Genomic DNA, 131,477 nt, shown 5'->3' with positions numbered 1-131,477 from the left:
TTTAGGACCTCTAGATGAATGGCTTAGATTGAAACCCTAGCTCCCTCCCTTTTTCTCCTCACTTTCCTCTTCTCTCTCTCTCTCTTCTCTCCCACGCCGACAACCTCTCCCTTTCCCTCCCAATATGTTCTCCTAGGCTCCTCCTCTTCGTGGACCACCGTTGCTCCCCCCCAGTCCTCGAAGCCACGGATCTCTCTCTCATTGTTTTCTCAATTGTGGCCTCTTGTTCTCCCAGCGCCGTCATGCTCCTCCAAAGCAACCACGAGCCACCATGCCCCACTGTAGGCCACCTCTTCTCCCTAGATCCATCGTCGTGCACCACAGTTGCACATCTCCCTCTCCCCCTCACAGGTTTCACCCGATCCGATGCCTCGCCGCCATGCAGAGCCTCCAACCACGGCTATCGCCACCCAGGGTGATTCCCATGACCCAGCCTCCACACCACCATACCCTTGCCAGCCAAGGCCTTGCCTCCCTCTCCTCTCTCAACTGGCCTCCAATAGACACACATCACTCACCATCGTACATGGCCAAGCTAGCCCCTAACCACCATGGTGAGACCAAAGTCCACCTCCTGCCGCCACCACAAAACCCTGCAAACCTTAGATCCAGTTCTGCGAGATAGTCTCGTTGTAAGGTCATGACAGTGACCACCAAGGAATGGCCACCACCTAAGCTAGTGGCTTCCGATGCCACGAGACCTTGCCAGATAGCGAGCAACACAATGAGTCATCCCAACCCATGTTATAAACCTTCTTCCTTTTCCTCATTAGTTTTATTGTGAAGTTGGTTGTGGACTGTGTTGTGGTATTTGTGGAGTTCATTGTGTAGTGAAGTGATGGGTGTAGTTGTGAAGTGTGTTGTGTCGTATTGTGGAATGTGTTGTGCAAAGTGTAGTGTGAAGTGAAGGGAGTACACATGAAGTGTATTACGTGTGGTGAAGTTGTGATGCGCCCTATGGCATGTGACGAAGTGTTGGATGGTTGCATAGTTGAGAAGTGTGGAGCGTGATGTGAAGTGACGTGAACTGTGAAACAGTGTCCCAGAGTGATTGTGATGTGACTGTGTGGTCAAAGAGACGAGTGTCACTATGTAGTAGTGTCATGGCTAGGAGTATGTGTGTGAAGTGGCGGGATGCCAGGTGAAGTGATGGATAACGATGTAGCTTGGGAATAGTTTCAAGCTACGTGATGTGATAGGAGGTGTAGTCTTGAATGTGATTATGTCTTGTTAAGTGATGGGATGAACTAGGTAGTTGGACGGATAGCATAAAGAATCATGCTAGTCGAGCTTAAGAGAAGGTTGGTATCGGAGTATGGAGCTTGTTTACACAAGCAGGTGTTCAATGGATTATATGTTGGTCTTAGGTGATAAAAGGGAGTAGAGTACATGTGTAATCTAGTTAGACATATGTGTCGAACAAGTTTACCATATGTAATGAATAATCTGTCTTAAGCTTAAGTACATGATGTTTAAGCCTCAGAGTTGGCTTAAAGGTTTGTGGTATGCATAGATGGGAATGAGGATGAAGTTTCGATCAGGATATATGAAGGAAGGGACGTGTGTATCGACTAGGACTGGGATGCATGACTTGGTTGGTTCAAGTTATGCATCAGAATGAGGTTGATAGGAAAGGTAAGATGGATGTGTTAATGTGTCTTAACTTTAAGGTGAATCATGGAGGTTCACTTTAAAGGATAAGCACTCGAAATAGTTTGGAAAATGTGACCTCAAAAGGGTCCCAGAAAGAGGAAAGCGATAAAAGAAAACATAGAAGATAAGGATAGAAGGAAGAGTGTGTCAAAGTGAGGAAAGTCCAAGTGAAGTATAGTCTGTGTTTTCTAGTTTAGTTGCTTATGCACTAGATAGAGAATGGCGTTAAGGTTATGTGTGTGCATGTAGGTTGCCATCTGACACGTATATGAATGGACTGCATGAAATGAGTATGGCGTAGAGTCCAAGTAAATATTATGGTCATACTATTATAGAGTTTTCTAATGATATGAAAATGAAAAAGAAATGTTTCTCTTTATGATGCTCATGAAATGAAGTGAAATGATGTTTTTTGAAAGTATTCTAAGTATAAGTGTTTAAAGGTATATGTATCTATGGCCTTCCTTAATATCCCCTATTTGTGCACCTAAAGTAATAATTGTATACATGTGAATGGATATTATATATAGTATGTATTGTATGTATTTTCCATGAAACGAAATGTTGAGATTTATGCCTTATGCTTTTAAATGATGTGATGAACTGAGGTTTTAAAAGGATGCCATGAACTGAGTTTTGAATGATGCATTGAAAGATGATGTTTAAACTTATGCTTTTAAACGACGTTTATGAATGAATGGATTGTTGACTGAAAGAATGAAAAAGAAATGACTGAAAGGAATGAATGAAATAAATGACTAAATGAAAAAATGTTTTAATGTATGAAAATATGTAATGGCCATGACTGAATGAATGGGTACCAAAGGATTAGGCAGATTGCAATGTCGGGTAAGTAGTATTGGCAGTGCACCCAGTACTACCCTTGATTGAAACGGATTCTCAACCTATAGACACAGGTGGAATCCCAGTCTAAAGGAAGATCACTAACCCTAACACACAGGGCGTAACATTGTGTACCAGTCAAAGGAAAGCGAAAAGAATGAATGCATATATGCTTTAATTTCTTCATGAATGAAAGTACAAGGTATGAGAAACGTTTTAAGAAATAAAAACCATTTTTAAAGAAAAATCCCACCTTGTGATGTTTTTTAAATGAAATGTACACTTACATAAAGTATGAATGATGAATGATGAATGCATGAATGAAAACCTATGTTAGTATATTTTAACTGTATGAAGTAATGCTTACTGAGTATTCAACTCATTTTTGTTTTTATGTATGCCCCTCCCCCTCTTAGGGACAAAGCATCAGGACAGACATGGCCCAAGAGAAGAGTGACTGAAGCCTAGGCGAGCTTTATGTAACGTATGAAAGAGTATTTTGCAAAAGGACTTTTTTATTTAAACTTAATGATTTCCACTGCAAAACTCTATCTTATATTTATAGAGCAGGTTTTAGTTTTAAACTTAGAATATTTCATATACTGGGAAGGAAAGAGAAAAAGTTTTAAAATGATCAGTAATTCTCATCTTATTTTCTCAACAAAAAAAAAAAAAAAAATTCTAAAAGTCTCACCACGAGGACGAGCGTTACATATTCTTTCGGTGAAAGTGTGGGGCGCAATTAATATAGTTTAGAAGTATTGTCATTCTTCCTAAATAAATGAATAAGTCTACTGGACAAGTTAAATAAAAAACTGAAAAAATAAAATAAAAAAGATCTACGTACCGGACAAGTTGCAACTCAATTTGTTATTAAATGAATTGTACATAAATACAAATTATGATCGATTATTAAATGATACAATTCGTAAAAAGCTCAACTCAACTAGCATAAGTTTGAATAACTTCATATTTATTATATTTTATTGTAAAACTTTATCTCTAGCAGGAGGAAGCATTTAAAAAATAAGAAAAAATATTCTTAATATTATGTATATATATTGCATAAATCCTTGTGTGTGTGTGTGTAACAATTTACAAAATTTTACAAAAGTTCAAAGTTTTTTCTTAAATTTGTAGATGAAATGATAAGATGTAATATAAATAATTGATTTATTCAAAATTAAGTAGCTCGTAAACAAACTCGAAATGACTCCAATAATAAATTAATAAGCTAGTTATTTCTGAACATAATATGTAACTCTATGATAAATTTGAACTCGATTTGTGTTGGAATCAAAATTAAGCCAACCTAGTTTGGATACTGAGAATACTTGAAGAATATCTCACTATTATTTATTATCTTATTATTATTTTTTATCTACTTTTCACTATTATGCACTACTATTTAATATTCAATTATTACTTTTTTACTACTATTTACAGAATAACTGAGAATACCTCACTACCCACTACTCGATCAAACTCAATTCCTTTACACTCCTAATCACAATTGAGGTGTCACACAAATTCCCCTTGGCAGTTGGCACGTATTGAACCTGAGTTAAGAGTGAATGCTTCCTGTTTAGGAGAAAAATCTGGTTGTTACTTTAAGGTTTTAATTACCAAAATAAGTGCTAATGTTTTGATTGAACAATGTCTTGCTAAAAACATGTGCTTTACCACTGCTTCAAAGCAAGTTAAACCCATTGGCTCTAATATACCATAATTAAGTATTTTGGCCTTGAACATTGAGCACACAGGGGAAATAATTTTTTGGAGAGTCATCTCCTCCTAATTATACAATAATAATCAAACGAAAATCCACGAACAGTAAAAGGAAATATAATTTTTAGAAGCTAATTAAAGGTACGTACTATCCTTTTTGCCCCCATTTACTCATGCATACATGCATGAGAATTGAGATGGCCAAAATCAAGAACTGTTATTCATATTTTGGCATCATATAAAAAGGTATTAATTTAATTTATTGAGTACACATACTCATTCATACACGTGTTTATCATGTTGCCATCTATAGTAGTACGGCCCGTATTTCCCTTGCATAGAGTTCTCGGGATCAAATCGTGATAATATTTGTTAGACCATGAGATATATGTCAACTCCGCTTCAAATTAATTGGTGTTAAAAAGATCATACACTACTTGAGTCCTTTATTACATTAGACATCACGTACACACTACAAAACCCGGCCATAAGAAATGATATTGTGAATACCGACATTCATGATATGAATTTAATGACTAATTCATGAAGTGCCTTGTTGTCTTGATTTTGTCCTCGCATTCATGCTAATTAATAGTCGTTGAATTCATATGGAATACGACTTAAGCTATGAGCTGATTCCTTCTCTCTTTAGTTTAAAAAGTATATCTCACCAAAAAAAAAAAAAATCGCTTAGCTTAATTGTCGTCGTTCATCCAAAACAAAAATAGTTCTGATCGACAATGGTAAAAGCTTGTTTAGATTTTACGGCATCTCCAAGCATTATTACTGCAGTCTGCAGATATGGAGCTTGACCCCTAAAATCAAGTAATTAATTAATTGGGCCAAAGAGCGTTGCAAAGAAACTAGGAATCATTTTATTCGTTTAATTTATCTTTTCATGCATATATATAATATAAGATAACCAAAAAGAGTCGAGCCCCGATATATTAATGTTTACAACCCAATATTTTGGCCATATATGTTGCTCTATCGATGCATGTTCTCCATCTTTATTTGTGATCTCCACTCGATCCTTAAAGAATCATCATAATCTGCAAATCACAGGAAAAAAAAAAAAAAAAAACACATATAATTAGTCGAGAGTGCTCAACAAGAAAATAGATATTTTCACATGCAAACAGATCCAGTATTAAAATTATATGCAGTAGCTAGTAGCTCATGATGAATCACTGTTTTTTGGTCAAACTGCTCGCATGAACCAAGTAGAAATGCATTCGCCTGCTCAAACAAAGCCAGATGCATGCATGCAGTCAGAGATTGAGAGAGAAATAAATTACTTGTTGCAGTCCACATCGGGTTTAATCGGAACCGGAACTTTGATCTTGCAGAGGTCGGGAAGCTGTTCAGCCCTATCAGACTTAACACCATCCTGGGCTGCAGCATTTTTGAAACAGACACACAGAGCCTTGCGATCTTCGGAGGTCGTAGCTTTATTCAGCACTTCGCTTGCGCCTAGGCAGCAGTTAGCACTGGGTGTTGGTGGGTCAGAACCCGTCAAGAACGGCATGCAAGGCAACAAAGCTTGCAATGCATCCTGGCATAGATCGGCTCTTGCAGTAGTTGCGCTTAGGATCAACATCATCATCATCAACCCAAAGGCCGTTAGAATTGTTTTCTTCTCCATTAATCTCTTTTGGATTAAAGACTAATGCTTAGTTACAGATATGAGCTGTTTTGATGTATTGAATAGGTGCAAGCTTGCTGATCTATATATAGAGGCGTTGTAATGTGTTATGACTACCCTTAATTAATGACTTTCATTAAAGTAGTGGGCCTGGGTTCATAAATACGTCCCAAGGGAAAAAGAAGAAATTAAGCTAATTTATGTTACTCAATAACTAAGAACTAAACTACAAAATAAGTTTCTACCTTACAACTAGATTTTTCCATAAATATATTACAACGTCCATCTTAGACCATGAGAAGTAAAAGTTCAATACCAAAGTTGCCCTTCAGCCTTTTCGAAATTTTTAAGTATCTGTTTTTGTATAATTTTTGAATTTTTTAGGTTCTCACATTTTTTAAGTTGATCAGTTTAATTCGATTCGGTTCGGTTTGGTTTCTAATATAAGGCTTTAATATATTGTGAATCTTGCTAAGCCAGCAAACACGGAAAGGAAAGGGAATTTCATGAGGAATGAACACAAGGGTGCTTTTGGAAATTTATGCGGAATAATATTGTATTTGCTAAATATTTATTGAATCATAAATATATCTCATTAATTGACTTACATTAGCGATGCCAAGTTGAAATAAATGCATGCACCTCAACTTCTTGAAGGCAACGTTATCTAGAATCTCTAATAATATCAAAAACTTGATTTTATTTCCATTTGAATTTCATAATTTTCAAATAAAGATTTGATTTTCATAATTATCAAATCAAGAGAATTAATTCTCATAATGATCAAAATATTTTTCTTAGCTTTCAAAGTCTCTCATTCTTTTCTTTCTATCATGGTATGCAAGGCTCGATTCTATGAACTATTTCTTCTAAAGACTTTTTCACTAGCTTTGCATCCTACAAAATTGTTGAGTTTAGGGATTGTTAAAGATGAGGGAGATGTTTGCAATTGGTCGGGTGTCATACTCATTTTTACACCCGCAAATGAGAATATGCCACGTATGAGTTTCAGCAAAGCAAAGAACAAACCAGCATGCAGCTGCTCACGTTTTTGTATTCTCATTTCTCTGTGTGCCCAACTCTCTCTCTTTCTCTCTCTCTCCTCCTCCCCCTCTCCCATTGGCCTCCTCTCTCTCTCTCTCTCTCTCTCTCTCTCTCTCTGCGTAAAATAAAAAGTCCCTTCAAAACACTGTCTTCTCCTTCCCCCACCCCCGTCGGCCTGCTCCCTGAGTGAAACTGGCGATGAAACTCCTACAAGAGAAATATTTTAAACTGACCTTGAGGGGAAAAGAATCGTAATAAAGAAAAAGTAACGATCAAATACATGAAAAACTGACTTCCTTCTTACTTGATGGTGTTGATTTCTAATTTTCAGGGGATCTGGCTTCATGATTTATAGGACCAACCGTAACAAAGATCTGTGCACTAAGAACCAAAATCCATGGCCGATGGATGCAGGCCCTTAGATTTTCTATGAAATTTCAAAAGATCTACGGAAAGCCCAAAATCAGGAAATTAAATTCAGGAGTGATTGGAAGACACTACAGAGTAGGGGTGTAACCGGTCCGGTTCGGTCCGATTTTGGACAAAACTTAGGACCGAACCGGTATGTACCGGTTTTGCATTTTCCAAAACCGATTACTCACCGGTTACCCTCCTAAACTGGTACTTCCGGTTTCCGGTCCGGTTTTTCAGTTTGTTTAAAATGTAAGTTTGATAGTTGTCATCTGTCAGTGCATGCAAATTACTATATGATTCTTAATTGATTTTGGTAGTTTTGAGCCACATTTAAAGATGTTTCAGTTCTCGTTACCTATTCAAACTTAGAGATGATTTTGTTTATATAGATAGTGATTATGATGAAAATTGTTACAATGTTGTTCAATCAATACAATAATTTCCTGGGCACTGCTGAATAATCAGGAAGTGATCATGTACCATGTTTGAAATATTTGTGAATTGGATGTCATTTAATTGTAATTTACTACATATTGACAATATATATATATATATATATATATATATAAACCAGATGCAATATCCCAGATGCAATTATCCCATTTTCTTAAAGTTATAAACCCAATCATAAAACCCTAATAACACAAACTCAATCACAAAACCCTAATAACACAGACACAATCACAAACACAATCACAAAAATCCTAAATTTACGATTCAAAAACCCTAATAAAACAAATACCATCTACAGTTCTACCATATTTCAAAGTAATTTAAAAAACACAAAAATAAATTACCATGGGTCCGTGAGGAATCGAAGAGAGGGAGGTGAGGCCGAGGGTCTGTGCATGGCAGGCTGCGGTTCTGCGGCTAAGTTATGTGCAACGGCCGATGAGGGGACAGAGACGAGAGAGTGAGGCAGAGAGTCTGAGAGACGGGTGTCGTCTGTAGAGAGAACTTCGATGAAGTCACGGAAGGGCTAGAGGGAAGGGGGGATGAGAGGGAGGGAGGGAGGGAGGGCTAGGGTTTTCGCCTTTCGAGGGAGTGGGGGGAAGTGAAAGTGAAAAGTGAAAAGTGAAAACTGAGGGGGGAGGTGGTGAAATGACGAAAACTCGTTGAAACGGCGCCGTTTGGATTGAAATTGGACCCAAACGGCGCCGTTTCAACATACGGTTTATTTTTTAAAAAAAAAAAACCGAGCTGCGTGAAACGACGCTCAGTTTCAAAATTCTCCCCCCTAGACTTAAACGGCCCCGTTTAGATCCTGTTTTATACTAAACGGCGCTGTTTTGTGTTTGGCAGATGAGGTATAGTGTTATTCTTTTATCTTTTTGGCACATAATTTAATTAAAAAAATTATTTAAATTACTAAAATTAAAATTAAATAAACTATTCAATGTGGATTATTTAATTAAGTGATTAAAAAAGTAATTAATTATATTTATATTTATGATGTTAATTGCTAATTTGTTACTAACTTAGAGTTAGAATATGTCAATGTATTAATATTATGAATCTATGTTAATTGTCAATATATTAAGCTTTTTAGTTTTCACATTTTGTATATGATTACATTTAGTTAATTACATTAATATTTGTAATTGCTTTATACTAAATAAATATAGACTATAACAATATTAATACTGACATCCATATTATATATAGTAGACTTATAGTGAACTTAATACTATTAGTCTATTATACATATATTATGCTATAACTCTAATATATTATAATGATATTAGTATTAGTTGTAGTGATTTAGTATAACTATATTAGTATAAGTATAACTATAGTCTATATTAGACTATTAGTATTAGTTATATATTAGTATTAGTTATAAACTTATAGTGATTTAGTATAACTATATTAGTATAAGTATAACTATTAGTATAGTTATATATTAGTATTAGTTATAAACTTATAGTGATTTAATATAACTGTAGTAGTATAAGTATAACTATAGTCTATATTATATATTAGTATTAGTTATAAACTTATAGTGATTTAGTATAACTATATTAATATAAGTATAACTATAGTCTATATTATATATTAGTATTAGTTATAAACTTATAGTGATTTAGTATAGCTATATAATATATTAGACTATATAATAGTATTAATATTATACTATTAGTAATTTAGTATAGTTATATATTAGTATTAGTTATAAACTTATAGTGATTTAGTATAACTATATTAGTATAACTATAACTATTAGTATAGTTATATATTAGTATTAGTTATAAACTTATATATTAGTATAATTATATAATATATTAGACTATATATAATATAATTTAATATATATTTTTATGTTTAAAGCACATGATCAATTAAATTTTCATCTTTTAGATTAAACTTTTATTTTATAAATTATATAACATTATCTTATATATAATTATATTAATATATATACAACTTTCACATATAATTATATATTATATATAAAACTTATATATAAAAAATATTTTGTATAATATTAATTTTGTATAAAATTTATATATAAAATATTAATTTATATATATATATATATTTCTCCAACTGGTCCGTCCGATTCGGTTCGGGAAAGCGTAAAACTGGAACCGGACCGATTCCGACCGGTTTCCCTAGGACATGAACCAATCCCGGACCGGACCGGTTCAAAAATCGGAAAAAACCGGTCCGGTCCGCGGTGTAAATTTACACCCCTACTAGACAGTAATCTCACATGCCCCACTTTTTCAGCTCTATTTAGTTTTGAAAATGGAGATGTATTCCCACCATCATCCATTATGAAATCAAATATGATTCAAAGGGATGCACCTGACACTGAGTTAATATTTTGTGTTAGAGATAACTTAAGTTTTTTGGATAAATGATGATTTCATAATATGTTGGTATGGTGGTACCTACCCTCAGTATATTAATATTGATTCCTTACTTATAGTAAGAGTTTAGTCAAAGTTATAAAGTTAAATAAAATATTATTAGAATATATTTTTTAATATTATTTTTATTTTAGAATTTGAAAAAATTAAATTTTTACTTTATTTTGTATAAAAATTTGAGAAAGTTATAATGATGAGATGAGAGATTTTCAAAATTTTCAAAGTTTTAAATTTTAATCTTAAAAGTAAACCAGGAAAATAAAAATTGTACGAGCTTATACACAGGTCATAACTAAAGTTGATATTTAGGACTAATCCTGTACTTCTGAATGCTTATCACTAAACAATCGCTGGAAGATAAACTCAATTAGTTATGCTATATTTATAAGCCATACTTGTTTTCTGGTACATACGCACATTTTCAACAATAACTGACCGAAGAGTTATGATTAAATAAATTTGAGCAACATCTGGTTGAGGAGAAACAGATTTATTTTTGAATCTTTGTTCAATAGTCCAGCAAACATCTTTAAACAGGCTGAAATAACATGGGCTGATTTCAAAGAAGCCAACTGTATTGAGAGCCAAAAAGGAAATCCTGCAATAAGAGAAGTGGAAAAATGGAAAAAGCTCAGAGAAGGGATGATAAAAGTAAACTGGGATGCTGCCTTCATGAATGATAGTAAGAGGATGGGAGTTGAGATTGTTTGTCGAGATCAAGAGGGGGACATTCTGTTCTCTGCTTGTATGCCGCAGTCAAATGCTATGACAGCAAGCTAAGCAGAAGCTGTGTCCTTGTAGAAAACAATGAAGTTATGTGAAGATTTGCAAGTGGGAGAAGCTGAGCTTGAAGGTGATGCTTCATGCATTGTCAAAGCATTTAATAGTAAATATGAGAGTTGGGAATGGGGAGGCCAGATAATTGAAGACATAAGGGGGTTGCTAAACAACAGATCCTATTGGTCTGTTTGTCATACACGAAGGGAGGCAAATAAGACTGCGGATTACTTAGCAAAAATTGCTTTAAATATAGATGAAGACTTAGTTTGGATGGAAGATGGCCCTGAGGGTCTGTATAGTTTGATTTTACAAGACAAAATTGTAATTGATTCTTCTTAATGAAATTCGGAGGTATGTTTTGATTCAAAAAATAAATAAATAAATTTGAGCAAATTACTCTTCATTTTAAATTCTGTTATCTCTAAATACATCTGATTATGCGAGACATTTTAAGGTTGCGTTTGGATATTGAACTGAGTTGAGTTGAGTTGAGTTTAGATGATTAAATATTGTTAAATTAAATATTATTTTTTAATATTATTATTATTTTGATATTTGAAAAAATTGAATTGTTTATTATATTTTGTGTTGAAATTTGAAAAAATTGTAATGATGAGTTAAAATGACTTGAGATGAGTTTAAGAACCAAACGAATTCCTAAGGTTACCACACAAATAGAAAATTATTTAAAATATATCACAAAGTTTCTTTGTATTTTAGTAAGCTAATAAAATCCATAATAAAATCCATAATAAAATCCCACAACAAGGATAATACCTATTCAACCCCACTTACTAGGAACGAACTACTTCAATGATTAAACGGCTCTAACCTCTATAAATGGCGCAAAAAATAGATCTAACTTATCTCATAAAACTGATTTTACAAGAAAAGATTGTTCATTTTTTATAAATATGCTCAAGACTTTGTCTGTTGAGATTATTCTTCAACACTCTTTAATGAGAATCTCTTTAAAATGGGAATCTTTTAAAAATAAATTGAGGTAATTGATTCATTTTAAACTCTCTCTGTTAATTAAATTTCGGGCTTTGCTAGATATAAGTGAATTTGTGCACCATATCACGTACCAATAATTTTTTTTATTTAAAAAAAATGAAAAAAAAAAATTTAAGAGAAGAAGAAAATCTCTTATTTCATAAAAATTATTTTCATCTTCAATTCATATCGCTTCGTTAAACATATGTATTACATATCAATATTAATGCACGAATTGATGTACAAACTTACTTGCAATAAAATTTTTCCTTAAATTTCTCTTCATAAAAAAAATGCATAAGCCGGTATGTTTCAGTCTTTCAGATACGTCATAGTCACGGATAAATGATTAAAGTGAACCAAAAGCATCATGGTAAGTTGCAGATTCGTCTTTGGTGAACATTAAATTTTGCAAGTGCGGTTGAATATTAGATTCGTCTTACGTGGCTTTTAATCTTGGGACAACAGAAGTCTAGAGCTAAGAGAAATGCTAGTGGGTTGGGCCTATTGTGGGTCCTGTCTGCATCAAACACATTGGTGGGACGGTTTATGCCGAACTGGGCCAGCCAGATTTGTTTTCACCTGCAATAGGAGAGGCGGCATTGGAGGTGCTGCATTTCGAATGTCTTCTCGTCTAGGAGAAGTTAATAAGGAAAATTCAACATGGCATAGTTCAAAAGTTAGAGACATCATTGCATTAAGATTGGAAATAAACAATGTTATGTGAAAGAAGAACAGAGAACTTAAATAGTAGAACATTAGCATCATTTATACATTGCAATGACTAAAAGAAGGAATTCAAAACTAGCAAGGCATATATACCAACATGAGCTGAACCCACCACTTGTTAGCTCCTACTTGGGTAATATAAAAGACGGTATATCACTGCAGCATATTTATTCTTTTTTGTTTCTCTCCTTTGAAACATTAGGCTATATGAACACGTACATATCATAATCAGCTTATTAAAAAAAGTGGGGAGCTACCAAATGGTGGGTCCGAGTCCAAGTTATTCCTTGTGGAGTGGATTGACATGCCTACAGCAGAACACCAACCTTATACTATTCAAATACAGTCACAAAAGCTTAGTTGAGAAAAAAACATTAACTTTGTACTTTGTAATCTACTAATAGGATTATCTAAACACAGACATTAACAATACCTTGTAATAAGGTCAGGCATGTACAGGTATGGAGGAGTTGCTCATGGATACACAGCCTTTCAAACGTTCAAGAATGACATTTCTGCTGACCAGCCTTGAGTGGTGAGTAAGAGGAAGGCCGTCCTTGACACACTCATCGTACTTCTCCAAAGCAGACACAATAGCACTGAAATCCGGTCTCTTTGAGGGGTTTGCTGCCCAGCAGCGCTTTATCAGGTGAGCCAGTGCAGGCTGACAACTAGCTGGCAGTGGAGGGCGCTCGTTCTGCCATTAAAAGTATCCATAATGAATAAAATTAGCATCAAACTTGGCGACCCTTCATGATTTTCTCTACTACTAGTTTTATTCAATATTTCTGCTCCTCTATGTGATGAAAACTTCATGCCAGAAGAACCATATACATACAGGCTGGTAAAGGGTCCAGGATCGGTGCACATTTAAGAACTAATGCTATGAAAAACCATCCTTAAATTTATGCCAAATGTACCTTTCTTTTTTTTTTTGGCATTCTGTTAGTATAGGCCTATAACAGCCAGCAAACAATCAACAACTTGTGCCAGTGCTAACTGAAATAACTGAGGGCCAGTGAGGGGAATGGTAGCAGTACAACCAGAATGCCAAGAACTTTGGAAGGAAGAGTGATGCCAATTGCATCGTAGAGATCATTGGACTCTGGAGGGATATATCAGTAACAATATTATAAGAAAGGAAGGTATCTCTACTTGCAACAAGGACTTAGATAGGATGGCAGCACTGTGCGATATCCACCAAGTATATGAAAAGGTCACCCTGTACATTCCCTGCTAATCAGGGCACTTTATGTATTTAAAACAGCACTTTTCAAAAATTAAATGAAAATTACTTCCAATATGTCTGGTAAGCTTTGAAGCCAATTGTCAAAAGAATAGGAATGAGTATAACACCAAACTTCATTTTGGGTAAGCACATTCAAAACTTCATGACAGCATCAAAAGAATAGGTCATCACTATGCAATTGACAAGATGACTTGGGGTCAAAGATGCGCCATCATATGCTTGGAAGCTCAGAAATCCAAACTCTGAGCTTAATATTAGTTATAAAAAAAGATATAAGAAACGCAATGATGTAAAAGTGTGATATTGCAAGAAAGCAAGTATGAGATCATCTGACCTTCTCGGCCACAGCAAATGCAGCCTGCACAGGGGTCATTCCTTGAAAAGGAAGCAACGCTGTTGTGAGCTCCCATAGTACAATCCCAAAACTGTACACATCAACTTTTCGAGTATAAGGTTTCTCCTTAATCATCTCAGGTGCCATCCAACGGTAAGTTCCCATGTTTCCCTTAGTTTCCCGGCTCTGTGTCTCAAGACATGATGTACCAAAATCTGCCACCTTGACCCTCATTTCATCATTAAGAAGCAAGTTGTTTGATTTGAGATCTCTATGGATCACCCCTTGTGAATGAAGGTATTCCATTCCTCGAGATATGTCAAGAGCTAACCTCAGTATTGTTTCTGTTGAAAGCGAGTATGGCTCTTTCTTGTTAAGATACATCCTCAGATTTCCTTGTGACATGTATTCAGTGATGATACAGTATACAGGCGGCTTTTTACAAGCTGCAATAAACTGCAGCAAAACTGATTGTCAGCAATTTTTCTATATGAAGACAGAGTTTCACAAGCCCTTCACTATAAGTGAAGATGTGTTGAATGGAAGGAAGTTTTGAATCGAGAGTAATATTCTTCTAATATACGCAAAGCGGACCCAATTAGTTTTCATTATGCATTCCACATCTATAACCGAGCAAAAGCATATACACATCAAATTTGGAAGGAATGCAAAAATAAGAATTAAAGTTATGAATTGAAGAACTGAGAGAAGGCAAAGGGAATTTTTTTTTTTTTTTTAAATCATGCCCCAAGGTTAAGAGGAATCAGGAAATTACAGATGACACCAGAGGGTAGGGACAACTGACTTGATGAACTTGGTTGGATACCCTGAAAACTTGAGGTTGTAACACACTTTGATGCACCACTCGGAAAATATTCGGATCCAACTATATATATATATATATATATATATATGTGTGTGTGTGTGTGTGTGTGTGTGTGTGTTCTCTGAGAAATTAAAGGACTAGTAATTCACTTTTAATAGTAGTTAAACCATACCAACTACCATAGAGCTGGAACCATGATGATCAAGTACTGTGTAATAATTGTACAAGTGGTTGGATATAGAAGAAAACAGTTTAATTTAAATTCTTCAATTATTTTTTACAGCAACCCATCGAACGCAACAGAATTTGATAAGCAATTTCAGATAATTTGGGAAGGTCTGTACAATAAACAATCATAAATATACAGAACGTGGCAAGTTCTGCATCTTAAAAGTAAATAGAAATATAAGCAATCAAAGGATGAGTGTCTTTTCCTCTCTCTCATATATTCCAAAAAAAAAAAAATTCAGGGATAACAATTCTATCATATGTACACCACAGTAAAGATAGATAAATAGAATAATAAATGGAAATTTTCAATTTCAATACGAAACCTTACCTGCACTATATTTGAATGAAAGAGACGTGAAAGCAAGGCAACTTCAGACTTAAATTGCTTCTCCAATAAAGCTCTAGTCTCCTCGTTATGCTTTGGAATCCTAACCATTTTTACAGCCACAGCTCTCTGCTTGTAAATTCCACGGTAAATCCTACTATGTGCTCCTGACGCGAACTTGTTACCGATAAACAGCTGTGAGAGATCGGCGGTCCACTCCTCCTGATCCTCCTTAGACACCTCCCAATTCTCCACATTTTCAGAGTCCAATATCATAGACCATGATTCGAAGCTATCAAATCTCCTCCTTTCCATGTTCTCCATGTCAGAACTGAACTGGGTCTTGGACGAGGAAGCGTTTTGCAAATGTTTGCTCTTCGACTTTCGAAGGCGAAGCATGTGGAAACAAGAGGTTGCCATTGAAGTTCTAGGTGAGCTTCTCAAGTCCTTAATATGAAATGGCTATGTGGAAAATTAGAGAATATTGAATCAAAGCAAACTGTCAAGGGGAATCTCCTTCTGAATGTGTGAATTGATTTCAGGAAGTGCATGAACCGATTCAGAAACATGGGTTCTGAAGAGATATGAAAAAGAAATCGGGGTTTTCATGAATTACCGAGAAAGTTACGAAATCAAAGACTACCCACCTAGTTTTTCAGAGACAGAACAAAGAGAGAGGAACACATGACTGATTTTTATGCCAAGCATTTGTATTTTTTTAATAACAAAGCGGCGATGGATCAGTGAAAACGTCGTAAAAATATATATGCAAACGAAAAACGTGAAGAGGAAGATAATGGGGTTTCATGGTTTTAAGGATTGGAATGAAAGGAAGAGAAAACTCATTAAAGCGATGATTTTCCAGAGCTAGGGAGAAGGGGAGGCAGGTTTTCACGGTTGGCACTTGGCTCTAATAGGATGAAACGGATTAGGTCCTTTGGCAGCAGAAAGATGAATTCAGAGGCACAGATTTCAGGGGCGTCTCGTGATTGCTTGGTTCAAAAAGTAAAGAGTTTTCTTTTCTTTTCTTTTTTTCTCGGCCGAATCAAGCTCCTTCTGCATCTTGCTTCTGTTTGTGTTCTTTTTCCTGCATCATCAATGCTAAGTGGCCACAGTGGCAAAAGTTCATAGATTCAGCTTCCTTTCCTTTGCTGTGCTTTGTGGCCTTTGGAAGCTTGGCATATATCCCATCCTTTTAACGGTAACATAACATTGTCGTACTAAAAAAGCTTATACGAGTGGCATTGTACACGTGGGTTTGACGGATAGTCGACAACTGGCAAATCATTTGGCATCCGATCTAAGTGGTGAAGAACACGATTCTCGTTGTCCGGCACTCATTCATGAATCATACTGTTTATATTGCTTGATGACTAACTTCTTGGTCTCTTGAACAAAAAAAAAAAACAATGCCAGTCAATACACTAAACCGGTGTGTAAGTTGTATGCAAAATTGATTCATATAAAAGAGAAATAGTATTTACAATTTTAAGATGTGTAATAAGAGAAGACAGCAGGATCTTGCCCCCTCCACCCCTCCTCTGTTTTGGCTGACCGGCGGCCCTATCCACCAGATGTGGAAGGAGGATACCTCACTAGCATTTGGGCACCCTTGAGGGTGCAGGGGTTGGTACGAGCTGGGCCCCGATCTGGCTTTCCCCCTCCTTGCACAGCATATATATACATATATATATATATATATTGTGTGTATTTAAAAAAGATTACACTGATAGTAAAACAATGTCGTTTTCGGAATACACAAAACAATGTCGTTTTACTAAAACACGAAAACTCTCTCCCGACTGCCAGACTCCTTTCTCTTTTAATGTAGCCCCTCTCTCAAACCCTCACTCTCGCACCATTGTCGTTGCCAAAATCATTGCTGAGCGTCCTCTCCTACGTTCTATAAGTATACCCGATCCCAAGCCCTTTTTTTTAGGTCTATTTTGGATTGTGTCTTGGTGTGGAGGATGAGATTGATGAATGCAGTTGGAGGATGCGACTGTGATTTGTGCGCTATGAAAGTTTATGTGATTGTGTGGCTTGTTATTGAGTATCTAGTATTTCAATCCGAACCCCTAAGTTAATTTAGGGTTTCAATCTGAAACCATAACATAATTTATTGAAACCCTAAAGTAATTTATGTTAAATGTTTTGGGGTTTCAATTTTAAAGCACCAAATTGAATTTAGGGTTTCATATTAAAACCCTAAACTAATTTAGAGATTTCAAATTTGAAGCCCCTAATTTAATTTTGGATTTTGGATTGAAACTCTAAAATCCAAAACCCTAAATTAAATTTATGGTCTCAAAATTGAAACCCCAAACTCTAAGGGGTTTCAAAGTTGAAACGCCTAATTTAATTTTGCAATATGTTTTGGGGTTTCAATGTTATAACCCCTTGATGTTCATGATTGTATGATTTTAATTGTTTTGTGATTTTTGTATCACGCTATCATATTAAGCTATTGTCAATCAACGAAAATAGATAGTGAGTCAAATCCAACCACTAGGGTTAGTGCTAGCTCTCCTGACCCTACCGACCCCTATTACTACCTATACCCCTACACTCATGGGCCCACCAAGTAAGAAATCAGTTTCAATTGTGTGGTCTCACTTCACCAAAATAGAAGATAATAGCCCCAATAACCCCAATAACTAAGTGTAACCATTGTGGTGAAATGTATGGATGTCACTATAAGAGACATGGTTCATCCCGATTGAAGGTCCAGTTACAAAAATAATGCCAAAAAAGTCTAATTCGATGTTCTTTATAAGAAAAGAGTCAATCTAGAATTGAGTTTGGACTTAAAAAAATGGCAGATAAGAATAGTGGGAAGGAGGGAGGGAGAACGTTGAAGGAGTATACGAATTATGATCTGAAGAAATGTAGGAGATACCTAGCTCGTATGGTGATTGTAGACAAACTACCCTTTCGTTTTGTGGAGGGTGAATGGTTCCACGCATACTCTAAGTACTTGGAATCTAGATTTGACATTCCTTCTCGCTACACGGTAGCGAAAGATATTATGAAACTATACGGCGTACATAGAGAACTATTGAGAAACCAATTGAGGGGTCAAAGAGTTTGTCTCGTGACTAATTGATGGGAACCAAGGTAGGCCTAGTCTTAAAGATCATTTGTAAATTCTAGATGGGCAAATTACAAGATCAAGGACCAAGAAGATCAAGGAAGCAATGCACGGATTGGTGCAATCCACTTGGGATGAAGCCAGCAAGAGCCCAACACTGAAGATGGGTCTGAAAGAAGAAGAACCAGCTTTGATCCACTTTATTCATGCTGTGGAAGACATGACTTAGAGATACGGCCTATTGTTATTGGAGGCTTCTAATTTGGTTAAATGATTTATTTTACTAGTTTAGAATAAGTGGGATTGAAAATGCTTGGCTCACATGTCTTATTTCTTATGAACTATATTTTTGGGAAGGCCTTGTATTTTGGCCAATGGCTTATTTGGAAAGTTACATTTTAGGAACTAGGGTTTCATCAATTTATTGTTGGGGTTACTGTAGCCGCGGGTACTGTAGCCGGTACTGTTCATCAAGGGTAATTTTGGGAAAAATGAGCTTTATTTTGGCTAGGATTTTGATTAGGTTTGGGTTTAAAAACTCTTTGTAGCCTCATTTGAGAGATTAGACAATATTGAATTTTATTTGTGAGTTGAGTTTTCTCCTCTTGTTCTTGATTGAACTCTTGAACTTATCAAAGGTAAATCACAACCTTTGTGGCGTTCCTCCTTTGTAATCTGGGTTCTTGAGACGGGTTCTTCAACGGGTTTAGATTTTAATATAATCTAGGTTCTTGAAACGGGTTCTCATCGGGTCTAGATTCTCCATCCTTGACTTGATTTTTTGGCTTTCTTGGGGAGTTTTCAAATTGATTGTGGGTTCAAGGGAATTCATTCCCACGGGTTCATATCATTTGGTATTCAGAGCAAGGTTTTCAATCAGGTCTTATTCTATCTTTTATTTCTTGCATATTTAATTCTAGGGCTTCATTGTTCTAGGATTGATTACAAAAAAAAAAATAGTGGTGGTTAGCAGACTTCTTCACTATTGTTAGGGTTGCTGAAAATCATTGTTCTAGGGTTTGTGTTGGCTGAAATCTCTTGTTCTAGGGGCTGCCGTATATCACTTGCCCAAGGGTTTCTGAGTTATTGTTAGGGTTTTCTCAACTGCTTATTCTTGTTTGTGATCAAATCAGTTGGTGAAAGGAAAAGAAAAGAAAAGAAAAGAAAAGAAAGGAAAAAAAAAAAAATCGAGGATTTTTTCTTGAGCCTTATCATCAAAGGGGGTGATTCTAGTTGGTATCTTGTCTTATTGTTAACTGTTTCATTCGTATAATTTTCTTGATTCACGTGCCATTTTTTTTTTCATTCCTTCCGTGTTTCTCTTGTTCTTGTTTCTTGGACCTAATTACTAGTTGGGATAAAACAAAGTTGCTTTGTCTTGATTGAGTCAATTAGTTCTTAAAGAACTGGAGTGGGAAAACTCTTGAGGTAAAAGGCAAGAGAGTGTGAGACTATTATCGAAAAAAGCCAATTAAGAGTGAAACACGAGTGGAGTGTCATTATTCGAGTGTAAACACGTGAGGGAGTGTGTGAGGTTTATTTTTTTTTTTCCCACTAACATTCTTTTGTGTAGCGCCTGATAATGTCTCATCGGAGTAGCGCATCACCAAGGGGGAGAGCAGATAACTCATCCTTTGTGTTGCAAGCCATGCAACAACAGTTTGAGCGGTTGAACTTGGTGTTGGGTGAAGTGAGGGATAGGATGGATCATCAAGAAGTGGTAATTAGAAATTTACAAGGCATGAGAGATAGGAGGAGGAGTGAACCTTGTATTGAACATAACTGTAAGAATGAAGGGTATGGTGAGTCTCTTGTTGCCAGGCATGCTCTCAATATACAAATTAAGATGGATGATACAGAGAAGCAGAGCGAGAACATTTTTCATACTAGATGCCACATCAACAACAAGGTATGTAGTATGATCATTGATTTGCGGAGTTGTATTAATTTGGCTAGCACTACTTTAGTTGAGAAATTAAATTTACCTACCTTAAAACACCCTAGACCATACATGTTGCAGTGGTCGAGTGATTGTGGGGAGGTTAGGGTCAATAGGCAAGTGCTAGTTACTTTTTCAATTGGAAAATACCAGGATGTGGTCCTTTGTGATGTAGTGCCTATGCATGCTGGTCATATTTTGTTGGGGAAGCCATGGGAGTATGATAGGAAGGTGATCCATGATGGGTTAAGGAACATGTACAGTTTTGAAAAGGATGGAAAAACAATCAAACTTGCTCCTTTAACTCCAACACAAGTCCATGGGGACCATTTGAAACAGAAAAGTGAGGTTGCTCAAAAAAGAAAGAGTGAAAATGAGTGTGATCAAAAAAGAAAAAATGAAAAGGAGATTGAGCTAAAAAGCAAGAGTGAAAGTGAGATTGAGAAAAAAAGAAATAGTGAGACCGAAAACGAGAGAGAGAGTAAAATGAGAGAGATAAAAGATGAAGGTGAGGTTGAAACCTCAAGAGAAAGAGAGAATGAGTTGAAAAATAGTTGTCAGGTCGAGAGTTCAAAAAGAGATGAAGGAAAGGAGAGTGACAGAAAAAAAGAGAGTGAAAAGCAAAAAGAGAGTGAAAAAGAAAAGAATTGTGGAAAGAAAATAGAGAGTGAAGAAAGTGAGAGAAAAATAAAAAGAAATGTGAGTTTTTATGCTAAAGCGAGTCTTAATACTAACGAACTTGACGTGTCTTTGCCTAGTGTTATTGTCTTTTTGTTGCAGGGATATGAGGTCTTGTTTCCTAGAGGTGTGTTTAGTGGATTGCCACATATTAGGGAGATAGAGTACTACATTGATTTTGTGCCAGGTGCGACAATTCCTAACCGACCTTCCTTTGAAGAACATGAGTCTTTTTCACACTTGAAGGGACAAGGTAAGTCGTTGACTATAATGCATGCTAAGCGAGAGGACTGTGTTGAGACTTTTTCTCATGTATTCAAATACACACAAGGTATGGAAAATTTTGTGGTTGATGCTTTAGCAAGAAGGTACGTCCTTATCTTCATTTTAGATGCAAAATTGTTGAGACTTGAATATAATAAGGAATTGCATGCTAATGATGATGACTTTGCTAGTGTGTACAGAACATGTGAAAAAGCATCGTTTGGTAAGTTCTATAAATTAGATTGGTACTTGTTTAGAGAGAATAGATTTTGTGTGCCAACTAGTTTTATGCTTAAGTTGCTTGTGTGTGATAGACATGGTGGTTTGTTGGGTAACTTTGGTGTAAAGAAGACTTTCAATATGTTGCATGAACGTTTGTGGGAGTATCATTTTCCATTCACTTATGTATTGCATGAACGTTTGTGGAAGTATCATTTGTCATTCATTAACGTGTTGCATGAACATTTGTGGAAGTATTACTTGCCATTCATTGAGTTTGCATATAATTGGAGTGGTGTAAGAAGAACTTCAGGTGTGTTTCATGAACGTTTGTGGGAGTATCATTTGCCATTCATTGAATTGCTACATGGACATTTGCGGGAGTATCATTTGCCCTTATTAGAGTGTGCATATAAAACCTTGCATACTACTATTTCTTATTCTCCATTTGAGGTTGTTTATGGTTTTAATCCACTTACTCCTTTACCTTTGATGGCTTTGCTTGTTGATGATATGAGTAGCTTGGATGAACATTTTCAATTTCTTGAGAAAATTCATGAAAATACACATGAAGTAGATCTTTCAAGTAAGTATCAAGTTTTTGTTATTTTCAATGTTACGAACATTTTTCCTTTTGATCCAGGTGGAGATTCGAGGTCGAATCCTTTTGAGGAGAGGGGGAATGATGGGAACCAAGGTGGGCCTAGTCTTAAAGATCATTTGTAAATTCTAGATGGGCCAATTACAAGATCAAGGACCAAGAAGATCAAGGAAGCAATGCACAGATTGGTGCAATCCACTTGGGATGAAGCCAGCAAGAGCCCAACACTGAAGATGGGTCTGAAAGAAGAAGAACCAGCTTTGATCCACTTTATTCATGCTGTGGAAGACATGACTTAGAGATACAGCCTATTGTTATTGGAGGCTTCTAATTTGGTTAAATGATTTATTTTACTAGTTTAGAATAAGTGGGATTGAAAATGCTTGGCTCACATGTCTTATTTCTTATGAACTATGTTTTTGGGAAGGCCTTGTATTTTGGCCAATGGCTTATTTGGAAAGTTACATTTTAGGAACTAGGGTTTCATCAATTTATTGTTGGGGTTACTGTAGCCGCGGGTACTGTAGCCGGTACTGTTCATCAAGGGTAATTTTGGAAAAAATGAGCTTTATTTTGGCTAGGATTTTGATTAGGTTTGGGTTTAAAAACTCTTTGTAGCCTCATTTGAGAGATTAGACAATATTGAATTTTATTTGTGAGTTGAGTTTTCTCCTCTTGTTCTTGATTGAACTCTTGAACTTATCAAAGGTAAATCACAACCTTTGTGGCGTTCCTCCTTTGTAATCTGGGTTCTTGAGACGGGTTCTTCAACGGGTCTAGATTTTAATATAATTTAGGTTCTTGAAACGGGTTCTCATCGGGTCTAGATTCTCCATCCTTGACTTGATTTTTGGCTTTCTTGGGGAGTTACAAAAATAATGCCAAAAAAGTCTAATTCGATGTTCTTTATAAGAAAAGAGTCAATCTAGAATTGAGTTTGGACTTAAAAAAATGGCAGATAAGAATAGTGGGAAGGAGGGAGGGAGAACGTTGAAGGGGTATACGAATTATGATCTGAAGAAATGTAGGAGATACCTAGCTCGTATGGTGATTGTAGACAAACTACCCTTTCGTTTTGTGGAGGGTGAATGGTTCCACGCATACTCTAAGTACTTGGAATCTAGATTTGACATTCCTTCTCGCCACACGGTAGCGAAAGATATTATGAAACTATACGGCATACATAGAGAACTATTGAGAAACCAATTGAGGGGTCAAAGAGTTTGTCTCGTGACTAATACAAGGACATCAGTCCAAAATTTTAATTATATGTCTTTAATGACACATTTTGAATATTGTGATTGGAAATTAATAAAAAAAATCTCAAGTTTTGTCAAATTGTCAATCACAAGGGTGAGACCATTAGGAAAACCTTAGAGGCCGGAATATATGAGTGGGGGTTAGAGCAGGTTGTGACAGTAATGTTGACAATACTTCTTCTAACGATAGCACTTTGAGATATCTTAAAAATAATTCGGTTGCAAGGGTTAGAACCAAGGTGAGGTTTATAAGAACTTCACCGGCACAGCTTGATAAATTCAAGGTTGTTGTAAGGGTTGTGGGTATTGAATGCATGAAGGGGTTGTGTAATAATATCTCTACAAGATGGAACTCAACATTCTTGATATTGGAAACGACCTAGGAGCTTAAAAAGACCTTTAAATTATTTGGTGAGGAGGACACACAATATGTCAACCATTTTAATGACAAAGGGCGATTGGGCAAGCCTATCAATGATGATTGGGTTGTTGTTGGGATTTTTATAGAATTTTTTAGGCTTTTTTACCAAGTCACAACCACCATTTTCGGTTATCTGTACATTACATCCAATGAATTTTATCAATCAGTATGTCAGGTGAAAAAACAATTTGATAAAATGTACAAGAGTGACCAAACTAGGCTAAGGTAAATGGCAATGAGCATGCGGGCTAAATATGACAAATATTGAGGGAATTTGAGTAGGTTAAACATTTTCTTATATGTAGCTATTATTATTTACTCATAGTATAAAATTAATGGCATGATGTATGGATTGAAGGCATGAGCAGATCATATTGCAATAAGAGTACGGGAAGTTCTTAAAAGATTGTTTAATGAGTTTGCTGCATTCCTGGAGTGGTAATATTACAATACCTACACCTACCGCATTCAAGGGTGCCCAATCCCAATAATCTCATCTTAATCTCAATGTCATCTTGGTTTGTAATTTTGATTTTTTTTTAACTTTTCACATATCTTTATAATGTTTGTATTTGTAATTTTTTTCTCTCCTTTTTTTATTTTCAGGTTTTATAACCTCACACCCACACTTGCCCAAGCCTAATTCCAAGTTTCCAATGATCTAATCTGCAATCTTTGATAGTCTTACTTGGTTTGTACTGGTAGTTTTATGTTTTTAACTTTTTTATATATGTATATATTGTTTGTAATTTTAATTTGTTTTCCTATTAATGTTTCAAATTTTATAATCTCATAGTCTCCCTGTCCATCAACTCAAAATTCCAATCTCAAGACTCAAAGTTATCTTACTAGCTACAATTTATAATATTATAATATTATTTATTTAAATTATTTGACAATTTTTAATATTTTTATATTAATGTATAATAGTTTTATATTAATTTATATTATTGTAATAGCTTATAATACTTAGAATTTTATGTTTTATGTTTAAACAACCATTTTTTCATATTATATGTAAAATATAGTTTTTATTTTGAGACAATTATTATTAAATCCGGACCCAAAATAGCCTAGAAATAGGTTCTAGACCCATTTGGGGCCAGATAGACCAGGGATCCAAATCCGTCCCTCGACGCCCGGACGAAGTGAGCGGAGACCTCACCCCCAGTTTGTGGAGTTGGATCCCAATGGACAAACACCACCCCTTGCAATTGCGGGGACGGAGTTTGAGAAGTGGGCACCCCCGCCTTGGGAAGTGCGGGTAGCACCTCTAGTATATAAGTTATGCGCACGCTCTTTGAAAAAATTGAGAAAATTTAGGACATACATGAAAATTTTATTTTTTTAATGATGGACCTCATTTTTTTTCAAAATGAATATGCAAAACTTACACACCCTAAAAATGTATCTAACATTACTCAATATAAAATTATAAAAAAAAAATATTTAAGATTTCATTTAATATGAAAGTCTACCCCTTCAGCCAGAGTGTAAAAAATGTGTCTTTTGACTTTTTGTCGTATTTATAATGAAATCATACCAAGCATATTTAACGTGCAAAACTCTAGATTAGTTCAAGCTCAGGCTATGTTTGGACAGTTAGATAAGATCTTGCTGAGTAAACTCGAAGATGTTTTACTTTTTTTTTTTTTTTTTGTCTTTTTAAACGAAGGAACAAGAACATTAATGAAAGGGCAAAACCCTGAAATGTAGGAGGAGTTGGGTATATATTCACTTTCTTCCTCTTCATATCTATCAACTCTATCTTGTTTTCAATCACATTATCTTGTTTTTCTTTTTAAAAAAAAACTCTATCTTGTTTTCAATCACATTATGGATTGGTAACAGATACTAAATTATCTCCACTTTTGTACCCTCAAATGTCAATCGGTTCAATTACGTTATGTGATTATCTTCAATTTTCTTTTTTACACTTGAATGTTATCGAGTTCAGTCAAATTATCTCTGTTGTTTAAAATCTCCATATCTAATACAAAGTGAACTAGATAAATGATCTAACTAGTCACAAAATAATTTTATAAAAGTAAACTTACAAATTGACGTGACTTGATGTGGTAGATTTAACGTAAATCACGTTAGTTTGTGAGTTTATTTTTGTGAAATGTCTTTATAATTGTAACACTGCTGGATAAAATATAAACCTAAAAATCATGACAAACATTAATTAATTTGATGGGTTCGGACAAACAATATGAATCATTTTAGTATTTAACCTTTATATTATCAAGAGTCAAGACCACAATATTTTTTCATGAAAATGGAGGAAAATGAAAAATCTTTTCTTATTAGTCGCTATTAACTACTCCACACCCCGCACGCCGCACACTCTATGAAAAAAAAAAGAATTGTAATTGTGGGATGTATGAATAAATAATAGCTGATGAGTAGAATTTCTGAATAAATAATAGCTGATGAGTAGAATTCCTGAAAGAAAATAGAGACAAAAATTACGGGTTTACAAAAAAATAATGTATAATCCTTAGATTTCATGTTCTAAAAAGTTGGTCTTTCCATCATATTTTTTGTTTAAAATTTGAGGAAAGTGTTCACGAGGTATAGAACCGTGTAAATAATGATGGACTCATTCAACATGTCCTCCCGTCCCACAACCCACATTTCAGCCTGAAAGTCCAATCTCTTTCGTATATGAGCCATAATAATTGGGTAAAGCTTAAAGCGTGTAGCTTTCAAAGCCCTACACACTTAATTTTTATAGGCTCGTTAGCAGCCAATATGAATATTAGCCACTCTACTCTGCCTGAGATGGCCCATGTGCACTAAATTTTGTAGATAAAAGATGTTTACGATTATAAATTAAGTAACTGTTATGTAATTATTTTAAAAAAAATAATAAAATATGAGACTCATATAAAAATAATAATTTTTTAATAGTAGATTTTACTCTTTTTCAAAACGATTATACGATATTTACGCACTTCACAGTTGTATATAGAATTACTCAATTTTAGAGTGGGTTACCAAATTATATAAATAAAAATTTTATGTGCAGTCATTTTGTATATTTTTTGTACATTTCACTAATGTGATTGGTGCGTTACTTTTTTTAAATATAAAATAACGGCTTTGGTCAATCACATCAATAGAGTGTGTAAGAAATATATAAAAGTAACTATATGTAGCATTCTCTTATATAAGTATGATTGTCCTTAAAGATTTTTATTTTTTAATTTTACTTGACTTGTAATTGAGAAAGAGAGAGAGGAGAAAGTGATATAGAAAAGTGGAAATTCAAATAAAATGAATGAAAGAAATTTATATATTTTAATTCCAAGCAATGTGTGACTATGCGAGTCAGGGGTTGTTGCTGATATTAAAAGACATATCACAGGCCTTTTCCGGAGGAGATCAAATTGATTCCAAAACACTGAAAGAACTAGAAAAATAAAAATGAATTTTCATAAAAAGAAAAACAAACACATTATAATGATAATAACCTTAAACCTACTATGATTTACTAGATTCACAAAGACATCTTACGAAAATAAATTCATAAATTGATGTGTCTTGATGTGAAACATCATATTTATTTTATAGTAAAAGATACTTTACAATCTAATGTACAACTTTAAATCATATCAGTTTGTAAGTTTACTTTTATAAATCTAACACTTCTCATCATGATTTTCAACAATTATTACATGCTGTTAAAGGGACTCATTAATACCATGAAAAACCTTGATAAGAACAAAGTTCAAAGCATAAAGTGGTTAATAGTATCGATGTTACAGCCAGGATTTGATGACACTGTGCCTCCAAATAATTAACTCAATTAAAGCCAACTTCCTCCCTCAAAATCAATTGAAACAGCAAACAAAGCATATATGCCAAGCAACTTGACATTAATTGATATATAAAAGACTGATCTGCTAATGGTGTTGTTGGGAGGTAAAACACACTGTCGACAATGGAGGTCATCCATGGCGGAGTACGTACCAATACTTACAGCATTATCAATAAATATACCGAGCAAAAGGCCGTCTATAAACAAATACAAGAGTGGCCGAGCACCATACCAAAAACCTTTGCTGCATGTACACAGTAACGTACACTTTATATTAAAGAAACAAAAGGTCATGCATGCACGAACCTCCACCCTTCCCTTTTGGAAAAAGACCCGAAAGCGATGGGCGATTATCCTTTTCGTTTCATTTAAAGTTTCAAAAGCAATTCAAAATTGAGTCTATTACACTATCTAGATGGACTCAAAACTAATTATTAATGAAAGTCAAAGCTGTTTCCTTAATAGGGTATCAACCTGTTTTTTTTTTTTTTTTTCTTCCTGAAGTTATGATGATGATTGTTTAAGACATCTAACTAAGAATGAGACCTCCTAATTAAGCTAGCCATGATTTTGGTGGACCAATTATGTTGATATTAAATCATATTAATATGTTATTTTACATGAAAAGGTTTCATTCATACACATGATGATTTCAAATGTCTGATCAAATTATATATAAGAGGATTCGATTCGACACTTTGGGGGAACAGAACTACTACTTTCAAATTGAGTTTCCTGTAGGAGAATGATGCCATGCCCACTTGGGAAAAGAGCTAAAAGACAAGGTTGGTTAGGATGATTGGGATGATGGATGGTCTTGATTAAATGACAAACTTGTGTGTGGATAAGACAGTTAAGAAGTTTTATCTCTTGTTATATATCTTTGAGAACAAAACCAAGATGCAAAGCTAGCAAGCAAACTTTACTTTAAAATTCAAAACCAACCAGGGAAGCAAGCAGGAATCCTTTTTAAAAGGGGAGGCTTTAAGATCACATAACAAGTTAACAACTATCTATATATCGGAAAGTCTGCCGCCACAATAACCCTTTAAAGTTTATCATACATATTTTTTGAAATCTCTACCAGTACTTATTCAAAAAGTTAAAAGTGTTGGATTTATTTTATAAAAATAAATTTATAAACTTACCAGCTGACTTTATGTATGATGGTAGATTGTAAACTTACACAAAACTTGAAGTCTAATACGCATTACAAGAAAAAAGTACATTTGTGACAGATTATTTAATACGAGAATGACTATTTGTGACGAAAATATATTTATTTTAGTAAAAAATAGTCATTTTCACAGGAAATAGCTTACTACAAATAAACAGTTTTCTTGTAATAATGTTATATAAATTCTTGTAAAATTTATTATAGATAGAGCAAATATTTCTCTTTTCAAAATTTTCATACAGTTGCTAAAACAAAATATAAGCTGTCCATGTGATCCAGTTCATTCGGTGAACTTAAATATGAAAACAAATTATAAGTCCATGTGTCCGGATTATTCTGCGAATAACATAACCTCGTATAAATCAATTGTAACAAAAACTGGTGTTATCTTATTTTCTTACTTATAAACTCATAAGTATAAATCATTATATAATATAATCTCCAAGTATTAATTCTAAATGGATTTATATTTCAAAAGAACCGGTTAATTTTATATTAATTGATCAGTTCATTAAAATTATTGTCAATGCAAATTTTTTTTTTTAGATAATGTGAAATTCTATTCAATAAACTCTCATTTATTGCATGTTATAATATGTGGATGTTAGTTTCACAATCGGTTAAAATTTAAATTTTTTCTTTTATATTTATAATTTTTACTTATATAATAATACATACTGATGTGCCAGCTATTGATAAACAGGAGATTATGAAATTTTAAATTTAAGTTTAAAAGTAAAATCAATAAAATGAGCCACATACATAAAATTATAATTACACATAACACTACTCTAAAACTTATGTAATGTATATTCAAGGCTCACGCTTATAGGGCTAAGGCAGCGGGGCTCTAACCCCAACCACCCAACCATCCACTGCCTCGACCCTGCCCTAACCCCACATGTAAAATTAATAAAATGAGTCTTATAGGCAATCCTGCTCGCCCACGTGGGGGTAGGGCCCCTGCCCCACAAGGGAATCAAAGGCAGGAATGAGAAGTGGGCTAGGGCCAGGCCCACCTCCGGCCTAACCCAAAACATATATATATATATATATATACATACATACATATAAATGTTCATTATCAAAATCAAGTTATTTTGGTAACGAAATTCTTTTTATTAAATGAACACCGAAACAACAACATTGTGGGGGTTAACCCAATACGGTTATTGCCCTCCCTCTCTCTTGCAGTCGCCATTCTCTACTACTCTTCATCTTCCTCCTCGACTTCTCCTCTTCTTTGAATTTGACGTTAGTGAGTTTTTTTTTTGTAGTTTTGGAATTTTTTTGTAGTTAAGGGTTTTTTTTTTTCGTTATTTCTTGTTCAAATCGGTTGATTTGTATTTTGTTTATTATTGTGTATTATATTGTGTTGGGAATTTGATGTGTATTACTTATTGTTGTGAATTTTTTAAAATTTTTTTTTTTCTTTTTAACAAATTAACAATGGCGGAATCGGATGGACGGATCAAGAGTCCACTCCCGCGCTCTGACACAGGGACGGGAGTGGATATATTAATAATGGCCCTATAAATAAACACGTGCTTATTAAACTCTCACTTGCCAACACAGTCAACTATCGTAATAAAAGCATTTAAAAAAATAAATCTAGATTCTAGACGGCTCCTATCTACGAGGATATATTCGTCCCTATAGCTAGCTATATGAGAGTGTTCAACGCTGCCGACCGTCTAGAACAATAAACTTCCCGACATTACCCTCCAGTACTTCACAAATTCTATGAAATTTAACCACGGATGTGTTTTTTTGACAGACAACTCGCGACTGATTCGACTGACACCGTTAGATTCGAGGAAACAGTAGGTCCCATGTTCCAGGCCATGATGAGGATTGTAGATCTACCGAGGCAAATGATTGGGTCCCAGTTGGAACTCCGAATTTGGACGCTGCTACGTCCACAGATGATTCGGTGGCCACCGAAGAGAGGGGGTGAGTGATTGGATTCTGTCCTGAACCGTTGATCTATCTGGAGTTACCAAGAAAAGAATAACAGAAAATTTACAAAAACCCAGAAGATCTTCTGGCCACAGCAGATCTACGTTGTGTCCCATGGATGCGACATATGATTGAGAAGAAGAACAACTGCTTTTCAAAGACGACAAGGATTTTTTACTAGATGCTCATCCTCCCATGCATTTCTCCTCAGTCCTCCCCTTAACTTTTTTTTTGAATTATTTATTGTATAATATTAAATATAATTATAAATACAATATTTTTTATTTAAACAATTAAAATTTATAACTAAAAAAATAAGTTTTTTAATATAAATCTCATAGATATTTATTTTTTAAAATAAAAATACAAGTTATTTAAACACTTTATAATTATATCTAATATTTTTCTTATTTATTTCCCTTCAAACATTTCATTTTCCTTTCTTTTGATAAGATTCTTCGAATTAATCTTTAAAAATAATTTGTATAATCTTGAGTTAGATAGCTTCGGGCAGTTTTATTTTTCTAAAGTGTACTTGCTTAAAAAATTATTTCTTCATACTGGATTATATAGTATTTTTTAAAATATTATATATATTAAGAAAATTTTTTATTTTTTTATTTTTATAAGCTTAAAGAAGTGTGTAATAATTATATTTATTATCAATTTTCTTCTCTTTACACTATTATTAAAAATAAATATTTTCATGTTGCAGTTCTCAAGATCTTTAGTTTAAGAAAAGAAGTTTTACACACACACATATTTAATTAATAAGTTAATAATTAGGGGATATTATTATTTATAATACCATTAACAATGTAAGAAAATATTAAGTAGGGATAATCATAAAAAAATAGAAAATTGTATTATATTTAATATATAACCATAACATTAATAAAAGTATATTATCTCAAAGTAGTGTAAAAAAAAGAGAGCAACAAAAAAAAAAATATAACAAAAAGGTAAGTAATGACTAATGAGTGTGATCTGATAAAAAAAAAAAAGACTAATGAGTGTGACGCGTCAGCCTCGGAGAGTGAACTCACTCAGGAACAAACACTGTACCGCCATTTCAAGACAAGGATACGCACGTCAATACAAGAAAAGTAACTCTCATTTCCGCCATTTCATCCTCGGCAACCCCATAACTCCCCCACTTGGCCACCATCACCTCCATTCACCTCCTCCACACCTACGCACACTCTCACACTTCACAGCACGTACACAAACACACACAGTCTCGCTCTCTGCAGAGAAATGAGTAGTCGAATCACGTCGCACCAGCTCAGCAATGGGCTCTACGTGTCAGGGAGGCCGGAGCAGGTCAAGGAGCGCCAGCCCACAATGGGTTCACGCGCCGTGCCCTACACCGGCGGTGACGTTAAGAAATCCGGTGAACTCGGAAAAATGTTTGACATCCAGGTCCTCGATCCTTCAGCCAACGCCCCGCCGCCCTCCAAGTCATCACGCCCCTCCTCCTCCTCTCAACACAACAGCGGATCGGTCCGATCCGGTTCCAACTCAGGCCCAATGAGCTCGAAGCACACCAACTCTGGTCCGATGCCGAAGAAATCGTCGGGACCGATGACGCTCCAGCCCACCGGGCTCATCACCTCCGGTCCCATTGGGTCCGGCCCACTCCTTGGATCCTCGACGGGCAGGCGGTCGTCGGCTCACATGGAATCTTCAGGGAAGGCGGTTTACGGACCGTCCGTAACGAGCTTGGCGGCAGATAAGGTGAGACGGGTGGGCTCGATGGCAGTGCCGAAGGCAGCGGTGTGGGTCGTGGTCGTGGCGGTGGCGATGGGCTTGCTGGTGGGAGCGTTCCTAATGGTGGCAGTGAAGAAGGCGGTGGTACTGGTGGCGGTGGGTGGGGTGGTTCTGCCGGCGGTGCTCGTGGTGGTCACTTGGAATTTGGTTTGGAGAAGAAGAGGGTTGCTAGGGTTTGCGAGGAGGTACCCTGACGCTGAGCTCAGAGGTGCTGTCGACGGACAGTACGTCAAGGTTACTGGGGTAATTTCTCCCATGTGTCTCTTCACTTTCCCTTTCTTTTTACATACTCCATATCCATACTTTAATAACGGAATGGAATGGGATGGAAATTTGTGAAATTAGATATTCGTATTTTTTAGGTGGGGTTTTGTCAATGAAAGCGAATTAGGATAGACAGTTTATAGTTTTCCGGATGGTAAAATCTCAAATATTTAATAAATAATAATGGTTTTGATTTTAATTACTCAATCGACAGGTTTTAAGAGGAATCAATCATCGTTGTCGTAATGTTGATTTACTTGATTAGGTAATTGTTCTAATATTCATTTATTAGTCATGATTAATAACTAATATTCATTTATTAGTTGGCTGGGCGACGGGCTGGTGGGGGGCTGGAGAACTAAGACAGAAATCGACATTTTTTTTTCTTTTTCACCAAGGGTCATATGTAATAGGTGGACTGGAATCTGGACGAGTTTTATGATCTGACCCGTGCAGGTTCAGTTGAGATTGAAATGTCGGATATGGTGAAGATTATAATCTGCTTACTTATTTAATGATTATTGTTATTATTATTTTTGGGAGTCGTCCTGTTCCATTATTAGGGTTGTAGATATTGCATATGCAACGATGCAATTATTTCGATGTCAGTCATTTACTTGCACTGAGTTAGAAACTTATTGATGGTTTTGGGTCCATGTTAAAAATGGAGTACTGCAAGCAAAACTTCAAGGATAATTTCTGGGTTGCATGTGCTTGTTAGAATTTGCAAGGGACCATGCCTTGCTTCTTTGGAGGTTAAAGGATATAGAATGCCACAAGTGACCTAGAACCCGCTTTGGAAATGGGTTCTCTGATGATAATATTTTATTCTACCCTGATATTTTCACTACTACAGCACATATAAACTATTTGGATGCCTATAAAGGCCCCTAAACTTTTGTAATTTCTTAAAAGGCTCCCGTAGACTGATTAGTAAATGCATCTATACCAGTGAAATGATAAGGTTGATGCATTTGAAAGTTGGCATCATTTGCCTTTAATGTTGACAAGTTGATGCAATCTCTTGAATTTTGTTGGGTAGAATATGTTGTTGAACACCCAACTTCCTTTTAAACTCTGATTCACCTTTGAACTTTGCATTCTTTTTCTTCGTTTTATGTCATATGCAGGACTAACCCCTTGGCTTTCATTGTGGAGGCTTCTAAAACTCACGTGTTGAATATATATGGCAAATTCCTGGTTGATATTGGTTTTTAGTAGGCCTGGAAACTATATGAGCTGGTGGTGAAAAAGAAAAAGACTTGAGGAAAGAATAATTCAAGACTTTAAGATCTCGACTTCATCTATAAATCTGGTGTTAGAACCATAATAAAGCATTAAGGTTAGTTAGTACTTGGTAGATTGAAGGAATTGCTATAATGTGGAAATCAAAGTAACCTATTTATGAGGAAGCACTACAGTGAGCTGTATAAAAGTTCCTAATAGGAGTCGCTGATAAAAAAAAAGAATCCTAATAGGAGTTTTGGTTTAGAGGATTATTCTTGGAGAAAGGATAAAAAATAACTGGATGTTTTAGATGGAATTTTGGTATTTACTGGTGGCCTTTATCATCAGTAGCTGATTTGGGCAGCATCCACTTGCTCAAGATAAATAGATCAGCCAACATCATAATGCACAGACTGTAATTGGAATTTCTTTTGTTGTAGAAGTTCTTAATGGTATATTTGTGCAATTTCACTGCTGATTAATAAGTACATTGTCATAATTTTGGAAGAGGGAGAGAGAGAGAGAGAGAGAGAGAGAGGAAAGCTATAGTTGAAAAAAGGATTTGTTTATAGGTTTCTGTTTCACATCTCTATACTTATGAAAAAAGGTATCATTTTTCCATTCTTGCTATTTTCTTGAGAAGTAATGTGCCATATTTATCTTTCATGCAGGTTGTGACCTGTGGCAGTATTCCTTTGGAGTCATCGTACCAGAGGGTACCTAGGTGTGTATATGTTTCCACAGAATTGTATGAATATAAAGGATGTGGTGGAAAATCTGCACATCCAAAACATCGTTGCTTTTCATGGGGATCTAGATATTCCGAGGTTAGTTTGGGGAACTGTTCTTATTGATCTACTCTAATAATTTTGGCCAATAATAATTTGGTTACTTTCAATGAACAGAAATATGTAGCTGACTTTTACATATCAGACTTCCAATCTGGGTTGAGAGCACTAGTAAAGGCAGGTTATGGGGCTAAGGTTGCTCCATTTGTCAAACCAGCTACTGTAGTTGATGTAACAAAGGAAAACAAAGACTTATCTCCGAGCTTTTTACGATGGCTAGCTGATCGCAGCCTCTCTAGTGATGATCGTGTAATGCGACTCAAAGAAGGGTATGCCAATTACTTTCTTTTTTGAGTATTTTTTTTTTTAAATTCCATGCTTCTCAACGTAATAGAATCTGCAGACTGTATGCTTCATAGTGTATGTTTCTTGTATATCAGGTATATCAAAGAAGGGAGCACTGTAAGTGTGATGGGGGTTGTCCGGCGCCATGAAAATGTACTTATGATTGTTCCACCAGCAGAGCCTGTCTCAACAGGCTGTCAGTGGATCCGTTGCCTTCTCCCAACTTATGTTGAAGGACTAATTTTGACATGTGATGAAAATCAAAATGCCGATGTGGTTCCTGTGTAAAAATTTTGCGTATCTTTAGGTTTTGATTATGTTACAGGTAAATATTGGAAGGGCAAAGTGATGGAAATATGCAAATTTGCCTGACCACACACTTCTTTCCTGTCCAAATTTCAAGTGTATGTAAGTTACCCTAGAAGATGAGAGTAGGCTGAAGATCCTGTGATAGTCAATGAAACTCTACTTCGAAATTTATGTCCTAAGGATGCATAAGTTATGCGATAACAGGGAAAAAGGATCAAAGCTATCAAGAAGCTAGAAGATATTGTTACCTTTCAAAAAAAAAAAAAAAAAAAAGGCAGCAGCAGCAGCAGCTAGAAGATGGTGTATTGCGAGGAAGCTGCAAATTATGGTTTTTGCTAATTTGATATGTACATAAGTCGTTGAGTTGCCTCGAGTGGTTTGAGATGTTTGCTACTCCCAGTTGTTCTACCACGGAAATTAGAATTATCAGTTATGTATGTTTTATCTTCTAATTATTTTAATTTGTATTTATTTGATAGTGTGAGTTGTTTATGAAAATCCCATTTGCGTTCATATTCTTGATGTTTATGACATGTACAATAATGTTCCCCATTCTAGTTCATTACCTCTTTAAACAGGTGTTCCTTCTTCCATTTGTTCATTACCTTAAAAAAAAAAAAAAAAATGTTTTCCATTTATTCGAGTTTATGAATCACACCTATGAAAGAGAAAATGTAGATGCATTGTATTTCTTCTGGCTTCCTTCGTTGGATTCAGGTTTCCAAATTCAAATATCTCTAGTCATGGTTTCGTTTTCGAGTAAATTTCGTTACTGACAAGTCAGGAATTTGAGTTGCCAAAGTGATTGCCATTCAAAAGGTACTTGTGTGCTTATAATTAGTTGCGTGGCATACAGCAAACGGTGATGATGAAATTCGAATCCATTTCATCATTCACGCGGTCCCTACCTAGTAATGCATGGGCATTATAATATTAATTATTGAGAAGAAAATCAGGAGAAAAACAAAACATATACATAACCTGTGAAATTATCCTTTCTTCCCTCACCTTACCACCAGAGTCTCTCCTCCTCTTCTTTTAAAGAAAGAGGAAGAGTTTCTCCTGGTTATATAAGCAGAATAATCCGACGCTGGCATCCGCAGCCATGTTTTGAGAAGCACCAAGCAAGTCAGTTACGTCAAATATCTTTTTCTTGTGGCTGTTTGGATAATGAGATGAGTTGAGTTGAGATGATTTATAAATAATAATAAAATTATTAAATAAGGTGAAATGAAATGAGGCGTTTCATCTCATCTCAATCTCCTTCCCCTGCAATACCCGCGACACAGTGCCTGCCATCTCTCTATCCCTTCATACAAGTACCCAGAACAGATGCCCAAGAGATATAAAGTTTTATTCTTTTTTCTGTAAAAAAATTTCAACGTAAAGCGATAAATTGACAAAATATATTATATTATAATACGAGACGAAGAAATCGAAAATTGACGGAGCCATGAACTGTTTGCGAGAAGAGACGACGACGGATGCAATTCATTTTTATGCTCCGGCTTGCTGAGGTTCAAGTATGATCGGATATTTACTCTAAAAATATAATTTTTCCAATAAAATCACCAAGTAACTTTTAACAGATTTTTTACGCTGCTGCTGCCTTTGCTAGTAATCTAGTGCGCATATACAAAATTTATGAGACCAAAGGTGCTAAATTATGATGAAATAATGCTGCATGTCCCAATCAAGTTTATCGAAAGTATTAATTAAAAACACATATCGAAGCATGAAACATAGCACTCCTGATTTCCAAAAGCTTATGCATAGCATGTTGCGAAACTATCATCACCCGGACCTTATATAGTTTCATGTAATTAGCAATGTTTTCACTCGTAAGGATTTCTGAAATTCTTCAAGAGCTCTGGGATTTCATATCCAAGCATATCATCTACTGCTTGAATCATTTTAGGCTTCAATTTCTCGAATTTGTCGATGTTGTAACCATTCAAGATCTCTCTGAAGTGCTCGACATTTGGGAAGTCACCCGCGGGAAGATGGAACTCCCTCTGGATCTGTTTTGCAGAATCAAAATAAAGTTGCATGCACAGTAGAAAGAGAGACAGAGGCAGAGAAACAAACCTTTCCAAATTCATCTTGCAGATTCTCAATAAGTCGCTGTTGGGTCTTTGCTTTGCCCATCATGGCAGGCATCTCCTTTTTAAGGTGACTAATTATATAGGCGTGAATCTTAGCAGCTCTTGCTCTTTTCACAAATTCATTTATCTGCAACATGGACGACCAGACTAGTTAGCGAGCATGTAAATCTGAAAATATACATATGCATATATTTTTCAACACGTAAAATAAAATTTTATTGAATCCAAGTAAATAGGTGAAGCCCAAGTACACTGTCAATCGGAAAATATATAGATATATCTTGTGCAGTGTGCACGACCAATTATTAAAGCAAAAGGGAATACAGTGAGCATACTCGACGATCACAAGCCTTCTTTGGGATATCAATTAAATCTGCAAGGAGATCATCTTGTTCTTTCTCAAAAAGATCCCGGCCTATTGGACCCACAGCAGCTTCATTAACAGGCTTCTCATTGAATGAGCTGCAAAAAAAAAAAAAAAAAAAAAAGAATTGACATTAATTCAGGATGTAAGACATGATCTAAAATCGAAAGTCTAGAAGTATGACACCATGATAAAACTCTTTAATTGACATTAATTTAGCATTGGTATATTGATGGCACCAATTGCATTTCGATGGATCATGACATTTTCATTTAAGTTTATATTTAATCGACAAGTACAACAAAACTATGGATACAAATTATTCAATTTCTTGTAATAACATGCTTGACCATGAAAGTGAATTTTTCTACAATTATAGAAGAGATTGAGTTGTATGAGAACTCAGATGGAACCAAAACTCAAACAGATAAAGATGAAGACAAGAAGATAAGATCAGGATAAGACTTGTGATGAGTACAAAGTTAGACAATTGTAATAGGATACTGATATGCAATACTAATAGGATACTGATATGCAATTCTAATAGGATACTGATGCTATGTAAAATAGATCTATAAATACAAACGAACTCCTCACCAATTGTTGTGGAGAATTCCTTATGTTCAAAACCTTTCAACAATGACCATAGACCAATGAAAAAAAATCTTGCCAAGTACATTTGATAGGATCAACAAGATAATAATCATTAAATCTCATTTTCAACTGCATGAAATAATTAATTTACATAGGTATGTCCAAATAACCCTATTGAGCTCTTAGAAAATGATTTGTCTGTTTGTTTAAAAACATGATACTCAATTGAAAATACCTAGAAGAAAGAAATGACCTACCCAATATAAACACGCACAACTTCTGGAGTATTCAAAACTTTCCCGAGTGACCACATCAATGCTCCATAAACTCTCATCAGCTAAAAATTATGACATCAACAGATAAGTAGGTCAGATACATTCATCAAAAGATACCCACTAAAAGTAAATATATGAACACAGAAATGAGAAATTAAAAGGCTAGCTATATATCTCACTTGTTGGGTGTCAACTTGGTCTGCTTTATTTAGAACAACACGTATCTTGTCATCATGACCACGTAGAGATGAAATTACACGCTTGAATTCATCACTGATATCAAGTTTATGGGGATCAAACAGAAGAAGAATCAGATCACATTTTGCTGCAAACCATGATATGACACCAGTGAAATCATAACTCCTTTGTGTTCGTTGCTTTTCTCCAGATAGAACCCCAGGGGTATCCACAAACGTAATTTGGTCTAAAAGCTAGAAGCACAAGGGAGAAAGATTAGCTTGTTCAAGTGATGATGATGATACTTACAATATATATGTTTAAATAAATAATACTTAGATAGCAGTTATGTAAAGAATAGTAATTTATTTACTCACAGGATGAGGCATTTGAGAACACTCAAATTTTGATAAGAATGCTCCGCCAAAAGTTGTCAAACCACTAAATGGCATCTCTGCATGAACAGCTATGGTGTTCCCCGGGATGCTTCTTTCATCAGGTCCAGACTGAATTCAAGGACACAATGAGATATTTGCTATTAATGTCAATTACCTTTTATAACGCATAAAGAATATTTGCACAAAAGAATCCCAACCACTTTCAAAATCTAGACACAAGTGTTATGATGTTGAGGGTTAAAGGTTTAACCAAATTAATATCCAACAGTCCTAGAGCTTTTGGATCAATAGTTAGGTCTTTAACAATTGGTATCAGATCAGGGACCACGCCACGAGTTCAAGTCACAAAGGGGGACGACTTATAAGCTGGATTAAAATGTCTTGATACTATGTATAGACACAGTGTTAAGTCATTGAATACTAATAGATGAGTAAAGCCACCAAAAGGAAAAGGGCTACCACTAGATCAGTGTCGACAGAGTAGGCCACCGTGGATATTAAATTCAGAAGCGTGGTGAAATGTTATGATGTTGAGGATTAAAGAGCTAACCAAATTAATATCCAATAGTCCTAGGGCTTTTAGATCAATGGCTAGATCTTTAAAAATAAGGTCAAACTAATTTATTACACAGTCTCGTGTAACAATGTAGATGGAAATATCACAAAAGGTTGGGGTGTGAGAAAAAAATGCTTAGAAACAACTTGCTACTTACATGAAAGCTACAATGGCAATTTCTATCATGACCAAATCATTTTTGAACACTCCCATATCCCACATGAACTTAACAAGCCTTAATAAATAGCAAGGGAAAATGAATGACTTATTATACCATGACAACAACAAATCTATCAGTTGTAGGCTCTGGACCAATGTGAGCTCCTATTCAAAGAGAAAGAGTGTAAAAGTCAAGGACATTTAACATTGCGATCCAATCATGTAGAAATATGTGAATCAACACATGGCAATAAATGAACTTAACTAACCTGGATAGTTGCATCTAAGCAAATGTTTTATAAATGTTGTCTTTCCTGTTGAATACTGACCCAAAAGCATGACCATGGGTTTAGCATCAAAATCACTGTTAGTCTGCAAAAGTACAAACAAAAAATAAATCCTCAAAGTTACATTAGCTTTCAAACCTAGAGTCAACTGGGATCTAGGAAAAGAAGAATGCCTCCATTACCAAAACCACAACCTCTAGTTTAAAAGATGATTATACTGAACCGATAAAATAGATAAATCTATTGTTATATAAATCAAAACAAAATTGAGCCTGCTCACCATAAAGGGCGATACAAAATCATTAAAACGATATGTAACTTCCAATGGCTTTAGCTTTTCAATGTACAATCTCTTCAAGCCATCAATAATAGATGTAACTGCACTGGGAGGAAGCTGAGAAAGAGAGGATGAGGGAGGGAACACATTAGCTAAAAAGAAAAGTGGAAGGCATTGCCATAATAAACAAGCATACCTTGTATAGTTAAAGAATATATTGCCAAAAGAAAAACAAAAGTTCAACAAAAAATAAAACCAAGTTTTCTAAAAAATAAGGTAAAAAAATTGTGAATACAAGAAACTTAACCATCAAAAGTATGGATAATTAACTTCCGACAAACACATTGGCCTAAAGACAATAAAAATGAAGTAGCCATCAAGTGGTGAACTCATCAATGCTGCAGGGTAAATTATTACATGCACAGAAAACAAATATCCTCACCAATACATAAGTGCCTCGAGAATATATTTGATCATTTTCCGTTCAGATCTTGTCCATGCACTACAAGAACTTTGCCCAAATAAGTTCACAAATCTATTATACTAATTTCATACTTAAATTGAGGAGTCGTTATAAAAATATCATTGTGCGCGCGTGCGTGTATGTATATAGAGAGAAACTGAGAATCTTCATAAGCCTCTTGAGCATTCATATGGTGTGTGGAGAACACTAGGAAAAGTAAACCAATTGGATAAAAGTCATTAATTGATAAATTGAGCTTGATAATTTTAAACAGGGACTTATAGCAAAAGTATAAACAAAAACATAAGAAAGCACCAATAATCTGACTTCTGACAAATATTGATGACAGAATAAAAGATTAAGCAAAAATCATAAATCCTCTCGAAGACAAATCTTACTTTCTTTGCTGATTTTGAACCAAACCATTGAGCTGATGGCGGTGGATGAAGTTGAACACTTCCTGCATCGCAGTGGTAAATTCACATAATAAGAGACAAATTAAAAAAATCGCTCATAGCATCGATAGGTTGGGAGATTTATGCACCATTTACTTCAGAGTGGTCATTTATCGTCAAAGCCTTGGTTTTCTAAGAAAAGAGGAACAAGAAAAAGGATCAATGGCATTAATAATTTCAACCATAAAGTACCAAGGAAGAAAGGAAGACTGCTTACAGCTACTAAACCATCCAAACCTTCCATCAATGGAGGTTTAATGTTCTCGATGTGTTCTGTAATAATTGAAGGAAATGTGTCAACCTCACTTGAACAACTAGAATACAAGATAAAAAATGATTATATAGCCTTTGAAGCATAATATTCAAGCAAGGCTCCTAGGGATCAGGCTTAAAGCATAAGTCGTTGATGCAAAGGCAGCAACGCGTGAATGACATATGACATGAATATTCTTAAAGCTATACTTAAATGATCTGGAGAGGGATGTTTTCCACATGTTTCCGTATTTTCTTAACATATCTTTAAAGTTTTGGTCTATGTAAGGCTGGGGTGTACAAGAAGCTTAGTATGTAAATTAGTTTCGAACATTTATAAGTAAGTTGATGCTTTAGAAAATGCTTACAAATTTAATGATTCCCACAGTTTAAGGTCCAACAACTTGGCACCTTGCTAATGTAAGTTTAATTCAAGATATATGAAGATGTGAGGTTTATGATGCACGGTTCATCGGATCCAAATGCACAACTCCTCCGTTAACTAACATAAATGCGAGGTATAAACCCAATTTAGAAATCGATAATTGATCTCAATAGGGAAAAACTCTACTCGAGATGCTCTAAAGCAACTTTCCCATTGCCATTGTGTGAAAAATAGCAAAGCCAGCATGAAAAATATTATTCAACTTGCCTGCAGTTTTAATGAGATCTGGGGTTAATTCATGTCCTGCTTGTGCCAGGGAAACCAGCTGTACTTTACAAAAATTAGATATCAGTTAAGGTTTAGATAAAATCTGCAAGAAAATGTACAATATTCAACCTGCATTGCAGTGATGAACTCTGTAAAACCTAAAAACCCTTGTCGTTTTGAATCTGCAATTGCCCAAACCTTTAAAAACAAATAGGGAAAAAAAATATGTGAGTTCTGAACAATGATTTCCACTCAGATTGACAAAATAGTAAAGTCAATATAAACCCATAAAAATGCATAGGGACAGTTAGAACACTCGAGTACTTCATATATCTCCAGAAACCACTCATCATGGGAGTAATAGAAGAAATTAACAATAGAATAACAAATACAAGCAAAATAAGTCTCCTGAAATACAAACTACGAGGACCGAAACAAGTAGAAAAAAAAAAAAAAAAAAAAGCCTCTCTAAATGCTTTTCCTTATTTAGTTGGAAACTCGATAGAGGCAATCAAGATAGGATAAATTACAATGTGATGTCGGTTTAGCCATGTAGGGAGAACCAATCTCATCTAAACAAGGAAACTTCTTATAATAGAAGATAAATCTACTCAACTGAATCACGGCGAACATAAAATTAACTCCACCACAACAGGTGTACGGATTAATCCGTCACTTACTATAATGGAACTGGAAGTTTGGATACACGAACGGTAAATGGTAATCGAACCTCCTAAAGTCCAATAAAAGAAATTAACAAACCTATATAGCTATAGATAAGTAAAATCCAAAAACTCAAAAAAGACGGTGAAAAGTGGGAGACCTGTTTGAGTTCCGGCCGAGATAGCTTCGACATCGCGAAGAACTTAGTGGCATCATTTCCGGTAATACGGGCATCTCCATCTGGAGAAAAGAATAGTGGCAAATGCTTCGGTGATTAATACAAAAGGATGAGTTTGACAATAAAAGACGAGAGAATAAAGGTACCTGAATCGGCAAGGTTGAACCATTCCTGGTAGATCTTCTGGTGCTCTTTGGTGCAAGAACCGAACGGCACCGATGCGATCTCCATTTTCTAGAACCAAGCAAGGCAAGAAACTCGCTCGGCTTGGGAGTTTAAAATTTTGAAAGGGGGAATCGAAGAGAGTGAGAGGCAGGGAGGGAAATGGAATGATGTTCCTGGTTTTGAGTGGTTTTTTAACCTTTTTCTCGTAGCAGTTTTGGCGCTTTGGCGAATTTCAATTGCGTGTTGAATCTGTTGATGCGGTGCCGTTTTTAAGGCTGTCCTACAACCGCTTAATTTGTAGGCTTTTTGGCACAACACGATCAATAATTTTCTTTTAAATTTCAAATTTCATAACTTTTTTTACACGTAGATAAGTAAATTTTTTTATAAATTTCTCTTAAACACATCTAGCATTTTTTAATGAAGAATAGTTGTCTCCATATTATAATATTAAGTTATCAACATGCATCTTTGTGAAAAGAAAAAATAAATATGATTTTAAAATAAACTATAAATCTTAGTTGTACACACAGAAAAAAAATCATATATGGGTTCTTCTATTTGCAAATCAATTTGTAGAACGTATACATCACTTATAATAATATAACAATACTTAATTTGTAATATTTAATTTATTTTTTTTCCAAATCAAATCATATGGTATAAATACTTTATTGTGTATATTGTTTACACCTACTCAAGAATATAATTTTCCATCAAATATTTATAAAATTGTCTTTATAGACGATTTCTCTCCAGTACAGTTAGAGCCATGTGATAATGTCCCCCTCAATGCATAATTGCGGATGGACAGTGTTCAAAACGTGGCGTCATGATTTGATGGAGGAAAAGGGGAAAGGGAATTTCCCATATTGGTTTTATTTTATTTTTAAAATTATTTCACGTCACATAATTTTACGGAAAAGGTTTTATTTTGCATGATATCAGATCGTAGTAACACAGTTACCATACCGTGAAAAGAAACTCCAATTGGTGCGTAAATAAGAGCAGGTTGATTTTATTACACCAAATTAAATTATCTCATCGTATTTCATCTCATATAATTATTATAATTTTTTTAAACTCTTATACAAAATATAATAAATAATTTAATTTTTTTAAAATTTTAAAATAAAAATAATATTATAATAATATTTTATTCAATTTTTAAAAAAATATCTCACTTCATTTCATAAGAACTACTTAACCAAAGTCATTTGATTTATTTCAGAGTTACATCCTTAAAGTTGCATAATTTTCCACTATTTTTAAACTATTCCTCGTTTATGCATGAATAGTTTATTAGAAAACTCGACCAGTGGAAACAATCCCAAGAGACATTGTTTTGACAAATGCTACTAAATGCTAACAAGGAGGAAAAATAAAAAAGAAGAGTTACGTTTTAATGGCTCTTCAAAAATGGCATCCGAAAAATATCAACTCTAAGCACTAATTGAAGGTGATTCTCGATCTGTCATTGATGTCATTGAAAACACATATTCGACTCTATACGAGCAAATATCTCCTATTATTGAGAACATTCAGCAAATCTTCCGTCAAAAGTATATGAAAATTACTAAAAATTCATCTAGTTTAAAATCGATATGCACATTTAGTAATACAATTGGCTGTAACCAACTTAGTTTTGAGAGCATACCCCTAGATAATCTTATTAGATGCTCTATTTTCATTAATAGTGGAAATGATCCACCTTGAACTCTCTTGTATTCAAATATTTCCTTTTATAATATAATACATATGCTTGATTAGAGAAAAAAAAAAGTAGGAAGAGTGTCATTCATTGACACTTAAAAAATGATTATTAGTCTCAATTGAAGTTGTTGGATACTAAGTTCAAACTATTTGAAAATGATATGTTGGTTCCCTACAATTTCTATTCAGATCGTGGATAATTCGGATAGGAGTGCATGGGCGTGAAGAGTGCTCGAATTATCTGCAATCCAGATAAGAAATTGCAGGTAACTTGGGACGTTACAAATGGTGATACTAATATAAATATGTCAAACATTGAAGTGACTCACGTTGGACGACAAGGAAACGAGGCAGCCCATTTGCTTCTAAGAGATGCTAGAATTATAGATGATATATATTGTATAGTAGTGCTACCAATGTCCAGATTTTCTTCTTTTTAGAATCTTGTTAGATGTTGTTATGTAATTGGATCTATTTGTATGCATACTCTTTATTATGAATGAAGTATTTGCTGTTATAAAATAAAATAAAATAAAAAAGATGAAAAGACAAATTAAAAAAAAAAAAGGTTCTGCAACTTATAATTAAACACCTTGAAGGGATAGTGTATCCTGAATATCGACTGCCCCAATGGTCTTTAACATACAGATCAGGAAATTCCCAGAAACATTAATAAGAAATTAACTCTGCAGTATCAAGTTTAATATAGACTCATAAAAAAAAGTGTTTAATAGTGTAACCCTCAGTAAAAACTTTGAGGATAATAGCAAAGCCAACAATCATTTTCTGGTCACCTTTTAGAGGAGCAAGTGAAAAGCAAAAGTAAAGCCATGTGAAATTGTAAATCACTCTCTTCCGCATGAAAACAGACAGCAACATATCTGCATATATATGGTACCATAAGGATTGTTATGCTATATATATGTATATAGTCATAAGTAATTAGGACAAAATAAACTGAATTATATATACCTTTGATCTAGAGGAAGAACGCCCCCGTCTTTGAGTATTGGAATGATAGCTCGGTTGTTGTGGCACATTAACTGGGTAAAGGGAAGATGCAATTTGTTTTTCCTCCTTTACTTTGTTGAATATGACTGTGAATCCATCTCCTGATGAAGGGTCTGCTTCATCCCAAGCCCCAAACTTGGGTACGGATGCTTCTCTATGATGCTGTCATGTTCAATCCGACCCATATAATTCTCAATATCAATTTTCACACATCAATCAGTAATATATGTAATTAACAAAAAAAAAAAAAAAAACCACATTTTTGGATATGGGATATTATTTTTGGGAGAGAAGACTTACAGAGGAATCGCTCCGAGTGGGGTGTCTGCTATAGCAGGATGATAAGTTACTAATTCCCTCTGCCAGAGAACTCTTTTTCTTGCCAGATCTGTCACGTCGGTGGCTATGCTGCATAAGTGAAGAATTAGAGTTGCTTCTATCGCTGCCAGATTTTGATGTAAGTTGGCTCCTATGGTTCCCACGATGCCTTACTTTTCCGGCCACAACATGATGATTGTTCTCTACAGGAGAAATAATCGACTTTCTGGAGTTGACATGTAGAGGAGCCTGAACTATACTGTAATCTGCATTCACGACTGCCTTTGGATTCTCCTCTGGATCATTTGGGTTCATTCTCAGTATCCCAGTTCTCTCTTTTCTTACATTTTTGAAGTAAGATGTGTATGATATATCGCCACTTTCCCAGTTGCCAAATTTTGGGACGCGTGAGTGTGAGTGTTGCTGCAGCAGCCAAAGTCATTTTTTTTAAGCAATAACGATGGTTTTTAACAAGATTAATAGTTCTGCATCATAAGAAGGAAAGGAAATCCAACTCGAACATTGAATCAAATCGGTTTACAAAAGTTCATGAAAACAAGAATTTTCACATCTTGTGAACAATCTGTCAACAGAAACAAAACTAGCTAGAAAGTGTATAGCAAATTATATTTATATATATATATATATATATATATCCAAGTTAGATCTCTAGATATCAATGGCTAATGATGAGAAGATTAACATGCACATATAATAAGACCAATATCGATCGATACAAAGTACATGATGACTCACTGCCATTAACAATCTGTCTGGTTAATCTTGCAGTTTCTGACTTTTTGGACAAAAATCTGCTTTGACGAACATGAAGAACAAGGATTACTGTTCTCTCGAGACCATTAAGATCACTTGTGTTGATCCAAGGATATCCCGAGGATGATCTGGACTTTTTTTATACAAAAGAAGCCGATGACTACAATGTTCCATAGCCCACTATAAAAACCATCTCAAACCGGCCATCACTATACTATTATATTGTTTTTTTAGTTCTAAAACTCACATATGCAAATTCTCCCTTGCATGATTGGATGGACTCGGCTTCTTGCCGTCCTCTCCGAAACATTCTCTTTCTTGTCTGTATTAATTCCCACTAAAACAAAATTGTTTGTAATTGGCCTTGATCATGATCATTACATATTGTATTTTATGTATCAGGATCATGGAATTTAATACATATATTCCTAGTAATAGGGCTACTGTGACTGTACAAGCGCGTAAACTTTTTATTTTGTAATAATATAAAACTTTCACTAAACTCTTACTATAAGTAAGGAATCAATATTAATACATTGAGAGTACCACCATGCTTATATATTGTAAAATCGCAACTTGTTTCAAAATTTTAAGTTTTGTCTAACACACGAAATATTTAATTAAATAAGAAAGTGTAAAATCAATATCCAAACTCGGCCTCGTTTGTTTTTGTAGATAGATGAGATGAGATGAGATGAGTTGAGATTAAAGTTAAAAGTTGAATAAAATATTATTAGTTTGTTTTTCAGGAAACTTCTAACTTATCTCATCTCATTTTATCTAATCATTACAACCTTCTCAAATTCTCATACAAAATAAAATAAACAATTCAATTTTTTCATATCAAATTTTTTATTTGATTTAATATTATCTCTAACATCTCCTAAACTCAAGGTAGATAATTTTGAAATTTTGAGTTTGAGATTTAAGTGTAGTTTTCATATTCGTTGATTGATTGCCTATGAGATGATAAAAGTAGCAGTAGTGGTGATGAAGTGATAAAAGTGATCGGCAATCGAAACATCACATCTGAAACTATGACCAATAATTGGCCAAGGCCGCCAACATAAGGCTAGCAATAGGCCGAAATATTGAGCCAACAATAGAGTAATTATAACCTCGGTCAACTATAAGAATAAAAATAAAAGTTCAAACCCAAATGGGTTTGGAGTTCAAACAATGCTCAGAAAAGACCAAAAAGAATAGTTGGGGTTAACAAAGAACCTCAAAAAAAAAGCTTTACAACTAACAAAGATTCTTGGATAACATGAATTTGAGACAAGACATGGTTGAAGGGGTATGAAGATTTTGTGAGACGCAAATCTAGTGAAAAAGTTTTAAAAGAAATAGTTTACAGAATGGAGCATGACTTTAGCTGAGAACTATGATACCATGATTGAAAATAAGAAAATATTGTAGATATTGATATTGAAAAAAGAGAATGAGGAGAATGAAAGGACCTTGAATGCGACATCATTACTATATTCTCTATTGTGATTGAATACAAAGTATAAGTCACTATTTATAGAAAAATTAAATGGAGATGAGATCAAGTAAATTATCTTAATTATCAATATGAAAATAAAATCTCTTGATTTGATTATTATGGAAACCAAATCTCTTGATTTGATAATTATAAAAATCAAGTCTAGAAAATAATTAATTTAAATTTTTTATTTGATATTATCTCTAACATACAAAAAAAAAATCAAAATGGTTATTACCAATTCCATTATAGTCAAGGGAAAACCATGCATTTCTTGTATGAATAATTTTATAATAGTTATTAAGGCTATATCTTTATTTCATTTTATTCTATTAAACTAGGTATATCTCATTCTTGAAATGGAAAATGCTAGATGTACTTATGAAATTTTTTTTTTTTTTAAAAAAAACTTATTTCTCTATATGTCAGTTATTAATATGCTTAAAATCATGAAATTTGAAATTCAAAATTTGAATTTAAAAGAAAAATAACATAATGAATCTTATAAGTAAAATTATAAGTAAAAGTGTAAGTACATGTAGTACTACTTTTTTAAAATTTATACATCCATATTTTATATATAAGTAGATGTAAAAAGAAAAAAAAAAAACATATAACAGATTCTAGAGAACGTTTCCTTCAAGTAATTGAGGCGCATGCATTTATTTCAATTTGGCATTCCTAATGTAAGTTAATTAGTGAGATACATTTATGATTCAACAAATAGAGTTCTTAAGAATTAATGACATTCGAAAAAGAATAAAATTAGCAAATACAACGTCATTATTCCGCATAAATTTCCAAAAGCACCCTTTTGTTTTTGGCTTACCAATAAGATTCACAATATATTGGGGAACACTTATAACTAGATGCACACTTGGTTGTTTCTTTCTTTTTCTTTTTCTTTTTTTTCTTAAATGTGGGTACTCTATATATATTTTCTTTTTCGAAAAAGAAAAGAAAAGAACCGAACCGAATCGAACTAAACTGATAAATTTAAAATATATATGGAACCTACAAAATTCAAAAATCATAAAAAAAAACTTAAAATTTCTGAAAAGGCTGAAGGGCAACTTTGGTATTGAACTTTTACTTGCTCATGGTTCAAGATGGACTTTATATATTTTTTAATATGGAAAGTAGAAATTACTTATTTTGTAGTTTTGTTCTTAATTATTGAATAACATAAATTAGCTTTCTTCTTTCTCTTTCAGGACGTATTTATGAAAATCCAGGCCCACTACTTTAATGAAAGTCATTAACTAAGGTTAGTAATAGCACATTACAACTCCTCTATAAATAGAGCAGTAAGCAGCTTGCACCTATACAATGTATCAAAACAGGTTCAAATTTGTAGCTAAGCATTAGTCTTTAATCCAAAAGAGATTAATGGAGAAGAAGACAAATCTAATGGCCTTTGGGTTGATGATGATGATGTTGATCCTAAGCGCAACTACTGCAAGAGCCGATCTATGCCAGGATGCACTGAAAGCTTTGATGCCTTGCATGGCATTCTTGACGGGTTTTAGCCCACCGCCACCCAATGCTGGCTGCTGCCAAGGCGCACAAGATGTGCTAAATAAGGCTACGACCTCCGCAGATCGCAAGGCTCTGTGTGTCTGTTTCAAAAATGTTATAGGCCAGGGTGGTATTTTGCCTGATAGGGCTGAACAACTTCCCGACCTCTGCAAGGTCAAAACTCCGGTTCCGATTAGATCCGATGTGGATTGCAACAAGTAATTTATTTCTTTCCCTATCTCTGAGTTTATGCACGCCGTCTGTGTTTGAGCACGCATGTGCATTTCTAGCTACTTGTTTCATGCTTACGGTTTGACCAAAAAATAGTGATTCATCATGATGAGCTAGCTACTACATATAAATTAATATTGGGTATGTTTTCATGTGAAACTTTCTTTTTTTTTTCTTGATGAATCTTCTCAACTAATATCCTTTTTTTTTTTTTTTTAATTTGCAGATTATGAAGATTCCATAAGGAGCAGAGATAACATGAAATAAAGATTGGGGAACATGCATAGATAGAGCAATATATATAGCCAAATATTGGGTTGTAAACATTAATATATTGAAGGTCGACTCTTTTTGGCTACCTTATATTATAAATATGCATGAAAAGATTAATTAAACGAATATAACGATTCCTAGTTTCTTTACAACGCTCTCTCGATCTGGCCCAATTAATTACTCAACTTTAGAGGTTATATAACCTCCATATATATATACATCTGCAGACTGCAGTACTAATGCTTGTAGATGTCGTACAAATCTAAACGCGCTTTTACCATTGTTGATAAGAACCATTTTTGTTTCGGATGAACAACGTTAATTAAGTTAAGTGAATTTTTTTTTTAAGATATCTTTGCGAAGTTAACACTTTCTAAACTAAAAGAAGCAATAAGCTCGTACTACTATAGATGGCAACATGATAAACACGTGTATGAATGAGTATATGTATTCAATCAATCAATTAAATATATATATATATATATATATATATATATATATAACGATTCGAGCAACATAAATAGTATAATTAGGATTTTTTTTCTTATTTTCTAAATGCTTTATTTATTCTCTTTCTAAAGATAAGGTTACGCCATAAAATAAAATAAATATGAAGTTATTCTCGTTGAGCCGAACTTTAACATAAATTGTATCATTTAATACTTAAATCATAATTTTATGTTCGCTAGTAATTTATTTAATAAAAAAATTGAGTTGAATTCAAGTTTGTGTGAACCAATTTTGAGAAGCTTGTCCAGTAAAGTTATTCATTTTCTTTAATTTCATGAAAAGGAACGGTATCCATAAATTAATTTTATTAATTTCTCCCATTTTCAAAGAAGGACTACCACATACTAAAGAAAGCTTGGTGGTTATAAAAATCCCAAAATCAAAGTTCTTTATGAAAAAGTATAAAACTGCCATCTATATATACAATATATAACTTAATAATGTATAAAAGATCTGTAGTATTAATTAGGGAATAATTAATAGGATATTGTTTAATTAACCTCATGTATCAGAATTGGAAAGTACATAATTGAAAATCTGAAAAATGGTGGGTTACATTAATTACACATTTTGCTCCTGAAAAATGAAGTGTTTTAACTCGTTTCAATGGTTGCCATAAGCGCACTTGTGGCGCGCCCTTATAAATTTAGGTTGCTTCTACATTTTTACTATTTCTTCATTGTAATTGAATACAAAGTATTTGTCTCTATTTAAATAAATAAAAAATAGATGGAGATGATTATCTTGATCATTATGAAAATTAAATCTCTTGATTTGATAATTATGAGAATTAAATATCTTGATTTGATAATTATGAAAATTAAATCGCTTGATTTGATAACTATGAAAATTGATAATAATGAAATTCAACTGAAAATAATTAAATCATGTTTTTGATTTGGCATTACCATATATTCTAGATAACGTTGCTGCTTTGGTATGGAAGTTATATATTTAAATATGGAAGGTAGAAATTACTTATTTTGTAGTTTTGTTCTTAATTATTGAGTAACATAAATTAGCTTTCTTCTTTCTCTCTCGGGACATATTTATGAAAACACTAGCCCACTACTTTAATGAAAGTCATGCAGACTGCAATAGTAATGCTTGGAGATGCGTAAAAATCTAAACATGCTTTTATCATTATTGATCAAAACCATTTTTGTTGATGAACGACGACAATTAAGTTCAGTGATTTTTATTTTTATTTTTTGGTGAGATATCTTTGTGAATTTAACACTTTCTAAACTAAAAAAGAAGCAATACGCTCATAGCTTAAGTCACATTCCATATAAAATCAACGACTATTAGCATAAGCGCGAGGCCAAAACCAAGACAATAAGGAACATCATGGTCAGTTATTCATTAATTTCATATTATAAATGTCGGGATTCACAATATCACTCTTTATGACTGCTTTTTGCAGAGTTCGAGGTCTAATGCAATAAAGATTTTTAACACCAATTAATTTGAAGTGGAATTGACATCTCATTGACTAACAAATAGTATCACAATTTGATCCCGAGAAGTCTATGCAAAGTAAATGAGGCAGTATAGATGCCAACATGATAAACATGATGTGTATGAATGAGTGTGTATATATATATATATATATATATATATATATATATATATATATATATATATATATATTTTTTTTTATGAAGGAGGACGGTTCCTCCGGGGTTTATTTAAAATAGCATATGTGGCGGAAGAAAACCGAAGTTACACATTACAAACCAAAGACAAAACAGGAAACTAAGCTTCTAGAACTTTAGCAAAAAAAAAAAAAAAAAAAAAACCAAGCACAACCAAGCATAAACTCAGAACGCCTAAGACAAAGTAGGGCAATTTATCCATCTCGAAAAAAATTTGGAAGCTTAAAATTCAAGACGGACTAAAACTCTTTCTCTGAAAGATCTTCAATAACATTCTTCCCACTATAGCTCTCCTGAAAATCGTCTTATCCTCCAAAATGATCTCTTGGATTGCCCCATTTGCAATTCGGCTGAACAATCCGTCTCTCACCTTTTCCTGGATTGCCTTTACTCTAGAGTATTGTGGAGACAGTCCCCTTGGCCACTCAATATCTCCTCCATTGGCAATCGAGATATCAATACTTGGATCATGTGTATCTTGAATCCAATCTTCAAATTGATACTGATGATTGCCATAATTTCCAACTCTTTACTATGATAGCAATAGATAACCTCTGGTTTTATCGAAAACAAGTTATTCATAATCCCAAAAAGCAATCCATCCATCGGTTCATGAGACAAGTCAACCAGTCTTTTAAAGATCACAATAAGGCATGGGTATGGAAAAATCAGCAACAAAGTATAGTATGGATCCCCCCTCCCCTAGAGTGTATTTCTGTAACTTTCGATGTAGTAGTTAGAACGAGTAGCAGCACATAAGTGGCAATAGGTCGAACAACAATGTGGTATCTTTCATTGTAGCAAAGCATTCAAGCAGCTGCAACCCGAACCAAGGAGAAGCAATGGCTACATACATCAGAGTGAAAGAAGCCCAAAGATTGCAACTAAAGAAAATCAAGCTAGAAGGGGACTCCCAAAGAACAATTACAACTTTGAAAGATTCAACAAAAAGCCAAGACTAGATTGCAGAAGGTATAAATCGTGACACAAGAATTATGTTGAATAGCTTTGAAGAATGGGAGACTATCAAAATACATCGTTTGCAAAATCGATGTACGCACGGAGTTGCACAATGGGTAGCTGCCAATAATGCATTTGGAAGCAAACCCTTTACTGAAGTTCCACCTTGTCTTTTGGATTTTCATAGTAGAAAAGATCTACCTCTTTTGTAGTGTAATGTAATTTTTTTAGTTTATTTTTACTTGTACTTTTATAGTTTACTGTATCTGAATACTTTTATATGAATGAAGGTGTTCCTTTTTCGAGAGAGAGAGAGAAAGGAAAAGAAAAAACTCTGGTTCAATGCTGCCAAGGGGAATTCGTGTGATACCTATTATTATCATGATTAATGCGAGCATAAACAAGTTGAGTTCAAGTTGAGTAGTATTTGGTTAGACCTTATTGGTTTCATTTTTATTTCATTACAAGTCGAGCTTAAGTTTGTCATCGAGTTACATATATATTGTATTATATACGTAATTATGTTCACTAGAAACTAGCTTATTGTATTATATATTCAATTAATTTCGAGTTTGTTTACGAGCTACTTAATTTTGAATAAATCAATTATTTATATTACATCTTATGATTTCATCTACAAATTTTAAGTAAAAACTTTGAACTTTTATAAAATTTTGTAAATAGTTATATATATATATATATATATATATATATACACACACACGACACTCACACAAGGATTTATACAACATATATACATAATATTAAGAATATTTTGTTCTTATTTTTTAAATACTTATTTATCCTCCTTCTAAAGATAAGATTCTACTATAAAATATAATAAATATAAAATTATTCAAACTTATGCAAGTTGAGCTAAGCTTTATACAAATTGTATCATTTAATAATTAATCATAATTTTGTGTTCATTTTGATGCCTTGGTTTGGACTTTATGATTATATGTAACTTACAGGTGTCTAGATGTAACCACGGTATTCTCTCATCATAAGTGAGGGCTATTAATAAAATTTGAGTACCGTCATCTTCTTAAAAAATATAATAATAATATTTTTGTGTTCTTGAACACTTCACTTAATAAACAAATTGAGTTGAATTCTAATTTGTTCGAGTCGATCTCGAGCAGCTTGTCCAGTAGACTTATTCATTTGTTTAAGAAGAATGATGGTACCCGACCCTAAACTATATTAATTGCCCACACCTAGAGCGAAAGAATACCACGTACAAGTGAAATCTTGGGGGTTATGAAAATCCAAAACCAATCTTTTTATGTATATAACTTGATAATGTATTTAATAACTTGATGTTTTATGTAGTATTAATTAGGGAGCAATTAATAGGATATTGTTTAATTAACCTCATGTATCTGAATCCAAAACTACACACATACTTTCATAATTGAAAATCTGAAAAATGGAGGGTTACAATTACACATTTTTCTCTTAAAAAAGAAGTGTTTTAACTCGGTTCAATAGCTGCCATAAGTGCACTCGTGGCACACCCTTATAAATTGAGGTTGCCTTCTACACTATAAAGCAAGTTAGTTCATTTGTGTAGCAGATCATCAGGAAGAAAGTCCATATATAGTGGCAAGAAAATGGAGAAGAAAATGAGGGGTTTGTCTGCATTGACTTTTGGGTTCGTGATTTTGATCTTGAGTGCATGCCATTCAGAGGCCATGACATGCCCCGAGGCCCTAGTGATTTTGCTGCCATGCAAGCCGTTCTTGGAGGGTGCTCTCCCTGACTCGCCCAACTTTCTCTGTTGTCTAGGTGTTCAAAAACTTACCCAAGAGGCTTCCACCACTGAAACACGCAGGGCTGTTTGTCAATGTTTGAAGAATGCTACACTAGGATTTCATATTAATCTCGATAGAGCTAAACAGATTCCCCAACTTTGCCATATCAATGACCCTATACCAATTGACCCCAATGTGGATTGCAACACGTATTAATCTCTCTATGATTCTCTCATTTTTATTGAAAGAATTAGATCTTTGTGTATTCCTTGAACTAACGTATTTTTTCTTTTTGGTACTGTGCAGACTTCGATGATCCTACAAGACGTTTTAGATGCTAATAAATTAAGTAATATGTAGCAAATCTTGCCATTTTATGTATGCGTGAATAAAATCATGAGTATGAATCAAAAGCTTTTCCAGTTTCTTTGGATTCTCTTAAGTATATTGTATACTTTATAAAGTATTAGGACCCCATATTTGTACCAATGAAATAGTAGAGCAGGAGATCAAAATGTTTTTTTAAAGCATTTTTTATATATTTAAAATAATAAAAAAGATAAATAAACACAATAGATGGAGATGATGATATAAGATAAATATCTTGATAATGATAATGAAAATTAAATCTCTTGATTTGATAATTATGAGAATTAAATATCTTGATTTGATAATTATGAAAATTAAATCGCTTGATTTGATAACTATGAAAATTGATAATAATGAAATTCAACTGAAAATAATTAAATCATGTTTTTGATTTGGCATTACCATATATTCTAGATAACGTTGCTGCTTTGGTATTGAACTTATACTGCTCATGGTTCAAGATGGAAGTTATATATTTAAATATGGAAGGTAGAAATTACTTATTTTGTAGTTTTGTTCTTAATTATTGAGGAACATAAATTAGCTTTCTTCTTTTTCTCTCGGGGCATGCACTCTTAACCCAAGTTCAATGTTTGCCAATTGCCAAGTGGAATTTGTGTGACACCTCAATTGTGATTAGGCGTGTAATGGAATTATTGAGTTTGATCGAGTAGTGAGTGTTAACTAGTCATATATATTGGCTTAACAAATCAAGTTCAAATTTATCATCGAGTTACATTATATATATGTTCATAAATTATAACTAGCTTATTAATTTATTAATTTATCATTTCGGATTTATTCCCGAACTACTTAATTTTTAATAAATCAATTATTTATATTACATTTTACGCTTTTATCTACAAGTTTTGAAAAGAAACCTTGAAATTCTCTAAATATCATTATATAGTTTATATATTCATATATCAAAAGTTATATATAATATATATATATATATATATAACGATTCAAGCAACATAAATAGTATAATTATGATTTTTTTCTTGTTTTCTAAATGTTTTATTTATTCTCTTTCTAAAGATATAGTTACGCCATAAAATAAAATAAATATGAAGTTGTTCAAACTTATTCTCGTTGAGCCGAACTTTCACATAAATTGTATCATTTAATACTTAAATCATAAGAAAAGGGACGGTATCCATAAATCTTATTAATTTCTCCCATTTTCATAGGAGGAATACCACATACTAAAGAAAGCTTGGCAGTTATAAAAATCCCAAAATCAAAGTTCTTTATGAAAAATTCTAAACTAAAACTGCCATCTATACAAGTATATAACAATTAATAATGTATAAAAGATAATGTATTTAATAACTTGATGTTTTCTGTAGTATTAATTAGGGAGGAATTAATAAGATATTGTTTAATTAACCTCATATATGTATCAGAATTGGAAAGTACACACATACTTTCATAATTGAAAATCTGAAAAATGGTGGGAGGTCTAATGCAATAAAGAACTCATGAGATGTCAATTCCAACTTTTTATTTTTAGTAATATATAACTTTCACTAAACTCTTACTATAAGTAAAGAATCAAATTAATACATCAAGAGTACCAAACCATACCAACATATATATATATATATATATATTATGAAATCATCATTTGTTCCAAGAGGTTAAGACGATATATCTAACTTATAAAATAATTAATTAAATAGTAAAGTGTAGGGTTAAGGTCCGAACTCAATGCCTTTATTTTTATATAATGTGAAATCACCACTTGTCCCAAAAAGTTAAGTTGACGTAAATAGTTTGATTTTAATATTTATATTATATATATTTTAACACATATATCTCTTAAAGTTCCCTACAACAATATTGGAGAACGAGAGAATAATGGGAAATTACATATGGGTCCCTTTGTATCATATTTGATTTCATATCGCTGAAAAAATCTAAGCGGTTGTTAAATTTCAGACAATACAGCTCCTTACATACATGCATGCATGGGCAGTTTGGATGAGACATTTTCAATCGCTCGACCGTTGTCATAAGAATCATTTTCTATTATATATAAGCACTGCAACTTTTGGATGGAACAAAAATTGCGTGCATGGATCAACAAATTCAACAGTACGTATATAACCTCGCCTAATGGGATTATGGGCTGGGGCTTATCTTCGGTCAATATCCCCGCACACGGCATATCCTTTCTTCCCACTAATTATTTACAGAAAAAAAAACAATCCAGTTTTTAGATTTTTATATAGATTGAAAATTTAAAATATATTAGAAATTGAAAGAGGGAGGAGAACGAGAGAGAGAGAGAGAGAGAGAGAGAGAGAGAGAGAGTTTAAGTACATGATCTTTAATAGTATATATTATCCTGGTTGAATATAAAGCTAGCATTGATCACTATTCATAGATAAATTACATGGAGATGAGATATATAACGTACATATTTTGATTATTATGAAAATTAAATTAGGATATTAATCAAATCAAATTCTTATTTTAATATTATCTTAAACATCCCCTAAATTCAAGATGGATAACTTTGAAATCTTCAGTTTGAAATTTGAATGTACTTCATATTTGTAAATTGACAGCCGAGATGATAAAAGTGACAGTAAGTGGTGATGAAGTGATAAAAAATGACTGGTAGCCGGAACATCAAATCTAGAACTATGAGTGACAATGGTTGATAATAGACCAAAGTCAATATAGGGCTAACAATAGGTCGAAAGATTGAGCCAACAATGTACTAAATATGACCTTAGTCAATTACAGGACTAAAAATGTGGAACCCCCGACCCCCCATGTGTGATTTGGTGGAAGTCATGACACCGAGATGATGACCACATGGATCATACATCCCATCGCATTGTGCAAGTGTGTACAAACATGTAAGATGTGTACAACATAAATATCGCAGTGAAAAAATATAAGGCAGTCAAAAACTAAGTACCATAAGTTTAACAACAATACAACCTGAAATAAAGTTTTCCAAGAGGTTAGTACAATCATCTGGCTGAAATAAAGGAAATGAAAACAAAGGTCCAACAACAAATAACACGAAAAATCTCGTGCCATCACTCCTTAGGTGGGGTGGGTCCCTCCAGCTCATACCCTTCCTCTGCATCAAAGTCGACGATCCCATGAAACGGAACCGTAGGTAGGAATAGCACAATGATATTTCACAATCTCAGTAAATAAATCAACAGAGAGACATTCAAGAGATTCAAGCATGAAATTATACAACAAACAAAGGACAACAACCATGGAGGCAATAATCCTAAAAATGTTCATTTTTACAACCATCCCTAAGATGCATTCCTTATAATCACTCACGTCAAAAATCCTTTTGTGCCCAAAACAAAACCATTTATTACAGTGTACACCACGGTCTCCCCTCGGGACCACCCGCATACCCTGACTCCCTTAGTCACAACACGGGTAACAACCGCGCGTGTGACTTAGTTATTAGTGATGCCCAGCTCCGCGCCGGCGCATAACGTGACTAGGCATCCTCTAGCCCCCGCTAGCAGAGGGCCTTTGGAGTCGTACCAAGAGCGTTACTATCTTGGTTGAGTTTGTTGTCGCCCAGCAACAGCCGAGGGGATGTCACTCAGTTGTACACGCTCCCAAGTGACCAGAAGAGCTCCACTGAGATAATGTCTCATCTCAGTTGTGACACACACGCACCCACACAAAAAATATAATATTTTACCAATGACACCAAAACCAGTTTCAGATTACTCCATATAGCATAGCACAGATGAATAATTCATAACAGATTTAATAATGATGAATATGCAGATAAATGATAGGCAGTTTACTGAATGACATGGCATAGCACAAATAGTCAACCACACAACAACACACAAGTCACAATGCCACCAATTCACAAACCCCAACTACATGCGGCCTTCGGCCTAAAATTCGATAACAATCACATCAATTATTCCCAACACTTCCCCAGGCCCAAGGCTCTTCTCAACACAACTAGATTGCAGCAAAGTTAGCGATTAATTTCATGTTAGAATTCCAAGAGTCGCACTGGAGAGTTACTTACAACTTGGAAGGAAAATATTTTGGATGATCGTGTGTGATGGTTTACGGGGTCTCGCGATTGAACGAGTGTGCGCGTCGTTGTGCCGATGGACAAAGTTGGTCAGATTAAAAACTGGTCATCCAATAAAATGAAATACAAGGCAAGTGGCATAAAGCCATACTGTCTTGGCGTCTAGAGGGGCGGAGCACGGCTGAGTAGTGGCTGCAGGCGGTGGCAGTGGTGAAACTGATAGAATAGAGGGGTTAAAATGGGTTTCTTTTAACAAAGATGGCAAATTTGATGAGTTAGTGGGTGAAGGTGAGGATTTTTGCGGCGGGGTGCAACGGAGCACGGCGGGACAGCGACTACTATGAGCTTTAGCTCACGGGTTTGGTGGAACCCAAGGAATAGGATAGAGGGAAAGGGAAGTGGGGTGCACAGGGGTGGTTGCGTGGCCACTAGAAGGCAGCTAGGAATGGCGGCGCAGGACGGCGTTAGGGCAAAACTAACCCTAAGGGTTTCGGGATGTAGATCATAAGGTGGGGAAATGCTAGAACATGGTTTTGGGAGATGAGGAAGCTTATTGAGGAGTGGTTTGAGGGATGAGGAGCTCGGCCTATTTGTAGGCCGAGGGGTGGCTCTCAACAAATGCAGCCTCAGCTGTGATTGGGGGTGCAGGGCGGATCGGGCTTCACGAGCGTCTCACGCTTGGCGTGCGACAAGTGGTGGGTAGCAGCGGTGAGCAACTTCCATGGCTGAGACTTTATGAGGCGCCAGTCGAAGAGGCACGCAGATTGGGCAAGGTACACGGTGGAGGCAGACGGGAAGGATGATTATTACGCGAGAACCATGTGGCAAAGACAGGGTGGCAACGAGAAGAGGTGTTGTAGGTCACGGGCGTGGGAGGAGGAAGGAAGAAGAAGAAAAGAGAAGAAAGAAAGAGAAGGGAGTGAGCGGCGTAGGAGCAAAAAGAAAGAAGAAAGCTATGGTTTTTTCATCCTACATGCCAAAAGGAAGCTGTTCCAAGGGAAGAAAAAAATTACTTCCTAGCTACTAAACGGCGCCATTTTGAATGAAGGGTTGGGCTCTCAACTATCCCATAGGCTGGGCCCAGTTCTCCTCTCTTTCAGGCCTTAAATTTGGCCCACAACACCTACAACAACCCAAAAACCCACAACCATTGAATTGGGCTCATAAAAAAATATATATACTCTTAAAGAAAAGAATAAAATACAATAAAATTAAATTAAAAACACATTAAATTTTTGGGGTCTCACGTCCTTCCCCCTTTAAAAGAATTTTGTCCTCAAAATTGACAAGCTTAATCTATCAATTCCAAGACAAAATACAAGATAAAGCTTAAAACATGCTTGAAATAAGACATACAATCAATAATACCTAAACATATGCGGGTTATGCTCTCTCATGTCTGTCTTTCTCTCCCAAGTGAAGTCTTGAGCCATTGGACCTCCCCATGACACCTTCACCAATGGTATTGTCTTGGATCTCAGCCTTTACTCCTTCCAATCCACAATTTGCTTCGGTGCTACCTCATAGGTAAGGTTAGGCTGCAGTTGGAGGCTACCCGAGTCAACCAGTCGTGGCTCCTGTTGCCGGAAACTCTTCTTCAGCGAGGATACATGAAACACATCGTGCATGTCTCCAAAATATTCTGGTAATGCAATCTTGTAAGCAACAGGCCCAACCTTCTCCACTATTTGAAAATGGCCAACATACCTTGGGCTAAGCTTCCCTTTCTTTTTAAACCACTCGATGCCCCTCATGGGTGAGACTTTGAGGTACACCCAATCATCTTCTTCGAATGATATATCTCTTCTTCTTGTGTCTGCATAACTCTTCTGGCAACTTTGAACTGCCGCCATCCTGTCTCTTATGATCCAGAGTTGATTCTTCATCTCTTGAACTATCTTTGGCCCAAGAAGTTTGCTTTCACCAACTTCATCCCAAAATAACGGTAATCTACATTTCCTCCCATAGAGAGCCTCATAAGGTGCCATCTCGTAGCATGTCTTCAAAAGTCTGAATAGTGCACTCTAATTGGCCATCTGTCTGAGGGTGATAAGTAATAATGTTTGTAAACCACCACATATTTTTGGGGTGGAGAGTTTTCCATTCATAATATGTGTACAAGTAGAGTACAGTTGGATACAAAGACAATATCTACATCAAAAAAGGAAAACAACCACAAGAGATAAAACGGCATCTCCTACAATCAAGAAGGAAAAGATTAAGGAGGATTCTGTAACTCAATGGTTGATTTATTGGAATCCTTTACACTCACCGAAAGCTAAGAGTGGGATTAATATAAACTCAAAGCTTGGAACGAAAAAAAAAAACATAAAGGGCCAGTTAAACACTCTTGGTGAAGATGTTGGTGACTTGCAAGTGGGATGGAACATGCTGAGTGCGAAGAGTACCAGAGACAACAAGCTCACTCAGAAAATGATAGTCAAGGTCAATGTGCTTAGCACGCTTGTGGGACACTGGATTTGAACTCAGAATAATAGCGCTTTTGTTGTCACAAAGAAGAAGAGGCCAATGAGTTAAGGTGACCCGAAGATCACGTAGGAGATGAGTGAGCCATAGAACTTCAGCAGCAGTGAGGGCGAGATCACGGTATTTGGATTCACAGCTGGAGCAAGAAACAGTTGGCTATTTCTTGGCACTCCAGGATACAAAATTATTGCCAAGATAGATCGAGTAGCCAGAGGTGGAGCATCTAATGTCAGGGCACCCAGCCCAATCTGCATCCGAGTATGCTACTAAGGCCCTAAAGGAAGACAAAGTGAACCTCAAACCAAAATGAAGTATGCCTTTGACATGGTGAATAATTCGCTTGACCACTTGAAAATGATCATCAGTTGGCGCATGAAGAAATTGACTTATGGAGTTGACGGGTAATCGTCAAGTACTACAAGGCACCAACCAATGAGCGATATGAAGTAGGATCCACAAATGGGGAACCGTCGGAAGAGAGTTGTTGAGACACAGCCATGAGCGTAGGAACCGGTTTGTTGTCGAGTAATTGAACTCATGCCAAGATGTCAGTAGCATACTTGGTTTGGCTAAGAAAAATGCCGTTGGTGATGGGAGAGGCCTTGAGTCTAAGAAAGTAACTCAAGGAGCCTAAATCCTTGATGGCAAACATCGAGTGCAACTGCTGAATAAATCGGTTGAGAAGAGAATAATTGTTCCCTATGAGAATGATGTCGTCAACATATAAGAGCAGATAGATGAGATCATCCTTCTGATTAAAAACAAAGAGAGAGGGGTCCTCTCGACTACATGAAAAACTAAATTTTAAGAGAAATGAACTAAAGCGTTGAAACCAAGTATATGGGGCTTGTTTCAAGTCGTAGAGAGCTTTCTTCAATTTGCAAGCATGGAGAGAATGTCGAGGATCAACATAGCCCAGGGATTGCTCCATGTAAACATTTTCATGAAGGATGCCATTAAGAAAAGTATTTTTTATGTCAAGCTGACGTAATGACCACTTATGAGACACTACAAGGGAGAGAACAACACGAATTGTAGGAGCTTTGACCACTGGATTAAGGTGTCAGTGTAGTCAAGGCCGAGAAGTTGAGTATAGCCCTTTGCAACAAGGCGCACTTTGAAGAGATCAATGGATCCATCGTAAAGAAATTTTGTCCGGAAAACCCATTTGGAACCGACAATTAGTGTTGGAAGGCTGAGGAATAAGATTCCAAGTGTGATTGGTTTGAAGTGCCTTCATCTTGTCATTTATGGCAGCAAGCCAAGCTAGATTCTTTGTTGCAGTTTTGAACCTTTTAGGCTCAGAGGTGGCAAGCAAAGCATGAAGCAGCGGTGAAGATTGCACAAGACTGAGATGTGCTGGATGTCAGGTTTTGAAAATACCAAATTTGGCACGAGTAAGCATGGGATGAGAGGCAGGAGGAGTTGACGAAGCAGGTGTTGAACGGGCCATGGAATCGACAACAATAAATTCAGAATGATGATCAAGAGAAATAGACTATGTGGCAGAGGAAGGAACTTGCAAGGACTCAGTAGCAAGGTCATCAACACAATAACGACAACGGTCAACAATGGGATGCGTATTAGTGGAAGATGAGATCCTAGAAGGTAGTGCAAGAGAACATGGCTCCAAAAAATTTGAAAACCCATTGTCAGTGGGAGAAGTGGCACGTGAAGTGCTCAAAAAAGGAAAATATGTCTCATCAAATTAAGCATGCCATGTAATATAGACCCTAGAGGTGAAATATCGCCAAGAACTGACATTAGCAACTGTTTGATAATGTAAGTAGTTGTGTTGAAAGCATCAACCTAATACCGAGGAGGAACATGTGAGCTCTTCAACTGCTAAACTTCAACTTTGTGCCCATGGACGCCTGTAAGCTCTTCTAAAAATGGGATGTGAATCTCGGGTCCTGATCAGATACAATGGTCTTGGGTATCCCATGCAACCAGACTATCTCTTTCACATACAACTGTGTCAGCTTCCCCAAGGTGTTGGTATTAGTGATAGGTAGGAAATGAGCACTCTTGGTCAACGAGTCGATAATCACGCAAATCGAATTCTTCCCGCTGGGAGTTCTCGGCAAACCCACTACAAAACCCATAGCAATGTCATCCTATTTCCATTCTGAAATCGATAGAGGCTAGAGATCACCAGCAGGTCTTTGGTGCTCGAGTTTAACTTGTTGGCAAGTGGTACATCTCTCAACGAACATGGCAATGATCCTCTTCATCCCTTCCCACAAAAATTCCTTTTTAAGTCTCGGTACACTTCATACTTTCAGGGTGAACTGAATAAGGAGCCACATGTGCATCTGCTAAAATTCTCTCCTTAAACTCTGAATTAGTGGGAATCACCTTACAATTTTGGAACAGTAGAATACCATCCTAATCCAAACTATAGTGCGCAGGTCCTCTTGACTTTCTGACTATCTTTCAACTATCCAGTAGCTCTTTGAAGAGTCTTCAATTCTTCAAAATCCACAACTCGGACTTCATGCATAGAGGTTAACACTTCCTCTTGTAGTGAACTCTCTACAAGCAGTTGTCATGGTCGAGGCTTCACAAGATGACAGTTGAAGAGGCGCGCAGATTGGGCAAGGTACACGGTGGAGGCAGACGGGAAGGATGGTTGTTGCGCGGATTGGGCAAGGTACACAGTGGTGGTGACGGAAGGAGGCGCTGAAGGCCACGGGAGTGGGAGGATGAAGGATGAAGAGGAAAAGAGAAGAAAGAAAGAGAAGGGAGTGAGTGGCACATAAGGAAAAAAAAAAAAAAAAAAAAAGGGAGAAGAAAGTTAGGGTTTTTTCACCTTACATGCCAAAACTGCACCGTTCTAGGTGGAGAAAAAAAATTTACTTCCCAACTACTAAACGGCGCCATTTTGAAAAAGGGGGCTGGGCTCCTAGCTAGCTCACGGGCTGGGCCTAGTTCTCCTCTCTTTCAGACCTAAAATTTGGCCCACAACACCTACAACAACCCAAAAACCCACAACCATCATATTGGACTCATAAAAAAAATATCCTTAAAAAAAAAGAATAAATAAAATATAAATAAATAAAACACACTAAATTTTTGGGGTCTCACAAAAAATAAATACCAAAAATGGATATGGGGTTTCAAACAATGCTTACAACAGAAAGAATAGTTGAGTTAATAAAGAACCTAACAAAAAAGGTTTACAACTAACAAAGATTCTAAAGACATGGATTTGAGACTAGGCATGGTTGAAGGACGATGAAGAATTTGTTGGACGCAATTGCAAAGATAGCAAAAAATTATTTAGAAGAAATAGTTCACAGAATCGAGACTTGCATTAGCTAGGGACTAGCTATGACACCATCATAGAAAATTTAAAATATAATAGAAATTAAGATGAATGGAAAAAAAAAAAAGAAAAAAAAAAGAAGAAAGGATGAGAATGAGAGACTTTGAAATCTACGTCTTTACTATTCTCCATTCATCTTAACTATTCTCCATTGTGATTGAATATAAAGTATTAGTCCGTATTTATAGAAAAATCAAATGGAGATGATATCAGCTGATAAATATCTTGATCATTATGAAAATCAAATCTCTTGATTTGATAATTATGTAAATCAAGTCTGGATAATAATCAAATGAGATTAAATATCATCTCTAACATACAAAAAAAATAAAAGATAAAATGGTTATTTCCAATTCCATTATAGTGATCAGGGGAAGCCATACATTTCTTGTACGAATCATTTTATAATAGTTATTAAGGCTATATCTTTATTTTATTTTATTCTCTTAAACTAAGTATATCTCATTTTTAAAATTTATACATCCATATTTTATCCATCAGTAGATATAAAAAAAAAAAAAAAAACATATAACAGATTCTAGACAAATTAATTAGTTGCCTTCAAGTAGTTGAGGTGCATGCATTTATTTCAACATGGCAACCCTAATGTAAGTTAATTAATGAGATACATTTATGATTCAATAAATAGAGTTCTTAAGAATTAATGACTTTTGAAAAAGAACGTAATTAGCGAATACAACATTATTCCGCATAAATTTCCAAAAGCACCCTTGCGTTCATTCCTGAAATTCCCTTTCCTTTTTGTGTTTGCTTGCTTAGCAATAAGATTCACAATATGTTAGACACTTATAATTAGATGCACACTTGGTTGTTTCTTTCTTTTTGTTCGTTTAAAATGTGGGGTACTTCATAGTTTCTATTTTGAAAAAGAAAATAAAAGAATCGAATTGAACCAAACCGAACCGAATCGAACTAAACAGATCAAGTTAAAAAGTGGATGATGAGGAGATAAAAGTGGCACGGGTGATGAAGTGATAAAAGTGACTGGCAGCCGAAACATCAAATCTGAAACCATGACCAACAATGGTTGATAATAGACCAAAGCCAACATAAGGCTAACAATAGGCCAAAAGCTTGAGCCAACAATGGTTTAAATATGACCTTAGTCAATTATATGACCAAAAATAAAATACCAAAATTGGATATGTTGTTCTAAACAATACTCACAACATACCAAAAAGAATAGTTGAGTTAATAAAGAACCTAACGAAAAAGGTTTACAACTAACAAAAATGCACGGAAGACATGGATTTGAGACTAGACACAATTTAAGGGCGATGAAGATTTTGTAGGACACAAGCTAGCAAAAAAGTCTTTGGAAGAAATAGTTAGCAAAATCAAGCATTGCGTTAGCTAAGGACTATGATACCATGATAGAAAATATAAAATATAATAGAAATTGAGATGAAAAGAAAGAAAAGAATGAGAAATTTGAAAGCTACATCTTTACTATTTCTTTATTGTAATTGAATATATGTTATTGGTTCCTATTTATAGAAGAACTACATGGAGATGATGAGATAAGATAAATATCTTGATAATTATGAGAATTAAATCTCTTAATTTAATAATTATGAGAATCAAATCTCTTGATTTTATAATTATGGAAATCAAATCTCTTGACTTGATAATTGAAAATCAAATCTCTAAAACAAATAAGTCAAGTTTTTGATTTGATATTATTAGAGATTATTCTAGATAACGTTGCCTTCAACTAGTACTTGAGGTGCATGCATTTATTTCAACTTGGCGTACCTAATCTAAGTTCATGAAAAGAGGGGGAAAATGAAATTACAAATACATAACTAACTTCTCTACTGTTAACTAATTACACTAATTATAATTTCTATAATTAATAATTCTGGAAATTAAATCGCATGGTTTGATAATTATTGATTTGATTTCTATGAAAATCAAGTAATTAAATCAAGTTTTTGAAGGGATATAATTAGAGATTCTAGATAACATTGCCTTCTAGTAGTTGAGGTGCATGCATTTATTTCAACATGGCAACCCTAATGTAAGTTAATTAATGAGATACATTTATGATTCAATAAATAGAGTTGTACATTAAGAATTAAAGATATTTGAAAAAGAAAATAATTAGCAAATACAACATTATTCCGCATAAATTTCCAAAAGCACCCTTGTGTTCATTCCTGAAATTCCCTTTCCTTTCCGTGTTTGCTAGCTTAGCAATAATTTTCACAATATATTTGACACATGATATAATTAGATGCACACTTTGTTATTTCTTTCTTTCTTTTTTTCATATATTTTTTTTTTTAAGTGTGGGGTACTCCATATTTTCTGTTTTGAAAAAGAAAAGAATCAAACCCAACCCAACCCAACCGAACTAAAACAATCAACTTAAAAAATGAGAGAACCTAAAAAATCAAAAGATTATACCAAAAAAACTTAAAAAATTCGAAAAGGCTAAAGGGCAACTTTGGTATTGAACTTTTACTGCTCATGGTTCAAGATGGACGTTGTAATATATTTATATATGGAAGGTAGAAACTTATTTTGTAGTTTAGTTCTTAGTTATTGAGTGACATAAATTAGCTTAATTTCTTCTTATTCCCTTGGGACGTATTTATGAATTAACCCAGGCCCACTACTTTAATGAAAGTCATTAATTAAGGTAGTCCTAACACATTAGAACGCCTCTATATATAGATCAGCAAGCTTGCACCTATACAATACATCAAAACAGCTCATATCTGTAGCTAAGCATTGGTCTTTAATCCAAAAGAGATTAATGGAGAAGAAAACGATTCTAACGGCTTTTGGGTTGATGATGATGATGTTGATCCTAAGCGCAACTATTGCAAGAGCCGATCTATGCCAGGATGCATTGACAACTTTGTTGCCTTGCATGCCGTTCTTGACGGGTTCAGATCAGGAACTAGCACCCAGTCCTACCTGCTGCCTAGGCGCAAGCGAATTGCTCAATAAAGCTACAACCTCCGACGATCTTAAGGCTCTCTGTGTCTGTTTCAAAAATGCTGCAGCCCAGGATGGTGTTAAGTCTGATAGGGCTGAACTGCTTCCCAACCTCTGCAAGATCAAAGTTCCGGTTCCTATTAAACCAGATGTGGACTGCAACAAGTAATTTATCTCTCTCTCAATCTCTTATTGCATGTATGCATCTGGCTGTGTTTGGGCAAGCATATGCCTTTCTACTTGGTTCATGCGAACAGTTTGACCAAAAAATAGTAATTCATCGTGAGCAAGCTACAACATATAAATTTAATACTGGGACTGTTTGCATGTAAAACTATCTATTTTCTTGATGAGTCCTCTCGACTAAATATATGCGTTTTTTTTTTTTTTTCTGTGATTTGCAGATTATGATGATTTTGTAAGGATCGAGTGGAGTTTTCCAACAAATAAAGATGGGGAACATGCATAGATAGAGCAACATATATGGCCAAATATTGGGTTGTAAACATTAATATATGGGAGCTCGACTCCTTTTGGCTATCTTATATTATATATATGCATGAAAAGATCGACTAAACGAATAAAATGATTCCTAGTTTCTTTGCAGCAATCTCTGCCCGATTAATTACTTGAATTTAGGGGTTAACCTTTATATCTGCAGATTGCAGTACTAATGCTTGGAGATGCCGTAAAAAACTAAACATACTTTTGCCATTGTTGATCAGAATCTTTTTTTTTTCGATAAAATAATATCATCAATTAGCATAACCAATAGTAACAACCATTACAAATAAGCTTTGTCCAGCCATATAGCCGGAGCAACACAATCTGGGACAACATTTCACCACATCGCAATATCTTCAACTCTCCATGCATATCTTGCTAGGCGATGTGCAGCCTCATTTCCCATCCTTTGTACATGTTGAACCTTGTATTCAGTAAAGAAACATCAGATTCCCAAAGCATGCAAAAGAGACTTCATTCTCTTGTAAAGCCCGCACTATCAACAAGCTATCAATTTCAAGAATTAGATTAGAAAATCCCAAGTGAGTACACAGCTGTAAAGCTCTAAACATTGCAAGTAGCTCGATAGATTCAGGATCAAAAACTTCATTTTCAATTTTACTAGCAGCCATCACCACATTCCCATGCTCATCTCTTAAAATTGCACCCACACCTGCCTTATGTTTTGGATGAACGATAGGAAACTAAATGATTTTTTTTTTTTTTTTTTTTGTGAGATGTCTTTACGAAGTTAACACTTTCTAGACTAAATAAGAAGCAATAAGCTCATGGCTTAAGTAGCATTCTATATGAATTCAGTGAATATTAGCATGAATGTAGACCAATATCGAGACAATATGGCACAAGAGTTATATATTCATTAATTAATTCCATATCATATATGAATATCATATATGAATGTTGGGATTCGCAATATCACTCCTTATGACCGCTTCTTGCAAGAGTGCGATGTCTAAGACTCTAATGTAATAAAGGACTCAAGTGTATGATCTTTTTAATATCAATTAATTTGCAGTGGAGTTGACATCTCATGGCCTAACAAATAGTATCGCAATTTGATCCCAAGAACTCTATGCAATGGAAATGAAGGGTACACAATAAATTTATACATTTTCTGATGCCAGAATTTGAAGAACAAATCTTGATTTTGGCCATCTCATGTATGCAAGAGTAAATGGGCAAAAAGGATAGTACCCAGGGACGAATCTACACAGTGGCTAGGGGGACCATGACGCCCCCCCCCCCCCCCCCCCCCCCCCCCCCCCCCCCCCTCACAACAAAAAAAAAATTAATATAATAGAGAGCGCGCAAGAGTGTGCATGCAGGTTGGCTACGACTGTTTATTTTTCATTGTGGGACTTAGTATTTTATTAATTGAACCGAGAATCAATCATAAACAAAATAAGAAAGAGTCTAAAGAAATTCTGTTGATTAAGAACTTAATTTTGACGGTACGTGATTGAATCATATAAATATTTTTCTTTTGATTTTTCATATTTCATATAAATGGAGGATGGCTTTCTTGGAGATTATTTTGTAGTCTATAATGAGAAGAAAATTATTGAAAGATTTAGCACAGATGTCATAATTGATGAATTTTACTTAATGAAGGAGCGACGAGTTCAATTAGCACAATTGGTTATATTTTACTTTTTTACGCATTCAAACTTTTACTTAGACAACATGTATTTTTTTTTTTTATTATATATATAGAATTATGTTATATTTTTTTTATACAAGTTTTTACACATACCTTGGTTTCTCCCTAAATTAGATTTCTAGCTTCGTCTCTGATAGTACCTTTAATTAGCTTCTTAAAAGTATGTTTTCCTTTACTGTTCATAGATTTTCGTTAGGTCAATATTGTATAATTAGGAGGAGATGACGGTTGAGGCTTGAGGGTGAATATTATGAATATCCAACTTGCAAAGTAATTATGAAAACTTTGAACACCAAGAGCCTTGGTGAGCACATCAGCCAACTAATGGGCAAAGGGAATAAATAAGTAGAGTTCGAAGTTTCTAGCTTGAAATTTCTTACGAACAATATGGCAATCAATCTCGATGTGTTTCATTTTTTAAAATCTTATTAGCAGCAATGTATAAGGATATTGTCTATCAAAAAAGAAGAGCAACTTGTGAAGGAGGGATTTATTAATCATGCAAAAAATAAACAGCCAAGTAAACACAGATGAGGTAGATGCCATAGAGCAATACTCTGCCTCAACAAAAGACCTCTAAATTATTTGATATTTTTTGTATTCCCAAGATAAGAATCTCCTATAAAATTACAATAACATGTGATATTATCATATGATATCATGTCATGATACGATAAGAGTATTATGCACCCATAGTCTAATCGTTAACATTATATAAGCTGGACCGGTGGACCTCAAAGCCAGCTCGCTCTTCTCTACATGGAAAGATAGACAACTTTCCATGATCATAGCTACAGATGTCAAGCCTTGTGGATTGCGTTGCATTCAATTGTAATCTGTTATAGACCTTGCTATATAATACACAATTAGACACACTACTCTGTTGAGATTTGAAATATCGAATCCTTTCATGGTATCAGTAGGCCATTAAGGACTAATCTCCAAAATCCATGGCTTCCGGAAACTCTTCTTTCTCTTCTTAATCTATTTCTTTCAATACCATGAAATTAACACATGCTCTTTAATAAACTGACCTCTATCAATTATTTACTTTGGCGCAGTCAATTTGGGTTCATGAATGCATCTGAATTCTCTTATGGGTCATTTGGGTTCATTCTTCGCATTGACCCTGGTTCTCTGATCTTTAATTTCTTATATTTTTGAAGTAGATGTGTATGGAATATTGCCACTTTCCCAGTTGCTAAGTTTTGGGATGCGTGAGTGTGAGCGACGTTGCTGCAACAGCGAGTCATTTAGTTTTTATACTAATGCGAAATATAGTTTTAGGGTGTGCAAAGTTCACATACTGCCTTTGAAAAAAGTGAAACCTACCATAAAAAAGTTGATTTTTAAGAAATAATGATGGGTTTTAACAAGATTATAGTTTTGCATCATAAGAAGGAAAGAAAATCCAACCAGAATATTAATTATTTGAACAAAATTGGATTGCAAAAGTTCATGAAAACAAGAATTTTCAAATCGCTTGAACAATCTGTTAAGAGAAACAAAATTAGCTAGAAAGTAGCAAATATATCCAAGTTAGATCTCTAGATATCAACGCCGGATGATAAGAAGATTAACTTGCACATATAAGACCAATATCGATCGATACAAAGAAGTACATGACTTACTGTCATTAACGATCATGATGTGGGTTAATCTTGTTGTACTTTCTGATTTTTGGGACAAGAATCGTTGATGAACATGAAGAAAACGAGGATTACAGTTCTCTCGAGACCATTAAGTCACTTGTATTGACCCATCACTACTATACTATTAAATGTTCCTTACATACCCAAAAATAAAAACCATCTCAAACGTCCCATCACTATACTATTATAATGTTTTTTAGTTCTAAAATTCACATATGCAAATTCTCCGTTGATTGGAAAGACTCGGCTTCTTGTCGTCCTCGCTGGGCAGAAACATTCTCTTTCTTGTCTATATTCCCACTAAAACAAAATTATTTGTAATTGGCCATAACGATTATTACATATTGTATTTTATGCGTATCACGGTCATGTGAATTTAACACGTAGGGGTGAAAACCGACCCCTTTCGTTCGGTTTTTGGGCAAAACCGACGCCGACCGAAAGTTAATTTGTGAGGGAGAAACACCAGCTGAAACCGTTGCTTCATTTCTCTGGCGATTCACGGTTGGTTCCCAGATCGAGTTTCATCTGAGAGAGTAGAGAGAGTGTGTGTTGCAGAGGAGAGAGAGAGAGAGAGAGAGGATGAGAACTGGGAAGAACATGAGGAAGAAGATGCGAGGAGGAAGACGAAGTTATTTTGAAACGATGCCGTTTGGTTTAAACCGAATGATGTCGTTCTACTTAATTTTTTTTTTATTCGTTATGAATTAAACGACGCCATTTGGTTTAATACCAAACACCGTCGTTTAAGTTGTGTTTAAAACACAACTAAGGCTTAAAACAACGCCATTCCACTTAAATTTAAGTAGATTGACGTCGTTTTAAGTATAGAATATATTAAAAATAATAATTTATTTAGTCGGCCGATTCAGCGGTTTGAACCAAGTTCGAACCGACGCCGAACTGGTCGATATTGGTTTTCTCTATTTGCTGTCGCACGCCGACCGGTTCTCCATCGGTTTCGGCTAGTTCTGAGCTCCGACGGCTGGTCTGAGTCGGTTTCTCGATTTTTTGTACAGCCCTATTAACACGTATATTCCAAGTAATAGAGTTACTATGATGGCGCCTGTGTATAAGCGCATTATAAACTTTTTATTTTTAATAATGAATAGTCGTTCTATTTGAAAGCTTTTACACCACACATCATGATTCACATGATATAATTTGATTTTGAACATAAATTTTAAAAGTTAAAATCTTATAAATCAAATTACGTCATATAGATAACGTGTGGTGTAAAGACCTTCATATAGCACTCTTCTTTTCGGACCAAAAATAAAATACCAAAAATGGATACGGGGTTTTAAACAAGGCTCACAACATATGAGAAAGAATAGTTGAGTCAATAACGAACTAACGCAAAAGTTTTACAACTAACAAAGATGCTGGAAGACATGAATTTGATACTAGACATGGTTGATGGGCGATGGAGATATTGTAGGACGCAAAGCTAGCGGAAAAGTCTTTAGAAGAAATAGTTAACGTAATCGAGTCTTGCGTCAGCTAATAATCACTATGATACCATCTTAGAAAATATAAAATATAGTAGAAATCGAGATAAAAAATAATAAAAAATAAATAAAAGAATAAGAGACTTTGAAAGCTATATCTTTATTATATTTTCATTGTAATTGAATACAAAATATCGGTCTTTATTTATAGAAAAATCACATGAAGATAATTAGATAAGATAAAATATATCTTGATCATTAAATCTCTTAATTTTATAATTATGAGAATTAAATATCTTGATTTGATAATTATGAAAATAAAATCTCTTGATTTGATTTGATTTGATAAGTATGAAAATTCAATCTCTTGATTTGATATTAGAGATTCTAGATAACGTGGCCTTCAAGTAGTTGAGGTGCATGCATTTATTTCAACTTGGCATCCCTAATGTAAGTTAATTAATGAGATACATTTATGATTCAATAAATAGTTAGCAAATACAACATTATTCCGCATAAATTTCCAAAAGCACCCTTGTGTTCATTCGTCATGAAATTCCCTTTCCTTTCCGTGTTTGCTGGCTTAGCAATAAGATTCACAATATATTAAAGCCTTATATTAGAAACCAAACTGAACCCGATCGAATCGAATTAAACTAATCAACTTAAAAAATGTTAGAACCTAAAAAATTCAAAAATTATACAAAAAGTACAGATACTTAAAAATTTCGAAAAGGCTGAAGGGCAACTTTGGTATTGAACATTTACTTCTCATGGTCTAAGATGGACGTTATATATTTATATATGTAAGGTAGAAACTTATTTTGTAGTTTTGTTCTTAGTTATTGAGTAACATAAATTAGCTTTCTTCTTTTTCCCTTGGGACGTATTTATGAACCCAGGCCCACTACTTTAATGAAAGTCATTAATTAAGGGTAGTCATAACACATTACAACGCCTCTATATATAGATCAGCAAGCTTGCACCTATACAATACATCAAAACAGCTCATATCTGTAGCTAAGCATTGGTCATTAATCCAAAAGAGATTAATGGAGAAGAAAACGATTCTAACGGCTTTTGGGTTGATGATGATGATGTTGATCCTAAGCGCAACTATTGCAAGAGCCGATCTATGCCAGGATGCATTGACAACTTTGTTGCCTTGCATGCCGTTCTTGACGGGTTCTGACCCCCCAACACCCAGTGCTAACTGCTGCCTAGGCGTAATCGAAGTGCTAAATAAAGCTACGACCTCCGAAGATCGCAAGGCTCTGTGTGTCTGTTTCCAAAATGCTGCACCCCAGGATGGTGTTAAGTCTGATAGGGCTGAACAACTTCCCGACCTCTGCAAGATCAAAGTTCCAGTTCCGATTAAACCCGACGTGGACTGCAACAAGTAATTTATTTCTCTCCCAATATGTGACTGCATGCATGCATCTGGCTTTGTTTGAGGAAGCGTATGCATTTCGACTTGGTTCATGCGAACAGTTTGACCAAAAACAGTGATTCATCATGAGCTGGCTAGCTACTGCATATAATTTTAATACTGGGTCTGTTTGCATGTGAAAATATATATTTTCTTGTTGAGCCCTCTCGACTAATTATATGTGTTTTTTTTTTTTTTTTTCCCCTGTGATTTGCAGATTATGATGATTCTTTAAGGATTGAGTGGAGATAACAAATAAAGATGGGGAACATGCATAGATAGAGCAAGATATATGGCCAAATATTGGGTTGTAAACATTAATATATCGGAGATGGACTCTTTTTGGCTATCTTATATTATAAATATGCATGAAAATATCAATTAAATGAATAAAATTATTCCTAGTTTCATTGCAACGCTTTCTGGGCCGATTAATTATTCAACTTTAGGGGTTAGCCTCCATATCTCATGGAACAGTACTAATGCTTGTAGATGCCGTAAAAATCTAAACATGCTCTTATCATTTCTGATCAAAACCATTTTTGTTTTAGATGAGCGACGACAATTAAGCTAAGTGAATTTTTTTTTTTTGGTGAGATATGTTTATGAAGTTAACACTTTCTAAACTAAAAAAGAAGCAATATGCTCATAGCTTAAGTCGCATTCTATATGAATTCAACGACTATTAGCATGAATGTGAGACCAAAATCAAGACAATAAGGCACATCATGAGTTATTCATTAAATTCATATCATGATGTCGGAATTCACAATATCTTTTCTCATGAGTACCGCTTTTTGTAGTGTGCGATGTCTAATGTAATAAAGGACTCGATTGTATGATCTTTTTAACATCAATTAATTTGAAGTGTAGTTGACATCTCATGGTCTAACAAATAGTATCACAATTTGATCTCGAGAATTCTTTGCAAGGGAAATGGGGGGGGTATAGACGCCAAAATGATAAACATCATGTGTATGAATGAGTATATGTACAGTACAATAAATTAATACATTTTCTGATGCCAAAATATGAATAACAGATCTTGATTTTGGCCATCTCTTGTATGCATCAGTTCAAGTATATCATTGAGTTATGTATTATGTTCACAAATAGCTAGCTTATTAATTTATTATTTCAGTCATTTCGATCGAGTTTGTTCACTAGCTACTTAATTTTAAATAAATCAATTATTTATATTATGTCTTATTGTTTTATCTACTAATTTTGAGGATTTTTTTTTTTTTTTTGTAAATATCTTTATATAATTTATATATTCATATATCAAGAGTTATATATATATAAATATATATATATATATATATATATTCATTGCAGATGTCAATGAAGCTCCTGAGTCAGTACTACTTTGTATTTCAAGACAAAAATTTTATCAAGAGTTGAATAAAATAAACAGCCAAGTAATCACACCTGAGGTAGATGTAATAGAGCAATACAGTACTAACTCAGCAGTACTGACTCAGGTAGAAATGGCTTGGTACTCAATCTGGTTTGTTTTCATGAAGACTAAGGGTACGTTTGGATGTTGAAGTGAGTTGAGTTGAGTTAATAAAATATTATTAGAATATTATTTATTATTATTATTATTATTGTTTTGATATTTGAAAAAGTTAAATTATTTGTTATATTTTGTGTTGGGATTTGAAAAGTTGTAATAATGAGTTGAGATGAGCTGTGTTTCCAAACGAAGCCTAACTCTAAACTTTAAAAATTTTGAAAACCTATCATCTCATCATTACAACTTTCTCAAATTCCTACATAAAATAAAATAAACAATTCAACTTTTTTAAATTTCAAAATAAAAATAATATTAAAAAATATATTCTAATAATATTTTATTTAACTTTTTAACTTTAATTTCAATACATCTCTTTTTATCTCTGAAAACAAACGAGATAAGTATTTTAAGACAAGAATCTCCTATAAAATTACAATAAGCTGTCACGGATCTCCTCAAGTCTCAAATTAAGCAACCAGCCCAATCTAAATCTTGAAATTCCTTAAGATGCAAGGATGAGGAAAAAGAGAAGAAAATCCAATGACCTGGAGCAATCTATATAAACTGGGGCAGCCAATAAATATGCAACTATGAGATGTAGCTTTCTGACCTTGTTCATAAATTGACTATGACGTTAATAGAGAAAGTAATGTCTGTGTCTAGTATTGTCAGAGAAACTGACATATATGATATCTTGTGATATAATAAGAGTATTACGCATCTTTATTATGATATTATCTAATCAAATTTAATGGAAAGAGGGATATAGATGCCACTTTTATAAATAGGCGTACGAGTAGCAATAAGTAAATATACTTCATTACGCCAAATTATGAACAATTGATCTTGATTTTGGCCATCTTATGTATGAATAAATATATTAGATTTCTTTAAAGTTTATATATAGATATATATTTTTGTTCATTGCGTCAGGTTTGGTTAGTGAGAAGTGTTGAAAGTTGTGAATAGTAATGAAAAAATAATAATAAAATATTAAATAATAGTGAAAAGTAATGAATAGTAGTAAAAAGTTGTTCAATTTAAATCGCTAGAATTGGCAAATGCACGTATCTTCATAATCAAAACCTTGAAAATGGAAGCTAACAACTAAACCTTTAGGCTTCGTTTGGTTACCAAACTCACCTCAACTCATCTCAACTCATCATTACAACTTTTTCAAATCCCAATACAAAATATAATAAACAATTCAATTTTTTCAAATTTCAAAATAATAATAATATTAAAAAATAATATTCTAATAATATTTTATCATCACAACTCAACTCAACTCAACTCACTTCAACATCCACATTATTCTTGACACCAAGTGTTTAACTACAGTTCAATGCAGGTGTGTGACAACCATAATTGTTGTATAAAAGATAATGTATTTTACTTAATGTTTTAAAATTAGTATTGGGGAACAGTTAATAGGACAATACTCAATTAACCTCATGTATCAGAATTGGAAAGTACACACTACATGCTTTCATAAATATAATTGAAAAGCTTAAAAAAGGAGGTTGAAAATCTACACCTTTTCTCCTAAAAAAGAAGTGTTTTAACTCGGTTCAATGGTTTCCTTGAGCTCACTTGTGGCACACCCTTATAAATTGAGGTTTCTTCTATACACTCTAAAGCAAACTCATTCATTTCTGTAGCAGATGATCAGGAAGAAAGTCCATTGTGTCAAGAAAATGAGGGGTTTGTCTGCGTTGGCTTTTGGGCTGGTGATTTTGACCTTGATCAGTGCATGCCATTCAGAGGCCATAACATGCCCCGAGGTCACACTGACTTTGCTGCCCTGTCGGCCGTTCTTGGTGGGTACTCGCCCTGACTTTCCAGGATTCTCCTGCTGTCTCGGTGTTCAAAGACTTAACGGCGAGGCTTCCATGACCAATACCCGCAAGGCTCTTTGTCAATGTTTTAAGAAGGCTGCTTCAGGATTTCATGTTGATGTCGACAAAGCTAAACAGCTTCCCCAGCTTTGCAATGTCAATAATCCTGTACCCATTGACCCCAACGTGGACTGCAACAAGTAATCTCTCTCTCTCTCTCTCTCTCTCCCCTCTTGGTGAAAGAACATATTTTCTGTGTATTCCCTGCACTGATGTGTTCTTCTTTGGTATTGTGCAGATTTCAATGATCCCACAAGAGGTTTTGGATGCCAATAAAATAAAGTCATAAACTTGAGGATGGAATTACAGTAACGAAATATATTGTGTGATGCAAGGATTATATGTAGCAGATCTTGTTGTTTGCCATTTTATGCTTGTTTTTCACAATAATATCAGGAGATCCAAGAAGAGTTCAGTTTTTCTTTTTTAGGTTTGACTGTGCTTAATTCTTTTCACAAGGAACAATAATTGCATAACCAAACAAAGTTCAAATAATAATATAATGTTGGTACTTGCTCCAAGAATCAAGCCAAACCCGGAATAGAATGATCTTGGCGACATGCTAAATAACAAAAAGTTGTGAATTGAAAGAACAGAAATCAGGGAAAACTCTTTGCGTCCCCAGAAATCAGAGAAAAACTATGACAAGATTAAACATGTTCAAATAAAAGGCTGTCACAAATCCGATCAAAATCAAAATTAAATCAAAATCATTACCGAAAAAGAGATGAAATTTTTAAAATGCAAATATCTTAAATATCGATTTCAATGGGAAAACAACAAATCTAGGGTCTAAAACGACACCCAACATGCATAGTATGGTGATCACACATGCACACCGAAAAGAACTTTTAAAATTTAAAATTTTACGTGTGATTCTAATATTCATAGTCAAAATTATAACCAAATTCAATCATATGTGCTATATAGTCCAAGTCGAGTCAGTTTCTACCAATACTTGTCATATAATTTGAGCTGCTCTTCCTTTATAAGGTACTCAAATGTCACCACTTCTAGATTTGATAGCTCAACATTTTCTGATCTTCTTCTCTTATCGGTATAGCACCAAACTAGTCTTAAAAAGGTGCACTTGGCTATGCGATCCACAACTGAATCCCAATGAATCCGCTCATTTATCGAGCATGGGTAGAGCACAATGAAGTAGTTGTTGATCAGTTCTCTCAGCCAAGGTTTTTGTCTTTTTCTTTTGGGACATGCAGAGATAATTCCGTGATGGAGTACTGCAAAATGAAATTGGGCCTTGGGGAAGGAATGCCAATAACAATAATGTTTCGGAGCTTGATTCCTTTCTTCACTCTTGTTACATGCATGAAGAGCAAACAATGTGTGCGCTAAGTTACAGAATTTACATTTCTAATGAATATAATTGTAGGATTCATGTAACTATGCATACAAATCTGTCCGCCCATCTCTGTCTCTTTCTCTACTCTCTCCTAAAAGACTAGAATAAGAAGAAAGAAAAGAAAATTAAGATATACCGACTGTCTTGTTGAGCAGCCAGAGTAGAAGAGCTAGTTGAATAACGAAAATGGAGTGGAGCCATGTTCTGTCCAGCATGAACCCAAACACTGTGATTCCTGCTTTATTGTTCTCCAAATATGTCACTGCAACGCGTGTCAAGAATCACCATGCATATATATGAGTTTGTGAGAGTGCACACGCTTAATTACATGTGAATTAAGAATAATTTTTGCTACATTTGAGTGATGAAAATTTGACCACTCACCTAGAGCTTGCCTTTTCTGGAATGAAATTGTATGCGCAAAGATTGGCACCAACTTGGTGTTGTCTAGATCATCATCTCCATCCCCTTCTTCATCATCTGATTCCCAGACAGTACCCATACGAAATACTTGAGCGGAAGTGATCTGAGCTCTTGGAGTCTCACCATCCGTGTTATCGAAAGAGTTTATTGTGGCACAGACATGCCACTTTGCAGCAAGACTTGTAATGGAATGTGCTCTGTGTGTGATCTTTATTGCACTGCGCAGGCATATGAAAAGCCCAGTCACCAGGCTAATTGAGCATATCTGCAACATTATAAGAAGATTTAAATTCCTACACACAAATACTCGTCGGTGTGGAAGTGTTTTTATCATTGAGACATCTCGGGGTTGAAGTGTAGAATCAAAGTTTTAATTTAACTGCTCTGATACTATGTTAAAGTAAATGCTTACTGCAAGTTCTCCAGCCTTGAAGATATTGAGCTTAGCACTGGACCGAATTGTCATGAGAAGAGAAATGAGCTGACTGGCCGTGACTAAAACTAGACACGACAAAATGAATGCTCGGAATCGATGGCTGATGATCCGAAGATTTCTTCTGATTCCGAGGTGTTCCAGTAAGATTGATTCCACCTCAGTTTCTTTCTGGAAAGTTTGAGCGAAGTCTTCTAGTCTGAGTATTTGAAGATAGCAAATAAGTCGGAAGAGAAAGCAGACGAGGAAGAAAACTGACGTCCGATAAAGCCATGAACACAGCTCCAATGTGCATAAAATAGTGTCACTAAGGTAGATGTTACCATAATAGGGAAGCTCTGTAGCTCCCGAGACATACCACCAAACTTTGTAGGCACTAACGGCACCAAAACAGGGGAGGATAAAAACCAACAGGAGCTTCATTGACCTCTGCAAGAATAACGAATTTCATCGATCCTTAAACTAGACCAGCCGGATTGAGTTCATAGTTTGCTAGAAAACCAAGACAGAAATGCTAAAATGTCCTGTTTTTTAGGAGTTGAGTTTAGCATTCTATTTTGTGTTGCTCATCTCTATGTATTAACGGAACCTACTATTATCCGTCTTACACTCCTGGTTCTCGTGAAACTAGGTTGAAAAGGTAGTTATTTGTGTTGAGGTTTAATGTAACATAGAAAACTAAGTTGTCGCCGTGTTGCCATGTTTCCAAGAAAAATGGAGAGAAAGCAGGAAAATCTACTGGATTTGACTTGGAACAAAATTACAGAATCAAAGACGTCCTAAAATTTACTAGATTTGAATTGGAAAATCTAATTGTTGTTTTTTGAGCAATATTCTAAAAAATTGACTCAAACCATGCTTCGCAATCAAACACCATTATTGGGTATATATTTAGAAGAAGAAGAAGAAGAAAACAACACCTGGAGCTGCTCTGCATACCCATGTTGGACTTTGTCACTGGCATCGCCTAATTTATCAAGGAAGAGAAACCTTCTGAGACCAAATTTACGAGCCCAACGAGTGAGGCAGACGAAGGAGAGCGTGGCGAATATAGAAAGAGATATCTGTACCACAGAGTGATAAGGCCGGGTATGGTCATCGTCGCAGCTAGAACACGAGAGGGCAAAGTTGGATAAAAGTGGTACTCCAAAGGAGAAGAGAAAGAAGATAGACCATGAGAGCCCAGATCTCCAGATATTGGATTGGTCCAGACACACCCATTTCAGGCACAATCTAAAGCTCCTCAATTCAACCACTCCTTCCTTGTCCGAGTAGCCGGAGACTTGTGGGCTTCTTGAATAGATTATTTCCCTTTCATCTTCCATAGCTTTGGAAACCTTTCCAAAGTCGGAACCAAAAACTCGGAGGAACACATATACAGAAGGAGGAGGCGATTTTGAGGTGGGAATCAGAGATCAAAGCTAACTGCTTGCTAAGAGAAAGTGAGAAATGGTCGTTGTTGTTCAACTCCCTGTCTCTCAAAACAAGCAAAATCAAGGTGGCAAGATGTGCATGATCTGCCATGTGTACACTTTACTGCCATTAATAAACAGCTTTCTTCTGCACACTTGGAGACAACCTGCGTAACCAATTGTCTCTTTTAACTAGTGTTCTGTTTCAGCAAAATCCCCGTGAAAAAGGCCTCGAGTGTGTTGGAAGATAGACGCTCGGTCCGGATCGCGTGAACGCAAAAGAGGCATTTGCGGCGGAGGGAGTCGTACGTGGTTGCTGACCGGACATAGATAATGATTGGATAGCGAGCTACAGTTTCCGGCGTGAGCGCGCAAGGCTGGCAACTGAGCTGTAAACCTACTATGGAGGTCAATGCGAAATGTGATACGTGGAAGGGAGTGATAGATTGCGCGTGATTGAGAACGGGGTCGGTGCCTTTTTTATCGTTGCAGCTGTAACAGCGGCTTGAGCGTGACTGAAATATACTATTCAGCGTCTTCGACGTTCCTAACTGGCGCTCGAACCACCTATAGTCGGTAAAACCCACTAAACGGGTCAGCGTTGGGCTAGCTTGAGCTCATTACAGCCCAAATTTGGGCCTCATTTCATCGGGCTTGTCCGTCTCACACACGGACTGGGCATTATGATTAAATTTATATGATAGAAATGGTATTTACGGTTCTAAATACGCAACTCTCATATGTTCTTTTTTTAAAAAAATAAGTAGATACAAAATTTATATAAAAAAAATTAATTTTTTAATAATAGATTTTGTTTTTTTTTAAATATGGCACAAGACTTCTCTACTTTAAGATTGTATATAGTATTACTTTGTATATTATTGCGTTGGGTTTGAATTGTACAAAGATCTAATAAAATTTGAATTATATGGAAATTAATCTTGACATGATATAAAAAATGAATCTTTGTGCAAATTTGAAGCAAGGTGCTTGAAAAAAAATTATAATATATTAAAATTAAAACGAGAAAGAAATCAAGAGAGAGAGCATTGTCCCTTAGTTCTTCACTTTAAACATAGTGGAAAAATAATTGTAAGTTTTATCATTTTATGTCTTAGTTACACACTCAACATATATATGTAGGAGTCTCCTAGCATTTGCTGAGGAGGAATTTTGCCTTGGGCAAGGAGTGGCTCCTAGTTTTCACTGAGGAGGTGTTTTTCTTCAACTTTTCTTTTTTCTATTATTGCACTAATGATAGAAGTGGCAGAAGAGATCATTGAGAAGTGGGGTAACCTCAAACTCACTGAAGCAAAACAAATTGAAGTGACAATGGAACTGTCTGCTGAGGATGTCATTATAAGGCGAGGGAAGCAATGCCTCATTTGTCTTATAGTTTCTGAAAAAATCATTAACAAAGAAGCTTTCAAGACTACCATGTTGAGTATCTGGAAACCTCATGGACAAGTGATATTTAGAGATGTTGGGCCCAATCTATTCCTTATAGAGTTCCAGAAACAATAGGATTTATATAAAGTTGAATGAGGTAGGCCATGGTTATTTGATCGATTTCCTTCCTGTATTAATATATTTGATGGTTGTTACTCTCCAAATGATATCATGTTTAATAAGGAATATATGTGAATTCAATTACACAATATTCCTTTTGGTGGGATGTCATGAGTTATTGGAGATCAGATTGGGAAAGCTATTGGTGAAGTGGTGGAAATAGATGTCGATGGATAAGGGATTGGCTAGGGGCCTTATCTCAGAGTCAAGGTTGGTATTGACATTTCAAAACCTTTAATGAGAGGAATACATCTAAATTTTCATGATAACAAGCTATGGATATCTTTTAAATATGAAAGACTTCCAATTTTCTATTTTAGATGTGGCATGATCAAACATGGGAGTAATGAATGTGTTAAGGAGTCCAATGCAAGATCCTTGCATTTTAGTGATAATACTCAATATGGGGAATAGTTGAGAGCAACTACCACAAAACCTGGAGTGAGTGATAAATAGCAAAAGAGAGAAGATAGATCTTGCTCAGATTTACAGCATGCAAATCAACAAGTTTAAGATGATGATGTGGAAGGTTCTCAAACTTCTTTTGGTAAGGAATCAATTTCATCTAAGGAAAGGGCTTATATTCAGGAAACTCCCAAAATGGCAGTGCAGGGCAAAATTACTTAAGGAGGGTCTAATATGGAAGATAGGAAATGGAAGACAAGTTAGAATATGGAAAGACAAATGGATTCCTAAGCCCCATTCTTTGATGATCTAGTCACCTATTTCGAATGCTAATGAAGATGCTAAGGTTTTTGAGCTCATTGGCACTGATATGAACAGGTGGAATATGAGTAAGTTGAACTATGTTTTTTCCTCTCGAGATGCTGAACTAATTCAAAGTATTTCACTTTGTATTGGGAGAAGAGAGGATAGTCTAGTGTGGCACTATACAAAGGATGTCACTTTTTCTATTAAAAGTGCCTATCATTTACATAGAGATATCAAACCTAGATGTCAAGGGAGTTGTTCTGATGACAAGAGAGAAGAATTTGTTTGGAAATCAATTTGGAAGCTGAAAGTTCCAAATGCAACCAAGATGTTCATATGGAGAGCCTGTCAAGATGCACTACCGACCCTTTCCAATCTTTGCAAAAGGAAAATTGTGGAGAATGAATTCTACCTTATCTGCAAAATACATCCAGAATCAGTGGGTCATGCTATTTGGAGTTGTGGTGGAGCTCGAGATGTATGGTGCCAAGGTAGTAAGAAAATTCAAAAGATGACTCTTCAAAGTGAGTCTTTTTCTGGAAATTTGGAGCAAACTTTGTAATACTCTCCAACAAGAGGAACTAGAGGAAACAACAATAGCAGCAAGGTTGATATGGTTTAGAAGAAATGACTTTGTTCATAGAAAGCATTTCAAACATCATAATTCCATCATCAACAAAGCAAAAGATGATTGACAAGCTTTAAAAAATGCTTAGAATCACAAAAAGCCTCATCAACAGAACATTGGAAAAATCTATTAGAAATGGACTAAGCCTCCTTATAAGTATTACAAAGCCAACTGTGATGCTACAATTGATAAGGAGAAGGGAAAGATTTGCATAGGTATGACCATTCGGGATGGAGAAGGTAAGGTGATAGGTTCTCTTAGTGCTCCCAGAAGTCTATATGCTAATCCTCAGGTGGCTAAATCTTATGCTGTAATGGTTGCTACAAATTTCTGTAAAGAAATGAGGATTAGATCACTTATATTGGAAGGAGATGCTTTACAAGTAGTGAATAATTTTTCAGTAAAAAATCTAGATTGGAGCCGGGCAAGTTGGTTAATTGAGGATACCAAAACTTTGCTAGATTCTTATGTCTTTTGGTTAGTTGTCCATAAAAGAAGAGAAGCTAATTAGGTTGCTCGGGAAGCATTATCTCTACACAAGGATGTCATAGGATTGGAAGAAATTCCAATATGTATTCAGTCAATTGTATCTCTTGAAATGTAGTAAAACTTGTTGAGCAATCAAATTTTATCATTTTATAAAAAAAAAAAAAAAAAACATATATACGTAATATTGCTCTTAATTAAATAAGGAATATTATGAGAAAATCTATTTATACATCTTATTTTTTTCAAATCAATATATTACTGAACGTCAATTATGCTAAAAAAATAATTAATTTTTAATTTTTTTAAAATTATAATAGCATGATATTAACAAACCACTCATATGTAGCAGATTCATGCTCTTAATCCCAATTCAATTATTTCTTTGTGCTTCAAGAAGTTCAAGTTTTGCATATGAATTGATTGGGTAATATAATTACTCATCAGTTGGCAAGACATGCATGGGTTGTCAATGATATTGAGATATGGTGGAATTTTTGTCCTTTTGTAGGTAAGTTATTTGGCTTGATAAGATCAATATTTATAATAACTCTATTTAATTTCAATAAATAATTTTCTGGTTATAAAAAAGATATATATTTCGTTGTGTGGACTGTGGATATGGTCTCAAAAATTGATTGGCCCTCTGAACGACAGCGAGGATTTAAGAATGAAAAAATCTATTTATTATTTATTTATTATTTTATAATATAGTGTTAGATGATAAATTTATAAGTAAAATATAATTAAATAATTTAATATTATATTATAAGATGACGAGAGGATTACGAGAATTAAAATGACCAATCACATTACGCTCTGGAATATGCGCCAAGCCAAGCCCCCCTCTTACCAAAGCGCAAAAACGACAAGCTCCTCCCAACGAGAGAAAAATCCCATGTCTTCTTCCTCGGCGGTTGACACTTCCCCTTTAATACAACTTCGATTTGGGTTTTGCCTTTGCATTTCCTCTACCAACTCTGCGGGAACGACCGGAAGATGATGGCGACGACTTTATCCCCGGCAGCATTTGCAATCTCGGCCTTGTCCTCTTCGCCGTTAAAAGCGAAGCGACATAATAATTCGGCTTCCTTTTACTCGCAAACCCCTTTCCGTTACAATCCCCTTTCTGCACGTCCATCGATTCCCAGGTATGTCACTCTTGATTCTTGGTCTTCCTCTCGGTCCAATTGAGGAAAGTTTGTTGTACTCCGTGTGACTCTGTGGCCTGATAAATCCCAGTTTCTGGTCTTGAGGTTTTCCTTATATTGGAACTGGGAGTTTTAACAGTTATATCAAACGCATCTGAGCTTCATTAACTTGATAAATATGTCTATCATCTTTATTGATTTTTGGAGAGGAGAAATTCGGATTAGTGGTTAATCAATTTCCAACGGAAAAATATATTTTTTTCATGTATGATTTGATAGGAAGGCGAGTTGGGTCCGAGCGACTGTTTTGCAAGATCAAGAGGAGAAGGTGGTAGTGGAGGAGTCATTCCCGGCGAAGACTTCTGCTGATGATGGGGGAAAAGGAGGTGGTAATGAACCACCAGAAAGTTCATCGCTGGAGAGCTGGGTTATCAAGTTGGAACAATCTGTGAATATCTTTCTCACGGTATGGCTTATCACCTCTCTCTGTCGAGGTGAAGGTAGATGATGCAACATTGATGTGGTGAATTGAAATACTATGTTACTGAGTTCTAGTTTTATTTTTGTTTAGTTTTCTTCTGATAATGACTCGTTCTATTTGAATACCTTTGAAAATTATTTTAAAAGAGCGTATATTCCTTGTTATTTGGATGATCGATGGGTGTCTATGCATATTATGATAGAAAGACACAAAGCAAGTGTTCTGTTTTAAACTTCTTTTTCCCTTATGACTCATGCGTATGAGGTTCAGATGGAGAATATATTGCAAGTAACGGGGTATAATATATGTACGCTTACGCATATTTAAATTTTCAATAATATCAAAGCTGCCCCAACCATACCTTTGGGTCAAGATATGGGAAAATTGAGGAGTTCTTTTAATTGTTTTAATTGGAAGTTCTTTTCAATTTTTAACTCCTATATTATGCTTTTCTTGCTTTATAAGAGTTGTTGAAGTATCTAAGGATCTTCTGCCACCATTTTAGAGGTTCATACCTCTTTGTAATTTAACTCTACCCATGATTCCAGGATTCTGTGATTAAGGTACTTGATACCTTGTACCATGATCGACATTATGCAAGGTTCTTCGTACTGGAAACTATTGCAAGGGTTCCTTATTTTGGTGAGTGTTAGCGTTTGTTTCCACTCAATTTTGTGAATCCTCTAAATGGGAATTTATGGCCAATGTTAGGAACTCTTTTCAAGCTTGAAAAATAGGTCCCTACATTCCTGGAGATTGTTCTAGATACCCTTTGAGTTTAGCATATATGTATGTTCTAATAAATATGTCAACAGGGAGCAAGGCTAATTAATTATACCCACATCTTTCTTAATTCGATCTTCATCTACTTGAAAAGCACAATACGCCTGAAAGGGACTTTCTCATGCAGCTGTATTGTGGACTGCTGTGATTGCCATCTCTGAATCCTGACTTGTGTTTTTTTGTGTTTTTTTTTCTTTTTTCACACCAGCCTTTATATCTGTTCTACACTTGTATGAGAGTTTTGGTTGGTGGAGAAAAGCAGATTACTTGAAAGTGCATTTTGCTGAGAGCTGGAATGAGATGCACCACTTGCTTATTATGGAAGTAAGATCTTTCTTCAAAATTTCTTTTGTACTTCATTTTTCTATGGTTTTATATAAAAAAAAAAAAAAATTAGGATCACTACTAACTGAGCTGCTTCAAGCTAAGTTTTCGAGTGAGCACTCTACTCAATTATAACTCGAGCCACAAGCCAACTTTTGACACCCATTGCAGCTAGACAAGCCGAGCTCGAACAAATACCAAAAACTCAACTCGAGTTCGATCTCTTGAGGAATACAGTCAAGTGGAGTTTGAGCGCCCTCTACTCGCTTAAACTTGACCCATTTACACCCTTAATTGTAGGAGACAAAAGAAGAGTACCTATGAGACACGATGAAGGCTCTCTCTATTCTTCATGTTTCTTCTCTTCAATTCATTTACACATGGCCAACTATGTTGAACATATAGGTGCCAAAAGATTCTGAACCTTTAAAATTACTTGCATAACTTGCTTGATATTTCGAGGGTTATGGAAATATCTATGCAGGAATTGGGGGGAAATGCTTGGTGGGTTGACCGGTTTCTTGCTCAGCATATTGCAGTTGCATATTATTTCATGACAGTGTTTATGTATGCATTAAGCCCAAGAATGGCATGTAAGTACATGTACTTTGCTTTTATGGTATAACAATTTCTTGCCTTCTATATTTCCCTTCATCTTGGCATCTGCATATGCTCAGGTGAAGTTATCCTGAATAATTTCTGATTTCCGTATACTGGTTTCATCACAAGTGCAGATCACTTTTCTGAATGCGTAGAAAATCATGCATATGAAACATACGACAAATTTATCAAGGCCCAAGGAGGTGTGTTTGAGTGTTTTAATGTTGATATTTTCACGACTACTTGGGAAGCCAATGGATTTTATTAGACCCACTGCTTGCCAGTGTATTTCATCTTACTTTTAAATACAACTTCCAGCCATGCTGATGGTGTCTGTTTCTTTTAGAGGAGCTGAAAACATCACCTGCACCTGAGGTTGCTGTAAAATACTACACTGGAGGTGACTTGTACTTGTTTGGTAAGTTTTTCATTTTGCAAGCTCTTGTTCATTCTCCATTTTCTCCTAAGATGCTACCTACTATGACATTTACTTTGCATTCACGCAGATGAATTCCAAACATCCAGGGTTCCCAATACTCGAAGGCCTAAAATAGGTAAGATTCAAAATATAAAATTGTTTCATGGTCCATAATTCAATATGATATATTACCTACCCAAGATGTTTGCCAGTACCTAGAAATGAAAGCTCAAATTTTGCTGCTATGCTGAATTTTGGAAGATATTAGCTTTTCACCTACACCCTTCTGCTGTAATTGAGTTGGAATGCAAAGGTTGGGTTCAATTACCCTTCCAATTGATGTGAGGCAGCTTTGCATCGCATCTCTCTCTCTCTCTCTCTCTTCCCGATTAGTGGCGTTAGTTTCTCTTATGCAGCTTCCAACTTCCAAGAGTTGTTATTCTTAAGATCACCATATAATTTGAAGGTGAAAGTATTACTGATCGGAACAAATATTTTGCTTCTGTTAAATTCTTGATCCTTTTCTGCAGAAAATTTGTACGATGTGTTCGTAAACATTAGAGATGATGAAGCTGAACATTGTAAGACGATGAAGGCCTGTCAGACTCATGGGAACCTTCGATCCCCTCACTCGTATGCAGAGGATGCCTCTGAAGATGACTCTGCCTGCGTCCCTCCTCAAACAGATTGTCAAGGCATTGTAGATGGTATAAAGAAATCCGTCACATCACCTCCAGTAAAGCAGGATATATGAAATAGATACAAACGGTAAATTAGCTAGAATCCAAGATTAGGGAAAGAAATTGTATACAAAATCAATATAGATGGCATAGATGATGTCTTTGGTTGTTCAAGGATTTTCCTTTTTGTTTACTTATTATTTTCCCTGTTTCAGACGGTATTCACTAATGTCAAAACATATTGCAAAAAGTTGACAGCTCATGGCATTACATTTTATTTTGGTGGTTACCACACTCAGCCAGGTCCATTCGGCTTCAAATTCAACATATGCAGGATTTCTAAAAAGATAAATGATTTACTTCAAAAAGAATAAATAAATGATCGTAAAAGTTTTAAATAGACAAATTCTGCTTTATAAAAAAATAGATTTTACCTCAAAAAAAATTATTTTTTATTAATGATATTTACTTTTTTATAAAATGGCTACTTATCTATTTAAGATTTATATCTAGAATTACTCGATCAGTCAATCATTCTCATTTTTTCATCTTAATAATTGTGTCGTTGTGTCTGGGTTGTGAGGGCTCTCAGCCACATGGATAGTTCAATGTGCTCATCAACTCCTGATCCTGAGATGTGGATCATCCAAGGCACATTAGCATGGCGTACTTCTCCTGTTCGAACCGGGGTTTGAAACCAAATTTCTCCTCAAGAGGATAGATGGGGCGCAATTCACAGGGTTCAACAAGCAATTGATATTTCACGATCAAGGGTGTAGTACTATTTGTAGTAGCGGTTCTTATATATCGTATTAACAATCGAAAGATGGTCGAAAGAAAAAATCTCTATTTGACAGGACTTCTTCCTATACCTATGAATTTCATTGGACTTAGAAATGATACATTGGAAGAATCATGAAGAGCCCCCTGACTGAAGCGATGGGATCGTCCACCAATGGTAATAATGTTAGCCCTAACTCATCCATAAAAATAGATAAATGCTTTAATCACATATATTTTATAAAAATAAACTTATAAATTAATGTAATTAATGTGACATGTTTCTTTTACGTGTCGCAATATTCAAAATTATAAACATTTGGAAGTTTAGAAACTCATAGAACTAAGAAGAAAAATGACCGTATAAAATTGAGACACGTTAGCTAATGGTGGGCATTGTCCAGTCAGTTAGATACTGACCAGGCAATGGCATGCATTTAAGACACTCCTGAATTAGTGTAAACATCACCTTAAATGCTTTCCCTACATAGAATGAGAATTAGGTTACCAATAAAGTTCAAGCTCCATTAATATTTGCAGTAGGATTTAATTACATGAGAGATAGGAGAAGAGCAAGAGTTGGGATTGAAGGGGTTGTGAGTGGAACTTGAAGTTGAATGGATTGGAGATTGAAGTGGAAAATAAAAGTGCTGAAAGTAAACAAATTAAATTGAAAAATAATAATAATAATAAATTAATTAGGTGAATGCTGAGTTTGCTCAATAGAATATGAAAAAGATGTTTCAAAAATTATATATATAAATATATATATATATATATATATATATATGCAATAAATGGTTATATTACGCGGTGTTTACGCACTTCACGATTGTAAGTAAAATTACTTGACTAACATGAATCTTTCCATTCATTTAAGTCTCGTGCCTAATTATTTCAAGTTTTATAAAAAATTCTCATATATATTTTTTATTATATAATAAGCCTAGCTTCCTTTTTCATGAATTCCAATTATAATAAACAACCTTATCATCCAATTCAATAATAGAATTGAATGGTAACAACGTATGAATATTCTTATTGTTAAAGCAAGCAATTCTCAACGTGCATGTAATTCTTTCGACAATCAGTTGTGAATAAAGAAATAATCTCGGGTGATCCTAATGAAAAATGCCTCTGATAATAATTTTGCTGTGCTTACATGAGAATATATTTATAAGATTTAAGATTTATAAGAATATATTTATAATAAAATGCTCATCTAGTAGAGTAATATATATTAGATGCAATCATGTATTAGTATCACAAATTTCTTTTAAAAAATAATAAAATTTACTATTAAAAAAATTAATTTTTTTTAATATAAACCTCATATTTATTTATTTAAAAACAATGAGCGACAAATACATTCCCGTCGAGAAAACGCCCGCCTAAAACGTGGACTGTTATCACCCTCACAAAATGTCATAAAAGCCAGCTCCCTGTCTCTCTCCCCGTCTCTCTCTCGCATACGCTAGTACGTACACAGCGTTTATTTTCTCATCCTCTTCCATGGTCATTTCTTCTTTTTGTACCATACCAACTACAATCTTTTAAAGGCGCCCCTTCTCCAGAGCAGACAGACAAGATCAAAATATCTTCTAATATGGGAGATACCTCACTGGCGGCACAGGCACTCGTCCCTACCGTCAAACCCGACCCCTCGCCGGACCCCAACACCGAAACACCGCCGCCACCGCATCCCCCGCCTAATCAGACTGCTCCGGAGGCCGTAGGAGGTGAGCTGGACAAGGACACGTTGTGCCCAATATGCATGCAGATCATAACGGACGCGTTTCTCACCGCCTGTGGCCACAGTTTCTGTTACATGTGCATTGTCACCCACCTGAGAAACAAGAGCGACTGTCCTTGCTGCGCTCAATACCTCACCACCAACCATATCTTCCCCAATTTTCTGCTCGACAAGGTTTTTCCTTTTCTGATTTAGTTTGTGCATTCTTGCGCATGTTTTTTTTCGTGCTTGCTCTGTTTGCCATCGGAGAAAACGTGGGAGACGGTAAGAAATGATGAATGTTGAATTAGTTTCTTCATTTGGAAATGATACAGAGAGATATCGGCGTCGATTAGACTCACGTTGACTGTTCTGCTCATTTTGTGTTGCTGGCATTTATCTATAAATGGAAGTTTGGATTTAAATTCAAACTTGATCAGAATCTGGCTGCGATTGCATTTAGTGGAATTGAAGCTAAAATAAGTTGTTTGATTTGGCTTCGTTCTTCTGCATGCCGCTTAGGGATATGTATATGGCTTATTTTTTAGTACTGTTTCGTGCTGATTTTCAAAAAATGTCTCTAATATTACCTCCGAATACACCCAAAATACCGTCCCCAGTTTTCTTATCGAAAATGTTTAGTATCATATTATTTTGACATTGATAACCTCAAAGTACCGGTTGTTTACAGATTTATATTGAACTTCACAGTTATTGAAGAAAAATTCTGCTCATCAGGTAGCTAAGTCTGCCTCACCTTTTGAACATCTTCGTCACGCATTACAACAGGTCGGTTAATCATTTTTTTTAGTTAAAATCTCGATCTTTCCTGATGATTTTTCTTTTTTTCTTTTTATTTTGCCGGTTATCACTTAGTCTTTGCTTATTTATATTACTTGTCAAATGGATCAGTGGATTCATTAACTCTAAGTTATGTTTCTAGCTATCCAACTATACTTGGTCCGGTCATGTTTAAGATGGAATGAATTTTTGTTTAAGCTAATCTTAGACAGGGTTGTGAGGTGTCAATTAAGGAGCTAGATGGCCTGCTGTCTCTACTTGCGAAGAAGAAGAGAAAAATGGAACAAGAAGAAGCTGAGACGAAATTGCAGATTTTGCTAGACTTCTTGCATTGTCTGCGGAAGCAAAAGCTTGAAGAGATGAATGAGGTTTTTGCACTTAAATATGTATATTTGTGCCTTTAGTCATATCATATTTCCTATTATTCTGTCAACGCTTTTCTACTTGAAAGATCTGCTTGTGAAGTATTTAGATACCTGGGAATAAGTAATTATGGAGTTAAAAAAAGGGACCTCGTTGAATATAAGAAATCACAAATTCTATTACATGAGCTTTTGAGGCATGGGATTATAGCAATGCAGAGTAAGAATTTTGGGGCTGACGGTAACTTGGAAACAATAAATCCATATGAGATCATGAAAAATTGATTTAATAGGGCTAGAAACACGAGGTATTTGGAACTTCAACAAGAAAACACTGGGGAGTGGGATCTTTAGTTGCAAGCTGTGTATACTAGGATGTTTAGTTGTTGTGGTATTTTAATTGTTGGATGACTGCCAAAGGGTTCGATTGGAGGTACTTTATTTTGTATTGCTGTTCATCTTTAGTTTCAAAATTGATGGTCTTCTGTTTCCCTTGTAGATACAAGCTGACCTCCTGTATATCAAGGAGGACATCAATGCTGTCAAGAGATATAGAACAGAACTATACAGGGCGAAAGAAAGATTCTCAGTTAAACTGAGGATGCTTAATGATGATCCTATTGCAGCAAAAGCATGGGCTTCATTGACTGATATGCATAGAAGTGGCATTATCTCCAGTCCTCACTGTCTGCAAGGGCAGATGGCACCACAGAACAAAAAGGCTGACCTAAAGGCTCAAGTAAGCCTCCAGGTATTCCAAAGAAAGGATGGTAATTATGGTTCCGATCTGCAATCTGTTGCTTCGTCAGCACTAGCTTTAGCAAGAAAAAAGCGGGTCCATTCACAGGTTAGTGATCTTATAAAAGTTCAAGAAAAATGCTATTGATCGTCCTTTTAACCATTATCCTCTCAACATTTCTTGATGTGACAACAAATAATTGGTAGACAAGAGAAACATAACAAATAATTTTCTAATTATTTAATATCACATCATGAAATGATGAAAGGATGATGAATAAAAGAATAATGAGTAGCATTACTTAATAGTTCTATTCTTGCTTGTTGGTACATTGAATTGAGTTACCAAAGTATCCTGTTCTTAAGTAAACGAAAGCCCAGCCTGTTTTAATTTGGAAAAAATGGTGCATATTGAAGATCCAGAAATTTGCTGAACGTAGTCATTCGTCTAATCTATTATTTGCCTTCTTTGATTGTACATGCAGCCTGATGCTCCTTGGGAGTGACAGACCTTGGTAGCTTATTTGTTTATTTTAGCAGTTTTATTAGGCCCCTTCGTATATTATGCTCTGTTAGGTCACAAATCATGACACTTTTGTTGTCATACTCGGCCTGTTAAGCTCAAACCCATGAAAATGCAGCCCGCTTGTTTGTTAAAAACAAAAAGGTACAAAATGGCACTATTTTGAACAAATATTCGATTTGACCATCTAAACCAAAGTGTATGGTTTTCTCTAAATATTTTAAAATTTTATGTACAGCATTTCTAATGTAAATGACAGGGATTACTGATATATCTAGGCATTGGCAATTTTGACAAAGATCTTTCTTGATTCAGGATCCAGGTTTTTATCTGGGTGACTGAATTAAATCCAGATTAATAAATGAAATTTGAGAATTAGAATAAAACAGTAATCATTTCAAAAAAGGAATAAAGGCATCACAAACTCACTCTTTTGGAGCTTACAGTAAGCTTTCTTGACTTCCAAAGTGTTGGCATTCTATGAAACCCTAAAAATGCAGCTTAAAGATGGATTAGATAAGTAAGAATGAGAGAGAAGGGGTAGTAAAATGGGGAATGGAGAGGAAATTTAGGTGAGCTTGAGCTGACCCTAGGAGATCATAGCAATCCTCATCGTCATAGTAGATCACCATTGAAGGGGAAAGGAGATGAAACGACAGCAGAACTGACATGACTGCTCACCACAGAATTGTTGACGCTGGCGCCATCATTTTTGCTCTGGAACAAAGATCCCTGAGATTTCCTTTTGAAAATGTATGGTCGGAGTTTGTAAATTGATATTTTTTGTTTTTATCATTTCTTGCAACAGTTTAATGACCTACAAGAGTGTTATTTGCAAAAGCGGCGAAACTGGAATGGAGAATCTCACAAAGGGGAAGAAAGCAACACAAATCCTATAAAAAGAGAAGGTTATCATCCAGGTCTTGATGATTTCCAATCCGTTATGACTACCTTTACACGATACAGGTACAGCCTTTTTGTGGTATTGATTATTAGTTTTTCCTATTCATTCATTTTGAAATGCATTAATTGCTATAATTTTTAATACCATCTGTTTGTTGCTTGATATAGTCGATTGAGGGTTATTGCTGAACTAGGGCATGATGACCTTTTTCACCCTGCCAATATAGTGTCAAGGTGAGTCGAAATGTCTTCAATATTCTACAATTCACTCAACCCCTTAGCTTAGAAAATGTGCTCCAGCACGAACCCTTTTCTATATCATCTGAGATTTGTTAGCGACAATCTTTAATCATATTTATAGTATTTGTCACCATGTAAAGGAGTATAATATAATGTACCACGGTCAAAGTCATATAATTGAGTTAGTCATATAAAAACTATGAAGCATACTAATGGGAATTTGTCTCTGCATTTCCATGCAACAGAGTACTTGTTATTGAGCTTCTCTTAAGTGTTTAGTGTTGGATTAAAAATTCCGATTGGATTTTCTGCAGTATAGAATTTGATCGAGATGATGAGTTTTTTGCCACTGCTGGTGTTTCACGGTGCATCAAGGTTTTCGAGTTCTCCTCGGTAAGTGTTGGACAAAATATTTGTAAATGTGGGATAGAAGGTAGTTTCTTTTAAACTGCAGAAAATGACTCGGGGAAGGAATATGAAATAAAAAGCAGTCTTCCATACCACATTTTTTTTGTAGTAACACTCTTAAATATATGATCTATTTTATCTCTATTTTCTACCACCATTGTTTTTAAAGTTTCTTCAAGCTTTGACTTAAATGGTGCATTTGCCATGTGCTGATATGAAATGTTAGACAGCAATATATCCTTTTACATATCTTGCTGGGGACATTTTATATGTTTTTAATTGGATTGATTAAATAACCACTAGCATTCATCTTGGGGATATTCATGATTGATAACTTTTATCATCCAAGTGCTTAAACTCCAATCTTGATTTAGGCTTCTCTAAATGAAAAACTCTACTCATCACACCCCACACCACACACCACACACCACACATGATTCTTTTATTTTTATTTTTTACTTTTTTTCCCTTACCAAATGTGTGGTGTATGGATGATGAGTAGAATAACTCAATTAGTTTTGGAGGAATAAAACTAAAAAAAAAAGATTTAAAATAAAAATAAATGAAAATAAGTATGGCGTGTGATATGTTGGATGATGAGTAGCAAAGCTCTCTCTAAATAGGCAGTGGAAGCTAATGTTGAATATTTTTTACTTCATCTGACTCATAAACTTTTGCCTCTGTGATTGTTCCTAGGTGGTGAATGAACCAGCAGATGTCCACTGCCCTGTTGCAGAGATGTCCACGCGATCAAAGCTTAGTTGCTTGAGCTGGAATAAGTACACAAAAAACTATATCGCTAGCAGTGATTATGAGGGGATAGTGACTGTTTGGGACATAACCAATCGTCAGGTAGTAATGCTGTCTCGTTTTCTTTAATAAACACTATGTCATGCTCGCTCTCACAAATTGATTGGCGTACGCAAATATACTCTCATAATTTGTCTTCATTCCAAATGTCTAGTCATAGACATGTTCGTTAATGAGACTCTTTTCCTTCCAGAGTGTGATGGAATATGAGGAGCATGAAAAGCGAACTTGGAGTGTTGATTTTTCACGCACTGAACCATCAATGCTTGTATCAGGCAGTGATGACTGCAAGGTAATTGGGAATGGAGAAATATTTAGTATATCATATGACTTAGTGAGCTATCTATTAATTAAAGTTGAAAACAAAAGGTTTGATGATTGATGAATTATAGGTGTGTAGCTTTCAAGGTTGTATAGAACCTTCAGAATTTGTGAACATGTCTCAATCATAGGGTGCCCAGCAATATTCTTGAAATAGCTTACTATATATTACTATATCTGGGGCACAAATAGTTCATCTTTTCTTGAACCATTCCGACAGATGTGCTGGACCTAAATGTTCCAACTTGTTCTCAGTCAAGTGGCCTCCAAATCTTATGGTCACAATATATGCCTCTTTTTTACTTTTGGCCTTAACATTGCCCAAATGGTTCATTTATATGGCTCTTAGTCGAAATATGAATGGTCAAGAAATCTTCTATAGAATCACTAGAGAGAATCAGAGATTGTTTTCTTCTATTTCATGACAACTAATGTATAGAAACACAATAATCTGTTTTACAATTCTAGAATAGGAGCAAGCTGCACTTTATGGATCATCCATTTAGGTTGAGAGATATTAGTGCTCTTGCCATGCTTAAAAAAGAATGTGTCAAGTTGGGTTTTTCTTTTGGATACCTCGTAAAATATTGTTGTAGCTTTTTTTATATTTTATGCTTAATACCTGGCTTAGCTTGAATTCATTTTATGTGTAAAACAGGTTAAAATTTGGTGCACAAAGCAAGAAGCAAGTGTTCTTAACATCGATATGACAGCGAATATTTGTTCTGTGAAGTATAATCCTGGATCAAACATTCACGTGGCAGTAAGTCTCCGTCAAAGCTTTGCTGCTTGAGTCTTGTTTATCCCAAATACAAATATCTTGAAAAAATTATTGACCCTGTTCGTTCTTTTAAAAGCCTTGACGAGCCTTGTTTTATCTAAATAAAAATTCTAGTTTTCGGTACTAGAATTTCACTGTTTATCCGTTATTTTATTTCAATAACTTATCATGACGAATATTATTTTATGCTGCCTTCCCCAACCCACATCTGTTTGAAATGTAAGCTTTGTAGAACTTAGAGCTCAAATTTGGCAATCTCTTTGAATAAAATCCAAATATAAACTGTAATACTTGGTAGTTTTTCAGGTGGGTTGCGCAGATCATCTCATTCACTATTATGACTTAAGAAATGTCAGCCAACCACTACATGTACTTAGCGGGCACGAAAAAGCAGTTTCATATGTAAAATTCTTGTCTAACAATGAACTTGCTTCTGCATCTATTGACAGCACGTTGCGGTTGTGGGATGTAAAGAAAAATCTGCCAGTAAGTTATAACGATGCTATTAGTTATTGCTCAACTTTAAATGTCCATTTAGTGCTTCGACCACATACCTTCCCTTGTTTATTTTTCATTTTTCATAGCTTCACCTTTGTTAAATTGATATGCATGGACTTCATACTACTCTCAGAATTATTTGTCAGTTTTTTTATGTTTTCCTCGAAACTTACTATGGGTTGATAAATTCTCTCTCATTTTTACAGCTGCACACATATAGAAGTCACACGAATGAAAAGAATTTTGTGGGTCTCACAGCTAATAGCCAGTTCATATGTTGTGGTAGCGAGACAAATCAAGTATTTGTCTATCACAAGGTGAAAAAATTAACGTCTAACAATAACCTGCATGCATGGTTTGTAATTCAATCTTGAAGTAATTCAGTTTTGATGTTTCACTTACAGGCTATCTCTAGTCCTATGGCTTGGCATAAACTTGGTTCTCCAGAAGGAGATGACGGCGACGGTGTCGATGACGATGACGGATCGTACTTTATCAGTGCTGTTTGTTGGAAGAGTGATAGCCCAACGGTATTGGCTGCAAATAGTGAAGGAAAACTTAAAGTGCTTGTACTTGCATAAGGGGTAGAACTAGTAAATCAAAAATGAAAAACGTTAAAAGTTCCCCACTAGTTTATAGTTTCATATATTATTGGGTATGAATTGGGTAGGGTAGAGAATGCTGGTCTCATTAAAGCTTATATTCACAACAAAATGCATATATACTTCTAGATAAATACTTTAGTTACAAAAAAATTAAACGAAAAATAAAATTACAAATTGACGTGAATTGATGTGGTACATTAGATCATAAAACTATATTTATTGTAAAATAGATCTAACGTATTACATCAAGTCACGTCAATTTGTGAGTCTATTTTTAGGAGGTCTCTTTGTGAATGTAGTCCATTTCATGATTCTAAAACTTCTAAATCCTCTCTGTCTAACATTCCATTTGGGTCTTTCGACCGGTGACCGAGAGAACCGGAAAATTACACGTTTTCACCCTATGCTCTTTACTGTGATAATTTGATATTATCTGGTAATTTTTGAATTTATTATTTAAAAAATAAGTATTAATGTAAATGAATAATTAATAATATCAGGTAAAAATAGGACGAGAAATTAATAATCAACCTTAACAGATCGTATACGGGACAATTTATAGTACAACAAAAAGCTCATTGAATCCCATAGGCCATAACGGGTGGCAAATTAAAGGGTTTGGGCCGTTTAAAGTTGCTTTGTTTACGGCTTGTGTCAAGGGCCCAATGACACGGTCAATGCGCAGTCAAACGCTGTCAGAAAACATGGCCACAAGCACCAAACTGTTAGGACTGTCTGTTGTACACAAGCTATAACCAAGAAGGTGGCTTCAGTACATTTCTCTCTCTTTTTTTTTATTTATTTTTTTTTAAAAAAATATAATATTATTAGAAAATAATTCCTGAGAGCAGCAGCATTTCTCGTATTCATCATTGTCTACCAAAATTTGGGGTGTTTTTTTTTATTTCTGTGTCACTTGGCTGGTTATGAGTCACAAGTTGAAATTGCTCCTCCTAGATTGTCAAGATCGAACTTTCTGTGAAGGCCAAGATAAAACAACCATGTCTCCCAACCCACCTCCAGTAATAACTGCTGACATACACAAGCAGAACCCCGAAAATCATAAAATCTATTGTCCCAAATCTAGAAGAAGTAGGACTTTCAACAACACTGCACCCCAATCGTGTAGTCAGTCATATGATCGTGTTTCAGCTTCCAAATTTCAATAAAGGCGTCGACATGCTGCCCCACCTTTTTACAAGTCACAATCACTCCCTAATCATCCTTCGATTAGGCAGACACTTTCGGCCTGTGGAATTTCATCCTTTCCACAGGCCGAAAGTCATACTTTAATAAACATTTTTAATCTTCATCTTTCTACTTTCTATCAATATGTATTATTATTATTATTATTATTATATAAATATTTTTTTTAAATTATAATAAAAGAAATCATATTTTTATTTTTTATTTCTCATCTTCAATTAGAATTAAGAAAATTAAAAATTAAAATAATTACAAGCATGCCTATTCTCTCCAAATCCAAATCTCTTTGTTTGTAACAAAAGACTTGCTTCCTTTTATATATATATGTATATATAATCATTTTTATATATATTTTTATATATTTTATTGATATAATTGATCAAAATAAATATTTTATATTAAAAAAACTTCAATTTAAAAAATTAAAACATGATAAGAACAAGAACGTAGTCCGTTATAGTCATCGTCCACGACGGGTTTTGATTGATTAAACATCAATTTCCTCTTTCCTCAGCTAAAAGGAAAGGAAGATACGAGAACGATAGACTCGAGAGCTTTTTACATTCTTAGAATCGGCTCTTGTAAGCTGATCCGGTTTTCTGCGGAATCGGATTTCCCCTCCTTTTTTAAATAAATAAAAAAAAAAATTGGCGCCAAATCCCATGGCGGTCGAGAACTGTATCGCGACCGAAGCATCGCCGTCGCTGAATGTCGGTAGCTCATCTCCGTCGGAGAAGGATCCGGCCACCGGATATTACGCTGAGCGGGACTCGGAGGAGTTGCTAGTTCCGCCGCTGAACTTCGCCATGGTCGATAAAGGCATATACCGGTCTGGTTTCCCCGATTCCGCTAACTTCGGCTTCTTGAAGTCCCTTGGACTCCGTTCCATCATGTAAGTATGTAATTGTTGAATGTTTAAGAAGAATATTTTTTTCCCTGAAATTTGTTGGTTGATAATGTTGACTGTTGAGATCTAGTTCGAGTTTTGAGAGAGTGTGGTCATTTCTTTGTTTGTGGTAGATGTTTGTGTCCAGAGACCTATCCGCAAGCTAACAATGAGTTTTTGAAGACTAATGGGATTAAACTTTTTCAGCTCGGGATCGATGGCTGTAAGGTTCGATTTTTTCTCTTTTAGGACTAATTCCTTTGTCGAATTGGATATGCATGTGATATTTATTATCTGATTTGCCGTGGGATTCTTTATTCTGTTTCCCGAGTTTTTAAGAGCGAAATTGTTTTGATTATAATTATCTGAAATGCCTATTGGAATGTCAGTTTTCTATGTAATAATTCTTCATTTCTGGCAAAAAGTCTTGTTCCATTAGAAGATGATGAATCCACCTGCTCTGATTCCACGACATATTACTTTACCCAAAAGTCCAAGTAGATCATATGTGTGCATTTAATCACTTAATCATCATTCTGATTTCGATTTTGATAACTTCGTTATGAAGAGGAAGACTTGAGGGCACATTTGTGGGCATTTGTTGAGATACTGCGGTTTTTCTTGTGAATGATATGCTAAGAGTTTCTGCAAGTTGACTAGAAGACGGCAAACAAATTCAATCTTTCAAAATGATTGGTTCAGTTGTTTCTTGAATAGGGTTTCACAATGAAGTTCATAAAAGAAACTGTATAATCAAAATCGGCATTTAGATGGACAAAGCAAAAATGTCAGAGTGAGTTGTATCATCAAATTAAAATTTATGGAAATATAGTAGGGGCCTACGTCTTGTTATTGCAAGATTGAATATGATTTGGATCTATCACCGTATAAGTAACAACTAGATTTTTCTGGATATATACTTCCGCCTTTAGGGGTTTCGAGTGTTGTTTCTTCCTTTTAGTGATTAAGTTTTTTAGTGTTGATAAAACTGCTAACATCAGTGGAAGCTTTTGTTGAGTATTTGGAGTCTGGTTCACGCCGCTCGAGTGAATACAAGTCAGAGAGCTTCGCTCAAAGAGAGATCGACAGACCGCTCGAGCAAAAGCAAGTCAGAGAGGTTCGCTCGATGACCGCTCGACTCACGGCTCGAGCGGAGGGAAGTCAGAGAGCTTCGCTTAAGGAGCCGCTCGACTCACGGCTCGAGCGATTGCGGGAAACAGGTTTGCTCGACACGGGCTCGACACGCCGCTCGAGCGAACATCATTAATTCTGCTGAATTTAGGGTTTCTGCCGTACAACATATATATTGAGTTGTTTTTTGACTTGTACAGTATGAGAGTGAACAGTAGCTGTTCTACACTATTGTATTGTGATTCCTCAAGAAATAAAAATCCTCTGCAGCTCCCGTGGACGTAGGTAATTTGCCGAACCACGTAAATACTGTGTCGTGTGTGATTGCTTGTGTTTATATTCACTTTATTGTCATCGTTTGCACAACAATTGTTATCAAGAGCCAAGGTTCGGGTCTGAGAAATACGATAGCTGGAGAAGAAGTGAAAGTATCGGGGATCGAGAAGTTTGATGGCACGGATTATGGGTATTGGAGGATGCAGATAGAGGATTACCTCTATGGGAAGAAACTCCATCTTCCATTGTTGGGGAAGAAGCCGGACAGCATGTCAGTTGCTAATTGGACTCTGTTGAATCGACAGGTCTTGGGGGTTATTCGTCTAACCCTGTCGAGATCCGTTGCACACAACGTCATCAAGGAGAAGACGACTGCGGATCTCATAGCGGCTTTATCAGGTATGTATGAAAAGCCGTCAGCAAATAATAAGGTACATCTGATGAAGAAGTTATTTAACTTAAAGATGTCGGATGGTACGTCTGTTGCACAACATCTGAATGATTTCAATACTATCACAAATCAATTGTCGTCTGTTGAAATTGAATTTGATGATGAGATACGTGCACTGATACTATTGGCATCACTGCCAAACAGTTGGGAAGCCATGAGGATGGCTGTTAGCAATTCTGCTGGTAAGTCAAAGTTGAAATATGATGACATCCGTGATTTGATTTTGGCTGAGGAGGTGTGCAGGAGAGATTCAGGCGAGACCTCAGGTTCAAGTTCAGCTCTGAATGTCGACTCTCGGGGGAGAGCACAAGACAGGAACTCAAATAGAGGCAGATCAAAATCAAAGAATAAGGGCTAGAGCAAGTCAAGAACTGGTCAGCAGGCAATTTGTTGGAATTGTGGCAAAGCTGGCCACATAAAGAAGAATTGCAGAAATCCCAAGAAGACAGAGAATGATAGTGCTAATGTGGTAACTGAAGAATTACAGGATGCACTATTGCTTGTAGTTCATAGTCCAGTTGATGACTGGATACTTGATTCAGGGGCATCCTTCCATACATCTTTCCATCGGGAGATAATGCAAAACTATGTTGCAGGTGACTTTGGAAATGTGTATTTGGCTGATGGAGAAGCTTTGAACGTAATTGGAATGGGAGACATCGACATTGTACTCCCTAACAAGAACAAATGGACCTTGCAAAAGGTCAGACACATTCCTGAGTTAAAGAAGAACCTCATCTCTGTTGGGTAACTTGATGATTGTGGTCACTCAGTGGTGTTCTCAGATAGCACCTGGAAGGTCACCAAAGGGGCATTGGTACTGGCTCGGGGTAAGAAAACTGGTACACTTTATATAACTACTGGTTTAAATAACACTATTGCCACTACCGTTGCAGAGAGCACATCAGACTTATGGCATTGCAGGCTTGGCCATATGAGTCAGAAGGGCATGAAAGAACTTCTGTCTAGAGGCAAACTACCAGAACTGAAGTCAGTTGATCTCAGTATGTGTGAGAGCTGTATTATGGGGAAACAGAAGAAGGTCAGTTTCTTGAGGAGTGGTAGAACACTGAAGTCAAAGAGACTGGATCTTGTGCACACTGATGTGTGGGGACCTTCCCAGTGGCATCCCTTGGAGGTTCTCGCTACTATGTTACATTTATTGATGATCACAGCGGGAAGGTATGGGTCTATTTTTTGAAACATAAATCTGATGTATTTAATGTGTTCAAAAATTGGAAAGCCATGGTTGAGACTGAAACAGATTTGAAGTTGAAATGCTTGAGGTCTGATAATGGTGGTGAGTATATTGATGGTGGGTTCAAGGAGTACTGTGCAACTCAGGGTATCAGAATGGAGAAGACCATTCCTGGGACACCACAGCAAAATGGAGTTGCTGAACGTATGAACAGAACCATAAATGAGCGTGCTAGAAGCATGAGGCTGCACGCTGGGCTACCACCTACTTTCTAGGCAGATGCAGTTAGCACTGCAGTATACTTGATAAACAGAAGGCCATCAGTTTCTTTGGATTGTGGATTGCCTGAGGAGACTTGGAGCGGGAAAGAGGTCAAAATTTCTCATCTTAAAATATTTGGCTGTCTTTCTTATGTTCTTATTGATTCTGATGCTCGCAATAAGTTTGAGGCCAAGTCAAGGAAATGTTATTTCATTGGCTATGGAGACGAGCCATTTGGCTATCGTTTCTGGGATGATCAGGGTCGGAAGATTATAAGAAGCAGAAATGTGATCTTCAATGAGAAGATTGTGTACAAAGATAAGTCTAGTACAGTTGCTGAAGCAGTTTCTCAGGAGTTTGAGTTTGTGAGTTTGGATGATCTACCAGAGGTCACAGTGCAGTGCAGAGATGTGAGTGACGGGGAGAGTGGGTCCAGCACACCCATTCCCATTATTCCGCAGTCAGATCCAGAGCTGTCCACTCCAATAGCTGCAGTTCGCAAGTCAGGTAGGACTATTCGTCCTCCACAGCGTTTTTCACCTTCTTTGAATTACATTTTGTTGACAGATGGTGGAGAACCACAGAGTTACCAAGAAACCTTGCAAGATGAAAATTCTAGCAAGTGGGAGTTGGCCATGAAGGATGAGATGGATTCCTTGTTAGGGAATCAGACATGGGAGTTGACAAAACTTCCATCAGGGAAGAAGGCATTACACAACAAGTGGGTGTACAGGGTGAAAATTGAGCATGATGGCAGTAAGAGGTACAAGGCCAGACTTGTTGTAAAAGGCTTTCAACAAAAACAGGGCATTGACTATTCTGAGATCTTTTCTCTTGTGGTAAAAATCACAACCATCAGGCTAGTTTTGGCTATGGTTGCTACTGAAGATCTATTTCTTGAGCAGTTAGATGTGAAGACAGCTTTTCTTCATGGAGATCTTGAAGAAGACATCTACATGCACCAACCTTAGAGGTTTGTGGTACAGGGAAATGAAGGTTCAGTTTGCAGACTAAAGAAGAGCTTGTATGGCCTGAAACAAGCTCCCAGACAGTGGTACAAGAAATTTGATGGTTTCATGTGTAGTGCAGGGTACAGCAGATGTCAGGCAGATCATTGTTGCTATGTCAGACAGTTTGACAATTCTTACATTATTTTGCTGATATATGTGGATGACATGCTCATTGCAGGGGCTAGTATTGATGAGATCAACAGTCTGAAGAAGCAGATGTCAGAGCATTTTGCAATGAAGGATTTGGGAGCTGCAAAGCAAATCCTTGGCATGAGAATTGTTAGAGACAGAGTCAGAGGCACTTTGAGACTCTCACAGGCTGAGTATGTGAAAAAGGTACTCAACCGGTTCAGTATGGACAAGGCCAAGTCAGTTGGCACACCCTTAGGAAGTCATTTCAGACTCAGCAAGGATCAGGCACCAAAGTCAGAAGAGGAACAAGACTATATGAGTAAGGTTCCTTATGCCTCAGCTATTGGGTCACTTATGTATGCTATGGTTTGCACTAGACCAGATATTGCCCATGCAGTGGGAGTTGTGAGTAGATACATGAGTAATCCTGGAAAACAACATTGGGAAGCAGTGAAGTGGATTTTGAGGTACTTAAAAGGCTCCTCAGAAACGTGCTTGTGTTTCTCAGGAGAGGGCTTAGAGGTGCAAGGCTATGTTGATACTGATTTAGCTGGAGACATCGATAGCAGAAAAAGTACCACAGGGTTTGTTTACACTCTGGGCGGTACTGCAGTTTCATGAGGTTCTAATCTACAGAAGACAGTTTCTTTGTCTACTACAGAAGCTGAATATATTGCAGTTTCAGAAGTTGCAAAAGAGATGGTTTGGATACATGGCTTCTTGGAGGAATTGGGTAAAAAGAATCAGAATAGCACTCTCTACAGTGACAGTCAGAGTGCCATATTCCTTGCCAAGAACCCAGCATTTCATTCCAGGACTAAACACATTCAGATCAAGTATCATTTTATACGATCATTGTTGGATGATGGACAGTTGCTACTTGAGAAAATTTGTGGAAGGAAGAACCCTGCTGATATGTTGACAAAGGGTGTTACATTTGAGAAACTGAAGTTGTGCGCAACTTCAGTTGGTCTTCTAGCATGAAGACAGGAGCTGTGAGTTGCAGAGGTGGAGGATATCATGTTTGAGGCAGGGGGCGACAATGTGAGTGTACCAGTCTCCAAGTGGGAGAATTGTTGAGTATTTGGAGTCTGGTTCACGCCGCTCGAGCGAAGCATCTAGCCGCTCGAGCAAATACAAGTCAGAGAGCTTCGCTCGAAGAGAGCTCGACAGACCGCTCGAGCAAAAGCAAGTCAGAGAGGTTCGCTCGATGACCGCTCGACTCACGGCTCGAATGGAGGGAAGTCAGAGAGCTTCGCTTAAGGAGCCGCTCGACTCACGGCTCGAGCGATTGCGGGAAACAGGTTCGCTCGATGCGGGCTCGGCACGCCGCTCGAGCGAACATCATTAATTCTGCTGAATTTAGGGTTTCCGCCATACAACATATAGATTGAGTTGTTTTTTGACTTGTACAGTATGAGAGTGAACAGTAGCCGTTCTACACTATTGTATTGTGATTTCTCAAGAAATAAAAATCCTCTGCAGCTCCCGTGGACGTAGGCAATTTGCCGAACCACGTAAATACTGTGTCGTGTGTGATTGCTTGCTTTTCCTGTGTCTATATTCACTTTATTGTCATCGTTTGCACAACAGCTTTCTCTCATATAGTCTGCGATTATGTAGGATTATATTTGATCCAGAAATATCGTTTGAGATTAACAAGCAATGCTTGTGGGCAGGAACCTTTTGTAAACATTCCTGAGGAAACAATTCGTGGAGCACTGAAAGTTGTCCTCGGTATTGTAAACAACTAAGTATTGTGCTCAGATTTTTGCATAACTTGCTCTTTGTGCTATCAACTAATGAATGTTTTTGCACTGTCTGTCATGCCAGATGCGAGGAACCACCCACTTTTAATTCACTGCAAACGGGGAAAGGTACCAACATCCTCTAGTTTTCTGCTTTCTATACGAAGTCTCTGAGTTTAGAAATCTAGAAACAATATTTGGGTTGTTCCACTGTGCAGCACCGCACGGGTTGTGTGGTGGGATGCTTAAGAAGATTGCAAAGATGGTGCCTGTCTTCTATTTTCGATGAGTACCAGAGGTTTGCTGCCGCCAAGGCCAGAGTGTCGGATCAGAGGTTCATAGAATTGTTTGATATATCCAGCTTGAAGCAATCGCCAATGTCGATTTCATGCTCAAAGAGAAAGTAGCATAGCAAGGCAGGCATTCCTTCCCCTGAAGAAAAAAAAAAAAAAAAAAGGAAAAAAGCTTGTGGAGGGGCAATTGATGGAGATAGCAAAATATAGTGGATGACGGACGATATCTCTTCTTCTTCTTCTTCTTCTTCTTCTTCTTCTTCTTTAGCAGTGTTGTTAGGTAATATAAGTTGGGTGTCCCTTTTTGCCCGTATCAACATTTTACGATTTTTATCTTCTCATCTCCCCTCTCTAAGTCTCTGTGTACTTTTTTTGTGTTCTTTTGGAGCAAAGAAAGGATAGGTAGGGAGGATTGGGGATGAAACTCTCTCCCTAACACAAATTTAATCCAATTATAGTTATTACACTCAAAACATACCGATGTTAATATTGTTAGCGTCACATCAATTATTTAAAGAAAAATGAGACATGTTTTGAAACATCAGTGTATTTGTGAGATTAATTATAATTATAGAAAGTATTAAAATTTTAAATATATATATATTTTATTTTATATTAATTGATGTGGTAGACTTCTGTATTTGTGTTTGATGAATAAATAAATGAGTGTGCAAATGAACTTAACTAAAAAGATAATATTATACGGTATTACATTGAAACTGTTCTTGTAAAATTCTCAATAGAATAAACTGGGACCCCTATTTGGTTGTCATAGAGCTTTCTGGATATGGATATGATTTTTCCTGCTAACCAATTTTCATGGCCCAAATATATAAAGAGAGGAAAAAAATGTCTCCTTTTTTCTATATTCATTTTATTTTCAAGGCCAAACATTACATATTCATTCGATTTTGCTGTACTTGGATATTCTTCTCAGTGTAGACGCCATCTCTCATTCTCTTATACAGAAAAAGGCTTTGATTTCAAAACATTTAGCCTGTGTTTAGATGTTGAGTTAAATTAATTTTTTATTAATAATAGTGAGTTTAGATAGTTGAATGAGTTTTGTGGAGTCTATTTGAAATGAATTTAAGTATATATATTTCGATGTTAAGATGATATATTTATATAAAATTGTAAAATAAATTGTTGTCATCATTACATTCAACTATTTATCTGACATATCAAAAATATTGTCGGCGTCAAATGGCAAAAAAATTGCTTCAAGCTGCACTTGCAGCCATCCACGTCAAATTAACTCAGGACAAAATGGACAAAACATTACTTTCTATTTTTCCCAACCATCGGTTTGTAGGCATCATGTGCCCACTACATAATTTCTGCCATTGGTTAGGGCGGTTACATCAAACAGTGTAGACTCACTCAAGTTCTTTTCGGATGCAATTTAAGTGGCTGTTTGGATGGTAGAGGAGGTTTGAAAATGAATTTTACTAAGTTGAGTTGGAGAACCAAACGAAGCCTTAAAAGAAATCATGAAACCCTTTGGAACTCTAACCCTAAATATTAACTAGCTTGAGAGAAGAAGAAAATTGCTGAACTCTTAAGAGTTTGTCCTAAAATTTTAAGTGCTTACTTTTATACAGAGTGGCCAACCTTTCCTTCACTTCCATGTCTCAATACCAACTCTGACCATAACCTTTTGGTTTGTACTTGAATTTTTAAAAGGCTTTATGCATATTATTTTATCTTAAATCAGGAGCATGAAGTTGTGGAGGAAACTGTTCCGTGGAGTTGTGGAGGAAAATTATTTTGAAGTTGAAAATAGAAGGATGTGGAACTCGTAGCATGTATTATGAGGAAACTGTGGCTGAGGAGGAACTACTGGATCTTTGATAAAAAGTTCCTTGATCCTAAAGGGGTGATGAGGTCTGCTGTGGAGTGCTACACAATATGCTGCTGCACAAGAGCAAAGGCAGTGTTTGCAGGGGTCTAGGATCAGTTGCAGTAGGGAAGATAAATGGGAAAAACCTGATGCCTCTTGAGTTAAGGCTAATTGGGATGCATATGTGAATGCTTCTCTTAAGAAAGTGGGTATTGGGGTGGTTTTAAGGGATGATGAAGGGGAGGTTCTAGCTTCCTTGTGTTCTGTGGTGGACTGCTTGCAAGATCCTTCGGTTGGGGAAGCTTTAGCACTGAGAAGGGCTGTTTTGCTTTTTGGTGAACTTGGTTTCTCAAAGATTGTACTAGAAGGGGACTCACAAGTTATAGTCAAGGCTGCCAATAGTAGTGAATCTCTCTTTACAGATTATGGAAACGTGGTAAATGCGGTGAGAGGTCTACTAAAAATCAGAATGGATTGGAAGGTGAGGTTTGTACATAGGAAGGCCAATAACGTTGATCATAAGCTTGCTAGATTAGCTTTAAATTTTTCTATAGAAAGGGTTTGAATTGAAGAAGGCCCTATAGAGTTTTTTAATACATTACAACGGGAGAAATATTGTAATGGGTGACTATGTAAATGATATGAATGAGAACTGAGGTTTACTTTTCAAAAAAAAAAAAAATCAGAAGTATGAAGAAATTATAAGAACTTCGAGAAGAGGTAGAGAGCATGAAAGTGGACTCAATTTTAAAGAGTCTTGGCTCTGTATGGCTAGTATTTCCTCTGTTTTCTGCAGTGTGCATGTTCTTCTAGGTGCTATTCCAAACAATACACTTCTAAAAACTCTATATAGTATATAATACTTGCATATATTCCAAATAGGGTTATTACCATATTCTTTTTTAAATAATTATATTTTTATAATTACTTTCCAATCTATTTTATAACTCTATTTTAAATATAAAAAAAACATTTAAATAAAGTTGAAATTCAAACACAAAATACTTATTATTTTTGATGAAGTGATACTGTCAGTCAATGAGAGTACATTTAAAATAAAATATTTTACTCAATAATTTCGCATTCCAATATTATTTATCATCCTCTCGATTTCAAACATTGAATTTCCGTATCTCCAATTCCACCAAAAAATAATAATAGGGAAAAATAAAATAAAAGAATTAATAGAAGTTAAATTAATTACCAAAAAATAGTTGGTGCTCACCGTTATTAATTCCAATGACTAGGCTGAGGAACAACAAAACAAATTCAAGTAGAAACATTCTACTCATAATCCACATCACACGCCAACTTAATTAATTTAAGAGAAAAATAAATATAAAATATAAAAATAAATATTGTGTATGGAATGATAATATCAAAACTCATTCATCTACATTAGATTATAAAATTATTTTTATTATAAAATAAATCTAACAAATTTCATGAATACTTATTAAATTTATTTTTATATAAACCCTTTATTATAGCAGATATCTTTGGGTGATAGTCCGCTCAGCCTCATATGGTAAATTTTTCATTTTTCAAAAATGTTTTATCTGCCACGCGTCAGCTTGAAGCACAGAGATTTATTTGAATCCAGTGTCCTCTGCTTAATGTGATACGGTAACAAAAAGGGTTTGAACGTGAAATCATTGCTGATGAAACCACGTTCGACACATCGGACGGTTGTGGATGATTAAGAATAAGTAGGTTCCAGCTCAGATTATCAAAATCCAAGGAAGTTCTGATACTACCATCGTTTCACCTCATGTGTTTTTCTAGAGAATAGTAATAAGGTTACTATTTTATTAATATCCTATTACTATCCATTTATTACTCAGTTCAGTTCATTTAAGTTTGTTATTTTTTTATCATTTTTTTAAAGTATGGAAAGGCCAAAAACCCCTACATCTCCCATTTACACTCAGCTCCTTGGTCTATCTTCTTCCCAACCCATCTGCTGGGGCTTTTTTTGGGAATCCAAAGGCCAATCACGCAAACAAAATCTTCACAGAAAGCTGCTAAATTTGAGTTTCTCGTTGGTATTTGTAAGTGTACTTTTTTCTCTCCATTCATTCAACAGAAATTATTGTTGAAAATAATACAAGATTGCTGCCTTATATTTTTTTAGATACTTATACTTACTGGTTAGAGAGAGAGAGAGAGATTTATAATTTATATGGGGAAGTCAGGGGGTAGGAAGAAGAAGGGTGGTGCAAACCAAGTCTCAGGGGATAATTCTACTCCAAGTGCTAATGGTGGTGTTGATTTGGACTCTTCAGTCTTTTTAAAAAGAGCCCATGAGCTCAAAGAAGAAGTGAACAAAAGGTTTCAAATTAAGGACTATGCGGGTGCTCTCGAGCAGCATGATAATGCTCTTAGACTTACTCCAAAAACCCACCTAGACCAAGCCGTGTTCATAGCAATAGAGCGGCTTGTTTGATGCAAATGAAGCCCATAGACTACGAAACTGTGATTGCTGAGTGTACTATGGCGCTTCAGATCCAGCCTCAGTTCATCAGGGCTATCCTTAGGAGGGCTTGGGCGTTCGAGGCAATTGGGAAGTACGAAATGGCGATGCAGGATGTGCAGGTGTTGTTGGGGCTGACCCGAACCATGGGGATGCTTTGGAAATTGCCTGGAGGTTGAGGGCAGCATTTGCCATTGGGTCCTCGCCAGGAGGCCCAGCAGGACCTCCAGAGCCGTCCATCCCCTGCTGCCCTGGGGGCTTCTGCAGTTTGCGGTGCCCTGATTGCAGGAATAGGGTCGTGTCTGCTTGCCCGGACGGTTTCTAAGAAGGCAACTAGTACAGTAGGTGGATCAGTTATGTCGCCTAATAATAAGCAAGAGAGGCCCCAAGCTGTTTTACCCACTGAAAATGGTCCGAGTATAAAGCAAAACTTGCATTGAAGCCTTCAAGTGGTTCTTCAAAACCTGCTAATCCAAGCAAGGATAACCAGAAGGAACAGTCATCTTCTTCATCAGTGTCATTGCATGGTCAGGCTCCAGAGGCTGCAATCCAATGGAGGCCATTGAAGTTTGTTTATGATCATGACATAAGGCTTGCCCAGATGCCAGTAAAATGCAGTTTCAGAGTGTTAAGGGAGATTGTGAGCAAAAGGTTTCCACCATCAAAGTCAGTTTTGATCAAATATAAGGATAATGAGGGTGATTTGGTGACCATAACCTGTTCAGGGGAACTCAGATTGGCAGAGTCCTATGTGGATAGCCTCATACCAAACGATCTGGAAACAGATAAGATAGACTCAATTGGGATGTTGAGATTGCATATAGTGGAGGTGAGTCCTGAGCAGGAGCCACCTTTATTGGAAGAAGAGGAGGACAAGGATATGGAGGCTGAGGGGAACAAGGGAGATGAAAGTGGCTATAATTCCTCACTTGGTGAATCTGTTTTGGAACCTGCTGATGTGACAATTGATAAGACAGGCAAAGAAGCTCAGAAGGAAAAACCGGGAGCAGAAGATCCCGAGTGCAAGGAGGTTGAGATGGATGATTGGTTGTTTGAATTTGCTCAGCTTTTCCGCACTCATATTGGTATTGACCCAGATGCTCACATTGACTTGCATGAGCTTCAGATGGAGCTTTGTTCTGAGGCACTCGAGGAGACAGTGACAAGTGAAGAAGCCCAAGGTCTTTTTGACAAAGCTGCAGCTAAGTTCCAGGAGGTGGCTGCTTTGGTTTTCTTCAACTGGGGAAATGTTCATATGTGTGCAGCAAGGAAATGCATTCCATTAGATGAATCTGCTGGAAAGGATCTAGTGGCAGCACATCTTCAAGTTGCTTATGACTGGGTTAAGGAAAGATATTCTCTGGCCCGAGAGAAGTATGAGGAAGCACTCCTAATCAAACCAGACTTCTATGAGGGGTTGCTGGCTCTGGGGCAACAGCAATTTGAAATGGCCAAACTTCATTGGTCTTTTGCACTTGCTAAGAAGATTGATCTCCCAAGCTGGGATTCTGCTGAAACTCTAAAACTTTTTAAGAGTGCGGAAGAAAAGATGAAGGCTGCAACTGAGATGTGGGAGAAGCTTGAGGAGCAGAGGGCAAATGAGCTAAAAGACCCAAGTGCTAGCAAGAAGGAAGAGTTATTGAAAAGAAGGAAGAAACAAACAAGTAATGCTGAAGGTGAGCCCTCTAGCCTTGGCAATCAGGTTGAAATTTCAGCAGATGAAGCAGCAGAACAAGCTGCCGTCATGAGATCATAGATACATCTCTTCTCGGGTAACATTCTTTTTGAGCGATCCCAAGTTGAGTGCAATTTGGGATTGGATGGTTGGAAGAAAAACCTGGATGCTGCTGTTGAGCGCTTTAAACTTGCTGGAGCTTCTAAGGCTGACATTTCAACGGTTCTGAAGAATCACTGCTCTAATGGAGATGCAGTGGAAGGAGCTGCAAAAAAGGATCCAAAGTCGGATGCTGATGTGGCTAGGGATGCTAAAAATGGTATAGTTGATCAAGTATCAGGCAATTGATATGGAGTGATAGTATCTACCTGTTTGGAGCTACCTTCTCATTTTGTCGATCAGTAATGAGCATGAACCGGAGAAAGGAAATATGTTTTGTCATCGAAGTGGTGGAACTCTAGAATTTTTCATTTGGTGATGAAAAGTCGGGTGCCAACAGATAATATTTACTCAAAAGATTTTGTACTTTCAGCTCTTCCCGGTAATTTTCAAGGTGACATTTTCGAAACATTGTTAGAAAACTGACGAGTTTCAATAAACTATTGATTTGCTTATGGTCTGATTTTGATCTTTCTGAAGTGCACATTTTGTCTGCGTTATTGTTTGGACTCATTAAGGTTGTATAGCACTCGAGATGTGTCTTTTAAATGCATAGAGAAATTATGCAACCCCCTTGCCCTGGCCCAGTCGCTCCCCAAGCAGAAAAAAGGGGTTTTCAACAATGTTTTGTCACTAAGAAAAAGAGGCAAAAAAAAAAAAAAAAACAGCGTTAATTTTCTTATTTTGGATCAAATGGCAATAGAAAAATTCTATGTTACAGTTATTATTCATTATTCCACACCCTATATCTTATGAAAAACACCTCCACACCTTATGAAAAAAAAAAATTACAAGTGTGAGGTGTGAAAGTGAATAGTGGTTAATATATAGAATTTGTCGTGGCAATAATAGTCTACGAAATGGCAGGTTCCAGCTTAGAAAAGTTGTGAAGCAAAATAATGAATAATATACTACGATTATACATAATCTAAGGGGCTTATAATGCCAAAGAGACGTAATCTACGAAAGGGACTTATAATACTTAAGAAGAGACTGTTGGTATGAATGAATGCCGTATGCGTCTTATGTCGATTCAGATTTTAAGGGTTCTGACATATCCACAGATCTGGGTCGATTGTGCATCGAACCTAGATGAAGTTCCCAAATGTTTAGGTCAAAAAAGAACCTCTGGATCTCACTGTTTTGCTATGTTACTGGTCGAAGTATTTTATTATTTTCGGCTACTTGTTTAAAATGTTTAACTATGCGAATATGTTCATGATAGATTGTGACTCTTAAGATCAATAGATACAATCAATCATGGCTGGGCTAAATTCTATTCATAAAGTATATGTCATTCCACTTACTTGAGGCATTGAGGATGGGATGTTCTTAAAATGACATTCTTCAGTGCCTTGTGACTTTTCACTCCTCATTGATGTTCTTAGTGGTCTGTGCTTATCATGATGACAAATCTAGTACTCTTGCCTTTTTCTAACTCATAGATTGGTTTCCGATGGATTTATCTTTTCATCGGTCTTTAGGACCATCCATTAACTGAACTACTTGAGTATTGTCCGAGATGGAAGAAAGCGGCAGGAAGTTGTTCTTCAATTCACCTGATCCAGTGGCATTCTTTTCAATCGTGTTTAGCCCTTTTTACTCTATTCACCCAACTTTTTACTTTCCAATCACCAACTTCATTTGCTTGTGCTTTGTCTATTGTCACCCACTCTCACCCCTACTGTCACGAAGTCCCTGTGAATTCTTTCTTTATGCTGTCGGGTATCCAAGTTGTTCTTAATCAAGGCTGATGCAAGATGATTTTACCTTATTATTATTATAATTATTTTCCTTTCAGATACCGAGGAGGATAGTCTTGTTATTTTAAGGATTTCTGGAAAGGACCAAGTTTAATACTTGAATTAAGAATGGGATAATTGCTTTTTGTATCCTCACTATCCAATAGCTTGAGCCTTGCAAAAATCCGGTTCCCTCGTATCAGTGGGAAAGGCTGTAACCAATGACTTTATTGGTATGAATAAAATTCACACCTACTTTGTGTGTGATCTCCAGTAACATTGTTTTTTATGGACATGGAGACTGAATCATTCCTGAGTTTGGACGTGTATTTTTTATTTGTGCTCCACTTTCTGAATCTAACAAGGGAAGAAGCACATTTACCGGGCACATCAAAGAGAACTCTTTCTTAATAAAGGAGTGCATTGATCATTATATCATAGGCTACATTTCTCGTCTCATCTCATTTTAATAATAGTAATATATCAAAATACACGCCGATCATTGGATTAACTCTTAGAGTGGGTCTACTATACCACCCCACTCTTACCGCTCAGCGTACCGCCCAATGGTTTTTTTTTTTACATTTTTTTAATACATTTAAATATATATTTTTAAAAAAATATATATATATCAATACACTTAAAATCACTTCCTTAATCACTAAGTAAAAAAAAAAAAAAAAATTTGACCAGCGGTCAAATGGAGCGGTCAAAGTGAAGAGGCAAAGTAATTTTATTCCAACTCTTATATTTTGAAATGAAAAATTTAAGAGATAATATCATATTATAGTAGTATAACAAAAATGATAGACAATCAACTTGTTAACATTTTTTATACAACTATGGATTAAAATAATATATTTTTAAAATTTTAAGTTTGACTTGATGAGTCTAAATTTTTAAAAAATACTATTTTATTAAGAATTGTAAATGAGCTGTGATTCACTGCTCGTGGTATAATGGGTGAAATGGGGGGTGTATTATATAGCATCTTTTACAAGAAATATCAAGCTTTTGTAAACTCTATGCATGAAAATTATATTTCATTAATATAGTCATATTCTTAGCCCGTACTGCTGCTTGCTGGCTCAGATTCAAGCTCGGAAGCATTTCTACCCTTTATTTATTTATTAAATTTATAGATGGTCTCCTTTTAAAGTCTTTAATTTACTCGTTTCTTTTTGTAACGCATTGATTCTGATTTGGATTTCCTAAAACATGTTCTGAAGCATAAAACGCCAAACAGAGTCTTTAGACAATTCCCAGTTAAAACGGGATAAGATAAGTCACTTTCTAAACAGTACACCTAATCAACAGCACAAGGACATACATCTCATGAAAGAGCTACTGGGCGAAGCATTATGCCTCAACTATAACAGTCCCGCGCTAGGCAAAGCACACCTAAACAGCAACCTTAATTAGAATTCACTCAAAACAAAAGAAACTGCAAGACTCATCTCTACAGATTATTATGCTTATACACAGAAGCACACATCAACCCAATTTCCATTCTGTCACGAGGAGCTCAGACAATGGCAATGGGATCTAAATTAACAGTGGATTCCATGGCCTTGAAGGCTTCGAACCTTGGCTCCTTGGCCTGGAACTTGAGGCCAGCATAGAGCTTCATGTAGTCTTCGAACACAAACTTTGGGTAAACTTGGCCTTTCTCGGCTTCTTTCTCCACCAATGCTGGTGCCGGATAGATGACGGCATCACTGCCCGGGTTGTAGAATGATGCTATGGACATTCTATTGCCGTCCGGTTGAGTAACTACTCGGTGCATCACACTCTTGTATTTTCCATTGGTAATGACCTATACAAATGGACATATAAGGGGGAAAAAAAAAACTTAGGATAACAGAACATGTACGAAATTGTGGATGAAAATGGCTTTTAAAAGTAGGTATACCTCAAGTTGATCGCCAATGTTGATCACAATCGAGTGGCGCATTGGGGGAACATCTACCCATTTGCCATCCTTTAGAAGCTGGAGGCCACTGACCTTGTCATCTTGGAAGAGAAGGATGATGCCGCCGGCATCAGTGTGCGCCCGGAGACCTTTAATCAACTCTGGTTTGGGGCAAGGAGGGTAATTGCTGACCTTTGTGCCAAAAGTTGGGCCCTTTGACCCGTAGAAAGCCTTTTTGAGGTATCCTTTCTCCAGGCCAAGATTCTCACACAGCAGGTCCAAGAGTTGCTCGGCTAGTTTCTCTAAATCCGCTACAAATTCCTTCATTGCCTTCCTGAAATTGATCACAGAAAAAAAAAAAAAAAAAAACGCAATAAATTAATTAACATGATTTATATATCGGTACAACGGTGGCCCTTAAGATGCCATCTGCTGCGACACAGCTACTTCGAGAGAAATTAAGCTGCAGTAGAAACCTATAATCTTCATCAAGATCTGGGATTTCTGACATGTTGGAGACAGGAAGATGGCGAAGAAAGAAGGTGCTTTCCCAGTCTCTATCATTGATTTCGGACTGAGCAGCCTCCAGACCCTGACTTGCCACCGTTTCCTTGAACCTTTGCTCCATACACTTTCTGTAATGCTCCTTTGTCAGCTTCTCCACGGCGTCCATCAAATCATGGGAAATCCCATGATTCGTCAACTTCAAAGAATAACAAATACAGAAGTTAGGAAAGGTTCCAAAACACAATTGCTTCGAGTAAACTTCATTTTTTAATGGGTAAATATGACGATGGTGTTGTTGTTGTTAGCGGTGGAGAGACTTCGAACAGACTTGATCAAGAGAACGTAAACAAATAGTAGTATTAAACTATTTCTACTACATGTTCAAGTACCTCAAAGAAGCCCCAGTTCTCACAGGCATCTTTTATCAGTTCCATGGTTGCTGCCCTCTCTTCACCATTAAGCTTCTCCATGTCAACAACTGGGAAAGCCTCCATTCTCTCTTTTCTTCTTCTTTGATATCTCTCTCTCTCTGTGTTTTTTTTTTTTAAAGCTGTACTATACTTCTCGCTTGTTTTTGCTGTGTATTGAAGTAGGGTGCCAAGGGTGGCAATTTATAGGCGCCTGAGGAGTGGCAAAGAAGAGAAAAAGATCATTTTAATGAAGTGGTAGGGACCTCCGAAGTTTTCTTTAAATTTGCCGACTCGGAGAAAAACACAAATTTTAATGAAGTGGTACGTACTAAATGCTTTGAAGACGAAAACTTTTATTAAAAGAAAATAACTAAGGCATTTAATAACAAAAAATCTGAAGAAAAATGGTGTGAAAGGAAATGAAACAAAAAAAAAAATCTTGAACACATTTATCATAAACCGATGATAGTTTAATGCAGAATATTATATGAGAGATTGGATTCGTTATAACTTTGTCATTAATTATAGCCATATCTTGGTAATTATCTATTTCAGATTCCAAAAAATAATAGGGGGTTTTCGCCATTAGTTTTATATTTGAGGTCCTTTCCTATAGGGGTTTTGCCATGCGAACAATCTTACTATATCTCTTCAATTTATTCTCTTGTTTTGACTGTTAATTAATTTACTTTTTTTTACATTTTTTTAATAGTTAAATAAGTGACTATTAGCATATTTTTATTTTATTTTTTAAAAATGTTTAAACATGTTTAAGAAATGTTTGAAATAAAAAGCAAAAAAAAAAAAAAAAAAACAAAAACAAAGAAAAGTATTGCAATTTGCCCTAGGCTGCACAAAGAGTGGGCACCTCTAGGCTGCAAAGTAGCACCACTTTATACTATACATCAGCTACTATTTATTGCACACACCTCACACCTGACAATTTTTTTTTTTTGTATTTTTTCATAGAGTGTGAGATATATGCAGTGAATGGTAGGCTAGTAGCTGATGAAAATAATTATTCTCCCTATAGGAGATATGAGGCCATTACATTCGAAACGATAAATAAGTTATTTTTACTTGTTAATTAACCAATGTCTTGAGAATACAGGTTAAGAATTACTTGATGCTCTAATTAAATTAAGCTCTATTAAATTGGGGAAAAATAGAACAACAAAAACAGCCCAAAGAGAGGCACAGCACATGGTTATAAAGCACATTTAATGGTTTCTTTATGTAATATTTAGACTCAAAACTGTGTTAAAATAATAATAATAATAACATCACCACCTCAAATTTACGTACGTTAAGTCTCAAATAATTAAGCAAATCTTTCAACTGATATATCCATAGTAAATTATTGGTACTTCTGAATCAACTCTTTGGGCTGGGAAAGCAGCTTTGCTTCCAGAACTGCAGTACTGCTTTTTGGGATCCTACCAGACAAGCTGCAATTATTGGTCGATGGCTCTAGTACTACCTTCTCTGCCAATTGCAATTAACAATATTATTGTTCCTTCATTTTCCGATCAAGCACTTGTAAGGTTTGAACAAAAAGCAGAGTGGATTCTGGAATAAAGAAAGAGAGAAACGAGAGCACCCCTAGAGAACCCTCAGAAGCCCGTACATGCATGTTTATATATATATATATATATATATATATATATAAATATATAAATATATATATATTTTAGATCCAAATTTAGGTAAAGAAACAGGAGTCGTGAATGTGAGCACATCCCCTGCATGGACCCCAAACCTTCTTTTATGTCACTGAGGCTGTGTTGCCATGATGGCCATGATCTTTGTTCTTCCTCTTTTGGTGGGGGTGGGGCCCGACTTGGGTGGCAGCTATATATTCATCACCTTTCTTTCTTCAGACTAATATGGCCGAGTACCCCACTTGTTGGCTGCTTCTTTTTCCAGTAAACCCGCCGTTGATCTGTTTTCTTTGGGTTTTGTTTTATTAAGATGACATGATCTATGTCGACCGGCCGATTAAAACCAAATGATAATTTTTTATTAATTAAAGAAGAGGCCGACGATAACTCTTACTTGTGGCGAAAGATTAACTTATATAAAGAGGAGCGAGGGGATGTTACAGAAAACTCCAAGTCCATATCAACATGATGACAACCTTATCCCTTTCCATATTAATATGCTTGTACATATGGGCTATCTGGTATTATCTATACCAACTGCATATGTGCATGTTGGTATAGATCATAATACAAGACAAGATTATATATGTTTGCACAGATGGGTTTCCTATGATTATTAGGGTTATATTCTAATTAATTAAGAGTACTACATTATATATAGTCATGTGATCTTGTATATATACTTATTTCTAATGTAAAATTACATATTTCTTGGCCGGAAAAAGGTCGGAGCCGCCGCCGACCTCTCATCCAGATGTTCAAAGAGTGTGAACTTTTAATATTATAAGATAATTGGATTAAATTCCGCATGGAACTAAACATTTGGTACGTTGAGTTATGCCTCAATATATTGCAGTATGATTTCTGTTGAAGATTTGATACTGATCATGTGCTAGCTGTATATAGTGTACAACATTGTTATCCATGGCTTGAGTAAGGCCTGGTTTTGTTACACATTTTATTTGATTTAATTATTACAATTTTTTTAAACTTCTACATAAAATATAATAAACAATTTAATTTTTTCAAATCTCAAAAAAAAAAAAAAATAATGTTAAAAAATTTATATTCTAATAATATTTTATTCAACTTTTATTTCATCTCATCTTATCTGTATAACCAAACGGAACCGTATTCTTTGAGTTTTCTTGCATGCTATTATATATTTTAACCGGATATTATAAATACATATATGCATGAATGATGCTTTACAAGTTTACATGCACCCAACCATTAACGTTGTCGTGCGTTTATAGATAGATAACGCAATGGCGATAATCCGCTGTTCCAAAGAAGGAAAAAAGGGAAAAAAAATAGTACTAACCAATTACCAAAAGAAAGTGAGATCGAAATGAATGGAGGTGTGGAAAAGAGATGAGATGCATCATCACGTATTTCATAGTTGATATATGATGATCATATCTTTCACACTTCTTTTTGCAATGTTTTTCTCTATTAATGATGATATCCAGTATAATTATTTTCTAGATCTATCAAGTAAAAACAAAATCAACGCATGCCATAAAAGTTTCTCAAAACACGGGAAGCTAAAAGGAAGGAAAAAGGCCGAAATCTGAGAGAAAGAAGGAACTGTTTCTTTTTCACCCGTGGGGAGGACGATTGGACATGCATGAAGGCACGCATGGAGAAAGTTGGGGGGCGGAGGTTATATATATAATAAGCACCGCTCCATTTGACCGCTGGGTCAAATTGATCTATTTATTTTTTTCAATTTTTTTATTTATATTTTTTTTATCTTTTTAAAATACTTTTAAAAAATATAAAAAAATATATCAATATATTAATAGTTACCCCCTTAACTATTAAGTAAAGAAAAAAAATTAAAATATATGAAATGTTAAAATGAGGGGGTAAATTGAGTGGGTAAAGTAGTATTTTTCATATATAATATGCAATGTATATTTAATTGTGTGCAAAAGGCAAGTTACCCTCTAGCTATGAGCTCTTACTTTGTGTATTTTTTTTTTTTTTTTTAATGGATCTTCCTTTGTGTTTTTAGATAAAAACATTTTGTGTAAAAATTCCAAAGTCATGCGCACTGAAGTAGCTAGCAACTAATTGTGACACTAATCATGTGCAACGGGAAGTAAAATATATATGTATATTGCTCTATATTGTTTGAGCTTTGCATTGTCAAAAGATAAGAGAAATAATTTGTACAAATTTCAAATAAATAAATTTATTTATAAAAGAATATATCTTATCATGAAAACTCACATTTTTCTTGTCATCATTATCGACTTTCATCTTATTCTTCTTTACTTTGAGCTTCTTTGCCATCGTTTTCTTATCTTTTTTCTCCCTTTGTAGATTAAATTCATGCTGCCTTTTTCGGTGGGTAAGATTATTCTTCTTCGACATTGATCTCTCTCGCACAGCTTATCGGCCCACAACCTTGACCAAGAGATATTGGGGTTATTCATACACGCATGTTTTTGAGGTTTAAAGGAAAAAAGAAAAAAAAATAAGACAACGTAAGTGGTGTATAGAAATTGTGTGAATAGTAAGAAGTTGTATAGCTATTCTTTATGATTAATCTGCTTTGCTTGTAACCAAACAATGGGCATGTTGTTTTAACTTTGGAGGGACAGAAAGCTGCGGAGTTCTGAGTCGACGAGAGTTTGACCCTATCCTGCTTCTGCTCCAATTAACTTTCCACTTTCGGTCTTCGGGCATATCATTCCAAAGAAAAAGGAAAATCTTCAATCACATGCAAAATATTTGCATAATTTTAGTGCCAATTAGTAGTCTTTGATATGCAAATAAGTCATGTACGTTGGCTTTAATTTTCTTGGAATCTAATGCAATTGGGACTGTGGAAACGTCACAAGAAAAGCAAGCTTCGAGTCAATAACTGGTCAGGATCATCGAGAATGTGCGTCTGTTTTGAAAGTTGATACCGACAACTCACAAGTACTCCAAATTAAGTTTTGATTTTCTTAAAAAAAAAAAAAAAAAAGTTTTGAATGTATATACGATCACTATAATGTATTTTATTATCAGAGAACTATTACATATATAAAAAAAATTATACAAAATAAATCTATAAATTTATATAATTTTATGAGATCCGTTAAATCTACTTTATAATAAAAATAAGTACTTTAGATAATATATCATCACTACCCTATAGAGTATGGAATTTTATTATTATTTATATGATCATGACAACATTTATTGTATATCCTTAATTAACATCAACGCGCGCCTTTCCGATTGAGACCAATTTTTAGTTGAAAAGAAGGAACATTTTTTAAAAAGTAACGCTTTTCTTAGAAATATTTGTGAAAATATTACTATTTTAATTATATTAATTCTTCGGTCTAATGTTCTTTATGTCAATCAAATAGATCATATTATGTTGTCGGAATACTTTTGCTCTAACCTCATATTGAAATGATGGGAATAAATAAATTTAATTATTTAAACTTATCTATTTAATTATATAAAAGTTGAGTTTGAGACATTTGAGTTGTCATTAAGGGCAATTTTTTCAGCTTCTGCTTTCTTCAAATTCAAGAATCACATTCTTTGGTTCATTTGGTTTTATTGTGTCGGTTCATGTACAAATTGATTACTTCATTTTTTCAAATTCAAGAAACGTCAAGCGGTGCAATTCCAACTCTCTTCCATGGCGTTCGAACTGCAAAAATAGTGATTCCATCTAATAATTAAGGCACCGAGTGAAAAAATGAAAATTATAAGGTGGAAGCGAAACGTCAAGCGGTGCAAAAGAAAATATATAACAACATATTTCTAAAGACCCTTGAAACTTTTAAGGAAATTTCCACCACATCCGAAGGTTCCCATGAAACGTTCTTGCAAGGTGAATTACCAGATCTGAAGGTTCTCAAACATTCTTGCAAGGTGAATTATTTCCAATATGTACACAATTTCTTCTCTCTTTTTTGAATTTCTTTATGTTTTATTTGGATTAGAATCGTAGTTTTATTTGGATTATTTCTCCACTACATTTGAAGGTTCTCAAATCATTCAAGGTGTTTCTAGACGTTCGGTTTTAACGATTTCTTACATTTTTTTCAATAAGTACACTATTTGTTTCCTATTTTTTTCTTGGATCTATAAAACTAACATGAAAGAGGTCTACCATTTGTGTATATTTTTTTGGATTAGATTAATAGTTTTATAACGGTCAGCGCATTGAGACTTTTGAGTGGGTACTTAATTATAGGCTCGTGTTAATAACATAGAACTTATTCCTATTTCTCTTACAAAACATCCTATGAGAATTAGATTGGTAGAAAAAGAGTGATGTATGTATCAACGTTGTTTGTTACACCGATTTCTCACACTATAAGAAAAATGAGAATTTGTGACGGATTGATGTTTACGATGAGAATAACTATTTATTATGAAACAAAATTATTTTAATAAGAAATAGTCATTTTCATAAAAAATAACTGGTGATAAATAAACAATTTTCTTGTAATGTCACCCCAACTAATTGTCGACTGGTTCATCAAATGGCGACTAAAACATCAAAGATACCATCTTTAAATATATAGTCGATCGGGTCCAACACATTTAATAAATTGCATTTACTCTCTTGATTACTTGTTATTTGGTTTTTAAGATTTTTTTTTTGGCGCAAATCAAACTGCGTTGTTTATTTTGATCACAAATGTTTATCTTTTTAAGCTGAAAAAAAAAAAAAAAAAAACTATAAAGTGTTGTGCCTGCGAGAACATGCATGCATGCATGGCACTATGGCAGCCACCCACGTAAGATACTACTGCAATCCCCTCGGAATCAGGTGCATGCATGGCTAGCTTTCCTGGTCAAGTAGTCGTAGTACCGCGTACGTACAATATAAATATTATTCCATGTTTAATTTATTATTGCTCGACTTCTTGGGAATTAAAATTCAAGAAAAACAAGTTTAAAATGGAGCACAAAAGATCCAATCCACACACACATATATACACACACGTGTGTATCATGTACTGTCATGTGCGCATGATCATGCATTTGCTCGCTGCTCTAAAGAATTATTGGTTAGCTCAAGTGAAAGATCCTCAGAGTTTTTTATTTCCCTTTTTGAGGCGAAACATAGCACATGTGCAATAGGAAGACGCACGTACAAGGCGTTTGAAATGTTTATTTTTGGATAAAGTTCCAGATGATATGAATTTCTCATCTTGAATTTGTTCGCTTTAAGTACTCATGTTCTGTCTTTCATTTTGTGGCCTATATATCTTCAAATAATGCGTGGTACTAACTACGTCTGAGGTTCTGATACGTACTGGCCTCTTATATTTAGGCTCGTGCATGTACAAATTAATAATGAAGCATTTCGATATTCTCCTCATATTTTTTTTTTTTTTTCAAAAGATTAGTGGGATCTTTATGATCTGTAACCATTGAAAATTTGCTTTCATGTGATGGATGGGAGAGGATGCATAGGCATTCGCATATAGGAGCTGTACGACATGCATTCCATTTGTTTCTCACAAATTTAATAATATTGCAACTGGATCGGAGAACTGGACCAACTGGCCGTAGTATAGCTAGTCGGTGTTTAGATATATTATAATATAATTTTATATGATACGTTAGATTTATTTTATAATAAAAATAATTTTATGTATATCAATTAATCACGTCAATTTGTAAATTTATTTTTATAAAATTATTTTGTGGATAAAACATTATTCTAACCGGAAAGATACATTTTTGGAAACTCATATATATATATATATATATATATATATATATATTTCTTAAGGGAAAACAGTACTAGTACTCCCACCTACAAAACCCACTGACAAAACTCACCGAATGGGTGGTTTTTTTTTTTTTTATTAATAAATTTATGATTTTTTTTTGTATTTTTTAAAAATATTTAAAGTGTTTAAAAAAATGTTAGACAAAAAAAAAAAAAAAAAAAAAAAAAAAAAACAACATTTTGCCAATCCTATGTGGTGTAGCATCACCCATTTCTTAAGTATAATATATTTCACATGCAGTGATCGCAAGTACTTGTCGAGGATGTGGATCCCGCTTGAGCGAAGTTCTCCCTTATGGCTGCTCTGACCGAGTCCATTCCACCATTAAAGTGTACATGCATATTAAGTGTTGTATAGATTGTTTACAGTATAGTGGAAGGGACGAACTTGCTAGGAAACACTAACTAGATTAAAATATTAAGTGCATCATGTATAGATAGTTCAAGGTCTTGATTAAAAAGAAACATTTGCCAAATCATGGCTCTTCCTACCTTCAAAATCGAATAAAAAATTAAAGAACTTTATGATTATATTAATATATATAGTTGTACCTCAATGTTAGTTGATTCAGTTATGATTTATAATAGTACAAAGCCAGAAGGGTATGGAATCATATATATTTTTTTTCACTATAAAATCTTCCAATTGATCTAATTAATTAAAACATGGGGATGCGATTTTGGGCACCAACCGTTGGATTTTCTTTTTGGATTAAGTTAATTGAGAATATTTCATGATCTAAAAGATTAGGTGGATATGATTCCTTTTAAAATGAAAAAGAGTGGATTTATTGGACTTAAGCACCAATTTACACACGAGTGACATTGATCATTCGGAAAACGAGAAGTGCTTTTATATATATATATATATATATATATCTTACCATAATATTCCTACCATTTTGCATTCTATTAATTAGATTAAATGCATCACTTTTTTTAAAATATAAAACAATTATTTTAATTAATCATATAAGCAGAATGTATAAAGGATATACAAAAATAACTCTACCTAACATAAGTCTTTATGGATAATATGTCTTTAAAATCTTTGGGATCTATGGCTACATGATGCCCCCCACCCCGACCAATGATAAAAAGAAAAAGAAAAAAGAACAGATGGTACTTTTTATTTTTTTGGAAATGGAAGCGAAGATGTAAGTCTACTATTCAAAGGAAATCCATCCGTAGATTCTTGATAAGCACCTTCAAAAGCGAACCAAATCCATCCGTAGATTCTTTGAAAAGCCCCCTTGAAAAAAGCAAACTCTCGGCGTGCCAACATATTTTATGGATACAGTGCTCCGAATATCTATGTATAATGTACAAGGCCCACACCTCACTGATTCCTCCAGCCACAAGTCAATGGTCTAAACATGCAAAGAACGATCAGCTGAATGGGGATTGAGATTTTTTTATTTATTTTTATTTTTTCTTCTATTAAATATATGATATATGAATAATAAATAGTATAATTCAATAAATTTAAGAAAAATAAAATAAAAAAAATGTAATATCCGGTGTATAAGAATGATGAACGACAAAACCCATTGGATAAATCGTATGTGGGTCCATCCAACGTGCGTGCTATGGGAGACTGAACATCAAGCTTGTAACTATGCAATCATGCAAATTAATTAATATACACATATAAAGCTCTTGCCTCTTGTGACTAGATTTTCTGATCCTCCAGATCGAGGACGGTACTGACTACTGCGTACTGCACAGTGCACAGGGTCTTGTGAGTTGTGACGACTGGATTGGAGGCCAATGGGCAATATTATATAATGTTTGTACCCATTCTTACAAAAAAGGTACTTGATTTCAGAGGTTGAGCAGTACTATTAGATTATTAAATTCATGGGATTAAAATTTAGAAAAATAATTTTTTAAATAGACAAGTTTCCTACCGACTTTTTGCAAAATAAAGTGTAAAAAAATCTTTATTTTTTTAGTGAAATTCATTTTTATAAATTTACATAAAATTTATCTATTTAAAATTTATACTTAACATTACGCTATCTTCATGTCTCATTTCTAATGACTCAGGATTACAGCATTTGGGATGATAATAGTCATTATCAATGATAATGAGTTCAACTCTGCCAGCAGTGGTTCCCAAAAGTACCTAAAAAAGGGAAAAATTTCTAAATCCAGTAAGCAAATCTGCACCCTTTTTATACCTTAAACTGCATTAATTAGCATAACCTGAAAAATGCAAAGATTAAAAAAGGTAGCCATGAGAAAGAGGAGTGGCAGTGTACTTTTTTAAAAAGAAAACTATTTTTTGTGAGACCACATATATATAATTGGGGGAAGTAGGAGCGAAAGAGGCTTTGATAAAGTTGAATTTTGATGCAAATGGAGCAACCCTCCATTATCGATCTCATCCTCCACAAACGAGCTTTTTCCTTCCATGACAGTGCCTGATACGTTGCACGTAGCAATAAAACATCCATTTCAAACTCATCACTCACGAATATCATATGGTTCACCCTCGATCCCTCCATTTCAATTATGCCCACATTGATCACAAGCAGCTACCTTTTGGCAGATCAAGCTCGATCGTGCTTATCCATGATGCCCACTTCTCACCCACACATGCACATCCTCATTATTAGTTAATTAATGACACTCCAAGATTTCCATTCTTAATGATGAAATAAACAAATCACCTATGAGAGAGAGAGAGAGAGAGAGAGAGAGAGCGAGAGAGAGTTATTTTCTGAGAGGTTTGCATCAACTTTATGAAGTTGGCAGGCTAGCAAATAGTTGTTTTTTTTCCTTCAAATGATGAGGGTATGAAGAGATTTGTCCCAAATAAACCCACATAAATGTATGATTGAGTAATACAACAAAAAAAGAAAAAAAAAAAAAAAAAAGAGCACCAAACATGTATGGACATATTTTTTCACGACTCATTGAGAAAAATTATTAGACTCTCTCGCACATGGGTGACATAGTACTATCATTTTATCAGAATTTTCTATTTAAGTAAAATTACTTATGTAAACATTAATTTTAATTGATATGAAATTTTATGATAAGATAAAAATATTACTTGACCGAACTATGATGCCAACTAATAATTACCATTCTATAAACTTTTTATTTTTAAGGCATATCAACTTCACCTTAGCTATGATGCGGGGGAGGGATGCGGGGGAGGGGTGCGGGGCAGATTCTCAATCCACCTCGCCTCTATCTATGTAAAAAAATACTACGTTTTACTTGATTTAAAAATTATTTATAAGTGTAAAAGTAATTAAAAATATATTTTTAGACTTAAATTATAAATTGAAATTTTATAAATATGACTATAATTTAAAAAAATGTAATTTTTAAATTTGCTAGTATATATTTTGTGTAAATTGTAGTGCATTAACTTTTAAACTATGTAGTTTTTAAATTTACCAATACATATTTTGTGAACAAATCTAACAAATTGTAATATATATTTATATATACACAATTTGTAAAATATTAATATATATTTATGTTTTTATATAATATATATATATATATATATATATATATATATATATATAAATGTAAGGGGGTGGGATGCCAGCCCCCCGCATGGGCGGAGTGGGGTTGACCGCCCTGCCATACTGAGGCAGGGCGAACAAGGTGGGGCAGCAGGGTGCGGGCCCACTCCTAATGACAAGAAAGGGAAAAAAGAAAAGATCAAAGCTTATACCACCACATAAAAGGGCCCATACCAAATCTGAATGAGGCCTGGCCAGTTAAATTGGTAAGACAAACCATCAAGGTCTTCTTCTAGGCCGAAAATAAAATATCCATCCAATTCTTAGCCCAATTCTTTAGTGATTGGCCCAGGCTGAACTTCAATATATGGGTCTACGTAGAGGATATGTTAAGCCCGTTTGAAATCTGCTTTGACGATTCAAAGCTTAATGCTCTTGGCTTGGGCCTAAATGTTAAAAAATGAGAGTTTGGGCCAATATCAACTTTAATAGTGGATTGACAAATGTGATTTAGGCCCACACCCCAACGCTCCATCTCATTCTTCCGATCTCTTTTAGTTTTTATATAAAAAAAAAAGGGGATTTGAAACGCCCATGGGGAGTGGGACTCTTCTATTTGTGGACGGAATTATTCAAGGAAAATGTTTGGGAACTGAAAAACTGGCCTGGACCGATATATGTTTTTTTTTTACTAATGATAAGTGATTATTATTAAATTAATATATTTTTTGAAAAAAATATATAAAAGTAAAAAATAAAATAATCTATCCAAACTTTCTATGGCTTTTACCGACAGATTTTTTTTTATTTTTCAAGTGTCGGTACCGATAGATAGCAAGAGTTATTATTCTATGAGAAACACTACTTCCATTGGTAATTGGGGGTGGTGGCAGGCCCCGTACCCGACCGCCC

The 131,477-nt window shown here is 35.2% G+C and overlaps 15 protein-coding genes and 1 pseudogene across 18 annotated transcripts; 9 read left to right on the top strand and 7 right to left on the bottom strand.

Annotated features, from left to right (window-relative positions):
* Window positions 1–5,181: 5,181 nt before the first annotated feature.
* LOC121265611 (non-specific lipid-transfer protein A-like) lies at window positions 5,182–5,942 on the bottom strand. Its single transcript, XM_041169291.1, has 2 exons — window positions 5,523–5,942; window positions 5,182–5,276 (listed from the first exon to the last, which is right to left on the bottom strand). The coding sequence occupies exons 1-2, from the start codon at window positions 5,867–5,869 to the stop codon at window positions 5,270–5,272; spliced, it is 354 nt and encodes a 117-aa protein (XP_041025225.1). The 5' UTR covers window positions 5,870–5,942; the 3' UTR covers window positions 5,182–5,269.
* A 6,450-nt stretch (window positions 5,943–12,392) lies between these two features.
* LOC121266493 (serine/threonine/tyrosine-protein kinase HT1-like) lies at window positions 12,393–16,829 on the bottom strand. 3 transcript variants are annotated; one of them, XM_041170334.1, is made up of 4 exons: window positions 15,674–16,829; window positions 14,289–14,744; window positions 13,139–13,402; window positions 12,393–12,558 (listed from the first exon to the last, which is right to left on the bottom strand). In XM_041170334.1, the coding sequence occupies exons 1-3, from the start codon at window positions 16,088–16,090 to the stop codon at window positions 13,151–13,153; spliced, it is 1,125 nt and encodes a 374-aa protein (XP_041026268.1). In that variant the 5' UTR covers window positions 16,091–16,829; the 3' UTR covers window positions 12,393–12,558; window positions 13,139–13,150. The 3 variants fall into 3 exon arrangements, with proteins under 3 accessions (XP_041026268.1, XP_041026267.1, XP_041026266.1); XM_041170333.1 differs by lacking the exon at window positions 12,393–12,558 and adding an exon at window positions 12,649–13,013; XM_041170332.1 differs by lacking the exon at window positions 12,393–12,558 and having other exon boundaries at window positions 12,649–13,402.
* A 15,430-nt stretch (window positions 16,830–32,259) lies between these two features.
* Window positions 32,260–36,320, top strand: LOC121265307 (uncharacterized membrane protein At1g16860-like). The gene is made up of 4 exons (XM_041168881.1): window positions 32,260–33,117; window positions 35,037–35,192; window positions 35,271–35,482; window positions 35,594–36,320. Exons 1-4 carry the CDS (start codon window positions 32,362–32,364, stop codon window positions 35,784–35,786), a joined length of 1,317 nt encoding a protein of 438 aa, XP_041024815.1. The 5' UTR covers window positions 32,260–32,361; the 3' UTR covers window positions 35,787–36,320.
* A 1,144-nt stretch (window positions 36,321–37,464) lies between these two features.
* On the bottom strand, window positions 37,465–44,035 carry LOC121266481 (EH domain-containing protein 1-like). The gene is made up of 16 exons (XM_041170320.1): window positions 43,809–44,035; window positions 43,645–43,724; window positions 42,951–43,019; window positions 42,822–42,879; window positions 42,135–42,190; window positions 42,007–42,049; window positions 41,861–41,922; window positions 41,003–41,116; window positions 40,705–40,807; window positions 40,551–40,600; window positions 39,700–39,828; window positions 39,325–39,576; window positions 39,128–39,207; window positions 38,248–38,374; window positions 37,896–38,039; window positions 37,465–37,828 (listed from the first exon to the last, which is right to left on the bottom strand). The coding sequence occupies exons 1-16, from the start codon at window positions 43,891–43,893 to the stop codon at window positions 37,643–37,645; spliced, it is 1,638 nt and encodes a 545-aa protein (XP_041026254.1). The 5' UTR covers window positions 43,894–44,035; the 3' UTR covers window positions 37,465–37,642.
* Window positions 44,036–46,213: 2,178 nt separating this feature from the next.
* LOC121266082 (RPM1-interacting protein 4-like) lies at window positions 46,214–47,893 on the bottom strand. Its single transcript, XM_041169805.1, has 4 exons — window positions 47,626–47,893; window positions 46,852–47,292; window positions 46,513–46,713; window positions 46,214–46,421 (listed from the first exon to the last, which is right to left on the bottom strand). The coding sequence occupies exons 1-4, from the start codon at window positions 47,629–47,631 to the stop codon at window positions 46,386–46,388; spliced, it is 684 nt and encodes a 227-aa protein (XP_041025739.1). The 5' UTR covers window positions 47,632–47,893; the 3' UTR covers window positions 46,214–46,385.
* Window positions 47,894–50,479: 2,586 nt separating this feature from the next.
* Window positions 50,480–51,279, top strand: LOC121264144 (non-specific lipid-transfer protein 1-like). Its single transcript, XM_041167220.1, has 2 exons — window positions 50,480–50,865; window positions 51,105–51,279. Exons 1-2 carry the CDS (start codon window positions 50,519–50,521, stop codon window positions 51,109–51,111), a joined length of 354 nt encoding a protein of 117 aa, XP_041023154.1. The 5' UTR covers window positions 50,480–50,518; the 3' UTR covers window positions 51,112–51,279.
* A 4,546-nt stretch (window positions 51,280–55,825) lies between these two features.
* On the top strand, window positions 55,826–56,421 carry LOC121264142 (non-specific lipid-transfer protein 1-like). Its single transcript, XM_041167216.1, has 2 exons — window positions 55,826–56,245; window positions 56,343–56,421. The coding sequence occupies exons 1-2, from the start codon at window positions 55,896–55,898 to the stop codon at window positions 56,350–56,352; spliced, it is 360 nt and encodes a 119-aa protein (XP_041023150.1). The 5' UTR covers window positions 55,826–55,895; the 3' UTR covers window positions 56,353–56,421.
* A 12,607-nt stretch (window positions 56,422–69,028) lies between these two features.
* Window positions 69,029–76,371, top strand: LOC121264143 (non-specific lipid-transfer protein A-like). 2 transcript variants are annotated; one of them, XM_041167217.1, is made up of 2 exons: window positions 69,029–69,403; window positions 76,173–76,371. In XM_041167217.1, the coding sequence occupies exons 1-2, from the start codon at window positions 69,054–69,056 to the stop codon at window positions 76,177–76,179; spliced, it is 357 nt and encodes a 118-aa protein (XP_041023151.1). In that variant the 5' UTR covers window positions 69,029–69,053; the 3' UTR covers window positions 76,180–76,371. The 2 variants fall into 2 exon arrangements, with proteins under 2 accessions (XP_041023151.1, XP_041023153.1); XM_041167219.1 differs by lacking the exon at window positions 69,029–69,403 and adding an exon at window positions 75,540–75,925.
* A 2,676-nt stretch (window positions 76,372–79,047) lies between these two features.
* Window positions 79,048–79,793, top strand: LOC121266291 (non-specific lipid-transfer protein 2-like). Its single transcript, XM_041170072.1, has 2 exons — window positions 79,048–79,512; window positions 79,611–79,793. Exons 1-2 carry the CDS (start codon window positions 79,139–79,141, stop codon window positions 79,618–79,620), a joined length of 384 nt encoding a protein of 127 aa, XP_041026006.1. The 5' UTR covers window positions 79,048–79,138; the 3' UTR covers window positions 79,621–79,793.
* Window positions 79,794–80,648: 855 nt separating this feature from the next.
* On the bottom strand, window positions 80,649–83,373 carry LOC121264014. The gene is made up of 4 exons (XM_041167042.1): window positions 82,512–83,373; window positions 81,571–82,020; window positions 81,120–81,423; window positions 80,649–80,997 (listed from the first exon to the last, which is right to left on the bottom strand). Exons 1-4 carry the CDS (start codon window positions 82,914–82,916, stop codon window positions 80,861–80,863), a joined length of 1,296 nt encoding a protein of 431 aa, XP_041022976.1. The 5' UTR covers window positions 82,917–83,373; the 3' UTR covers window positions 80,649–80,860.
* Window positions 83,374–87,231: 3,858 nt separating this feature from the next.
* On the top strand, window positions 87,232–91,091 carry LOC121265605 (ubiquinol oxidase 4, chloroplastic/chromoplastic). Its single transcript, XM_041169286.1, has 9 exons — window positions 87,232–87,548; window positions 87,828–88,014; window positions 88,578–88,671; window positions 89,021–89,136; window positions 89,621–89,729; window positions 89,871–89,939; window positions 90,083–90,154; window positions 90,243–90,290; window positions 90,685–91,091. The coding sequence occupies exons 1-9, from the start codon at window positions 87,397–87,399 to the stop codon at window positions 90,906–90,908; spliced, it is 1,071 nt and encodes a 356-aa protein (XP_041025220.1). The 5' UTR covers window positions 87,232–87,396; the 3' UTR covers window positions 90,909–91,091.
* Window positions 91,092–93,069: 1,978 nt separating this feature from the next.
* Window positions 93,070–100,467, top strand: LOC121264276 (E3 ubiquitin-protein ligase COP1-like). The gene is made up of 13 exons (XM_041167391.1): window positions 93,070–93,541; window positions 94,058–94,135; window positions 94,360–94,515; window positions 95,009–95,356; window positions 96,579–96,736; window positions 96,842–96,907; window positions 97,228–97,306; window positions 98,018–98,173; window positions 98,325–98,423; window positions 99,111–99,215; window positions 99,540–99,719; window positions 99,938–100,048; window positions 100,136–100,467. Exons 1-13 carry the CDS (start codon window positions 93,221–93,223, stop codon window positions 100,310–100,312), a joined length of 2,034 nt encoding a protein of 677 aa, XP_041023325.1. The 5' UTR covers window positions 93,070–93,220; the 3' UTR covers window positions 100,313–100,467.
* Window positions 100,468–102,006: 1,539 nt separating this feature from the next.
* On the top strand, window positions 102,007–109,401 carry LOC121264275 (probable tyrosine-protein phosphatase DSP4). Its single transcript, XM_041167390.1, has 5 exons — window positions 102,007–102,434; window positions 102,563–102,656; window positions 108,567–108,624; window positions 108,721–108,764; window positions 108,854–109,401. The coding sequence occupies exons 1-5, from the start codon at window positions 102,205–102,207 to the stop codon at window positions 109,040–109,042; spliced, it is 615 nt and encodes a 204-aa protein (XP_041023324.1). The 5' UTR covers window positions 102,007–102,204; the 3' UTR covers window positions 109,043–109,401.
* A 3,275-nt stretch (window positions 109,402–112,676) lies between these two features.
* On the top strand, window positions 112,677–115,518 carry LOC121264274 (annotated as a pseudogene).
* A 2,571-nt stretch (window positions 115,519–118,089) lies between these two features.
* On the bottom strand, window positions 118,090–119,830 carry LOC121264272 (1-aminocyclopropane-1-carboxylate oxidase). Its single transcript, XM_041167389.1, has 4 exons — window positions 119,629–119,830; window positions 119,209–119,435; window positions 118,733–119,066; window positions 118,090–118,636 (listed from the first exon to the last, which is right to left on the bottom strand). The coding sequence occupies exons 1-4, from the start codon at window positions 119,731–119,733 to the stop codon at window positions 118,346–118,348; spliced, it is 957 nt and encodes a 318-aa protein (XP_041023323.1). The 5' UTR covers window positions 119,734–119,830; the 3' UTR covers window positions 118,090–118,345.
* Window positions 119,831–122,794: 2,964 nt separating this feature from the next.
* LOC121265647 lies at window positions 122,795–123,720 on the bottom strand. Its single transcript, XM_041169337.1, has 2 exons — window positions 123,549–123,720; window positions 122,795–122,800 (listed from the first exon to the last, which is right to left on the bottom strand). The coding sequence occupies exons 1-2, from the start codon at window positions 123,690–123,692 to the stop codon at window positions 122,795–122,797; spliced, it is 150 nt and encodes a 49-aa protein (XP_041025271.1). The 5' UTR covers window positions 123,693–123,720.
* Window positions 123,721–131,477: the final 7,757 nt, after the last annotated feature.

Source organism: Juglans microcarpa x Juglans regia, chromosome 5D (assembly GCF_004785595.1).
Source record: "Juglans microcarpa x Juglans regia isolate MS1-56 chromosome 5D, Jm3101_v1.0, whole genome shotgun sequence".
Lineage (NCBI taxonomy): Eukaryota > Viridiplantae > Streptophyta > Magnoliopsida > Fagales > Juglandaceae > Juglans > Juglans microcarpa x Juglans regia.
Note: the sequence above shows the minus strand (reverse complement) of the source record. Positions and strands in the feature narration are given on the sequence as shown.

Coding starts and splice junctions, on each gene's coding strand:
- LOC121264014 (XM_041167042.1), bottom strand. CDS start 82,916: ATGGAAGATGAAAGGGAAATAATCTATTCAAGAAGCCCACAAGTCTCC. Junction 82,021..82,511: donor GGTATGCAGAGCAGCTCCAG/GTGTTGTTTTCT, acceptor TTATTCTTGCAG/AGGTCAATGAAGCTCCTGTT. Junction 81,424..81,570: donor TCAAGGCTGGAGAACTTGCA/GTAAGCATTTAC, acceptor ATAATGTTGCAG/ATATGCTCAATTAGCCTGGT.
- LOC121265647 (XM_041169337.1), bottom strand. CDS start 123,692: ATGTCGAAGAAGAATAATCTTACCCACCGAAAAAGGCAGCATGAATTT.
- LOC121265611 (XM_041169291.1), bottom strand. CDS start 5,869: ATGGAGAAGAAAACAATTCTAACGGCCTTTGGGTTGATGATGATGATG.
- LOC121264144 (XM_041167220.1), top strand. CDS start 50,519: ATGGAGAAGAAGACAAATCTAATGGCCTTTGGGTTGATGATGATGATG.
- LOC121264142 (XM_041167216.1), top strand. CDS start 55,896: ATGGAGAAGAAAATGAGGGGTTTGTCTGCATTGACTTTTGGGTTCGTG.
- LOC121266082 (XM_041169805.1), bottom strand. Junction 46,714..46,851: donor CCACTCGGAGCGATTCCTCT/GTAAGTCTTCTC, acceptor TGAACATGACAG/CATCATAGAGAAGCATCCGT. Junction 46,422..46,512: donor GTTCTTCCTCTAGATCAAAG/GTATATATAATT, acceptor ATATATATGCAG/ATATGTTGCTGTCTGTTTTC.
- LOC121266493 (XM_041170334.1), bottom strand. CDS start 16,090: ATGGCAACCTCTTGTTTCCACATGCTTCGCCTTCGAAAGTCGAAGAGC. Junction 14,745..15,673: donor TTCATTCAAATATAGTGCAG/GTAAGGTTTCGT, acceptor GTTTTGCTGCAG/TTTATTGCAGCTTGTAAAAA. Junction 13,403..14,288: donor CATTTGCTGTGGCCGAGAAG/GTCAGATGATCT, acceptor TTTTAATGGCAG/AACGAGCGCCCTCCACTGCC.
- LOC121265307 (XM_041168881.1), top strand. CDS start 32,362: ATGAGTAGTCGAATCACGTCGCACCAGCTCAGCAATGGGCTCTACGTG. Junction 33,118..35,036: donor AGTACGTCAAGGTTACTGGG/GTAATTTCTCCC, acceptor TCTTTCATGCAG/GTTGTGACCTGTGGCAGTAT. Junction 35,483..35,593: donor GTAATGCGACTCAAAGAAGG/GTATGCCAATTA, acceptor CTTGTATATCAG/GTATATCAAAGAAGGGAGCA.
- LOC121264275 (XM_041167390.1), top strand. CDS start 102,205: ATGGCGGTCGAGAACTGTATCGCGACCGAAGCATCGCCGTCGCTGAAT. Junction 102,435..102,562: donor CTTGGACTCCGTTCCATCAT/GTAAGTATGTAA, acceptor TGTTTGTGGTAG/ATGTTTGTGTCCAGAGACCT. Junction 102,657..108,566: donor TCGGGATCGATGGCTGTAAG/GTTCGATTTTTT, acceptor GCTTGTGGGCAG/GAACCTTTTGTAAACATTCC.
- LOC121264143 (XM_041167217.1), top strand. CDS start 69,054: ATGGAGAAGAAAACGATTCTAACGGCTTTTGGGTTGATGATGATGATG.
- LOC121264272 (XM_041167389.1), bottom strand. CDS start 119,733: ATGGAGGCTTTCCCAGTTGTTGACATGGAGAAGCTTAATGGTGAAGAG. Junction 119,067..119,208: donor GATCTTGATGAAGATTATAG/GTTTCTACTGCA, acceptor GATCAATTTCAG/GAAGGCAATGAAGGAATTTG. Junction 118,637..118,732: donor ACATTGGCGATCAACTTGAG/GTATACCTACTT, acceptor CCATTTGTATAG/GTCATTACCAATGGAAAATA.
- LOC121266481 (XM_041170320.1), bottom strand. CDS start 43,893: ATGGAGATCGCATCGGTGCCGTTCGGTTCTTGCACCAAAGAGCACCAG. Junction 40,808..41,002: donor ATTTTGTATCGCCCTTTATG/GTGAGCAGGCTC, acceptor GTACTTTTGCAG/ACTAACAGTGATTTTGATGC. Junction 40,601..40,704: donor GCTTAGATGCAACTATCCAG/GTTAGTTAAGTT, acceptor CTCTTTGAATAG/GAGCTCACATTGGTCCAGAG.
- LOC121264276 (XM_041167391.1), top strand. CDS start 93,221: ATGGGAGATACCTCACTGGCGGCACAGGCACTCGTCCCTACCGTCAAA. Junction 93,542..94,057: donor CCAATTTTCTGCTCGACAAG/GTTTTTCCTTTT, acceptor TGAACTTCACAG/TTATTGAAGAAAAATTCTGC. Junction 96,737..96,841: donor ACTACCTTTACACGATACAG/GTACAGCCTTTT, acceptor TGCTTGATATAG/TCGATTGAGGGTTATTGCTG.
- LOC121265605 (XM_041169286.1), top strand. CDS start 87,397: ATGATGGCGACGACTTTATCCCCGGCAGCATTTGCAATCTCGGCCTTG. Junction 90,155..90,242: donor AGGTGACTTGTACTTGTTTG/GTAAGTTTTTCA, acceptor GCATTCACGCAG/ATGAATTCCAAACATCCAGG. Junction 90,291..90,684: donor TACTCGAAGGCCTAAAATAG/GTAAGATTCAAA, acceptor CCTTTTCTGCAG/AAAATTTGTACGATGTGTTC.
- LOC121266291 (XM_041170072.1), top strand. CDS start 79,139: ATGATCAGGAAGAAAGTCCATTGTGTCAAGAAAATGAGGGGTTTGTCT.